Below are 141399 nucleotides of genomic sequence, written 5' to 3' on the forward strand. Positions count from 1 at the left end.
TTCTCCACTCTCGGGGAGTCGTGGAACTCCCGTAACTGGACGACCTGCTGATCAAGGGCCCGTCCCTTCCAGCCTGCAGGGAGTCCTTGGATATCACAGTAAATACACTTTCTAGCCTGGGTCGGAAGATAAACTTCAAAAAGTCTTCCTCAACACCAGTCCAGCAGATTTCCTTTTTGGAAATGATCTTGGACTCTTCCCGCAGGTTGGTCATTCTCTCTCCAGAAAAGGCACGAGCCTTACAACAGGCAGCACGGACTTTTTCCCGACCGGTTTCTCACTCATACGTTTCAGCATGATAGTTCTCGGAAGGATGGTGGCAGCGATGGGAGCGGTCCCATTCGCACAGTTCCATTTCCGCCTTTTACAACATGCGTTGCTATTAACTTGGTACAAGAACCCATTCTGCCTAGACCGCCGGTTCCTTCTGTCCCTGCGGGTCAGACGAGCCCCAAGCGGGGGACACTGAAAGCCTCCCTGAGTTAAGGGAAGTTCTTTCTCCCAGTACTACGGTCGGTGGTGACCTTCGACGCCAGTCTTCTGGGCTGGTGTGCGGTTTTTTCTTCCGTCACCACACGGCACGGTCGTTGGTTAATTCAAGAGTCACAACAAGGTTCCTCTATTCATTACCCGTTTGCGCGATCCATGCGATCCATGCGCCATCGAAGCGGACACCCTAGTTCTGCCGTGGCACCGGTTCCGGCTCCCGTACATTTTTCCCCCTCTTCCCTTGCTCCCGAGGGTCATCAAGAAACTCAGAGGAGTACCTGTGATCCTGGTCGCGCCAGATTGGCCGCGCCGGGCACGGTATGCAGAACTAGTACAACTGGTCACTGACGTTCCCTGGCGACTTCCAGATCGCATGGATCTCCTCTCACAGGGCCCAATTTAACTCTCGCGGACAGCTTCCTTCCACAAGTCAGACGTGCTGTTCGTAAGGGTCTAGCCGCTTCAAAAACCACGCTAGCCAGGTGATTTTGCTTGGCTATTCGGGAATCCTACCGTGTCAGGGACACACCTGTCCCAGCAGGGATTAAGGTGCATTCTACCCGCTCAGTGGGCGCCTCTTGGGCCATTCGGCACCAGGCGTCGGCAGAACAGGTTTGCAACGCTGCGACTTAGTCCAGCCTGCATACCTTTACAAAACATTACCAAATTCATTCTCAGGCCTGTCTGCAAGGCTGCGACTTGGTCCAGCCTGCATACCTTTACAGAACATTACCCAATTCATTCTCAGGCCTCTGCAGATGCAGCTCTTGGCAGACGCATCCTGCAATCGGCAGTACTACAGTGTTGAGTCAGTGGTACATGGGGTATTAGCAATTGTATTTTCCCCACCCAGGGACTGCTTTAGGATGTCCCACTGTCTGTGTCCCCCAATGAGGCGTAGGAGAAATGGGGATTTTTGTGTACTCACCGTAAAATCCTTTTCTCCGAGCCAATCATTGGGGGGACACAGCACCCACCCTGTTTAGCATATTGGCTCACTGTAACATTCGAAGGTTTTGACAGAGTTATGGTTATTGTCATTTGTTTAATGCTCCTACTGGTTTTTCACCGAACTGGGGAATTCCCAGCCAGCGAGAGGGTGTATACTGCAGGGGAGGAGTTAACTTTTTTCTGTTTAGTTAGTGTCCTCCTAGTGGCAAGCAGCATAACACCCACTGTCTGTGTCCCCCAATGATTGGCTTGGAGAAAAGGAGTACACAAAAATCCCTTTTTTTTATCTTTCAGGTCAGACCGGGGGCTTATCTACAGAATTATAGAATGTTGGCGATAAGCCCTGAAAGGCAGCGCCGCATCTCATAGTGGCCTAAACAAGTGACCGGTTCCCTTTAAATGACTGATCCTGGATGTAAGTGCACAAGAAAAATATACAAAATATCACACAGACATTAAAAAACAACTTTATTTAGCTCATATGGTAAGCTGCCCCCACACAATTCTGGCTTACAATATATACAGTGTGTGCAAGATCTGGAAGTGCTTTATCATCTGTACATCTACTGGAAGCCTCTGATTCTACCATCATATCAACCACATCCCTGATCCGGATTAAGGCCGCGGTCACACGTTCAGTATTTGTTCAGTATTTTACGTCAGTATTTGTAGTCAAAACCAGGAGTGGGTGATAAATACAGAAGTGGTGACATGTTTATTATACTTTTCCTCTGATTGTTCCACTCCTGAATTTGGCTTACAAATACTGAGGCGACGTTTGTATTGAATACAATGGGTTAACTTCTAAATCTGCTTCCGGATGAGGTTTTTGTATTAAACGTATGTTAAATAAATTGCCATATGTTTTTTTCCCCCCAAATCACAATTTTATTAAAAAATAAAAATTACATCTTTTTGGTCTATACATGGCTTGTCCCCTTTAATTTCAGCAGGATTGGTGGTGTAGGGTTACTATACCGGTAACTTTGGGGCTTCCGCACCGCCCTCCCCTGTCTCGTTGGCATTTTCTAATTTAGGCCATGGCTTCAGCACAGCCTAGTCCCGGCGGTTAGCTCCACCTCCTCCTGGTTTTCACCCACCCGTCGCTGACATTGACCCTCCTCTCAGTGGTAGGGAAGCTGCACACCTTTTTCTCTGTGGGCCCTCTTTTTCCTCCCTGTAGTCACCATTTGCCGACATCTGGACCTGGATGGTGGCATTTCTCTTGGGGGAACATCCTACAGCTCTGCTATAGCCTGGCAGCAGGCTTCAGGACCTGCATCTTTTCCTGTGAGTTAGCTCTGCTCTGTAGACTGACACTCTCCTCAGTAAAAAATTTTTCTGTTCCCTAACCTTTTGGTATTAGCTAGTGGGTCTTCCTTCTATCATGCCTAATCCAATAGGAGAACGCTTTCACCCTCCTGCTTCTTCTACTCTTGTCAAACACTTTGTTTGCACCTCTTATAGATGCAACCCCTGACCCTTCAGGTCAGTCTTCCCTCTGTCAGGACTGCAGAAACCACGCGTGCCTGCTACCCAGGAGTCCCCTACTGCACCCGCAGAGAGTGGTTCTCCTATTCCAGTGTGGGTTACCTCTCTGTCACACTGTTGTGGCTCTCACCAAGGTGTCACAGACCTTGGTGTCCGTTCTTGGCAGATTGCCTGTTTCTCCCTCCACTGTTACCAGCGGATCGCAGGACTCACCGGCTACGCCTACCAACATGCAATCCTTTCGCGGTGGGCACAGACGCTCTAGCGATACCCTGGTCACAGTTTGCCCTCCCCTATCTGTTCCCTCCTCTCCCCCTCCTTCCCAGGCTGTTGAAAAAGATTAAGGCGGAAGGGGTGCCGGTCATCCTAATTGCACCAGATTGGCCTAGGAGGTCTTGGTTCGCAGAGGTCATCAAACTTTTCACAGAAATCGCCTGGAGGCTCCCAGACTGGATCTTCTTTCCCAGGGGCCGATCTTCCACCAGAATTCTTGGTCACTCGATTTAACGGCGTGGCTGTTGAAACCACGGTTCTAAGAGCGTCCGGGTTCTCAGGTCTGGTGATTCAGACCATGATCCGGGCTAGGAAGCAGGTGTCGTCTTGGGTTTATTATCAGACATGGAAAACCTATTTCGGCTGGCTTTTCTTCAGGTGGGCCTTGATGCAGGCCTTGCTCTCAGTTTGCTAAAGGACCAGGTGTCAGCGCTTTCCATTCTTTTCCAGAAGAACTTATCCTCCCGTTCTCAGGTCAGAACTTTTCTCCAGACCACGCAGCACCCCCATACCGGACACCTGTTGGATCCTTGGGACCTCAATTTAGTCTTGGAGGCCCTCAGGAGTTCTCCCTTTGAACCGCTTTGAGAAGTCTCTCTGTCTGTTCTGTCTTGGAAAGTAGTGTTTCTTGTGGCACTCGCTTCCATTAGAAACGTCTCGGAACTGGGGACTCTTTCCTGTTGCCTCCCCCCACTTTCCTGGTTCTCCACCAGGACAAGGAGGTTTGCGGTGAATACCTTCTTCACTTCCTAAGGTGGTGTCCGCCTTTCATCTAAATGAGGATATTGTCCTCTCTTCATATTTGCCAGGCTCGGACATCCTCTTGAGCGTTCACTTAATAGGTTAGACTTGGTCAGGGCAATGCGTGTCTTTCTTGCTAGGACAGCCCCCTTCTGAAAGACGGACTCTCTTTCTCATGCCTCGAGGTGTGCGAAGAGGCCTCCAAGGCTACGATTGCTCTGGATCCGGACAGCAATCTTGGAGGCATACTGGATCAAGAACAGAGCGCCTCCCCCAGAATTAAGGCACATACTTCCCAGGCTGTAGGCAGCTCCTGGGCGGTACACCATAGGGCATCTGCCCTACAACTCTGCAAAGCAACAACCTAGTCCTCCAGCCACAGGTTCACCAAATTTTACAGGGTCCATACCTACGCTTTGGCAGACGCCAGCCTAGGTAGAAGGATCTTGCAGGTGGTAGTGGTTAGTTCTCCGACCTGACCGAAGTTTGAGGCGATAGAAAAAACAGGATTTTTGGTTACTCATCATAAAAGCTATTTCTCGGAGCCTTCATTGGGGGGGGGGACAGCACCTGCCCAAGTTTAACAGCTCTGGTTACTGTGTTAAAGTTTGTGTATTTTGTTTCTCTTTTACATGTTGCTTCTCTTACTACTTTCTCACTAACTGGTTAACCTAGAGCCAGTTGGTGTGGGGTATACACTGCTGGAGAGGAGCTAATTTTTGTGCATAGTGTCAGCATCCATACACCCATGGTTTTCTGTGTCCCACAATGATGGCTCTGAGAAACAGATTTTATGTTGAGTAACCAAAAATCCTGTTTTTTTTGCAAGAAATAACAAAAACCTGATTTAAATTATAGATCATTTTATGATGACACTAAAGAAAAAAAAAGTCTGATTATGTGAACTTTTATGAGTTATACTAGTATTGCATCCAGTAAACAATCCCAGAAAGAGGAAAAGCTTTTGGAAAAGTACATTCCCTTTCCCGATACTTCTCAGATCTACTGATTAGGTAAACAGGATCAGTCAGTGGCCAAGGACTCATGGAATGTCACATGTTCTTGTCCATAGCTACTCACTATAGATGAAAATCTTAGGCAACATACAGAAGATAATTTTTATAATTTTTTTGTTATCCTACAGGCATTGCAGAGTAAGGACTTTTAGTCATTTACATCATTACCTTATTTTGCCTCCTCCTTCAGGTTGCAGAGCTGTTTTAACTAATGCTCAATGCTCCTTTAGAGGCTGCATTTAGCTGCTGCTCATCAAGATCCACGTACAGCCTTCTAAGAGTCTGTAACGGGACTTTCCTTATCTGCAACCTCTCTGCTCCCCTGCCCCGTGTAGGGGGCTGAAGTACAGCTCTGGCTGAGCAGCAGATCAAAGCAGCTTAGAAAGGAGCAAGAAGTGGACATTATAACATCACTGCAGCATAGACGCAAAAGTAACTTAGCAAAGCTGGAGTATTATTAAAATAAAGTTTTGTTACTCTTGAACAATCTCATTATTTGTATCAAGTCAACATTTTGTGGGTCGCTGTGGAAACATCACATTTTCCATTATTAAAATATATAAATCTGGAGATTGCAGCGATGGTTAATATGGGTAAAGTCCCAAAAAGAAAAAAAAACAGTCCAGAGCTGCAGGCATCCGTACAGACATAAGAAGATTCTCGGGTACATAATCAGCACATACTTAGTATATGCTTTTTCCTTCTGCCTGGCCGATGATGGCATCTGTAAATCCCCAAGAGGAGACACAAGGCACCTGCTACATGACAGCACTCACACTACTGGCTCCATTTTCCAGCAATCGCGTCCAGGCAGCGGGGACATGGTGTGAGCGGAGAGACGGTGGTGTACTTTCTGCAGCGTGGGCAGCGTTCTTTGGTACTTGGTTGAATAATGACTTTATAAGTCTCCTCCTCACAAATGTCTCCACCTGTAAAATAACAGGTTAAACTGATAATCTGACTACACCAGAATGATGAATGCAGGGGGAGGCTGTTCCTACCTTCCAGGTTGATGAGGAAGGACCCTTTAAGGATTGTGGCGTCTGCTGGAAGGTCCACGGGCACGTCGGTCAGCAGACTGGTCTGAGCCGCCAACAGTAATTCATTCAGCTGTGACGTGCTAGACGTCTCCTCCACCTGCAGCGTCTGAAATACACAAGTGAGAGGACAATTATGGGACAGTTCTGGGTTATCCACTTTTGCTGCCAATTTTTTTTTTTCTTTTTAAATTCATGTATTTTCGGCTAAAATTCATTTTTGTAATTGGATTTAATTAACAAAGTTTCGCTATTACAGGCTCTTTGTTTCCCTGCACATTCAATATTGATTTGGTCTGTGGTCATAAATTAGCAGAGAGGAACTCAGGAAATTAAAGGAAAAAAGTTACAGATTCCCCATCAGTCAGCAGAAGCTCACTGACAGAATCTCCGTTAAATCATTCTGCATCCAGCAATAGACCGTGCAACACACAGAGACCAGAGAAGGCAAACGGTGCAAAATTCTTAATGACACCCAATTACATGCAATAGAGTAGGAAACAATTGTCCCCGAAGATGGCCAACTTCTTTAATGCTCATGGTGGTACGGTGGGAACCAGACACCTCTACACAGGTACTATTGCAAACAATTTAATCACCAATTCCCTACTGGCAGTTGTCAGAGGATGCATTAGACGGCAGGTTGATAGCGGATCTCGTAAAATAGACCAACTGTAGACGAACAAGCGCTATAAGGACAAAATGTCCAAATAGCGTATGACGTGACTGTATGCTGGGAGTTGTAGTGTCACTGTCGTTTTCTTCTGTGCACCTGGATGAGACCTTCACACAGTAGACGTCTCTCACCTCCATTAACTCGAATAGCAGGCCGGGCTCGATGACGATGCTCAGCTCATACTCCGCTGTGTTCTTCCCGGCTATTGCCCCAAAAAAAAGATCCCTCATGGAACACGCGGCCTCCACGGCTTCCACCAATCCCGGCTTCTTCCACACCGAATTTGGCACAAACCACCCCGTACGGAAAACACTGTCACCATCTAAGAAGGCGCAGAAAATCAATGCAATGATCCAACTAGGACCTCATATAATGAAGACCATTTTTTAATTTAAAGGTAAATTTTATAATCTTTCCATCAGCAGCTCCTGTTTCCTGACGGCACTAAATACACAGATTGTAAATAGGTATATGATACTGGTTACCTGTAGCCGCCACTAGGGGGAGCCTTCTGAACGCTACCCTGTTTCCCCGTAAATAGGGCCCCCCCGGAAAGTAAGGCATGCTAGGGGGAGCACTGTGCCTGCTAATATAAGGCACCCCCCCCCCCCCCCGAAAATAAGGCATACCTTGTTCTGTGCATGGGGCATGCAGTTGTGTCTCGCTCCCGCTGTCCGCCACTGCAGCCTCGCTGTTCTTAGGAGTTAATCACAGCCTCGGAGCTGTGTGCCGATCTCCGCCCATGAGCCCTACGCCAATCACAGCGCAGGAACCATGGGCCAGCTGACGTCATCCATAGCCTCTGATTGTTCCTGGGCTGTGAGTGGCCCAGGGCTCCTGCTCTCTGATTGGCCCAGGGCTCCTGCACCACCAAAGCACTGAAACGCGCCCAGCGGAGGAAACCAGTAAGAAAGTGAAAGTGTGTGTGTGTGTGTCTGTGTGTGTGTACGGTACACACATGGGAGGCTGCCGTGGGATACCGGGATGATGGGAGGCTGCAATACTGTACTGTAGAATGATGGGGGTGCTGTATTGGGGATTGTAAAGGGATGATGGGGGCTGCAGTTGGATGATGGGAATGTTTGGGGCTGCAAAATGATGATAGGGCTGCTACGGTAAAGGAACTGCCGTGGGTGATTGTTACGGTAGCGGTACAGTGTCCAGAAAGTGTGTGGGAGCCATTTTAGAGCCCTCATGTTTTGTGGCCCTGTGTGGGAGTCAGGCAATTACAGTACCGCACCGTAGTGTGTTACTTTGATTTGTTGTCTGCTTTTCTGCTGAACGGTCTATATGTCTGACTACTGGTTTTACGCTACAGAACGTTCCTTATGTAAGGGTAGAGCGCGCTGGAATGTTTTTCATGAAAATAAGACACCCCCCCCCCCCCCCAAAATAAGGCACGGTGCAACTTTCGGAGCAAAAGTTAATATAAGAGGGTGTCTTATTTTCGGGGAAACATGGTATTTATGCCTAGAACTAAGTGTGCAGTGAGCTCCCTCTAGTGACAGCTGCTATGTATCAGAGAACTGGAGCTAAGAAAGATTAGTAAAGATTTAAATTAGCAGAAACGTTGGCATTTAATGGCAAGGCGAGGACGCGCACAGAAAAGAGATTGCAGAAAAACACAGAGGCTATGTCCCAAAACCAGTGCCACGCCTGTCTCCAGACACCAGTTTTATAAATTACACATGGAGGGAGGGGGTCCTGATTTTGCATTAGGGGTCAGGCCCTGAATGTTCTTCATCATATGGACTATATCATAGTTACATAGTTTTGAAGGCCGAAGGAAGACCTTATGTCCATCTAGTTCAGCCTATTTTTAGTGCAGCTGTTCTGCATTGTTGATCCTGGGGAAGGCAAAAAACCCACAGAGTAGAAGCCAATTTTCTCCATAGGGAAAAAAATTCCTTCCCCTAAGCTGGGTCAACCATCTACCTATAATATTATTTCGCTCACAACCGGTATCTGATCTCCCCTCCACCTCTTAGGATCCAGAACTGAGCACACGTCTCCTGTACATCAGTATGGCTACCCTCACCACATCGATTAAAGCAGTGGGTGTACAAGATTATACAAAAATGGCCGCCTTTCTTAAGAAATCAATCAGCACCACTTCTGCTCATAGGTTGTGTTTACTACTGCAGCTTTGACACCTTTTAAGTCTATAAATCTGAGCTGCAATATCAGACGCAAGCTGTGCTGTTTTTTCAGAACTATTTCCATTTATTATACCTTTTCTATACGGCAAATGCTGGAATACTTCTTCTGCCAAGTGTGGAAGAATCGGTGCGAATGAGCGAACCACGATGTCCAACGACTCAGCCAGCACCGTCTGACATGAGCGACGCTTGGGATCTCTCTCTTCTTCACAGTAAAGCCTGTAAACACGTATATATTTATATATATATATACACACACTAGGTGTGTACTTACATAGAGAATTAATCGCGCCATCTAGTGCTTATCAGACTCTGAAGGGTTTGTCCACAAACCCTTCTTAAATACTTTGTTCCCCGTGTAAAAATAAAACAAAAAAGGAGATTTTTGTGTACTCACCGTAAAATCTCTCTCTTAGCCTCTAATTGGGGGACACAGAACCATGGGTGTTATGCTGCTGTCCACTAGGAGGCGACACTATGCATAATCTGAAAAAGATTAACTATGGCTCCTCCTCTGCAGTATACACCCCTGGACGGCGTCAGCCATCTCCAGTTTTGTGCAAAAGCATTAGGAGGAACGGAACAATAACAACATAACCATGCCTGTAAGAAGGCTACTATGTACGAGCTCAAAGAACAATATGAGAACTTAACCGTAACAATGGCCCCTAAGGGCAACAGGGTGGGAGCGGTGTCCCCCAATTAGCGGCTAAGAGAAAGAGATTTTACGGTGAGTACACAAAAATCTCCTTTACTCTGTCGCCTCATTGGGAGACACAGAACCATGGGACGTCCCAAAGCAGTCCCTGGGTGGGAAGCAATGGACGAATATTGTGCTAGCAGGTCCCTAAACTTGGGGCACTGCCGCCTGCAAAACCCGTCTACCCAGGCTCGCATCCGCTGAGGACTGGGTATGAACACTGTAGTGTTTCGTAAACGTGTGCAGACTTGTCCAAGTGGCTGCCTTACACACTTGTGCAGAAGCCTGGTGCCGAATGGCCGAGGAGGCCCCTACTGCCCGTGTAGAGTGTGCCGTCATACCAGCCGGAAGAGGGGAACTGTTAAGTCGGTAGGCCTCATGAATGGTGGACTTGATCCACCTGGCAAGGGTAGCCTTGGAAGCCGGCAGTCCCTTGCGACCGCCTTCCGGAAGAATGAAGAGGGAATCAGACTTCCGGAAGGGTGCAGTTCTGGACACCTAAACCCGCAATGCTCTGAGGAGGTCAAGCGTATGCAGAGCCTTCTCCACTCTATGAACCGGAACCGGGCAAAGGGATGGCAGTGAAATTTCCTCATTGAGGTGGAAGTTGTAGACAAACTTCGGAAGGAAGGATGGTACTGTACGGAGAACCACCTTGTCCTGGTGAAAGGCTAGGAAAGGCCGTCTGCAGGAAAGTGCTGACAATTCCGACACTCTGCGTAACGAGGTGATTGTCACTAGAAAAACCACTTTCTGTGACAGAATGCAGAGTGGAACTTCTTTAATGGGTTCGAAGGGTGGTGCCTGCAATGCTGTCAGGACTAGATTGAGGTCCCACGTATCCAGCGGACACTTGTAGGGAGGAACCAATCGGGAAACTCCCTGGAGGAAAGTCCTTACTTGCGGTTTGGTAGCAATGCGCCTTTGAAAAAGGACTGAAAGCGCTGACACCTGACTCTTAAGCGAGCCTAGGGATAGCTTGGCGTCTAGGCCCGATTGAAGAAAACCTAGGACCTTCGGGAGAGAATAAGGGAGTGGGACTTGTCCATGAGATTTGCACCAGGAAAAGAAAGCTCTCCAGGTACGATAATAAATCTTGGCGGAGGCTGGCTTCCTGGCCCTGATCATGGTCGCAATGACTTCCGGTGAAAACCCTGCCTGGGTAAGAAACCAGATTCCAAGGGCCATGCCGTCAAACTGAGAGCCCCTGAATTCTGATGGTAGAACGGACCTTGAGACAGAAGGTCGTGACGGTCGGGTAGACGCCAGGGGGCGTCTGCCGTAAGTTGAACGATGTCTGCGTACCATGTATGCCTGGGTCAATCTGGCGCGATGAGGATGGTTGGAACTCCCTCTTGTTTGATCTTCCTCACGACCCTGGGGATCAGGGGGAGGGGTGGAAAAATGTACAGGAGTTGGAACTGGGACCAGTCCTGGACCAGGGCATCCGCTCCGAGCGACCGCGGGTCGTGTGTCCTGGCCATGAAATTGGAGACCTTGGTATTGAGATGGGATGCCATTAGGTCCACATCCGGGGTTCCCCAGCGTTGACAGATCTGGTAAAAAATCTCAGAATGGAGAGACCACTCCCCCGAGTCCATTCCTTGCCTGCTGAGGAAGTCTGCTTCCCAGTTTTCTACACCCGGAATGTGGACCGCAGAGAGTACCGACCTCGTGTCTTCTGCCCAGTGGAGGATATGTGCCACTTCTCTCATCGCCTGGGCGCTGCGGGTCCCGCCTTGGTGATTCACATATGCCACAGCCGTGGCATTGTCTGACTGTATCCGTATGTGCGAGGCTACAAGCAGGTGATGAAAGGCTCTCAGTGCCAGGAAGATGGCCCGGATTTCCAGAACATTGATGGGCAAGGTTGCTTCCCTTGGTGACCACTTGCCTTGTGCCCTGTGATGTAGGTGCACCACCCCCAGCCTGTCAGGCTTGCATCTGTAGTCAGGATCTTCCATTGACCTGAGAGAAAGAGTTTTCCCCGTGCAAGCGAGGTTGGCTTGAGCCACCAATGCAGGGACCTCCTGGTGGACGACGTCAACCGGAAGTCCATGTCGAGGGAGAAGGGATTCCTGTCCCAAGATCTGAGTATGGCTAGTTGAAGAGGCCTGAGATGAAACTGGGCAAATGGCACTGCCTCTATTGCTGCTCCAATCCTGCCGAGGACTCTCATGGCAAACCGGAGAGATCGGGGAGGACTGCGGAGGAGTGTACGAACTCCCAGACGGAGGGCCAGTGTCTTGTCCTTGGGAAGGAGCACCAGGCCCCTGGAGGTGTCGAATAGCATTCCCAGGAAGGTTAGAGTCTGACTCGGGGTAGTCGATGATTTTTGTAGGTTGACTAACCATCCCAGACGACTCACTGTGTCCATTGTGATTGAGACACTGACCTCGCAGTCCTTGAAGGTGGAAGATTTGATGAGGTCGTTCAGGTACGGGACGACTAGAATGCCTCTTGAGTGCAGAACGTCCATGGTGGCTGCCATGACTTTGGTAAACGTTCTTGGAGCCGTGGCGAGTCCGAACGGAAGGGCGACAAACTGGTAGTGGTTTTGGTTTACCGCGAACCTGAGAAACCTTTGATGGGCGGGAGCAATTGGTATGTGCAGATATGCATCTTGTATGTCTATGGAAGCAAGGTATTCTCCCTGCTCCATGGATGCAATGATGGACCGGAGGGACTCCATGCGGAAATAGCGGACCCGTACATATTTGTTGAGCTGTTTTAGGTCTAGTATGGGCCGAACGCTGCCTCCTTTCTTGGAAACTACGAACAGATTGGAGTAGAACCCTCGGAATCTTTCGTTCGCGGGAACCGGCACCACGACTCCTGCTTGAAGGAGGAGACCGCTTGGTGGAAGGCACGAGCCTTGTCTGATGGTGTTGGAGGGATAGAGAGGAAGAACCGATTCGGTGGAGTGGAAGTGAACTCTATCTTGTATCCGGAAGACACTATTTCCCTGACCCACCTGTCTTCTGTAATAGGCAGCCACACTTGCTGAAAGAGCAAAAGTCGCCCGCCTACTGGTGTGGTGTCTTCCGGAGTCCGTGAGTCATGATGCAGTGAAGTTGTGAGGTTTTCCTCCCTTGGGTTTCGCTTGGCCTGCTTTCGACTGCCAAGTCCTGTCCGGTCTCTGCGCCGTCCGTGGGTTGTCCCTGCGTGGAGAGCGGTTACGGTTTTGCGCTGGGCGCGAGACGGACCAGCCCGAGGAATTCCGAAAGGATCGAAATCGTGTCTGGTTTCTTCGTTTAAACATGCGCTTCGGTTTTAGTTGAGGGAGAGAGGTAATCTTACCCCCAGTGGCATTGGCTATCATTGTGTCCAACTTTTCGCCGAAAAGCCATCCAGTAAGGTACGGAATGTTGTGAGTTCATTTTCCCCTTCACCGTTGAGGTCAGATGAACTCCCTCTTCTGGTGAAGGAAGGTAGTGAGGCTGATTACCAAGCACCTGAGCAGGATGATGATGACTGGGTGACTGGAATTGCTGACTGGATATAAGGCAGCCGACGCCCTTCTGCCTTGCTGGTGATCTCTCTGAGGGATTCAAGGAGACCAGTCTGATTCCTGCTCCTCAAAAGCTATGTTTTCTGCTCTGCTTTTTGCATTTGTGTTTTGGTTTTGTTTTGCCTTGTTTTTCTGGATTTCTGCCATCCCCTGCTGGGGTGAGCTGAATTCCTTTTTGCTTTGTCTTCAGAAAATACCTGAGTACTGATATAGTCTTTTTGAAGCCTAGCGTCTTCAGGGCTTTTTTCCCTATCAGTCTGTTGGCTCTTGTTTTGATAGGGTTTTGGGCGGATTGCAGACAGCAGCTTTTCTATCCTGTCCTATTTAGTTAGCTTGGGCCCCATCATTTGCTCAGCCTATCTTTCTATCTGTGTGAGTGGTTTTTTTCATCTTGCTTCACCGTCATTATATGTTGGGGGCTGCCTATTGCTTTGGGGTCTGCTCTGGGGCAGTTTAGATTTCCCTTTCTGTCTTTAGGCTATTTAGTTCTCCGGCTGTGATCGAGGGGTCTAGGGCACCGTAGGAACCCCCCACGGCTACTGCTAGTTGTTGTTGATAGGTTCAGGGGTCTGCAATCCGATAGCTGCCAACTTCTCTGGTTTTCTGGACTTGGCTAGTATTTGTTTTTTCCTCCTACGGTGACTCATTCATAACAGAATCAACAGCCATACCGCAGATCCTAGGGTACTCAATAGCAGGAAAGAATTGTAAGAAAAAAAAAAAAAAAAAAGTGTGTATATTTTTTCCTCTATGTCTCTGAGGCCGTAGGGGGAATTTTTTTTTTCTCTCAATGTTTTCTGATCGTGTGGAGCAGCTCGCTGCGGAAGTGCGGGTAATTATCGCCTACCTTACTCATTCACATGTTGCTCAACCAAAGATCCCTACTCCTGATGTGTTTTTTGGGGATCGGTCTAAATTTTTGAATGTCAAAAATAATTGTAAATTATTTTTTGCCTTAAAGCCTAACTCTTCAGGGAGCTCCGCGCAGCGGGTTAAAATTGTCATCTCTTTGCTGCGCGGCGATCCCCAGGATTGGGCGTTTTCTTTGAAACCAGATGATCCTATTCTGACTAATGTGAACGCATTTTTTCAAGCCTTGGGGTTGTTGTATGACGAACCTAATGCTATTGATCAGGCTGAAAAGACCCTGTTGGCATTGAGCCAGGGTCGAGATTCTGCAGAATTGTACTGTCAAAAATTCCGAAAGTGGGAGGTCCTTACTACCTGGAATGTTAATGCCTTGGCAGCTCTTTCGGAAGGGTTCATCAGAAGCCGTAAAAGATACTATGGTGGGATTTCCTGTTCCCTCTGGTCTTGACGATTCTATGTCATTAGCCATTCAGGTTGATCGGCGTTTACGTGAACGCAGGACTGCACGAGAGGTGTTGCCACCTGTTGAACAAGTGTCTGAACCTATGCAATGTGATAGAGTTTTGTCCAAGGAGCAACGTCAGGAGTTCAGAAGGCGTAATAAGCTGTGTTTTTTTGTGGAGATGCCTCGCATATTATTTCTGTCTGCCCTAAACGAGAGAAACGTTTTGCACACACGGTTTCTGTGGGTGGTGTTCAACCTAAGTTTCTTCTGGCAATTACTCTGATCAGCTCCCTCTCCACATTTTCCGCCAAGGCTTTTGTGGATTCGGGAGCAGCCCTGAACCTAATGGACTTGGATTTTGCTAGACGTTGTGGATTTCCGATGACACCTCTGCGGATGCCTATCCCTTTGAGGGGGATTGATGCTATTCCTTTGGCGAAAAATAAACCTCAGTTTTGGACCCAGGTGGTAATGCCGGTCGCCCCGGACCATCAAGAAAATTGCAGATTTTTGGTGTTGCATAATTTGCATGATACCATTGTTCTGGGGTTTCCCTGGTTGCAAATTCATAATCCAGTTTTGGATTGGAAATCTGTGTCTGTGGCGAGTTGGGGTTGTCGGTGTGCTCTAAGGCTAGTTTCACACTAGCGTTTATGAGCGCAGCGACGGCCTGCGCACGGCCGCCGCTAAGCCCCGCCTCTGCCGGTAGCTCCGCCTACCGGCGCATGACGCTGCATGCGCCCTGCGTCGCCTATCTTTATCACTGGGGGCGCAGGCCGTGCGCAATATGCGTTTGGCGGCGCATACGCCTTTTTGACGGTGCGCAGACGCAACCAAACTGCAGCAGGTTGCGTTTGGCGCAGGTCGGCGCATGCGTCCTTTTGACGGTGCGCCGACCTGCGCCAAACGCAACCTGCTGCAGTTTGGTTGTGCCGGCGCACCGTCAAAAAGGCGCATGCGCCGCCAAACGCATATTGCGCACGGCCTGCGCCCCCAGTGATAAAGATAGGGGACGCAGGGCGCATGCAGCGTCATGCGCCGGTAGGCGGAGCTACCGGCGGAGGCGCGGCAGGGGGCGGGGCTTAGCGGCGGCCGTGCGCAGGCCGTCGCTGCGCTCATAAACGCTAGTGTGAAACTAGCCTTAGTGAGGCTCCGTTTTTTTCCACCTCTCCTCAGTCGCATGATGTTCCTGACTATTTGGCGGGCTTTTATGATGTATTTAGTGAGAATGAGTCTGCATCTTTGCCTCCTCATAGGAATTATGACTGTGCAATTGAACTGAGCCCGGGGTGTAAATTTCCCAAGGGTCGGCTCTTCAATTTATCTGTATCCGAGCACGAGGCTATGCGATCCTATATTAAGGAGGCGTTGGAGAAGGGTCATATTAGACCATCCTCTTCACCCTTAGGTGCCGGGTTTTTTTTCGTGGCCAAAAAGGATGGTTCATTAAGGCCTTGTATTGATTATCATGCCCTCAACAAAATTACTATTAAATATCAGTATCCGTTACCCCTGATTTCGGATCTATTCTCCAGAGTTAAAGGTGCTTGCTCGTCTACCAAGCTTGACCTCAGGGGGGCGTATAATCTTATCCGCATTAAGCATGGGGATGAATGGAAGACGGCGTTTAATACTCCGGAGGGACATTTTGAGTACCTGGTGATGTCTTTTGGGCTCACTAATGCCCCTTCTGCCTTCCAGTGCTTCATGAACGACATTTTCGGGGACTTTGTGGATAAATTTTTGATTATCTATCTGGATGATATTTTGATCTTCTCCAAGGATTGGGATTCTCATGTGGAACATGTTCGGACTGTGTTCCGGATCTTGAGGGAGAATTCCCTGTATGTCAAAGGATCGAAAAGCCTTTTTGGGGTACAGAGGATTTTTTTTGGGGATTTATTTTGTCTCCGTCAACTATTGAAATGGACCCGGCCAAGGTACAGGCCATTTATGATTGGGTTCAGCCCACTTCTTTGAAGGCCCTCCAGAAGTTTTTGGGTTTTGCTAATTTTTATTGGAAATTTATAGCAAAATTTTCTAGTATTGCCAAGCCATTGACTGATCTGACTAAGAAGGGTGCTGATGTGTTAAATTGGTCTCCGGAGGCTGTTTCTTCCTTTCAGGAGCTGAAGCGAAGATTCACTTCTGCCCCGGTTTTGCGGCAACCTGATGTCTCACTCCCGTTTCAGGTAGAGGTGGACGCTTCTGAGATTGGTGCAGGAGCTGTTTTGTCCCAAAAGGATCCTGTAACATCTAAAATGAATCCCTGTGCTTTCTTTTCCCGAAAGTTCTCTCCATCTGAACGTAACTACCATGTGGGGAATCGGGAACTGTTAGCCATGAAATGGGCATTTGAGGAGTGGAGACATTGGTTGCAGGGAGCTAAACATCACGTCGTGGTCCTCACTGACCACAAGAATTTGATTTACCTGGAGTCAGCCAAACGCTTGAACCCTAGACAGGCTAGGTGGGCCTTGTTTTTTACACGTTTTGATTTTGTGGTCTCTTTTCTTCCTGGCACTAAGAATGTCAAGGCTGACGCTCTCTCTAGGAGCTTCTTTGCTGATTCTCCTGTGGTGACCAAGCCTGCTACCATCTTAGGTGAAGGGGTAGTTCTTTCTGCCATCTCGCCCAATTTGAGACGTGCTCTGGAAGAGTTCCAGGAGGACAAACCTGAGCGTTGTCCCAGTGAAAAGTTGTATGTTCCTGACCAGTGGAAGAAGAGAGTGATGTCTGAAGTTCATTGCTCTGCATTGGCTGGTCATCCAGGTATTTTTGGTACTAGAGATCTGCTGAGTCGGTCTTTTTGGTGGCCCGCCTTGTCTCGTGATGTCAGGAATTTTGTGCAGTCCTGTGGGACTTGCTCCCGGTCTAAACCTTGTTCTCGCTCTAGTGGGTTGTTGATGCCTTTGCCGGTCCCCAGGAGGCCATGGACCCATATTTCAATGGATTTCATCTCTGATATGCCTGTCTCTCAGAGAATGACTGTTATTTGGGTGATTTGTGATAGGTTCTCTAAGATGGTTCATCTTGTACCACTCCCTAAGTTGCCATCTTCCTCTGAGTTGGTGCCCCTGTTTTTGCAACAGGTGGCTCGCTTGCACGGGATTCCTGAGAACATTGTATCTGACAGAGGAGTTCAGTTTGTGTCTAGATTTTGGAGGACTTTCTGTTCCAAGCTGGGAATTCAGTTGTCCTTCTCCTCTGCGTTTCACCCTCAGACCAATGGGCAGACGGAGAGAACAAACCAGACCTTGGAGTCGTATTTGAGAGGTTTTATTTCCGCTGATCAGGATGATTGGGTTTCATTTTTGCCCTTGGCCGAATTTGCTTTAAATAATAGAGCTAGTTCTGCCACTTTGATGTCACTTTTTTTGTAACTTTGGGTTTCATCCTCGATTTTCTTCAGGGAAGGTGGAGCCTTCGGCCTGCCGAGGTGTTGACACTGGTGAAGAGAATGCACCAGATCTGGGACCAAGTGGTGGATAAGTTCTCTCTCTCCCAGGAAAAGGCCCAGCGGTTTTCCAACCGACATAGGACCATTGGTCCCCAGTTTAAGGTTGGTGATATGGTTTGGTTATCATCAAAAAATATCGCTATGAAGGTGGCTTCTCCTAAGCTTAAGCCTAGATTTATTGGACCTTACAAGATTTTGGAGATTATTAATCCGGTCTCTTTTCGTTTGGCTCTTCCTGTCACATTTAAAATCCATAATGTGTTTCATAAGTCCTTGTTGAAGAGGTTTGTTGAACCAGTTGTTCCTGGGGTGGCACCTCCGGACCCTGTATTGGTTGAAGGTAACATGGAATATGAGGTAGAGAAGATACTGGATTCCCGTCTGGCTAGACGGAGACTCTAGTATTTGGTTAAGTGGAAGGGTTATGGTCAGGAGGATAATTCCTGGGTCTCTGCCTCTGATATTCATGCCAAAAGATTGGTGCGTGCCTTTCATCGGGCTCACCCTGATCGCCCTGGTGGCGTGGATGAGTGTTCGGTGACCCCTCCTCAAGGGGGAGGTACTGTTGTGAGTTCATTTTCCCCTTCACCGTTGAGGTCTGATGAACTCCCTCTTCTGGTGAAGGAAGGTAGTGAGGCTGATTACCAAGCACCTGAGCAGGATGATGATGACTGGGTGACTGGAATTGCTGACTGGATATAAGGCAGCTGACGCCCTTCTGCCTTGCTGGTGATTTCTCAGAGGGATTCTAGGAGACCAGTCTGATTCCTGCTCCTCAAAAGCTATGTTTTCTGCTCTGCTTTTTGCATTTGTGTTTTGGTTTTGTTTTGCCTTGTTTTTCTGGATTTCTGCCATTCCCTGCTGGGGTGAGCTGAATTGCTTTTTGCTCTGTCTTCAGAAAATACCTGAGTACTGATATAGTCTTTTTGAAGCCTAGCGTCTTCAGGGCTTTTTTCCCTATCAGTCTGTTGGCTCTTGTTTTGATAGGGTTTTGGGTGGATTGCAGACAGCAGCTTTTCTATCCTGTCCTATTTAGTTAGCTTGGGCCCCATCATTTGCTCAGCCTATCTGTGTGTGTGTTTTTTTTCATCTTGCTTCACCGTCATTATATGTTGGGGGCTGCCTATTGCTTTGGGGTCTGCTCTGGGGCAGTTTAGATTTCCCTTTCTGTCTTTAGGCTATTTAGTTCTCCGGCTGTGATCGAGGGGTCTAGGGCACCGTAGGAACCCCCCACGGCTACTGCTAGTTGTTGTTGATAGGTTCAAGGGTCTGCAATCCGATAGCTGCCAAATTCTCTGGTTTTCTGGACTTAGCTAGTAGTTCTGTTTTTGCCTTCTACGGTGACTCATTCATAACACCGGAAGATGCGTGAGGGACTTCTTTGAGGCCGCATCCGCTTTCCATTCTCGCAGCCAGAGGATACGCCGAATTGTAATGGCATTTGCCACTATCCCCGCCAGACCTCTTGCTGAGTCTAGGGCTGCGTGAAGCATGTAGTCTACTACCACTGCTATCTGGACCGCTTGGTCCGAGAGCCCGGCATTTGGAACTTGAAGACCCTCCTGTAGTTTGTTGGCCCAAGCCAGGATGGCTTTGTTGCCCAAACTGAAGCAAACGCAGGGGCCAGGGAGGCCCCTGCTGCTTCGAAAATGGAACGAGCCATGCGTTCTACTTGCCGGTCTGCTGCGTCCCTGAGGGTTGAGCTGTCTGGCAGAGAGAGTAAGGTCTGCGCTGCTAGTCCAGATACCGGGGGGTCCACTTCTGGTGTATCTGTCCACTGTTTGGTGTCTTTCTGTGAGAAGGGGTACTTTGCTTCCAAATATTTCTGATTGGCAAATTTTTTCTCAGGCTGCGAAAACTGTGTAGCAAGTATCTTCTGAAACTCATGGTGATTAAGGAAGACCTTAGGTGGTTTCTGAACACTTTCGAAACAAATCTTATGTTCTGGGGCTTCTGGGACTGGCTCTGAAATTTCCAGCACCCGATGAATGGCAGAGACTATGTCCTCAACTAGCGCTGTATTGCTGGGGGGGGGGGGGGGATGGTACCACGGACCTCTCCGTGTCATTGTCTGAATCGGAGACACAGATGCCTTCCGAATCCTCTGTATCGCTAAGGTGATCCCTGGTGGGCGACCTGGGGCGGGGGTCTTCTGTGGTGGGGGATCTCTGTGGTGAACTGCGTTGTCTGTCTCTGACAGGGGACTGCCTAGGAGACCTGGAATGACTGTCTCTCCCTGGGGCGGGATGACCTTGTGCTATAGGACGACTCAGGTGATCGTGACCTGTGGGTCCGCTTACGTCTGTGAGAGTCGGAAGCATGTTCCTGAGACAAGCTGTCCGTTTGCTGGGTAACGTTCATAGCCGGGACCCGACCCTGCAGAGCTCGCAGCAATGTGGCGGTTAAGTTATCTATGGACTATGTCATAGACTGTGACATCTCAGTAGCCCATTCCGGCGTGGTATCTGACACTGGAGCGTTGGTAGGGACTCCCTGGGGTTCTGACCCAGAGTTCTGGATGCAATCCCGGCAGTGCGGATACGTGCTGCCACTGGGGAGTGTGGCTTTGCATGCTGTGAAGAATGCATAGAAACATTCCTGCCTGGTTCTCTTTCTTGAGCACGGCATAGTGCACAGAGGCTGGCTATCAGGGATCCTACAGGGGTGGCTACGCAGAGGGAACCCACAGATAGCCTTATAGGAAGTATGGATTCACAGCTGAGTAAAGAGAACCCAGCTGTGATCTTAACCCACCAGTGTGCCCTTAGGTCCAGCGCCGACAGATCCCAGTTCTGTGCCCCCCGCAGACTGCTGTGGTTCTCTGCTGGAGGCGTTCGTTATCAGGATGTCTGCAGCTAAAAAAATGGCCACTGGGACGCTGAGGAGAGGAAGGAGGGGGCGGCTATGGAGAAACGCGCCCTTTCTGCCTCGATCTGCCCCTTCTATGACACTCTAGAGTGTCATTTTAGTCATCCGGGGGGCGGGGAAAAGGCTGCGGCTTCAGCTAGGCCGAAGCCGCGGTCTCAAGTAGAGGCCTGATGCCCAGGAGGGCTCCAGAGCGGCGCGGTAGTCCAGGAGGGGGTCGGATTTGTACCAGACGCCCCCGGAATGGGCGACTGACTAGCGGTGGGGGCAGCAGGGGTAGCGGTTCCTCTGTGGGGGGGGGTCCCTGGGGCGCCATGGAGCCACTGCTGCTGCAGAGACAGGGGCGCAGAAAGTCCTGTCTCTGCTGTGCCATGTCTGCCTGCACCCTCCCCCCGGCCTCCACAGGATCCCACAGTTGGTCTGGGGTCCCTGGATGCTGCAGAGTGCTGCCTATTCTCCGACCCTACCTGCGGCGTCTCCACCTAATGCCCCCTGCGGGGGATTAGGGAGGGTGCGTCTGTCACCGTCAGGGGTCTTCATCCTCGCCTCAACCCAGACCCCAAAGGGGTTGGGGAAGGAGGGGGGGGTGTGTCTCAACTTCGGACCAGTACCCGAGGGACTGGGGAAGGAGTGACATGGGGAATAGCCGTCTCCACTTCAACTGGGCACCCCTAAAAAGGGGGCCAAGGAAGGAGCCATGCCAGGAGTCTCGCTGGAGACCCTCTTTTCTTCATCTGTATTTCCGGACGAAGAAAGGAAAAAACGGAAGAAAAAGGTGTGTGTCTCCTTGCGACACTAAGCAAAAACTGGAGATGGCTGACGGCGTCCAGGGGTGTATACTGCAGAGGAGGAGCCATAGTTAATCTTTTTCAGATTATGCATAGTGTCGCCTCCTAGTGGACAGCAGCATAACACCCATGGTTCTGTGTCCCCCAATGAGGCGACAGAGTAAACAACAGCTCTTCACCTCCCACACCTGCACCCTGCCAGTGATGTCGGTGCCAATGTCGCTGGTCTTCTTGTGACCTTGTTATGCCATGCGAGTGCTGCAGCCAATCATCGACCGCTATTTGGCCGCAATTCTCACACTTTGAGACATCTCAGGAAAGGGTTAGCAGCTGCTTATTGGCAGTAGTGCTCACATGGCATAATGTCAGGCGCAGGTTGGCATCACTGGAACGGCACCGATGCGAGAGGGTATTTTTACTTTACACTGAAGCATAAGGGGTGTCTGAGTAGTGGAAAACCCTTTTTAATACCTGTCTTTGATGATGCTGAAGTAGAAGCTGGACAGGTCTCTGGAGATCAGGGATTCCAGCAAACGAATCACCTTTCCAAACTCGTAATTCTTATAGGCCTCGGTCACCTGGGGAAAGGACACACAACGCTCAAGTCAAGACAGGTCACATCTGCAGAAGGTTTGCCTGGCACTGTGCAGCTCTTCCACCATGCCGCTTGGGTAAACTATCAGATTACGGACCGCCGCCATATGTAAAAAAAAATCTCTTGGTTAAGCAAGTGCCACAGCCGGGGCCAACACCTGCAGCCACCCATTACAGAAGCTGGAAGGAGCACAGGGGTTTTTTTTCTTTCTTTTTAAAAAAAGGTGCCTTTCTTCCAGAAACAGTGCCACATGTGTCCGTAGACTGTGCAGGAACCCATGCTGGTTTTGAAAGAAATAAGGCATATCTGGATGGAAGTACAGAGCTGTGCAACCTGTACATGATCATTTGTGAGAGGTAATCTGCTCACAGTGACCCCACCAGTGTGGGCGCCTTGTCTCAGTGACTTGTCAGTGGTATATGGCATCAGGCTCTGGGTTACCTTGCTGGCATAGTCCTGAAGCAGATGAAGCATATACTGGTCTATTATATACATCTGGGGTCCAGGGGTGGCGTCAGTCTCGGGGCTGTATCCGGCCAGGTTGCCCAGCATGAATCGCACCGTGTTCCGTAACTACAGGAGGAGACAGTCGGGTTAGGAAATCAGCGTGGCTCTATGAGCTGCCAAACTGAAAGGTAGAAATGAAAGTCCATACCTTTAGTTACATCCCCTGTATCTCACATTACACCGGCCATAGTAGAATATTCCCCGTGTGCCATGATGGGTATCACGGCCTCCTGGTCTTAGTAACTCTACATTTAGTGCACGATTTACATGTATGTTACCCTGTACCCCCTTCACAAAAGAAGTATCTCCCCATCATCTGGTGGACCAGATACACCTATTGTCATTTTATTTTAAAGGGGTAATTCCAGTAATACACATTGATGAACCCCAGGCGTCCACAATAACAGCACATTGAATTCTGCAGAGCATCACTCTCTGTGCACAGAATGCAGCAGCACTCGACAGGCACAACGATTTATACAGACATGTCACAGCGCTCTAAATAAGAGGGTGGCTTGTTCTGCAGCTCAGTCCTGTTAACTTCTATGAAGAGCAAGACAAGAAGGCCTGTGTAATTGTGCGGATTGGCAAAGGTCCCTGTGTAATTGTATGGATTGGGAGGGGTCCCTGTGTAATTCTGAGGATTGGCAGGGGACCCCGTGTAATTGTGCAGAGCGGCAGGGGACCCCCATGTAAATGTGTGGATCGGCAGGGGACCCCGTGTAATTGTGCAGATCGGCAGAAGTCCCCGTGTAATTGTGCAGGGGACCCCGTTTAATTGTGCGGATCGGCAGAAGTCCCCGTGTAATTGTGCGGATCGGCAGAAGTCCCCGTGTAATTGTGCGGATCGGCAGAAGTTTCCGTGTAATTGTGCAGGGGACCCCGTGTAATTCTGCGAAGCGGCAGTGGACCCTGTGTAATTGTGTGGATCGGCAGAAGTCCCCGTGTAATTGTGCAGGGGACCCCGGGTAATTGTGCGGAGCGGCAGGGGACCCCGTGTAATTGTGCGGTGCGGCAGGGGACCCCGTGTAATTGTGCGGAGCGGCAGGGGACCCCGTGTAATTGTGCGGAGCGGCAGGGGACCTCATGTAATTGTGCGGAGCGGCAGGGGACACCGTGTAATTGTGCGGATCAGCAGGGGACACCGTGTAATTGAGCGGAGCGGCAGGGGTCCCCGTGTAATTGTGCAGAGCGGCAGGGGTCCCCGTGTAATTGTGCGGAGCGGCAGGGGTCCCCGTGTAATTGTGCGGAGCGGCAGGGGTCCCCGTGTAATTGTGCGGAGCGGCAGGGGTCCCCGTGTAATTGTGCGGATCGGCAGGGGACACCATGTAATTGTGCGGAGCGGCAGGGGTCCCAGTGTAACTGTGTAGGGGTCCCCATGTTTTGCAGAGGACATCCAGCAGTAAGGACATGCAGATTTGTACAATTACAGAAGGGAGTTATTAACAGGTGCAGATCCAGGCTCCGGTGATAAAGCATTGGATAATAAAACTTATCTGTTCTATGAGTGAACATAATTGTGGTGATCGCTGCCCTTCTGAACCATGTGCTCGCTATGTTGCCTGCATCTTCTCCAGCGAATCTTGCTTAAAAGCACACATCAGGTTGTGCGACACCTCTCACCCATTTCCAAGGAAATCTTAAAGCTCAATCAAGCCCTGCGTTTATTTCTTTCCTCTGTTCTCCTACACACGTACTGCCTGATGCTGCCACCAGGGGGCAGTATATGTAGCCGTATATGGCTCCCATTGAGATCAATACATCACTAATACCCAATTATAAGCCCCAAATAAGTTTATGGTAAAAGTCACTTTTATATTGGAGCGTTACCTTATTGATGTCTGACTGGGCTGAGTTTAGGACTGTTGGACCGATCACTACTTCTGTAAAGACATTTGATTCGGCAACCCACCAACGAAGTACGTCTGCTCCGTAGGCCGGCTCCTTTGCTTTGTCCTAGATAATTAAGAAAAGTCACCTCTTACCCTAATAATCCCAGTACCTTCAAAAAGGCCTTCACCCTTGACAAAGGTGCAGGTCCCAGAGGTGAGACCGGCACCTCTCAGACATTCATGTCCCACGTCTCTGACCGACACAAGGATCTCCCCATTTTCTAGAGCGCCATAAAAATGAAGCTCTAGATGAGGCCCGTAATTATGTGTATTGATGGTTATCGTTCCTGGTTCTTACCTTTCCGCCACAAATAACAACATCGGGGTCCACCACGTTCCCTACGGATTTCGACATCTTCTCTCCTTTCTCGGATAAGATGAAGTCGTGGACAACCACGTTTCTTAAAAATATAAACAAAAACATGTGAGGAGAGTAAAGCACGGACTATGAATAAATGATATGGACACCTGAGGATTTACTCTAAATTAAATTCATGTTTTTTTTTGTTTAAAAACATGGATTTGTGTGATAACTCACCGTAAAATCCTTTTCCCCAAGACGCTCATTGGGGGACACAGAGACTGTGGGTGTATGCTTCTGCTGCTAGGAGGCTGACACTAAGTGAAAAAAAGAGGTTAGCTCCTCCTCCGTCGTATACACCCTCGCCCCTATTGCGGGCGGAACTCAGTTTGGTGCCAAAGCAGTAGGACAACAAATCAGCCTTAATACAGGTACAACATGCCCAGAAAAGGACCACCCTTATATCAAATTAGTAAATGCATATAAATTTAAACAAAACAAGAGCCAACTGGCTAATAGGGTGGTGGTTGCTGTGTCCCCCAATGAGCGTCTCTGAGAAAAGGATTTTACAGTGCGTTATCACAAAAATCCATGTTTCTCCTTCGCCTCATTGGGGGACACAGATACTGTGGGACGTCCTAAAGCAGTCCCTGGGTGGGAGATTGACTCACCGATCCAAGCTACATGCACCTCGTTTAAAAGGTGCGCCACCGCTGCTTGGAGAATCCTTCTACCCAGGCTAGCATCCGCCGAGGCCTGAGCATGGATATTATAATGTTTGGCAAATGTGTGCAGGCTGGACCAGGTTGCTGCCTTGCAAACCTGTTCCGCCGAAGCCTGGTGCCAGAGTAGAGTGCGCTCTGATCCCTGCTGGAATCGGCGTGCCTCTAATGCGGTAGGACTCGTGAATAGTCAAACGAATCCATCTGGGTATGGTCGACTTTGAGGCAGCGAGTCCCTTCCAGCGCCCTTCGGGCGTGTGTCCGTCTGACGAAAGGGTGCCGTCCTCGACATGTACCTCCAGAGGGCTCTTACCAGGTCTAACGTGTGAAGATCCTTTTCCACATGGTGCACCGATGCTGGACAAAATGAAGGCAAGACAACATCTTCATTAATGTGAAAAGAGGACATGACTTTCGGCAGAAAAGGAGGGGCTGGTCTGAGCACCACCTTATCCTTATAGAAAGTGAGGAACGGGGCTTGGCAGGATAGGGCTGCCAGTTCTGAAACCTGCCTGATAGAAGTGATGGCCACTAGGAACATCACTTTCCAGGAAAGGTACCTGAAGGAGATATCCTGAAGCGGCTCAAATGGAGCTTCCTGCAGAACACTTAGGACCAGGTTAAGGTCCCAAACGTTCATAGGCACCTTATAGGGAGGTACCAAGTGGGAGACTCCCTGGATGAAAGTCTTCACCTGCAGATTGGTAGCAATTCTGCGATGGAACAAGACGGATAAGGCCGATATTTGTCTCCTGAGGGAACTTGGGGCTAAGCCCAAGTCTAGGCCCGACTGGAGAAAGGCCAAGATGTTGGGGATTGAGAATCTCAGCGGAGAAACACCGCGGCCTCGAGACCAAGCCAAGAACAACTTCCAGGTGTGGTGGTAAATTCGTGCTGAAGCAGGCTTCCGGGCGCTAATCATTGTAGCAACCACCTTGCTCCCAAACCCTGCCTGGCTTAGAGTCCAAGATTCAACGGCCATGCCCTCAAACACAGGGCCCCTGAGTTCAGGTGGCAAATTGGCCCTTGAGGGAAGTAGATCTGGGTGCTCTGGCAGGCGTCAAGGAACGTCAGCGAGCAGCTGCATTAGATCTGCGTACCACGCTCGAGGGGGCCAGTCTGGGGCCAGCAGAATCGCCGGAACCCCTTCCGTCTTGATGACCCTCGGGAGTAGTGGCAGCGGGGGAAATAGATATGGGAGGCGAAACTGGTTCCATGGCAGAACTAACGCGTCCACAGCGATTGCCTGCGGGTCCCTGACTCGAGCGACATATGTGGGCACCTTCGCGTTCACTCTGGACGCCATCAGGTCCACATCCGGGGTTCCCCACAGCTCACAAATCTGCTGAAAAACTTCGGGATGTAGAGACCACTCTCCAGATGCAAGACCCTGCCGGCTAAGAAAGTCTGCCGCCCAATTTTTCACCCCCGGAATGTGGACAGCCGAAATCACCGAGTGGTTTGCTTCAGCCCACTGAAGAACGTGCCCCACCTCGCGCATGGTTGCTCTGCTGCGGGTGCCCCCTTGATGATTTATGGAAGCCACCACCGTGGCGTTGTCCGATTGAATCCGGACGGGGTGGCCTGCTAGAAAGTGATAAAACTTCTGCAGAGCCAGCCGAATTGCTCGTATCTCCAATAAGTTGATCGGGAGGCGTGCCTCCTGTGGCGACCACCGTCCCTGGGTTGTATGGTGGCGAAACACCGCTCCCCAGCCGAGGCGACTGGCGTCGGTTGTCATTACCAGCCAATGATCTGGGGGGGAAAGGTTTCCCCTGGGCCAGAGAGGAACTTGTTATCCACCATCCGAGCGACTGCCTGACTTGAGAGGACAGTCGGCACCGCCGATCGAGCGTGAAAGGATTCTTGTCCCAGGCTGACAAGAGGGCGCACTGCAGGGGGCGAAGAAGGAACTGGGCGAATGGTATCGCTTCCATTGCTGCCACCATTTTCCCTAGAATCCTCATCCCGGATCGGATGGTATGAGGGACTGGCTGGCGAAGTGTCCGGACTCCCTGCCGGAGAGCTAGCGTCTTCCTGAGGGAGAACTACCGACCCTTGGCAAGTGTCGAAGATCATTCCTAGGAAGGAGATCCTCTGAGCTGGCACAAGGGATGACTTCTTCACATTGACCAAACATCCTAAGCGGGCAAGAGTATCTAGCGTGATGTTGACATTTTCCTCGCATGCTCGTATTGACGGGCCATTGACAAAGAGATCGTCCAGATAAGGTAAGACGACTATGCCTCGAGAATGCAGTATGGCCATGACAACTGCCATAACCTTTGTGAACCCTCTGGGAGCCGTGGCTAGCCCGAAGGGTAGCGCTATGAACTGAAAATGTTGCTCGCTGATGGCGAAGCCTAGAAACCTCTGATGAGGAGGAAAAATGGGAATATGCAGATATGCGTCTTGGATGTCTATTGAGGCCAAGTATTCTCCCTGCTCCATGGCCGATATGACTGAACGGAGAGACTCCATCCGAAAATGTCTGATCCTGATGAATTTGTTCAGAAGCTTCAGGTCCAAAACAGGCCTGCCAGACCCGTCCTTTTTGGGAACCACAAAAAGTTTGGAATAGAACCCCTGAGCCCTTTCGTGTTCCGGCACTGGAACAATGACTCCGTTGTGCTGGAGTGATTTGATGGCTCCCAATAGAGCCCTTGCCTAGGAATCCACCCTGGGAGGCCGGGAAAGAAAAGACCGTCTTGGAGGATATCTGACAAATTCTATTTTGTAACCTGAGGCCACCAATTCCTTTACCCATGCGTCGTGAGCGACATTGACCCAGACGTGGTGAAACCAGAGTAGGCGGCGGCCCACCTTGCTGGTGTCGTCTGGTAAAGGCCTCGAGTCATTTGGCCGACGATCTTTGGGATCTGGATCCCCTCGATCTGGGCTGCTGAGTACGCATTCTCCCCAATGGGTTGGCTAAATATGAGACCTGCCGCTCCCTATCCTGGTTGGGGCAGCCTGAGGCGGTGGAATTGGCCGCTGTAGTCCACCCGGTGTTGCGAAAGGCCCGAAAACGTGCCTGAAACGGGTGACGAAAAAGCGGTTTGACCCTTTGTTGAGGGAGAAACCCGCTCCTTCCTCCTGTGGAGTCGGAGATAAGTTGATCCAACTTCTCCCCAAATAGGCGGCCGCACTGATAAGGGCAGGGAAGTCAAGGACTTCTTAGAAGAAGAAATCGGCTCGCCATGTCCTTATCCATAGGGCTCTTCTGATCGAAATTGCATTAGTGGCAGCAAGTGCCGAGCAATTGGCCGCATCCAAAGACGCATTGATTACATAGTCTCCGGCCATCGCCATCTGACCTGCGACCTACGAAATCTCTGCAGGTAGATCCTGCTCCTGCGCGACCTTGTTTAATGTTTCTGCCCATGATATCATAGCCTTGGCTACCCAAGTTGCTGCGAACGAGGGAGCGAGTGCTGACCCCGACGCCTCATATACTGAGCGAGCTAAGCTCTCTGTAAGGCGATCCGTGGGATCCTTAATCGAGGAAACACTAGGGACGGATAGCAGGGTCTTAGTGGCTAGGCGCGAAACCGGAGGATCCACCATCTGGGATTCCATCCATCTTTTACGGAGGTCCGGAGCAAAACGGATACCTTGTTTCGAGTGCCTTTTGACCCGAGAAACGCCGGTCTGGACATTCTCTGTGCCGCTGCACTATGTCCTCAAACTCCGGGTGAGAGGAAAAATTCTGTTTGGGTGCTTCACTCGCTTAAATGCCACTTTATGCCCCGAAGTCGCTGCGGGATCATCCTCAATCCCCAGGGTGTGATTGACGGCTTCTATGAGGCTGTTTCACGTGACCCTGGAGTGTCCAGGTCAAGGGGCTCGTCTGGGTCACAATCTGAGGTCTGCTCGCTATCAACCACTGGTGACGGGGAGCCAGAAGCAGAGATTAAAGATGCCAAGGCACTGGATGGACTGGGCGTCACCGTGTGGATTTGTTTCCTCCGGGTCCGCCTGGAGTGAGAGCGGCTCCTGCAGGCTGGAGGCTTTTGTGAGGTGGAGGATCCCTCTAAGGCCGGCGAGCCATCGTCCCTGCCCCTATCTGGGGCTTGAAGGGACTCTATTGCTCTCGTAAGCGACGCCATGGACAGGGACAGTGATCGGGCCCACTCCGGGGGATTTGACACATTGGTCACGGTCACAGGGGAGGGCTCCTGGGCGCGTTCGGATTCGCAGGCTTCGCATAATCGCTTGCTCTGCGCCCGCGGAAACGCAGCCCGACGAGATGCATGCAGCGTAAAAGAGCGTGTGCGTCTTTGCTTTTTCGGACATGCTGTATCTGTCCGCTGCTGGGGAGGGGGGAGGAGGTAGTACCTCGGTTCCCCTATAACGTGGCCTCTCGGGCAGCACTTACCCCAGTCCTGCGCCCCCCGTCCTGGACGCTTCCACCTTCAAATCGCGCGCCACCAGCTGTGGAAATGAGTCAACAGCATGTAAAACCGCTCTAGGGGCGGAACTTCCGTTCTGCGGCCTAGCCGCGCTCCAAAGCCGGGGCCTAAATTTCTTCGCCGCCGCCCAGTGTGGGGCGGTCCGCCGGAAGTGACGCGCGGCCCAGAGGCGGGACTTCCGGCCGCGGCCTCAATGTTCCCTCTACCCGACCAGGGGGGGGGGGGGGGAAGGGGGGGCGCGGTTCCATGGCACTGATAAAACATGGCGCTACTAACCGGCGCGGCGCTGCCTGACGGATCCAGCCACTCTTGCCTTGCATGGCCGGTGGCTTCCGCCAGCTGGGGGCTCCAGCCCTCGAATCTTTGCAGGAGCCCTCCCAGACCCTCTCCGCACCGATGATCCTCTTCAGCCTGAGCGCAGGTATGTGAGGGGGCCTCGATAAAAAAAATAGGCCGGTGCAGACACCCTAGCTCCATCTAACCCCTTCAGGGGGTGAAGAGAGGGGCCGTCCGCCACCTTGCAGCACCGCAGTCTAAGCATTGGTGGAGTAGCGGGGGCCGCACGGACTAGTCTTGTGCTTCTGTACAGCCCTTGGTTTCAATACCTAGGGGTGGTCAGGGCTAAGTCCGGCATTGTGTCCCACGACGCGGGAGAGGATACGTGGAAGGACACTCGCACGTGCGCGCCCGTTGTTGGTTTGGGGAAATCGGACCCTTTCCATAGGATCTGTTGCCCCTGTCTCATCTTCATGGGAAAAAGACAAAAAAAGTCTGGAGAAAAACCAGGCGTGTGCCTCCATGGACACTAAGCAAAAAACTGATTTCCGCCTGCAATAGGGGCGAGGGTGTATATGGCGGAGGAGGAGCTAACCTTTTTTTCACTTAGTGTCAGCCTCCTAGCGGCAGAAGCATACACCCACAGTATCTGTGTCCCCCAATGAGGCGAAGGAGAAATCATTTTTATTATAGGGTTTGAACCTTTCAGCTTCTACAGCCTCTAGGTACCATGGTACATAAGAGACGGCAGAGTCTAAACTCCAATCTCTCTCTTCTCCTGAACTCGTGTGACCACAACAAAGATGAACCAAACAATAAATCAAACCAAAGAAATCAGAATTAATAAAATAAATAAGCGAAGGAGAAAGTTTAGAAGCAATAAGGGGTACAGGCTCTGTCGTGTACTATGTATTATAACTCGTAGAGGCTGTAGAAACCAAACAATTCAAAATCTACATAAAAAAAATAGATTTTTAGCCCAAAAACCATACACTTAGATGAAAAACAATCCAAATGGTGTCCATGTCCATTAAAGTTTGATTCTTAAAAGGTTAGTATATGATATCCCCGTCACATCCTTATCTGTTCCAAACATTTCCAGATGAGTGGCTTTTATTGCCGGACCAATTTGGATCCTTCAGTAATCAGCGCAATTACTGCGCCCCAATATAAACAACTTAATGACGGGCCAAAGAGCAAAGGCCGGGATACAGATTAGTAATGGCCTTAGTGCTGATAGTTGCTTAGTGAGGATGAAATGAAAGAGAAGCTATACATTATATACAGGGCTGTGAGGCCGCATTGACGTATACCACTGTACGGGCAAAGATAGGTTGTTTTTGGGATGCCCCTGATTACCTGAATGTTATACCAGCCTGAAGGAGGACACTTTTTTGGCTTTTGATGGGTAAATTGTAACTATGGATACATTGGCCTTTTCCAGATGTAAGATGGAGTGATCCTAAAACTGGCTACCCACTTAAAAACAGGATTTTTGGGTTGCTTACCGTAAAATCTGTTTCTCGGAGCCTTCATTGGGGGACACAGACCATGGGTGTATGCTGCTGCCACTAGGAGGCTGACACTATGCACAAAAAAAAAAAAGTTAGCTCCTCCTCCACAGTGTATTCCTCAGTTAGTGAGAAAGCAGTAGGAGAAGGAACAATAGATTGAAAACAGAACAAACAACTCAACTGTAACCAAATCAACCAAAGTAAGAACAGGAGTTGTAGAACATGGGAGGGTGCTGTGTCCCCCAATGAAGGCTCCGAGAAACAGATTTTACGGTAAGCAACCCAAAAATCCTGTTTTCTCGCTCGCCTTATTGGGGGACACAGAGACCATGGGACGTCCCAAAGCAGTCCCTGGGGTGGGAAACAAACTTCCATCAGGCCAGTGGACTCACCACCGCTGCCTGCAGACCCTGTAGACCCTGTAGAATTTCAAAAACGTGTGAACCAAAGACCAGGTTGCAGATTTGCAAAGCTGCAGCGCGGAGGCTCTGTGGCGTACCGCCCAGGAAGCACCCACTGCCCGGGTAGAGTGCGCTCTGATCCCCGGAGGGGCCACTCGATGCTTAACCCGGTAGGCCTCCAAAATTGCCGATCTGATCCAGCGAGCAATAGTAGCTTTGGAAGCCGGGTGACCTTTCCGCGCCCCATCTGGAATGACGAAAAGAGAGTCTGTCTTTCGCAAGGAAGACGTCCTAGACAGATAGACTCTCATCGCCCTGACCAGATCCAGCTTGTTCAGGGACCGCTCCCGAGGGCGAGTTGGACTCGGACAGAAGGACGGCAGAACAATATCCTCATTGAGGTGAAAGGAGGACACCACCTTCGGAAGAAAAGAGGGCGGATGCTGCAGAACTACCTTGTCCTGGTGAAGTACCAGGAAAGGAGAGCGGCAAGAAAGAGACGCCAATTCCGACACGCGCCGGATGGAGGTGATGGCCACCAGAAAGGCTACCTTCCAGGAGAGAAGGTTCAAAGGGAGAACCTTGCAGAACGTCAAGAACCAGATTAAGATCCCATGGATCCACGGGCGCTCGATACGGAGGAGCCGTGTGAGCCACGCCCTGAAGAAAGGTTTTGACCTGAGGGCGGGAGGCCAAAGTCTTCTGAAATAAAATGGACAGCGCCGAAACGTGACCCTTCAAGGAACTGAGAGCAAGCCCCGCATCCAGCCCTGCCGGAAGAAACGCCAGAACGAAAGGGAGCGAAAAGCACATAGGCGCGATGTTATTGGCCTCACACCAAGTGAAATAGGCCTTCCAAGTACGGTAGTAAATTTTGGAAGATGATGGCTCGACCGGAGAATCCTGCTCGTTTCAAAACCTCGGTCTCAACAGCCACGTCGTTTAATTGAGCGGCCGAGAATTGGGGTGGCAAATCGGACCTTCAGACAGCACATCTGCCCTGTCTGGAAGCCTCCAGGGGGCGTCCGCGAGAAGGTTGACAATGTCCGCGAACCAAGACCTTCTGGGCCAATTTGGGGCGATGAGAATGACTGGAATTCCTTCTGCTTTGATCTTCAACAGCTTGGGAAGAAGAGGCAGGGGAGGAAACAGGTAGGGGAGCTCGAACTGTGACCAAGGAATGGCCAGAGCGTCGGCGCCCACTGCGAGAGGATCTCGAGCTCTGGATACAAACTGTGGGACCTTCCTGTTGAGGCGAGAAGCTAGCAGATCTACGTCCGGGGTTCCCCAACGACTGCAGAGCTGAAGAAAAACCTCCGGATGTAGGCAGCACTCTCCTGCCGCGAGACCCTCGCGGCTGAGAAAGTCGGCGGCCCAGTTGTCTACGCCGGGAATGTGTACCGCGGAGATTGTCGGTACCGAAATCTCTGCCCACTGAAGGATCTTGGACAATTCTGCCAGGGCTGAGACACTCCGTGTCCCTCCTTGGCGGTTGACATATGCCACCGCTGTGGCATTGTCTGTCTGAATCCGGACAGGCAGGCCCCTGAGGAGCCTTTCCCAGTGGACGAGAGCCAGATGGATCGCTCGTATCTCTAGGACGTTGATCGGCAGAGCTGATTCCTGAGTCGACCAACGACCCTGAACAGTGTGATGGCGGAACACTGCACCCCAGCCGAGGAGGCTGGCATCCGTTGTTACAATCTGCCAGTGAATGGGAAGAAAAGACCGACCCAAGTGGATAAGAGGTGACGTCAACCACCAGTTGAGTGACCGCTTGACCCGGCATGAAAGACGTACAGGGCGATCCAGGGACAGAGCCAACCTGTTCCACCTCGACAGAATGGCGTGCTGGAGAGGTCTGGCGTGAAATTGGGCAAAGGGAACTGCCTCTATCGCCACCACCATCTTTCCCAGGACCCTCATAGCTGTTCGGACAGACGGAAATCGTGTGGTCTGCAGCGATCGAACATCTTGCTGCAGGGAAAGAATCTTCTCTCGTGGGAGAAAGATCCTTGACCAACGAGTGTCGAACAGTAGGCCCAGAAACACAAGACGTTGAGAAGGAATCAGACAAGACTTTTTCCCGTTGACGATCCACCCGAAATTGGAAAGGGTGTCTAGGACGATCGTCAAACTTAGGCTAGCCTGTTGAAAAGAGGAAGCTTTGATCAGAATATCGTCAAGGTACGGAAAAAGAACGAGACCTCTGATCCTCAACAAGGCCATCAGCGCAGCCTGATCTTCGTGAAGACTCTGGGAGCGGTGGCGAGACCGAAGGGGAGCGCGACGAACTGGTAATGATCCTGGTGTATCGCAAAACGCAGGAACTTCTGATGTCCGGAGTATATGGGCACGTGTAGATAGGCATCTTGGATGTCTATTGAACACATGAATTCCTGCTCCTCCATGGAAGCGATTACCGAACGAACTGACTCCATCCGGAAGTGGCGAAGGCGTACTCTCTTGTTGAGAAGCTTGAGATCCAAGATGGGTCGGACCGCCCTGCCTTTTTTCGGCACCACAAAAAGGTTCGAATAAAATCCTGTGAACCGCTCCGAGTCGGGAACGGGCACAATCACCCCGGAACTGAGGAGAGAGGTGATGGCCGTAAAGAACCCCGGGATCAAGGCTGGATCCCTTGGAGGACGGGATTCGAAGAAACGATTCGGTGGAAGAGAAACGAACTCTCTTGTATCCTGACGATACAACCTCCCTGACCCAAGCGTCCTCTACTGAGGCCAGCCAAACATCCCTGAAGAGAAAAGTCGACCTCCCAAATCGGAAGGGACCCTCGGGAGTCCGACGATAGTCATGCAGATGTAGACCGTCCAGACCTGGATCTGGATGGTCTGCCCTGGGAAGAGTGGGATCGCCAGGAAGGAGTGGGTCTGAAGGAAACTTTCTATCTTGGCGCGCCTGCGGTCTTTGTTGGTTGGATGAGTTCTCCGCCGTATTGAAACGGCGGAAAGCCCGAAAGGGTCGAAACTGACGCCTTAGTGGAGGTCTGCGAGGCTTAGACTGAGGGAGAAGGGAACTCGTGCCTCCGGTGGCGTCCTTAATAATCTGGTCCAATTGGGATCCAAAGAGGCGTACTCCCTGAAAAGGCATTAGTAAGAGACTTCTTAGAAGACAAGTCCGCCTGTCAGGCCTTGAGCCAAATTGTACGTCGGATTGCCACAACGTTGCTTGATGCCTGAACCGCGCAGGATGCGGCATCCAAAGAAGCAGAAAGCAGATAATCCCCCGCATGGGAAATCTGATTGGCGAGATCGGCCAATCGCTCTGGTTGCGCTTTATCTAGGATGCCCTGATGAAGATCCTCTGCCCAAGTAGCTATGGCTTTTGCTTCCCAAGATGAAGCAAAGCTTGGACATACCGCCGCTGAAGCCGCTTCGAAGGCGGACTTAGCTAGGGATTCTATAATCCTATCATTAGAATCCTTTAGAGCCGCCACGCCTGAAAGCGGGAGAACCGTGTTATTAGAAAGTCTGGACATGGGCGGGTCCACCGAGGGAGAAGCAGCCCAGTTGTCCGTGAGCTCTTTAGCAAACGGGTACAGTACGCCGAGACGCTTTCCTCTTTGAAAGCGTCTGGTCGGATCTTCTCTTTCCCTGGTAAAAATCTTTCCAAACTCGGAATGGAAAGGAAATACCCTGGAGGGTGTTTCCGCCCGTCTGAACGAAACCTCCTGATCTGAGGCTTTCGCAGGGGGGTCAGCAATCTCGAAGGTCTGGTGAATCGCTGCAATGAGGTTCTGCACCGTAACATTCATGTTCGCATCCTGGTCCGAATCCAGCTCTAAAATCCCCTCAGAAGACCTGTCCGAAAACGCTTCACCTGACTCGGGAGAGGAGGCCCGGGAAGGAGGCTGCTGAGACGGACTATGCGGTGAGATGGGACGAGGAGAGGATTCTGGCTGGAAATCCTGCCTGGGTCTTTTGCGACTAACGCTGGCTGACTCAGAAGGAATCTCTTGAGACCTGCTGGACCCTGCAGAAGTGTCCATGGGCAACTTATCCAGAGCGGCTACTAGGGACTGAGACACCCTGGTGAGGTCTGCCACTGATTGAGGAAGAGATGAAGCCCAGCCAGGCATGGGGGGGGTTCACTCTCACCTGGGGCCATAGATGGCTCATGGGCGGCGTCAGGCTGAATTGGATTGCTACAGTCCAAGCAGAGGGGAGTGGACTGACCTGAGGGAAGTTTTCGATTGCAAGAAGAGCACGCAAAGTACTTTACTAGAGTGCAGGGGGGAGCCGTAGAGCGGGTACGATCAGATTTAGAGTTAGACATAGTGATAACTGAGGTAGTGCCGGAAGGTTGGGGGACAGAAGGCAGAGGAGGGTGTCAGTCTGCAGATGCAGCGCTACTCACAGTCCGGTGTCCCCAGAGACAATGCTATCCGGCTTGTCTGCAGCTGCAGGTCAGAGCGAAATCCGGCTGACAGAACGGCGTCCGGCTGACAGGCTGGGAAGATGGCAACCGCCTGAGAGGAATGGGAAAAACGCGCGCTTCCAGGGGAAGAAGAAGGGCGGCGCTAACTGCCAGGCTGAAAGAGGCACCACCCGCTGGCCAAGAATAGGCTGGGGGCGGTGGGAGGACCTGGAACAGGCGGGAGAGAAGCCCGCTTAGAAGAAAGGGGCGGGGGGCGTGGCCGCGACGCAGAGGAAGGCCCGAAATGAAGCCGGGGTCTAAATTAATAGCGGCGGCCGCCTGTCAGCGCGGGGCTGCGCGGAGGTCCCGCAGCGCTGCCGCGGCAACCGCTCTGCAGAACGCCGCTGCTATATGCTGGGCCCAGGACTGAAGGCGGGGGTAAAACGCCGGGCAAGGCCCCTTCTGACGCCAGGGCCAGGAGTAATTGCGGCGGCCGCAGTGGCCGCTTAGAATAAGATTGGAGCCGCCGAGATGCCCATCTAGGGATGAGGAGGACGTGACTCGGCCCCCATACTTACCTCCGTCTGGCATTCAATAAAGGTACCTCAATATCCCACGCTGTCTGTCTTTTGTAGTGTCCGCGTCTCATCCAGACCGACAGGCTCTGGTGGGCGAGTGGGTGGGAGACGGGGAGCGAGGACCATCTGGATCGCTGGCACGCATCCGTGCTGAGCTCTTGGTCCTGCTGTAGAGACCTATGAGGATACGGGGTGGCAGTACACGCCGTACTCAGTCTCTTTGTGGGAGTACAGCTGTGACTCTTCACACTGTATCCCTCCGGAACCTGAAAAGGAACGACGCACCTTGAGGTAGATAAGGGTCTAATGAAAGACCCGTGTCCACCTCCTACTGACACTAAGCTAAACTGAGGAATTCCCTGCCGGTCGGTGGGGTGTACACTGCGGAGGAGGAGCTAACCTTTTTTTTTGTGCATAGTGTCAGCCTCCTAGTGGCAGCAGCATACACCCTTGGTCTCTGTGTCCCCCAATAAGGCGAACGAGAAATAAAAGTTGGCCACATCCACCAATTTTTTTTTTTTTAGAGGAGCTGTGTGCGTAATATGGTCCTCTCGCTTTAGAGTTCAGCACTCCATCCTCTCCAGGCCTCTCCCAAACGTCCATGTGTAAGAAAGTGTGGCCGTATTGCTTGTATTCGGGGTGTACAGATGACTGATGCTTGTATTTGGGGTGTACAGATGAATGATGCTTCTAGGAACTGGTTCCCAGAGAGCACCATTGGTCGCATGGTGTGACGTGCACGGACCACCCATATTGCTTTATTAGGAAGGAGCCAAGTAAAGCAGACGATGGTCAGTTTATTTTAGCATTAGTCACAAGGGAGGTGCCAGTGTGGCAAAAATGAATGGATTTTAGGATAACTTTTTTTAATGTAAGTAACCGAATTCTTAGAACTTACTTGTAAGGAGCTTTATTCCTGGAGGCCACGCTGGTGAGAAGCGAGGACTGGAACCATCCCCCAAGCTGATCCTTCCCCTCCAAGTACACGTCGGCTCGCTGCTCCGCATCTACATATGATGGGATGACAAATGGCAGATTGTAACGTGTGCAATCCCCCTCGTAACATCTGGGCTGACCGAGGTGTATGGCCATAAATGGATGCCCCTGCCCCCCGCCATCACAGCTCATCATTCCTGTAATACCCAACCAGCCATGGCAGAACCAGACAGATTAGGATTTTCCACTTGACCACACAGGTACACGGTAAAGCGGCTCTCCAGCACCGTGCGGTCATGTTCTCCACATTTCAAGGACAGAGTAATGAAGGGTCCCATTCACTGACAGCAAGCAGAGATCTGCATAAAGCATATTAGAAAAACGCGCCACTTTTCATCCCTTCATTTGCTCCGTCTGTGTGGTGGTGCAGCGTGTCTCGGCTGAGCCCTGTAGTTGGACGCAGAGCACACAGGACGGGATCGCAGATCTCGTGTGATATCTACAGTCGTTATTTGCTTTAAATCAGAGGCTCCGCAGTAACATGTCAGCAGATACGGGCGTTGTAAAGCAGCGATTGCCCTGTTAAAACTTAAGCAAACTACGTAACAATGTTTGCCGACGATCCAATCTGCCAGCGGTATAAGTGCAGAGACGCGGGATGGATACTGGTGGTTTCCATAAATCCCATTGGCGGGACACCATACGTCTGATCTCCCATATAGAGAATGAGTAAATTGTCCTGTTCTCTGTAAGGAGGGAAAACGCCCTTTAAGCCCAATACTTCACTTCTATGGTGTAGAAATAGATTATGCAGCGACTACATAGGTAATGTAATCTACATAATGTATGGCTGTGGTCAACAACTGCCATCATATCCTGAGAGCCGGAGGCCACTGTCATAGAAGCAAATGCCACTCATCTACAATCGGAATGATGGGAGTTGCACTTTTGTAACAGCTGGAAGTTGGAGACCCCCCAAAGATAAAAGATACCGGGGCTTTTAGTTTTGGACATGACTGCTGTAATAAGAGTACTGCTGAATTTGTAACGGTACGTCCACATGTAGTTTTTACTTTATGTTTGGTGTAAACGCTGGGAAAGCTCCTGGTGGACACTCCAAACATAACCAAACATGTCCTAAGTAAGAAAGCTCGTACCTTCCAGAACGTGAGCCCATGATGTTCCACTGTCAAACCAGATGTCCAAAACATCTCGTCCCGGCTCAAAATCAAGTGCGTTGGCACCGCTGGCAGCCTGGCAAAACAGAAAACCTTTTATTACATGTTATAATTCCAGTGAGTAATTTTTATGTAGTTGGGATCTATGCTCCATTATTATTTCCAGGAGTTGCCATTGTCTGACCCATGGGACCTATTACAATAGGGCCTGCGGCTCATGCCACAAGGGTGCCTCATGCCGCAAGCTCAATACCATTTATGAAGAAGGGCCCGGGTTGTGCCCTGTGTGACGTATGGAGTGTATGTAGGTACCTGCTGAAGCACGGATTTAGGAAGCAGTTCTTCTAGCGGATGCGTCCACCACACGTCGCTGCCATGCTGCTCCACCAGTTTAATGATGTGACCAACAGTGTGCCTGGAGGAGAGAGCAGAGGAACAACGGGGATGGATGTCAGACCCCAATTTATGCAGCAAATATAAAGCATAGGTAACAAGCTAAACTGTATAATGTCAGCTAAGTGACCTATTTACTGCACCTCGAGACTGTAATACCACGATGGTCCTCCTAGTAGCACCACCAATGTATGTTTCATTTCATGCATAGCGCCATGTAATTCTACATTTCCCTTTAGGCTATGTGCACAGAACTGCAGGTGATGTACAGTACCATTATAGCCTATGTAAAAAAAAAAAACACAGCTGTGCACATGCTGCGGATTTTACCACGCGGATTTCGTGCGGAATAAAAGCAGCATGTCACTTCTTTTGTGCGGTTTTGCTGTAGTTTTCCACCTGCTTCATTCTACAAATCCGCAGGTGGAAAACCGCACAAAAACGGTACAAAAAATGCATTAAATCCGCAGGAAAAATTCAGGTCATTTGACCTGCGGATTTAGTAAAATCCGCGTGGAAAAATCAGCGTAAGGATCCGCACCGTGTGCACATAGCCTTAAAGAGCACTGAAAAATAATTCATTCGCTGTGTCTAGATAGCAGCAGACCTATGGCACCAATGGCCACACTAGGAGGTCTTTGCTTTGCAGCAGTGCAATTTGGGACAGCGCCTTTAAAACAATTCTGGGACTATAAAATACACAGACACCATATTTTTATACTGTAATGCGCCTATAGGCTTCTAACATGTGAGACGTATGCCAAGAGCAAGACTTCAGGACACAGACCCATTTTATTTTTTATGACACGCGTCACTATATTTTTTTAAAGCGATTCAGAGACTGGTTTTTGTGACAGATTGTATTTCATGTTTCAGTCAAGAGTTTTATATAAAGTATAAATAAAAAAAAATAGGAAATTTACATAAAGTTTGGAAAAACTTGCCCTTTTTTTAAAAATCCTCTACGTCCAGGATGGATAATGTAACATAGAAGTAATACTGTAATGTACCATATGTCTACTTTAGCTGGTCAATATTTTTCCATCATTAATTTTTAAAGACATTACATGTTTATTAACAACTAGCTGAAGAGCCCGGCGTTGCCCGTGCATAGTAACTAACTGCGTCCCGCTGTCTACCTCCGCTGCCCCACTCTAGAGTCGCTCTCTCCCTCCGAGGCCCAGGTCACCCCCCATCCCCCCTCAGCAGCCCTGCTCTCCATCCATCGTCCCGCTCTCTCCCTTCGCAGCCTCTGTCTCCACTAGCCATTCCGCTCTCTCCCTCAGCAGCCCCGCTGTCTGCCTCCGCAACCCAGCTCTCCATCCACCGTCACGCTCTCTCCTTCCGCAGTCCCACTCTCCAATTGCCGTCCCGCATTCTCTCTCCACAGTCCGGCTCTCTCCCTCTGCAGCCCCTGGCAGTCCACTGGCTGTCCCGCTCTCTCCCTCAGCAGCCCAGCTCTCCACCTGCATCCCGCTCTTTCCCTTAACACCCCCACTCTTTACCCACCATCCAGGCTCTGTCCTTCCGCAGTCCCACTTCTCCACCCACCGTCCTGCTCTCCCTCTGCAGCCTCGCTCTCCATCCATGTCCCACTCTTTCCCACTACAACCCCGCTTTCCACTCACCAGTGAGCGGGGCTATGGGGAGTGGACGTGGCGTCATACATATACACACACACACACACACACACAGCTATATATATTATATATATAGCAAAAGACTGGGATTCATATAAAACGACCCCTTTTTTCCTGTTTATAACAGAAAAGCATTTTAATATTTATTACCCTGTTTGTTTTGTTTTTTTTCTTAATTTAAAAAAATCCCACGATTCCCTACCTGAATCCAAACCAGTTCTCCAAAATGATGGAGCATCTTGTGGATTTCTGAACCTCCCTTAAGATTATTTTCAGGCACCATTTCAGGTCTGCAGAGGCCTTTAGGTGCCAAAATTCAAGAAATTACCATTAAAATACAACATTGTCAAAACTACACAGGCGGGTTGGGCTCTCCATTCTACTCGGTGCTTGGTGTCGTTCCTCTGGCTCCTCCTCACTGCCGGGTGATTGACCCTTCGCCCTGTTACCAGATCATCAGGCAGTCACTTGCAGGGGTGTATTACGCTGCTGTTTGCTTTGTGCTATCTGGAGATATTTCTATGCTCCTTGATCTGTCAAAGGTTCTTTTCTAGTGACAATGACAAATAGAAACGAACCCGGCCATAAAGCGATTGGAGCACCACTGAAAAATAGAACTCAACTTGCAGAACACAGCGTCCTTTAGGGATCCAGAGAGCTCCATTTCTGGGATGGAGAGCTCTCTGAAGGGTCGATATTGACATTAGCATTGCTCTCCTGTGCCCTCTAGTAGAGCGGCGCTGTGCCATCCAGAAGAGCGCTCCAGTGCCCACTAGTAGAGAGTGGTTGATAGACTTCTCTGGCTGCGGATAAGTTAACGGAGAACAATAGGATCAACAAATTAGACAGGCCTGACCCTCATCTTCTCCAACATCGTCGGTCGAGGAGTGTTGGGAGACCTCCAAACACATTAGACTGTCAGCCAAGCCTACCCATATTAGCGGGTTCGGCTAACATTAGTCTATTGTGTATGAGGGCTTTAAATGTCCTTTGGCTCTCTCTTACCCTTTAGACCACCAGAAATCCACCAGAAAGCTTCTAAAAACGCAAAAAAGAACGGTGATCTCCCTCTTTTTTTTTTTTTATAAATAAAAGAACATACAGTGGGTACTTTTAAGGATTATGGAGGCCACTGTGCTCTTGGAACCTTGAGAGCTGCAAAAAAATATTTTTGCAACCTTGGCCAGATCTGTGCCTTGCCACAATTCTGTCTCTGAGCACCTTGGCCAGTTCCTTTGACCTCATGATTCTCATTTGGTCTGACGTGCACTGTGAGGTCTTATATAGACAGGTGTGTGCCTTTACAAATCAAGTCCTATCAGTTTAATTACACACAGCTGGACTCCAATGAAGGAGTAGAACCATCTCAAGGAGGATCAAAAGGAAATGGACAGCATGTGACTTACATATGAGTGTCTGAGCAAAGGGCCTGAATACTTATGACCATGGGATATTTCATTTTTTTTTTTTTATAAATTTCCAAAAATTTCTCCATTTTTGTTTTTTTTTTTCAGTCAAGATGGGGTGCAGAGTGCACATTAATGAGAAAAAAAAAGGAACTTTTTAAATTTACCAAATGGCTGCAATGAAACAAAGAGTGAAACATTTAAAGGGGTCTGAATACTTTACAGTTAAAGGATGCTGAAAAAAACTGAACATGTGAACAGCGAGTAGGTTTTACATGGCTGTACACATGTTCCTTCTTTTAAGCTTTTGTTAGCGTTTTTTGGGCGAGTTTCCGAGAAGAATGCACACACCCTGAGGCCTACATTTACCAAGCAGTGTTATCCATCTGTTGCAGGAGCTGTAGTTATTACCACTTGTTTTTTACATTTTTTTTTTTTTTTTTTTTTTTTTTTTTTAAAACTTAACACGCCATGCGCTCACATAATATACTGCAATACGGTGAGGCAAGTAGGTCGATGGAGGGAGTAACCTCAAATGCCGCTGTTACTACTGACTGCGACAGGTAAGGGGTTAAGCTTCCGATATCTGAATTATTGCAAACCAGTTTGTGCCCCACCCCAAAAAAAACCCCGAAAATGACGCACATTTTGAAACAAATCTATTGCTTCCCATAGCACACACCACAAACACACTAGGTCTTATGTATACGAAAGCTAGAGAAACTAGCAACCAATCACATTCACTCTTTCATTTTCACAGTGGCCATTTTACAATGAAAGAGGGGATCTGATTGGTTGCTATGGACAACTGCCTGTTCTCCTTGAGGCCTAGTGAAAGGCTTTTCACCTTCACATAAAATCGTTCCCAGTGATAATGACATTAGTTTGTGTGCTCCACGGGGAGACTAATGTGAGGGAACTAACTGTACCAGAAGAAGTAATTCATGACACAAAATCACAGTCTTGTGACTTTTAGTAACACTCTCCTATCCTGCCCCTTTTATTAACCATTAACGGGACCATACTCAACCTTATCACGCCGGACTGTCCCACGCAATGTCTTGTAATTCATCCACTATGTCTCATACTTTCAGAAATGTTTGCAAACGTGTAATCATTAACCGCATATAAGGCAATATTCCCATTATCTTTGTGATGTACGTGCCCATAGGGTGACATTGGCCCAGAGGAGGCCAAATGTCTGTTCTTTTTAGTAGCCCGTCTGGCCAGTATAAAGTAAAAAATAAATTATATATATACACATATATATATATATATATATATATATATATACATATACACACACACACCACACGTGTGTGTGTGTGTGTGTGTGTGAGATATATATATATATATATATATATATATATATATATATATATATATATATATATATATATTTTTATTACGCATACATGGATACACACTGTATAATATATACATTGGTTCTTTTCTGACCCGCCGCACCCAAACACAACAGTGCTGGTGGTGCGCAGACATCTCAGCACATTCTTGCACTTTTACACCACTAAAGTGCACAAACTGGTTCAGCCTCTTATTAGAATTGAACTGGGAACTCTCCTTTCTCCATCTGTGGCTTTAACAGGTCCTTTCACTGGATTTTTTAAATTTAGACCGAGTACCTCCTCTAATTACCGATGCTCCGCTGATTCCGAAACTGTTTTCCTTTTTCTTCTGTGCCCCTTCGTTCCAAAGTTATGCCCCCTAAAAATATTAGTGCATATTTCCCTCTTCAGCCAACTGGGAGTATACAACAAGACTTCTTTGTGGGTCTTGCAGTGTTTTGATTGGCCAGCATCAGGAGAGAAAAAGCAAGTACCCAGAGAAGTTTTCTAATACACGCCCAGTTGGTTAAAGGGTGAAATTTGCACCTATATTTCCAGGGGGCATAACTTTGGGACGGAGGGGCACAGAAGAAAAAGAAAAACTGCGTCAGAATCGACAAAACAGCAGCAATTTGGAGGAGGTGCTCAGCTTAAAAAAAAAAAAATCCAGTGAAAGGATATCTTTAAAGGGATATTAAAAAATGAGCTTAAGGGCCCTACTACATGGTCCACTTTCAGGCCAGTAAGGGGCACCGATCGACTATATGCGGCCGACAACTGCAAAAGAGCACTCCTATGAGCATTCAGTCACTGATTTTTGGCTAGTGTATGTATATTTAGATATAAAGGGATGTAAACGTCTCAGCACGAGATATGTGACAAGGTACTGACCAGGAGGGGCAGGGATTTTCCTGGACTTCACTGTCAGTCATTGAATAAAGGTTCTCATGGTGAGCAAAATGGCTGATAAAAAAGAGCAATATAATGTGCCATTATCTGTGGAGGGAGTCAGGGGTCCTCATACACATTAGGTTGTCGGACGTTCCTGGAAGTTTGGCCAATGTTATGGCAGCCTAAAAGTGAATTTGCCTTCCTTATATCCTGCACTATTTATGATCTCATATCTGAATTAAAACAGCCAAATACATATAAAGAACTACAGCGCCAAAAAAAAAACAAAAAAAAAAACAAAACAGATTTTAAAATAACCATTACGCTAGACCAAACACCAAGGTCTTGCAAAGCGATCTTACATGAGATTTGGCAGAGGAGCTAATTTTTTTGAGGGTAGCACCCGCAATCTCACTTTGCGAAAGGTGGGGGATAAAAAAAAAAACACTACACAATTTGTAATAAGTGTCAAAAATTAGGACACCCGTTAGTCACAATGACTATATCATCGCTGCATGCGACGTATATACGTTTTTTACATCCAAGCACATGAAAATACATTATACGTGATACTGCACTGCGATCTAACGCGAGAAAAAAAGCGCAAAAAATAAAACCGCTGGGTATGTAGAAAATATATTCATCTTAAAAAAAATAATTAAAGCAAAAGGATAAAACATATTAAAAAATGTGAAATATGTTGTGTGTGAATCCACCCTTGGGCACTCAGGTTACTATATGCAGACACTTGACACGCATAGCATATCCTCCATCAACAGCTTTTTGATGGTTTCCACGTAGCAAGAGATGTTTCTCTTTCAAAAAAATCTCAATTTTAAATATGAATTTGCATAACTAAATGTCATATGTATATGCATCAATGCAAGAAGTCAGATGTAATGTGCAAGGCAGCTGGCTCGATGTACGTGTACATACGTCTGTGTATATATACACACACCGCAGGCTATAGACCGCTGGCTGTATAGGAGGAGATAGCGATACGGAGGATATTCAGCAGATGTTCTGGCATTATGAGACTCCTGCATCATTAATGGGCTCTGCAGACTGGATCACATCATCCTTGGAAGGCCTCATTCAGATGGGCAGATTGATCTGCCAATTCCTGAGCAGACAGAGTGACAAACACTGGGTCACTGCATAGCTAGTCACTATGATCCGAGGCAGCCATATTGGTTTCTTCTTTATGTGCTTTTCTTAATTCAAAGTTGTCGTAAATTAAGGGTGCCACCTTATAAACCCGCTATCCTTTAAGCTGTAAATATACTATACACGATCAACGTCTCTTATTGATCCACATCTGATACGTGGAGACCTGCCAACTCCCCACTTATACGGGGTTAACCCATGAACAACAATGATCACCAATCCATAGTATAATGGATAAATATATTATTGCTGGAGGTTGAGGATCCTGATGAAGGTCTTAAAAGCAGGGCTGTGGAGTCGGAGTCGTGGAGTCGGTGCTCATTTTGGTGGAGTCGGAGTCGGTATAAAATGGACCGACTCCTAAAATATATAATAAATTGGGTACAGTAATTCAATGCAGAATGTGCTGAATATTTTTTCATAGGAGTTTGGGAAAGTTATGAAATGTCCTATAAATGGCTGTTCTATTCCTGATCTAAGGCTACATTCACACACAGCGTTTTTCCTGTGTTTTTTGAGGATACATTTTTCAGCTGCAAAAGCTGATCGTCTTTTTAAAAAACCGCATCACCTGAAAGGTTTTTGAGCTCATAGATAATGTTTTCAATAGCCAAAGCAGATTAGAAATCTGCTCTATCTATCCATTTATCCATATCTGTCTATCCATATCGTATCTGTACCAAAAAGAATGAAAACCGGGTAGTACACCAATATATATTCTGTTCTATCTAAATATCTTGATTATTGGATCATAAAAATGATTAAATGTCTGAGGTTCACATTGTACTACAATAAATTTTTCACTTAAATATAAGCAATATGTGTGGGAGTCGGAGTCTGAGTCGTGGAGTCGGAGTTGGAGTCGGTGTAAGGGAAATTGAGGAGTCGGAGTCGCAGGTTTGGCTTACCGACTCCACAGCCCTGCTTAAAAGTCCCCCAAAGAACGAAAGGATATTCAGCATGTGCGACCACTTTCACGGCACACGCTAATGCCTTATTCACACAGGGAAACTTTGAGAGTACCGCCGTTCTTGCAATTGTTGACAGTCCAGGAAGTCGGACCCCCACAAATCGTACATCTGCTGTCAGATAACACAGGACACTTTCAGAATTATATGGAGTTTCTTCCTTGACGGGTCAAGTTTTTTTGTCTGTTGGTTTTAATTATATGACTGATCGTGTACAAATAAATATGACGTCTGACTTGGAGAAATTTTTCGTCATGACCTGATCAATAATCCAGATTGTGTCTGATCTCTGCCTCCCCATCTAATGCAGCCGGTATACTTAGTGCCCTGAATTATTTAATACTCCTCTCTGTTGCCAGCCTTCCATTAAGATAAAAAAAAAAAAAAAAAACACAAAAAAACTGACAGGTAAAAAAAAAAAAAAAGAAATGTAATGTATATACTTAGATATATAATGTATAAAATCCTTTCCTGGAACTTATCAGGCTGGAATCTGCCAGCTCCTCTGTTCAGTATCAGAGTCCATGAAGGCGACTGTGATAAGGGCCCTTGTAAAACTTTGCCCTGAGCATATAAAACCTATCAGCCAGGGTTTACGTGTCAATCTGCCGTCTCCCTGCACTGTGTGGATAGACGCTTCTGTGACAGCAGCCAATCGCTGGGATATTGATGAAGACGAGGGTTATCGGGCTGGAGGCAGAGTTATAGTGATTGCTAGGCAATCACGAGGGAAGAGACAGTTCCTGGTGTTCAGTGTCATGGTGTCGAGAAGGAATGCAGAGCGCTCAGCTCTTCTCCGGCGTCTCAGGTAGGAAACTGACGACTATTATATTACATACACGTCTCAGGTCGTAAGCTCAGTCTGACCTTAATTGCAGTCTATTGTTCCCTGTTATCAGCCATTGCAAAACAAATGTTTCTTTATCTTATCAGAAGTGCTCAGATTGTTCTCTGTTATCAGCCACAGCGAATGTAAATGTTTCCTTCCCATCCAACAAGTAATATTACAATGCTACGAACGTAAAGGAACACTATCTTACCTTAGTTCCCGGGACAGTCGAACACAAGCTATTATTTCCTGTTATCGGCCATTTCGCTTCTGGGAGAGGTCGAGTGTGACGTTCTCCAATTGGATCATTTATAGGGAGTTCAGACATGTTTCGGACCCCCACCGGTGATCAATACCTCCAAGAACAGCAAGCCGGGGGTTAACACTTAAGATTTGCTGGATGCATAAGACATTGGCGTCCCTGGGGCTGAAGCGTAAACTCGGCGAGCGACGGACGCTTAACCCTTCCAACCCGACGAGACAGGGGTGTTGGCGCGGTGTTTGCAGTTATTAACCCTATGGTGCTTAAGGTGTGACTTACCGGCCGCCAGATCTGAAGTTTTCTCTATTGATCTCGTTTTACAGGTGTGTCAACAAGGACAAAAGGCGATGGGAACCCGCCGGCTACGCAGTGGGAGCGGACTGTAGTGTGTATCAGGTGTAACAGCAACTCCATGTGGACTGCTCTGGTTTCCAGTGGAGATGCTGTTACTTTTGATGGGCACTTGCTGGTCGTCATCGTCTCATGGATCTCCTGGACGCACCGGGACTACAAAAGGGGCGTCCTACCGGCTTCTGGATTGGGAGAGTAAACCCCATTAAAGGACGTAGCTCGCTGGGGGTTGTAGTTTTCACAACAGCCGGAGGGGCTGCGGCATGCAACAATCCTCAATTTAGGACTCAATTACAAGAGAGGAAACTCGCTATCGGCGCCTGGGATGATGGGGTAACCAGAAAGATGACCTATGAATTGACAGCCACTTGGGTTACATATGTGTCTGTCATTTCTGTAGGCCAAAATTCTGATTACTGTCCTCCGCTCTACAACCTGGGGATCTAGCCATAATAAATGCAATTATGTACAGTGTTTATATGGCATATTTACAACAATATTTCCTAATTATTACTTATTGCATATCGTTTATGACAGTACAAAGCACGAGCGCCGCTCCAGAGAGCCGGACCCCAATAATTATCAGTAATTAATAAGCTATAGTACTACACTATAGAATATTGCATTCCTACTTAGTAGGAATATTAGTAAATGTGCAGGTGACAGTGTATAGTATGCCAGGAATTATCTATTAATATTTTTTATATTTACGAGTTATATATTCTGGCATAAAGTGTTCATCTAGTGCAATGCAAATTCTCCAGTCGCTGCGACAGTCTTCTCCTTACTAAAAAGAAAACTGAGTACATTATAAAAGTGCAAACTAGCTCTTTAGTATCATGTAACTTTATAGCAAAATTTAAAGTTTTGTTTTATTTGCATAAAAAATAAAAGCCTTAAAATATTCTTTTCTGCCGAAAAAAAATGTCTGTTCCGTGCAAAAACCAACACACAAAAACGACTACTAAGAAATAAAAGTTTGCATTGTGCAGAGTTCACACCAAAATATCTCTGCAATGTGGATGATGGTAAAGTCTGAGCCATGGAGAGTATAAATGTCCTAACTAAGGGCAGGGGGTGATTTAATATTAACTTGTCTCATTCCTTACCGACTAAAGTTGACAAAAGGGGGTGATAACATGAGGAAAAGCTCCTGTCCCACCTTAACATAAGAAAAGATAATAGTACCAGGCTGTGTCTGCTATGAGGGGGGAGATGCCATGAAGAAAGGTTTCTGTGAAGCTTACTACAGGGTCCATAAGAAGAGAGATAACTATAAAAGTCTGACATTTATTCCTGATGTCGCTCTCCCTCATTACAGATATAGAATAACACTTTTCTTACCCCCCCACTCCCAAATGTGAATGAATGCTGTCCCCCCAAATGTTGCACCTACATTTGTAGACTGGTATCATATGATCAAAACTCTGGCCCTTATTTGAACCAATGCTTATGCAAAGCAGCAAATGTGAAAAAGCTGAGCTGCAGTGTAAAGCAAGGGGGAGGAACAAAATCAGCATAATGAAAACAGAGGGTGGATTTCAGACTACTGTAGGCTGCAGTACTGGTTACGCTCATCTCATGCTACGTACTTAATTGCAATGTTTCCGGGGGATTTTCGAATAAAAACTTGGAAGCATATGCTTAAGTGTATATTTCTTTACAGTACATCACCCCAGTATATACCGACCAGAGATGAATGGGGACTGAAGATCTGCCAAAGGTACGCGGGGACCTGGCACGTATGTGTAATAATTCTTTTCTCCTGTGGTGGCGCTGTAGGTGGAAATGAACATAAATCTTCCATTTCCCCCCATGTATCACAGTTGATAGTCCCAGGTCACCACTACCACACTTCTTTATCACTGCCAGCAGGGGGCGCTATCTGCAAAAAGTTTTTTTCTAAGTATTGCAAATATTGATATTGGTCATTTGCACTAAACTCATTCCTGTGCATTAATTATTTGGGCCATGAGACTGAGAAACTATTACATTAACGATCAGAGGAGGCTCCAAGAAACAGAAGTATTTCCCAGCATGTTTAGTGATGCTAAATGAGAAAGCATATTCCACAAAGAAACGATAAGGGCTCATTCAGACGTCCGTTTAAATCTGTCTGAGATGGGATGTTAACGTACGGACTGACCGCGGGGGTCTCCCGACCTGACCGGGACAGCCCCTTTGAAATACATGGAGCGGTCACGCTCTGGGTCGGGAGATGCACAGCCAGTCCGTGCATTAGCGGTCCGGTCTCAGATGTTTGAATGAGCCCTAAAAGAAAGGGTTAATGATTTATTCAAGGCGCACGGTTTTGCTTCTGCAGAAACCTTAGACGTGATAGCAGCTTATTAAGCGATTAGTGAATACTCCTGGATGATCTCTACTCTTAAAGAGGAGCTCCATAAGGAAATTCCCTGCACAAAATGGCCTTAATAGGGAATATGGCTGTTGCAGAGGGGGGGGATCATCACTCGGGACCCCCTTCTATTACCCAGAGAAGAGATTTATAGGACAGAACAGTTTCCCATTGGACTCAAATGGCCAGACAGAACTTCTGAGGACAGTGGAGTGATGGCGCAAGTAAAGACCCCCATCGGGGTGCACTTCAAAAAGTGAAAATATAAAACAAAATTCTATGGATTTAATTGTTTTTTTTTTTACTTAAACCTCTTATCTACCCACAGGGTCTCATCATGTTACATCAACCTCACCCATCAAGAAATTGAGGGTCCGGTGTCCCACAAATGAATGACTCTGTATGTACAGGTATCAGCTTGTTACTGTACAGCCTGCAGGGAGCCCAAGCTGGGAGAGAACAGGAACCTGTCTTCAGGCTATCACCTCTCCGACCGATCACTGCCTTTCCCTGTACATCCCTGTTCCCCGTCTATGGCAGCAGTGGTCTTGCATGCCACTACCGCTCCTGTAGAAGTGAATGGAGATGCTCGAGCACAACCATTCCATTTACACAAGATTTTAGGACCCCTTGTTCTCGGTATTTGTGAAAATCTGGACCCCCTACATGTCTCCTATCTTGTGGAAAGGTGATAAAATGATTTTTGTGAGATAATCCCTTAATTAGGAGCGCCTTCATCTTCCCATTGAGATCCACATAGTGGTGTGAAGCCATAGGGTATAAAGATCCATCAATTTAGCAATCAACTCTTACTGACATTTTCTGTAAAAGGTAGCCTACTTTGTTCTACCGGGCTCCAGTTTTGCCCTTTCTGCTCTGTTGCGCGCCTCTGGCATTGCAATATCCATTACTGAGCTATCAGGTTACACACGGGGCAACAGACATACTGCAGGTTACTGCATATTTCCAATCTGGAGATTGAGGATCCATTTTTACCAGCACCTCTCACCCAGTTAGTCCTCACGCACTTCGCCGCTGATATAACATCTATATTTGCATAAAACTTTGTTTCGACCCAAATCTGTGAAACCAATGCTGACAGCAAATAAGGCCTGACCCTATCGGAAGTCATAAAATCCTGCACATGCTGGGCCCTGGCCAACAGCAATCCCCTTCCCACTGAGATCCCTACTTTAGTCTCTTAAATGGCCATAATAGAGAATAAGGAAAAATAGACAGTCGCAAATCAGTGTAATCGGGCAAATTCTCTAATCTGTAGACAAGTGGGGGTCCGACATGCCACAGACAAATAGGGGATGAATGGCATGGAGGCCGAGCACCTGCACTGCCACTCCTCTCTATTACAGGTATGGAAACAATCGGGTGGGACTGAGACATGAGACTCACGGGGGGATTACACACGTGCTACACAGGAACAGCGATAGGAATATATCACTCCAATTCAGCACAAAGCTCATGGGGCTGAGGAACCAGGAGACAGATGAAAAACGCCAAACAGCCGCGATGACATTATACATTTTCATAAATCATCAATGTTATCCCCTTTTATTTTTTATTTTTTTCTAAAATATTTTTCTTATTAAAGGGAAACAAAACTTGCCAAAACTTCATCCTGTAATATGTTATAAATATAAACTACATTAGATGTAAATATGAATCAGCTTATATTTCATTAAAGGTTTTCGCTTTATAAGATGCACCTGATTATAAGACGCACCCCCAAATTTGGTGAGGAAAAAGACCAATTTTTTATGTTAAAAGGAGGTGTGTCTTATAATACCAATGTCAGTCTTTCAAATCACATACTGTATACGTCCCTCATCCTGGTATCTATATAACCCCCATCCTGGCACATTGCCCCCTTGTGCTGGCACATAGCCCCCCCCATCCCATCTTGGATATGGCCCCCCTGGTCACTCTATGCCCCCCTCTCTCTATACGTCCCCTTGCTGGCACGCACATGGTCCCCCTCTATATGCCTCCCTGCTGGTATGCACACGGCCCCTGCGTCCCTATATTCCCCCCTGTTGGCATTCACACGCCCCCCGTCCATATATTCCCCCCCTGCTGGCACATATTGTCCCCCGTCCCTATATTCCCCCCTGCTGGCACACATGGCCCCCCCGACCCTATATGCCCCCCTGCTGTCACACATGGCCCCCGTCCCTATATTCCCCCCTGCTGTCACACATGGCCCCGTCCCTATATTCCCCCTGCTGGCATGCACACGGCCCCCCGTACCTATATTCCCCCCTACTGGCACACATGGCCCCCTGTCGCTATATTCCCCCCTGCTGTCACACATGGCCCTCGTCCCTATATTTCCCCCCCTGCTGGCAAGCACATGATAAAATAACAAACAGTTAACTCACCTTCTGATGATGGCTCCTCCTCCCAGCTCCCCTGTGGCTCTTCCTGTGTCTGTGCCGACATCCTCCTCCTGCAAGGGCGCGTGGCAGGAGCTGCTCATTAAGGCAGTTCATGGTAGCTTCAGGACCTTCCGTCACGTGACCAATAGGACTGCGGTCACGTGACTCGCAGTGCACACTGGGAGTCACGTGACCGCAGGTGCTATTGGTCACGTGACGGAAGGTCCTAAAGCTGCCATGAACTGCCTTAAGGAGCAGCTCCTGTTGTGCGCCCTTGCAGGAGGAGAATGTCAGCACAGGCACAGGAAGAGCCACAGGGGAGCTGTGAGCAGGAGCCATCATTGGAAGGTGAATATAGTGACGGGGCGGGGAGAGTGAAGGCACATGCAATATGCACCGCTCCCCTGTCTACCAACTCGGCGCGGCTTCAGCACCGAGGTGATGGACAGCGGGTGCAGTGAATATTACATGAGCCTAATGAGTGTGACCTCCCGCTGTCTCTGCAGCCCGCAGCCAGCCCACCCCAGCCCCCTGACACCATGCCAGAGCCGTCTCCCCCTACTCTATAGCACAGCAGCACACAAATACGGTAATCTGTCACCACATTTCACAATACATGCAGAATATGATATTAAACATTTCCTGATGAGGCTGGTGTACTTACTGTGAAAATGTCAGCCTGGCAGTTTATTAATTTTTAATTATTATTTAAACACAATCGCCATCCACCTAGCTTGACTGACCACTCAAATGCATACATATAACCCTTAAAATTCATATTTATTAGTAGATATTAAAAAAAACAGACATTTTTTTTTTACTGCACAACAATACAAAAAAAAAAAAAAAAAAAATACAGAAGGTCTGGGATAACCAGACCAAAGTGTCAGAGGTCTGAGATAATCAAACCATACTAATCTATAAAGCCAATACATCGACACTTAATATGTCTCCTCTTTTTGCATGTTTCATGACATAGTCAATTAATCCCAATTCCAAGAAGGACTTAATCAAGTTAAGTTTCCTGTATGTCCCTGGTTAGACAAATGATACTGACGAGACCTATACTAGACAGTCCTCTACGATCTTCTGAGGGGAGTTTATAGCGTATATCTCAGGGCTTCCTAGGCCACTGGTCTGGTTGTTCCAGACCTCCTGTGATTTTTTTGCATTACTGTTGTGCACTAAGGGTTTTTTCTAGGTGTTTTTAATACATACTAATAAATATTAATTTTAAGGGTTATATGTACGCATTTGAAAGTCCTTTATAACTATATATGACGTCTACAAAACCTGAATGACCGTTCCTCAGAGATCCTCCTCCCTGCTAATTAATCTCCATCCACCTAGCCTGACTGACTGCTCCTCATAGACCCTCCTCCCTGCTAATTAATCTTCATCCACGTAGCTTGACTGACTGCTCCTCAGTGTCCCTCCCCTCTCTACTGTTGCTGAATCTCCGCCCAATTAGCCTGATGGACAGATATTTGAGCGTCCCTCATTCCTGCTGCTGAATTATCACCCACTTAGCGTGACTCACAGCTTCTCAGAGTCCCTCCTCCCTGCTGTTGACTATCCGCCCACCTAGACTTATTGACAGTTACTCAGTGTGCCTGCTCTCTGCTGCTGAACCTACACCCACCTAGCATAATTAACACGTCTTCAGTGTCCCTCCTCCCTGCTGCTTTTGAGATCTCGCACTGCTCAGTACAAGCTGTAGCTGCCAGTTAGACCGGGCAAACCTTGTGAAACATGGTGACAAATCTCAATTAATAAGTTGTACAAATAAGTTGTTGTTATCATAGAGTGACACCCCTTCAGATTTTCCTCTTCCACATAAAGCAGACTTCAATATGCAAAAACAGGATTTTTTGGGTTGCTTACCGTAAAATCTGTTTCTCGGAGCCTTCATTGGGGGACACAGAGACCATGGGTGTATGCTGCTGCCACTAGGAGGCTGACACTATGCACAAAAAAAGGTTAGCCCCTCCTCCGCCGTATACACCCCACCGACCGGCAGGAAGTTCCTCAGTTAGTCAGAAAGCAGTAGGAGAAGTAACAGAATAGATTGAGAACAGAACAAACAACTCAACTGTAACAAACCGACAAACATAAGAACAGGAGTTGTAGAACATGGGAGGGTGCTGTGTCCCCCAATGAAGGCTCCGAGAAACAGATTTTACGGTAAGCAACCCAAAAAATCCTGTTTTCTCGTTCGCCTTATTGGGGGACACAGAGACCATGGGACGTCCCAAAGCAGTCCCTGGGGTGGGAAACAAACTTCCATCAGGCCAGTGGACTCACCACCGCAGCCTGCAGAATCCATCTACCTAGGCTGGCGTCCGCCGAAGCGTAGGTGTGGACCCTGTAGAATTTCACAAAGGTGTGAACCGATGACCACGTTGCAGCCTTGCAAAGCTGCAGCGCGGAAGCTCTGTGGCGCACCGCCCAGGAGGCACCCACCGCCCGGGTAGAGTGCGCTCTGACCCCTGGAGGGGCCACTCGATGCTTGACCCGGTATGCCTCCAAAATTGCCGATCTGATCCAGCGCGCAATAGTGGCCTTTGAGGCTGGGTGACCTTTCCTCGCCCCGTCAGGAATGATGAACAGAGAGTCTGACTTCCGCAAGGAAGTCGTCCGGGCTAGATAGACTCTCAATGCCCTGACTAGGTCCAGCTTGTTCAAGGACCGCTCCCGAGGGTGAGCTGGGCTCGGGCAGAAGGATGGCAGAACAATGTCCTCATTGAGGTGAAACGAAGATACCACCTTCGGAAGAAAAGAGGGCGGAGGCCGCAGAACTACCTTGTCCTGATGAAGGACCAAAAAAGGAGAGTGGCAAGAAAGTGCTGCTAATTCCGACACGCGCCGGATGGAGGTAATGGCCACCAGAAAGGCCACTTTCCAAGAAAGGAGGGAAAGGGAAACGTCCCTGAGAGGTTCAAAAGGAGGACCCTGCAGAACCTGAAGAACCAAATTAAGATCCCAAGGATCCACGGGCGCTCGGTACAGAGGAACCGTGTGAGCCACACCCTGGAGGAAGGTTTTGACCTGGGGCCGGGAGGCCAGCGTTTTCTGAAATAAAATGGACAGTGCCGAAACTTGACCCTTCAAGGAACTGAGAGCAAGCCCCGCATCCAGCCCTGCCTGCAGAAACGCCAGAATAGAAGGGAGCGAAAAAACCAAGGGCGCGATGTCATTGGTCTCACACCAGGAGAAATAGGCTTTCCAAGTACGGTAATAGATCTTCGAAGAAGGCGGCTTTCTGGCGCGGATCATGGTATGAATCACCCGATCAGAGAATCCTGCCCGTCTCAAAACCTCGGTCTCAACAGCCACGCCGTTAAATTGAGCGACCGAGAATTGGGGTGGCAAATCGGGCCTTGAGACAGCAGATTTGCCCTGTCGGGAAGCTTCCAGGGGGCGTCCGCGAGAAGGTTGACAATGTCCGCGAACCAAGACCTTCTGGGCCAATTCGGGGCGACTGGAATCCCCTCTGCTTTGATTTTCTTCAACAACTTGGGAAGAAGAGGCAGAGGAGGGAACAGGTAGGGGAGCTCGAACTGTGACCAAGGGACGGCCAGAGCGTCGGCGCCCACTGCCAGAGGGTCCCGAGACCTGGACACGAATTGTGGGACTTTCCTGTTGAGGCGAGATGCCATGAGGTCTACATCCGGAGTTCCCCACCGACGGCAGAGCAGATGAAACACCTCCGGATGTAGGGACCATTCCCCTGCCGCGAGACCCTCGCGGCTGAGGAAATCGGCGGCCCAGTTGTCCACGCCGGGAATGTGAACCGCGGAAATCGTTGGAACAAAGGTCTCTGCCCATTGAAGAATTCTGGACACTTCCGCCAGAGCTGAGACACTCCGTGTCCCCCCTTGGCGGTTGATATACGCCACCGCTGTGGCATTGTCTGTCTGAATCCTGACAGGCAGGCCCTTGAGGCGCCTTTCCCAGTGGACGAGAGCTAGATGGATCGCTCGTATCTCTAGGACATTGATCTGCAGAGCTGATTCCTGAGTCGGCCATCGACCCTGAACAGTGTGATTGCGGAACACTGCACCCCAGCCGATGAGGCTGGCGTCCGTAGTGACAATCTGCCAGTGAACGGGAAGAAAAGACCGCCCCAAGAGAATGAGGGGAGACGTCAACCACCAGTTGAGAGACTGCTTGATCCGGGATGAAAGGCGAACCGGACGATCCAGAGACAGAGCCGACCTGTTCCACCTGGACAAAATGGCCTGCTGGAGTGGCCTGGCGTGAAATTGGGCAAAGGGAACTGCCTCTATCGCCGCCACCATCTTCCCCAGGACCCTCATGGCTGTCCTGAGGGATGGAAATCGTGTGATCTGTAATGATCGCACGCCCTGCTGCAGGGAAAGGATCTTGTCTTGTGGGAGAAATACCCTTGACCGACGAGTGTCGAACAGAAGGCCCAGAAACACAAGGCGTTGAGTAGGGACCAGACAGGACTTTTTCCGGTTGATGATCCACCCAAAACTGGACAGGGTGTCTTGAACGATCGCCACACTTAGGCGGGCCTGTTGAAAGGAGGGAGCCTTGATCAGGATATCGTCGAGGTACGGAAAAAGAACGAGACCTCTGATCCTCAACAAGGCCATCAACGCCGCCATAATCTTCGTGAAGACTCTGGGAGCGGTGGCGAGCCCGAAAGGAAGCGCTACGAACTGGTAATGTTCGTGGTGAATCGCAAACCGCAGGAACTTCTGATGTCCGGGAAATATGGGCACATGTAGATAGGCATCTTGGATGTCTATGGAACCCATGAATTCCTGCTCCTCCATGGAAGCAATTACCGAGCGTACAGACTCCATCCGGAAGTGGCGAAGGCGAACTCTCTTGTTGAGTAACTTGAGATCCAAAATGGGCCGAACTGCCCCGTCCTTTTTCGGCACCACAAACAGGTTTGAATAAAACCCTGTGAAGCGTTCCGATTCGGGAACGGGCACAATCACCCCGGAACTGAGAAGAGAGGCGATGGCCGAACAGAACCCCGGGACCAAGGCCGGATCCCTCGGCGGACGGGATTGGAAGAAGCGATCCCGTGGAAGAGAAATGAACTCTATTTTGTATCCTGTTGATACAACCTCTCTGACCCAAGCGTCCTCTACTGAGGCGAGCCAGACGTCGCTGAAGAAAAGAAGTCGACCTCCCAATTGGAAGGGACCCACGGGAGACCGATGGTAGTCATGCGGATGTAGACCGTCCAGATCTAGATCTGGACGGTCTTCCCTGGGAAGAGTGGGACCACCAGGACGGAGTGGGCCTGAAGGAAACCTTCTTTCTTTCCTGACGTGCCTGTGGCCTTTGCTGGTTGGAAGGGTTTTCCGCCGTATTGAAACGGCGGAAAGTCCGAAAGGGACGAAACTGACGCCTTGGAGGAGGTCTGCGAGGCTTGGAGGGGAGAAGAGAACTCGTACCTCCGGTAGCGTCCTTAATAATCTGATCCAATTGTGATCCGAAGAGACGCACTCCCTGAAAAGGCAGATTGGTCAGAGACTTTTTAGAGGACAAGTCCGCCTGCCAGGCCTTGAGCCAAATTGTACGTCGGATTGCCACGATGTTACTTGACGCCTGAACTGCGCAAGATGCGGCATCCAGGGAGGCAGAAAGCAGATAATCCCCCGCATGGGAAATCTGATTGGCGAGATCGGCCAAATGCTCTGGTCGTGCCTTATCCAGAATGCCCTGCCGAAGGTCGTCTGCCCAAGTGGATATGGCCTTTGCTGCCCAAGAAGAAGCAAAGACTGGACATACCGCTGCTGATGCCGCTTCGAAGGCAGATTTTGCTAGAGATTCTATGATCCTATCATTAGAATCTTTTAGAGACGCCACACCTGACAGCGGAAGGACCGTATTATTAGAAAGTCTGGACACGGGAGGGTCCACCGAGGGAGAAGCGGCCCAGTTGACCGTGAGCTCTTTAGCAAACGGGTACAGTACGCCGAGACGCTTTCCTCTTTGAAAGCGTCTGGTCGGATCTGCTCTCTCCTTTGTAAAAATCTTTCCAAACTCAGAATGGAAGGGAAACACCCTGCATGGTGTTTCCGCCCGTCTGAACGAAACCTCCTGATCTGAGGATTTCGCAGGGGCGTCAGCGATGTCAAAGGTATGGTGAATCGCGGCAATGAGGTTTTGCACCGTAACCTTCATGTTCGCATCCTGGTCCGAATCCAGCTCTAAGACCCCTTCCGATTCCGAAAGCGCTTCGCCTGACTCGGGAGAGGAGGCCCGAGAGGGAGACTGCTGGGGACTATGGGGTGAGGTAGGACGAGGGGAAGACTCCGCCTGGAGGTCCTGCCTGGGCCTCTTGCGACTGCCGCTGGCTGGCTCAGATGGGACGTCCTGAGACGTGCTGGGTCCCGTCGAAGCTCCCAAGGGCAACTTGTCCAGAACGGCTACTAGGGACTGAGACACCTTGGTGAGGTCTGCCACTGACTGTGATAGAGAGGAGGCCCAGCCCGGCATGGGGGGCTCACTCACCACTGGGGCTATGGATGGCTCCTGAGCGGCGTCGGGCTGGATTGGATTGCTACAGTCCAGGCAGAGGGGAGTGGACTGACCTGAGGGAAGTTTGCGATTGCAAGAAGAGCACGCAAAGTACTTGACTAAGGTGCCAGAGGAGGCAGGGGGACGAGCGCGGTCAGACTTAGAATTAGACATACTGACGGACAGTCACTGAAGCCTTGCCGGAAGGTTGGGGGACAGGAGGCAGAGGAGGGTGTCAGTCTGCAGTATGCAGAGCTACTCACGGTCCGGTGTCCTATCGCAGCTTCCAATAAATGGAGATGCACGGTTCGTCCGGCTTGCAGGGGCACGGCTGAGGGAACAGCGTCCGGCTGACAGGCTGCGAAAATGGCGGCAGCCAGAGAGGAGCCGAGCAGGAAGCGCGCGCTTTCCTGCAGATGCAGAGGAGGGAGGTAGGCGGGGCTAGGCGCCGATGATAAAAATGGTGCCGCCCGCTAAGATGGTAGGGTGGGAGGGACGGCGCCGCCTCCGGGACGCTCAACCTGAGGGGAGAAGGCCGTGGGCGGGCTTAGAGCGGGCGGGAGGGAAGCCCGCCCGAGAATGGAGAAGGGGGCGTGGCAGCGACGCCGGACAAGGCCCCAGATTAAGCCGGGGCCTGGATTAGAAGAGGCGGCCGCCTGTCAGCACAGGGCGGCGCGGAGGCGTCGCAGAACCGCCGCGGTGGCTGCTACTGAGGACAGCTAGGACCCGGCAGAGGGGGGGGGGGAAGAGCTGTCCGATAACCAGCCAGGGCCTAAATAGCTGCAGCGGCCGCCTGGAGGCGTCGCAGCACTGTCACAGCGACCGCTGCCGAAGAATCCATGGAGTGGCCTGGCGTGGAACCCGCAGGGGAGAATGGGACTCAAGTCTCATACTTACCCTCCTGATCCGTTTCATCCAGCGTACTGTTTCAAGGAGAGTATCCTGCGCCTCAACCGACCTACCGGCTCTGGTAGGCAAGTGGGTGGGAGACGGGGAGCGAGGACCATCTGGAACGCCACATCCATGTTAGGGGTCTTGGTCCTGCTGTAGACTTATGAGGATACGGAGTGGCAGTACACGCCGTACTCATAGTCTCTTTGTGGGACTACAGATGTGACTATTCACACTGTATCCCTCCGAAAAAACCTGAAAAGAAACGACGCACATCGAGGTAGATATGGGTCTAATCAAAGACCCGTGTCCACCTCCTACTGACACTAAGCTAAACTGAGGAACTTCCTGCCGGTCGGTGGGGTGTATACGGCGGAGGAGGGGCTAACCTTTTTTTGTGCATAGTGTCAGCCTCCTAGTGGCAGCAGCATACACCCATGGTCTCTGTGTCCCCCAATAAGGCGAACGAGAAATTCTGCATCCATTAGATAACATGGCAGGACAATTGCTAATATGGATTCACACTGTAAAGTGATCTGTGTACCTGTTGATGAGGGGGTTTTGTGTCTCCTTATGGTAGAACACTGGGATAGGGACACCCCAGCTCCGCTGCCTGGATATGCACCAGTATGTGCGGCGTCCCAGCATCTCAATCATCCTGTTGGCAGCTGATGCCGGGGTAAACTTCACTTTTTTCAGAACTTCCTGTAAATAAATGAGCACTATTTCATGCACAGAAAATGGTGATGTGCTAACGAAGAAAATCCCCCCGCCATTCCAGTGTTTCGACGAGGATCATCAGAGTGAACCATGCTGGAGTGGCAGGGGGCTCACCAGGTGAGCAAATATAAATCGCGAAGTCATTATACTATGCCATCATTTTATGACTGATGGGATCCAACTCCATTGAGTCTGCACATCGTTGCGCGGTGATACACACGATGTCGCACTGGGCCGGCTAAGCAATGGAAGACCGGAGAACGGCGGCAGGTAAGGAGGTGGTTCGCAGGGCTCCCATCCGGTGACCATGGACTATTAACATAGCTGCGGGTCCTGCAAATTGATTTGCTCAACTATATACTAAGACCTGTTTCACACATCCGTCTTTTACATCAGCTGCAATCCGCGAAAATGGCCGGACTCGGATCTGCAATCGTTTTGAAAGGAATATGTGGCAGCGGACCGTTGCTTTGACGGATCCGAAATTTAAAGGAACGTGTGTGGGGGGGGGGCCGCTTTTTTTCTTACCAGCCGCCAGAACGGGATTTAGGGTTAAATTTCCAGCAAAAGCAATGCTTCCGGGCATGCACAGTGCCAATTGCGGATCCGGCCAGCCAAAAAAAACGTTGCATTGTCCGTCCTGCCATGTCAGTGGACGCCAAAATGTTGGCGGATCCGTAAAAAAACGGATCCATCGGATGACCATCTGTCAAGATCCGCCGCTAATGAAAGTCAATGGGAAAAAAACCGGATCCGTCAAGAAAAATGGCGGATTCGTTTTTTTTTTGCAAAACGGCGGATTTTGACTGATGGACACAAACGGATGTGTGAAACAGGCCTAAGTTAGCTTTCTTTTGGAGCCATTTTTCTATACATACAATTATGGTGAAATCTAATACGTACATAATATATTTTACATTGCAATTATTATAAGGTAGAATGTATTTTTTTTTTTATACTTTTTTCTGTTTATAGGGTTTACTGATAAAGTTTAATTAATTATATTTTTGGATAGACAGGACTTTTACGGAGGCGGCGATACCAAATATATACCACAGTATTGCAGTAAATATAGTAAAATTCAAAGCTATGACCAATCATGGGTTGGTCTTCACAGGAGTATCTTCAAGGCAGACATGGAGGGCCCTTCAGCCATCGCAACCCATTGTGATCGTCAATACTGGGAATAGGTTAAAGGAGATTTCTCCATATAAGAAATGTATCCACAGGACCCCCATGACCACGAGAATACCACACTAATGTAAAAAGGGTCACATATCAGCCATGAAAATGTGGTAGCATTAACAATGGCAGTAGTCAGTGAAAGAGTGCATGTAGAATAATGTATGTACAGGATAATCGGTGTCTGCCATTACCTGAGCCTTGTCCTTTACATTAGCCGTGTTGACAAACCACTGCCGGCTGGTCCGGATGATGATGGGCTTCTTGGTCCTCCAGTCATAGGGGTAACTATGAATTAAACTCTCCTCCTTAACCAGATTCTTTGCACAGTGCAGCATCTGTATAACTAGAAGGGAGAAACAAATGTAACTAAGGGACTAGGAGACAAGACTTTATATTCGCCGACGTGTCATTTTATACCATCTACGGTGTCACCAAGCAAAAGTGGCTAATTTTTATGTTTATTTTATTCCCGATGCTCCCTATTATTCGGTTTTATTTAAATCAGGCATACGGTTCCAGAGAAATGGGATTTTTTTATTTGGTGTTATTTTTATGATCTTTAGGAAGGAGGTGATGCTCATGAAATTTACACACGCCCCAGAGGATCACCCCAATTTCTCTGGATTCGTATGGTGGATTTAAAAAAAACAAAAACAAATTGGAATTCCCGAGAGCAGTGAGAATAGAAAAAAAAAGGCGTCACTTTTACCTGGTGACAGGTCCTTTTTTAAAACAATCTAAAAAAAACAACTGAATATTCGGGGGAAGAAAATGAGAGCAAAAATTGTTCACTATTACTTGGTGACAGGTAAATTAAATCTTCATTTTGGCAGATCTTCACCACAATTTGACATTTTCTGGCGTAAAGCTTAATATATTTTAAGGTTGCTGCCTAGTCCGCATTTGGTTCTCTACACCCACGTTTTCAGCTTTTGCCGAGCATAGCACAAAAAAATAAATAATTTTGAGCAATTTGCAACTTTAAGTTTTTCTCTATCGCTTCATTGGGGGACACAGGTAACCATGGGTGTATGCTGCTGCCACAAGGAGGCCAACACTAGGATAAAAAAAATTAGGTCATTCTCAGCAGTGCACACTCACCAACTGGCACAAAGATAAAGGCAGCTCAGACTTGTTTCTACCTTTAGGGCCATACAGCACTTTATTAATCTTTTCAGATCAATTCGGAACGGGGGGGCCTTCTGGTCTCAGGCACATCCTACCAGAGCCTCTCTATGGCTGGGTTCACATAGCGTTAATGCGATGCGTTTAACGCATCCGTTACACTGTGGCATTAACGCTATGTAACAGATGCGTTAACGCTGCCATAGACTGCTATAGATGAGTGCATCGCTAACGCATGCCACAATCGGCATGCGTTAGCGATGTGCCGTCATTCTGTGACGGACCCTCGGACGCGGACTGCAGTGTCCAAGGGTCCGTCACTGCTAGCGCAGATGAAGCATCTGCGCTAGCGGGAACACAACGCGATCGCATTATGGGGGTAGCGTTAATGTAGTCCGTCAACGCTATGTGTTGACCGGACTGCATTAACGCTATGTGAACCTGGCCCAAGAGTCCCCTCTCACTTCAGGACATTCACTCTGCAGTCTACATCCGCGTTGCTATCATCCAGTGATGATCTTTAAAATCTAAGCCCATGCTTCGACAAGGCCTACCCTTCCTGCCCATCCCCCAGCTCCTGGTGACTTTGCAAGCGTTTCTCCATGCCTTTTTATCTGTGGCCCTGCCCCGCAGTTAGTCAGCTTTCGCTGTCCTGACGTGCCAAGAACCTGGCCACTTTTCATAGCACGCTTTCAGGGTCCTGCCCACCTTTCCCCGTGCTGTCGCCTACACTACACTTCCTGCCGGCAGCATTCAGACTCCCACTACAGAAGAAAGCGCCACACTGACTGCTACAGCGAGACCCCACTCGTGCGGAGGGATGTTTGTTATGATTGGGTCACCGAGGAGGAAAGCAAGACCAAGCTAAGCAACAGAAAACCAGAGAGGTTGGTAACTAAGCGGATTGCAGACCCCTGATCCTATCCACACAACTAGCAGTAGCCGTGGAGCGTACCTACGATGATCCTAGACGCCTTGACACAGCTGGAGAACTAAATAAGCCTAAAGCAAGAAAGGGGAAATCTAAACTGCCCCAGAGCAGACCCCAAAGGAATAGACAGCCCCCAAACATATATTGTCGGTGAAACAAGATAAAAAAAAACACAAACGCAGGTAGGAAAATAGACTGAGCAAACGATGGGGCCCACACTGACTAGACAGGACAGGAAAGGAAAGACACTGTCTGCAATCACACAAAAAACCCTGCAAAAAATGCCCAACACGTCTGATAGAAAAATACTGAAGTCACTAGACTTAGCCCACTATATCAGCACTCTGGTATATTCTGAAAACAGAGCAAAGAGAGGCCAATCTAATAAGGGACAAAAACAAATTGGCACAAACAGTAACATAAGGATGGAAATTCAGCACAGCCCCAGCCGGGGCTGGCTGACCACACAAAACTGAAATAGACAAAACCAGAGCAAATGTGAACAATAGCAAAAGAACACTTAGCTGAGCATGCAGGGACTGAGCTGGAAACTAAGACCTCAGGAGGCAGGAAAAAATCACCAGCAGGGATAGAGGGAGTCGGCTGTCTTAAATCCAGTCAGAAACTCCAGATCTCCAGTCATCCTCCTCATTATCAGGTGGCAGGCCTCTGTTAATTAGATCAGCTCCATTACCTCGAGTAACCACCAGAGGGAGCCCGGGAAGAGAACTCACGACCCCTCTGTCAATACAACCAGCTCCACTACCTTCACTAGTAACAAGAGGTAGGCCAGAAAGCGAATTCACAACAGATGTCCCCACGGCATCTAATCTTCTCAACGGATCGGGTAAGCCATGTCCATCTCAGGCACACAGGCTCTGGCACTCCTCAGCAGCATCCATCACACTAGTACCTGCTATAAGTCCAGATCTAGGTAGAGTCTCCCCTGTCCCACCCACCTATCATTCTTAACTTTGCCTGTCCTTGCTGTAAGAAAAAAAACCCTTCCCTCTGGTCAACACATGCCGCTCTGCCCTAACTGCAGCCCTCCCATGATGCAAGCCACCCAGGAACCCTTCACTGCCCTGGAAGAGCGTGCATCTCCTCTCCCCGAGTGGGCCGCCTCCCTATCCAAATCTGTTGCTGACCTGACCAGGGTTTCCCAGACGCTGGTTTCGGTCTTCGAACTTTTTCCCAATACAGCAGCAAATGCCTGTTTCCCGATCGTTCCACGGCACAGATCGGGCTCACCCTCTCGTACAGTCACTCATGGCAGATCACAGATGAGATCAAGTAAGCTGTCCCGTTTCTCCTCCTCCAGATCTTCTTCACCATCTACAACCTCCAGATTAGCCTCTATTTACAATCTTCCACCCCCAGCCCCCAAACAGCCTAGGGATCTGACCGTCACCCGGAGTTAGATTCAGACACTGATTCTGAGCATGCATCCAAGCTGTGGGACATGATGAACAATGTGATTCTTGCGATGAATCAGACTCTCAACATCAAGGAACAGGACTCCTCCCACTACGGAACCGGCAGTATACTTCAAGAGGGCAAAAACGTTCTTAAACCCTAATGAGTTTGATGAGATACTTTCCCATGGGTAGGAGCGCATGGATGAACATTTCCAGAGAAAGAGACATATGGATATCTGGTACCCATTCCCCCGACCGGCTCAATCTTTGGGCTGAGTCTCCGATTGTGAACCTGTCATCAAACACGTTCCTCCTTGCTTCGGATGGCGGCTCCTTCAAAGATCTTTCTGATAGACAAATTGAATCGTTGGCCAAGTCAAACTATGAAGCTGCGGGGTCCTCGCTCTTCCTCAACTTTGCCTCCACCTGGGTGTCTAAATCAGCTTCTGCCAGGGCCAAGTTCCTTCGTCAAGGCATCCTTTCAGGAGCCCCAACCGACAAACTAGCTGATCAAATTGCCCACGTGGGTAAATATATCCTCACAGCGTCTCTCAACGCTGCAAGTTGCTCAGCAATCGCTTCCTATTCGCCAAGTCCTTTGCCTTAAGGCTTGGAATGCAGACGCTGCTTATAAAAAAATCCCTCACCAGTCTCCCCTATCAGGGTCTTTGCCTGTTCGGAACCAAACAGGATCAGATAATTTCCGACGCGACCAGAAGGAAGAGTACCTCTCTTCCCCAGCAAAGACGCAACCGCCCCTCGCCAGAAACCGCACTCTGCATTTTTGCTCCTTTCATCATTTTTCGTCCTCTGGAATACCCAACCACCGGGAACATTCCCTTGCACAGCAGATGATGAGACCCTCCTTCAAGCCAGCCCCTTCCTGGAGTCCACGAAGCCATCAAAGCAAGCCTTTCCAAACCAGGTCAAACAGATTTTCTTCCGCATGACTAGCTGCTCCCACCTGGGGACCCCCCCCTAGGCTGGGCGGCCGTCTTCTGCTAATCAGGGACGTGTGGCTCTCTGTGGTCGCTGACAACTGGATCAGAGAGGTCATCTCCACCGGTTACAAAATGGAGTTTTCATCTCTGCTCTGATACCGTTTTTTCACAGTTACGGCCCCCAGGGGATTCCTCCCTGGTTCCCAGGTTCTTTCAAGCAATCACCTCCCTACTTCAATCCAGCATCATCATTCCCTTTCCTCCTAAAGAGCATTTTTCAGGTTTCTATTCAAATTTCTTTGTAGTCCCAAAAAAAGCATGGTTCTGTCCGACTCCTGGGAGCTCACCCTGATTTTCCTCTTTGGGCCCATTCAGGACATTTCTCTTTCTCTGCTTTCCTGAAAGTTTTCCTTCCTGGTGGCCGTAACTTCTATCAGTCACATCTTGGAGCAGGCGGCTCTTTGATACAGCTCGCCCTTTCTTGTCTTTCACCTGGACAAGATGGGGCTACGTCCAGTGCCTTCTTTTCTCCCAAAGGCGATTTCTATTCTTCCTTTCTTTTGTCCATACCAAATCATCCTCAGGAACAATTTCTCGACATGTTGGTCCTTGTCAGGGCTCTGCATGTCTATCCATCCAGAACAGCATCTTTCAGACATTCTGACTCCTTGTTCGTGATTCCAGAGAGTCACCGCAGAGGACTTCTGGCCTTCAAGGCCATAATTGCCCACTGGATCTGCTCTGCCATTTTGGAAGTGTATCACACAAAGGATAGACGGCCCCCGCCTGGATCAAAGCTCACTGCACTAGAGCAGTTGGGGCCTCCTGGGCAGTTTCCCATCAAGGCTGCTACATGGGCTTCAGTACATACCTTCTCAAAGTACTACAGAGTGCATACCCATGCCTCGGCTGATGGGAGCTGAGATAGTAAGTTTTGCTAGCGGCAGTCACCCGGGCATAGTCCTGCTTTGGATGCTCTTTCGTTTCTTTTTTTTTTCCCACCCTTGGGACTGCTTTAGCTCGTCCCATGGTTTCCTGTGTCCCCCAATTAAGGCTCCAAGAAAAAAAAATTACGTTAAGTACCCCAAACCTTGTTTTTTATGCCATTTGAGACTTTTTTCCTTAATCATTTTTCAGACTCAATTTCCATGAAAAATTGACATTAGCTACTTGATAAATGTGAGTCTTTTTTTTACATTATACTTATCTAGGGTGGACAAATTACTAGGGCTTAGTAGTCAATTGGACCTCATCTCACTGTACCTGCTTATTTTTGTTCAAGCAGCTAAAAATAAGAGACAGACAAATGGATAGTCTGATAGACAAACAGCTGGGTATTTTTCTGACAGCCTTTGATCCATTAGTGGCTTTGGCTCACAAAACTGATACAAAATCTTCAAGTCTGATTGCAGCCCAGAGTGCCCTCTACAGTGCAATTCCGTTAAATTGAGATTTTACTACCCTTTTACAGATTACATACCGGCTTCATTTCCATCTTCAAGCACAACTTTACTTTCCAAATCAGCTCCTGCTTCAGCAGTAAAGCGTCCGGCTTCATCCACAAGACAGTCCTTCAGAAAACGAGGGGGGGGAAACTTATATAAGAAGTAAATGAACTTTAAATGACAAAAAAAAAAAAAAAAAAAGAGATGATCATTTCCGCAATGGTCTTTGCTTGCTTTGTAAGATATTTCAGCGGGGTTTGTGCTGATTACTCTGCACAAATAGCAGAAATTTAGAGGAAGACGCTCTAAGGGACACAGGACAAGGCTTCGCAAAAACAATATTTTTTACCTACAGCTCCCGATAGGTTACATGGGAAGTCCAGTGTTAGAAAACATAACTGCTATATATCAGCGCCACCCTTGTCTACAGCTTTTGTCTGGTACTGCAACTTGAATGGTGCAAAACTGCAAAGTCACACATCATCTGAAGACAAAGGTGGCGTTTTTTTGTTTTTTTTAAGAAGGCAGCCATGTTTCTTCTAATCCTGAATGACAATGGTTGTAATGAACCAAATGACCATTTTTTACAAGCATCAATAGTCACTGACCACAGGTAACTTGTGATTAGAGGCTACTCCGTAGTCTTCGATGCCGTGAGCCGGCGCGGTGTGCACAAGGCCGGTGCCCTTTCCCATAGTCACGTGGTTTGCAGCTAGGAGGGGAGATGTGCGTCCAGGTATGGCAGGGTGATCGCAGACGCCATTCTCCAAATCAGCTCCTGGGTTGTCAGAGAAGGAAGACATAATGAAAATTTACCAAACAACTATAATGAAAAGCTGCAGATATTTCTCATGTTTATTAGTAGAAAATCATAGCTGCTTTCTGACACAAACAAGGTCACTACTCTCCAGGGGTTATATGCGATGAAGCAGCTCAGCTCCATTGAAGTGAATACGACCTGAGCGGCAATTCCATACACAACCCATTGACAGGTGTAACGATCCCTACTGAGGATCTGTCACCAGATTTCACAATATAATCTGCACAGATTACTAAAAAAAACAAACTGTTAGATCTGATGATACTGGTGTGCTTACTTTGACATTCAAGTAAGTATGGCTGCATTACCATTTTATGAAAAGCTGTTGGAGAAAATAGCGTAAAATAAGGGTCTTATCTGAAATAAAGGTGGCCAATAAATTATGATTGCACTCACCAGACGTAGCTGTAATAAGGCATAGAAAAGATTCGCTGCAGCAGATCCATGGGTCCAGCAGGACCGGCCGTTAGATATCAAAGATGGGAGAAAGCCTGGTTACCGTTCTGCGCTGCTGAATCACTGCATGTCCAGACATATTAATAGTAATTGTGGTTTTATTCAACGCGTTTCAGAGTACAATAGACTCCATCAGGAAATATCAGGTATTCAGCAGCGCAGAACATTAACCACACTTTCTCCCATCTCTGATGCATAACCATTTTCGGATGCTATCCTGAGGATTATACAGTAAGTCACCAGCCCCATCAGGTCTTAGAGATCTAATAGATAATGTATATAGTTTGTATTGTGATATCTGCTCTAACAAATCTCTTACAAGATGTAGTGAACAATAGTTGCACTCTGCAGACAGAATTAATAAAATTCACCTTTAAATGTTGTAATGACCTCAAATTTAGTCCCCAGGGAAAGTGCCGTAGACTCCACACAATCAGCAGCCAGGATATACATCTCCCCTGAAGATCCACACTTCACGATGGAGTACCTGCAAGTAATACAGAGGATTAGGCAGGATCTGTTAGGGCAGATTTACACTGGCCGATCATCGAGAATGAGAGTGCCTGTGCTCGCTGGCTTCCCAGATAATCATGCAGTGGATCACTCCAATGAGCAAAACAGCGAGATTGCGGTACTATTTTCATCCACTATACAGTGTAGGGGAGCTGGGCCACTTCTGGTACGACATCGCACCCTTCAATCAGCTGATTGGTTGGGGTCTGACTCTTGTCACCCCAACCAATCTCATATCGATGACCTATCCCTAAGCCATCATAAAAGAAAATACAAAGAGGAACGAAGAATATACAGTCATGGCTGAAAAAGAGTTGTCACCCTTACAGCTTACAAAGAATGCCTCTTTTACTGGGTCCTCCATTGGATGACATTTCATACAGACATTCCATAAATTTACCATCTCATCCAGATAGCAAAATCTTGGATGTACAAGTCTTGTCGACTTTACTGTCCTATATAATATCAATGTGACTATAAAAAAAGACGTACATGGTTTCCGGCATGTAGCAGACCGCCTGGTTAGCTGGAATGGTCCATGGCTGTGTCGTCCAAATCAGGGCACTGACCGTAGCGGATCCATCTGTGAATCAAACAAAGTATAATAATCGCTGTATTGCTGCTGATCGGGCCTACTAAACATGCCAAGAAATGCTCAAAATGTGCTGTGTCGCCCCCTGCTGATTGTGTTGTGTTTCTGCCAGAAACTCTTAAAGCTGAAAAAAAATTTCAAAGAGACATGCCGTAGAGGTCGCTAAAATGGAGAAGTGTTCAGCTAAGCAGCGCTCTTCTTCAAGACAGGTGGAGTCAGTCTTGTGCATCAGAGGAGAGCTGAGCACTTCCGCTCCTTTAGCAATAGAAGGATGTCTCCGTTCCTGGACCTCATATGAAAACATTCAAAATTTTTTTAAAAAGTTCAGCTACACTTTACATCCATCCAAGAACTGGCCTTATAGTCTTAACCAGCTCTCTGATACTGCCCCCTATAGACAGGAGTATGGAACTTTATGCCGATAATATTTTTTTTAAAGAATTTTCTTCATGTCTGAAATTATTTTCCAAGTTGCATGTATGAAATAGGGCACATTAAAGAGAATGTTTTGTTACCTATGACAGAGGCGAGTTTGGGGGGAGGCTTCTGCAGAGGAAACTTTACAAAAATGGATCGGCTGACGTGTTGCTGGTTGTATTCTAATTCGGCTTCAGCCAGGGCTGTTCTAGAAAGTTGCGCGAAAAAAAAAAAAAAAAAAAAGAAAAATGTGATCAAATAAAAATACATCCTAAAATATTACATAGGATTATAAAAGATTTGCTGGAGCCTGGGTCAAGGCATATGTCATGGGGGCCTTGTGAAAGCCAAGGCTGACCAGGATGCCAGCATTCGAGTGTCGGAACTGAGAGTTAGTAGGACCCAGAACCAATGTTGACGCCTGACCGGGGTCCTGCGAATCTTTTTGCTAATTTCTACCAAAGAAAAGTAACAAATGATGAAAAAAAAGAAATAATATTACAGCCTCACAGTTTTGTTATAATCCAAACACCTGGGGTGCGACTACAGTGTAGAGTTTACAAAAAAAAAGGTACAGCGCTACACACGGCAGGTATTATATTCCTTACCTTGTTGATGGGGACCAAAATACGGGTCTGTAATCCCGGTATATGTGACCCTGTACAGAGAAGAACGGAAAAATTATATATTTAAGAACCCCTTAATTACCACCCATGTGCTTTTTTAGTGTGGGCCTTGCTTACATTGCATAGTTTTTACAGCGCCGCATCATACCAGACTGCCCATGGAATGGCAGCTCAGCTGTCACATGACAGCCCAGCTCCTGCTTTAATGGCCAGGACTTGAAGGTCGCCGTTTAACCATTTGATTGTCACAAAGTGACTGCACCCTGGGAAAAGTGGTTTCCCAGAAGATTGGTAACATATAGAATAAACATAAATAAAATAAATTAAAAAAAATCTACAAAAAAAACAAAAACCAAGCAATCATTTGGTATAGTATAAGTAAAGATGGCGGTAAGCTGGAGTTCACTGCGTGCTTACCTTTTCGTGCATCTTAAAGAAAACATCGAGCTGCTTTGCCTCGTAATTCTTATCATATGTGTAATAACATTTATCCCAGTCGGCCATTACTCCCCAGCGGATGAAGGAGGACTTCTGCTTCTCAATGGCCTTTTCTGCAAATGCTCTAGCTGGAGAGACGCAGAGGAAAAGATTAATTCATTTTTTATTATTCCAATTCCTTTAGTCTTTAAGATAAGTCATCAATAATTGATGGCGGACCGAAACCCAGCACCCACCGCCGATCAGCCGTTGTCAGTTCTTGCACCGATTCCGTAAACGGAGCAATGGTTGTCCTGGGATACGGTAGCTCAGCTCCTATTCACTTAAAAGAGACTGAGCTGCAGTACCAGGCACAGCAACTACAAGAACAAGCTCATATGGTGTTTGTAAAAACAAGCATAATGGCCAATTTATTCTGAAGGAAGATGGTGGTCTCGGAGGTTAGACCCCACCTTGTGATGGCATATCCTAAGGATATATAACTGGACTTACACAGAGGTGTTATATACACAAATCAGAAGCCTTGAACGATGATGATCCGGGGTGCTGCAGATGGCTGCTGATTACTAAAATGAAGGGTGAGCACCCCACTCTTCCATGACTGAAGAACACACCGACCCCACTTATAAAAATGGGTGCGGTTATGCTTTATAGAGGTCTCAACAAAATTTGTATTCCGTGAAGCCTCCTTATTTATGTAATAGTGCGTAAGGGTCTTAGAATACTTACTCGCCGTTGTTTCCAATTTCCAGCTCCGCTCCATAACCTGAAAGACTATCCGGCTCATACAGAGGCTTACGTATGGACCGGAAGTTGCTTTTGCCAAGTAATTCTAAGGAGCGCCATCTTCACCAGTTACCTGCGCTGCCCAGATTCCAAGTGACCGCTCTACAGTTTTGTTGGTTCACTCCATGTTTTCTGCGTGGTTTTCTCTGTATAAGTCTACGAGACTCAGGACGAGGATCCATAGAATTACAGTGAGAAAAATTATTTGCGGTCCAAACATAAATCCCGGTAGGAGCCAGCAAGTCTGATTTTAAGTCACTTGAGACAGAAGAGGAACAGAGCGGCGCTGGAGACCAGGGAAGACGGCGATCACTAATTTTTTTTTAAGGCTGGGATCACACATGCGAGAAACACAGCCGAGTCTCGCATGTTAATACCCGGCACAGCCTGTGTGGACTTAATGAATGTCACACAGGACTCTTCATCAATCTGACTCCAACTTTCTCTGATTGCTGTTGCCAGATCAGCTTTGCAGGTTGGAGCCTTGTCATGGACAATTTTCTTCAACTTCCACCAAACATTTTCTATTGGATTGAGATCCGGACTATTTTCAGGCCATGACATTGACCTTATGTGTCTTTTTCAAGAAATGTTTTCACAGTTTTTGCTCTATGGCAGGATGCATTATCCTCTTGAAAAATGAAATCATCCTCCCCAAACATCCTTTCAATTGATGGGATAAGAAAAGCGTCCAAAATATCAACATTAACTTGTGCATTTATTGCAGATGTAATGACATCCATCTCCCCAGTGCCTTTACTTGACATGCAGCCCCATATCATCAATGACTGTGGAAATTTGCATGTTATCTTCTGGCAGTCATCTTTATAAATCTCATTGGAACGGCACCAAACAAAAGTTCCAGCATCATCACCTTGCCCACTGCAGATTCGCGATTCATCACTGAATAGGACTTTCATCCAGTCATCCACAGTCCACGATTGCTTTTCCTTAGCCCATTATAACCTTTTTTTTCTGTTTGAGTGTTAATGATGGCTTTCGTTTAGCTTTTCTGTATGTAAATCCCATTTCCTTTAGGCGGTTTCTTACAGTTCGGTCACAGACGTTGACTCCAGTTTCTCCCATTCGTTCATTTGTTTTGTTGTGCATTTCCTGTTTTGGAGACATATTGCTTTAAGGCCGGTTTCACATTTGCGTTTAGGGCCGCAGCGTCGGCCTGCGCACGGCCGTCGCTAAGCCCCGCCTCCTCCGGTAGCTCCGCCTCTGGGCACATGACGCTGCATGCGTCATGAGTCCCCTATCTTTATCACTGAGGACGCAGGCCGTGAGCAGTATGCGTTTGGCGGCGCCTGCGTCCTTTTGACGGTGCGCCGAGCGCAACCAAATTGCAACAGGTTGCGTTTAGCGCTGGTCGGCGCACCATCAAAAGGACGCAGGCGCCACCAAACGCATATTGCGCACGGCCTGCGCCCTCAGTGATAAAGATAGGGGACGCATGACGCATGCAGCGTCATGTTACCGGAGGAGGCGGGGCTTAGCGGCGGCCGTGCGCAGGCCGACGCTGCGGCCCTAAATGCAAATGTGAAACCGGCCTAACCCCTTAACGACCGCCGATACGCCTTTTAACGGCGGTAATTAAGTGTACATATACCACAGCGCCGCTAATTCACGGCACTGTGGAGAAAGTGAATAGCGCCCCCCCAGTGTCGGATTTTCTCCGGGGTCTCAGCAGCCGGGGGTAGCCGAGACCCAAGAGAACATGAATCGGTCGCTTTTGCGATCGCCGTTATTAACCCTATAAAGGCAACCGCAAAAAAAGAAAAAAATAGCCGCAATTTTGCATTAAATTTCTCTTTCCTCTGATGTGATCGCACATCAGAGGAGAGAGAACTAGGGTCCCCGATCCCCCCCCGGTACCTCTCCGTGGTCCAGGGTCCCTAAACTATCATAGTGATCAAAATAAAAAAAATTGTACATAAACCCCCCCCATCCCCGTTTATCACCCCCTTAGTTAGGCGAACATAACGAAATAAAGAAAATATTTTTTTTTTCCAGCTTTCCATTAGGGCTAGGGCTAGGGTTAGGGCTAGGGTGAAGGCGAACTAGGACTAGGGTTAGAATTATGATTAGGGCTAGGGATGGGATTAGTGTTAGGGGTGTTTTGTGGTTAGGGTTGGAGCAAGAATTGAGGGGTTTCCACTATTTACCAACTTTGGGGGTCTAAAAAATGGGGTAAAAAAAAAAAAATCACTTTTGTAGAAATAAAAGACTTTTTATTTTCACGGCTCTGCGTTTATAAACTTCTGTGAAGCACTTGGGGGTTCAAAGTGCTCACCACACATCTAGATAAGTTCCTTAGGGGGTCTAATTTCCAAAATGGGTTCACTTGTGGGGGTTTCCACTGTTTAGGCCCATCAGGGGCTCTACATGACGCCCGCAGACCATTCCATTAAAGTCTGCATTCCAAAATGGCACTCCTTCCCTTCCAAGCTCTCCCATGCGCCCAAACAGTGGTTCCCCCCCACATATGGGGTATCAGCGTACTCAGGAATAAAAAAATCGCACAATAACTGTGGGGGTATGATTTCTCCTGTTACCCTTGTAAAAATAAAAATTTGGAGGCGAAAAGATCATTTTTGTGGAAAAAAAATGGATTTTTTATTTTCACGGCTCTACGTTATAAACTTCTGTGAAGCACTTGAAGGTTCAAAGTGCTCACCACACATTTACATAAGTTCCTAAATGGGTCTAGTTTCCAAAATGGGGTCACTTGTTGGAGGTTTCCACTGTTTAGGCACATTAAGGGCTCTACGAACGCAACATGGCATCCAATCTCAATTCCAGCCAATTCTGCGTTGAAAAAGTAAAACGGCGCTCCTTCCCTTGCGAGCTCCGCCGTGTGCTGAAAAAGTGGTTTACCCCCACATATGGGGTATCGGCGTATTCAGGAGAAATTGTACAACAAATTTTGTGGTTGATTTTCTCTTTTAACACTTGTGAAAATAAAAAAAATTGGTTCTGAAGTAAATTTTTGCAAAAAAAAGTTAAATGTTAATTTTTTCCTTCCACATTGCTTTAGTTCCTGTGAAGGACGTAAAGGGTTAATATACTTCTTGAATGTGGTTTTGAGCACCTTGAGGGGTCTAGTTTTTAGAATGGTGCCACTTTTGGGTATTTTCTGTCATGAACACCCCTCAAAATGACTTTAAATATGATGTGGTCCCTAAAAAAAATGGTTTTGTAAATTTTGTTGTAAAAATGTGAAATCGCTGGTCAACTTTTAACCCTTATAACTTCCTAACAAAAAAACATTTTGCTTCCAAAATTGTGCTGATGTAAAGTTGACATGTGGGAAATGTTATTTATTAAGAAATTTGTGTGACACATCTCTCTGATTTAAGGGCATAGAAATTTAAAGTTTTAAAATTGCAAAATTTTCACTATATTTCCGTTTTTTTCATAAATAAACACAAGACTTATCGAAGAAATTTTACCACTAACATGAAGTACAATATGTCACGAAAAAACAATCTCAGAGTCAGCGGGATACATTAAAGCGTTCCAGAGATATAACCTCATAAAGTGACAGGGGTCAGAATTGTAAAAATTGGCCTGGTCATTAAGCTGCAAACTGGCTCTGTCGCTAAGGGCTTAAGTTTCCGGTCTTGACGCTTTGATGCCTTCCTTGGTCTACCAGTATGTTTGCCTTTAACAATCTTTCCATGTTGTTTGTATTTGGTCCAGATTTTAGACACAACTGACTGTGAACAACCAACATTTTTTGCCACACTGCGTGATGATTTACCCTCTTTTAAGAGTTTGATAATCCTCTGCTTTGTTTCAATAGACATCTCTCGTGTTGGAGCCATGATTCCTGTCAGTCCACTTGGTGCAACAGCTCTACAAGGTGTGATCACTCCTTTTTACTTGCTGACTAGCGAGCACATCTAATTTGATGCAGGTGTTAGTTGTGGGAATGAAAATTTACAGGGTGATTCCACAACTTTTTCCTCAGAATTGAGTGATTCCATAATTTTTTCCCTATGCTTGGTTTAAAAAAGTAACCATTACTGACTACCACATTTTTTGTCCTTGATTTCTTTTAGTGTTTCTAAACACCAGAAAGTTGCCATTTGAATTGACTTTAGTTTTGGGCCACGTCTGTGATCTGCTTTGTTGCTACGAAATTAAACAACTGAATGAACATCCTCCAAGGCCGGTGATTCCAAAATTTTTGCCAGGGGTTGTATAAATAAAGATCTCCTTAAGTCAGAGAAATAAATCTGATCCCATGTACCCCCTCTCCCCGACCATACTCCATACCTCGGTTTCTTATCTCCATAGGGGAGAGACTGTCAGATTGGTTTCCAATCTCCGCCAATGCTCGGAGCTCTATTGGCAGTCCGTGGCAATCCCATCCGGGTACGTAGATCACTTTATAGCCCCTCATCATTTGGAAACGATTTGTTATGTCCTTAAGTATCTGAAAAACATGGGAGCAACTTAGAGCTTTCACATATACACCGTCGGTGGGAGGGGGGGACACGTCCCTATATTAAGCAGAATGACATGTTTCAATGAAGTTTGTCATTTATGTCATCATATGTGCACGTGATAAATGATATATAGGGAGAACTACGCAACCCTCACACAAATGTCTTAATTCACATAACTTCAAGATTCACAAGGGCTTCCTCCAACATGAATTATCATGAAACTGTACTACTAAGCATAATAAACACCTCAATATATTTATTTCATGTTGAGCTAGGATATACGATCTGGTGGGTCATGGGATATATGCTCAATGGGGAAGATACGTAATTGTTTGGATTTATAAATTAAATTCACTTTCTCTGTGAATTAAATTACAGATGTTTTCCTTTGAACAATTACTGTAACCCCAGAAATCCCCTTAATAAATTACTGTCAGCCTCTTGCTGTACACAGGAAAAGATCATATTCACCGACAGCCAGCAGGTGTTTAGACATTTGTAAATTACTAGATTTCTATACAATGCAGCTTGTAATCAGAGGAGTCAGGTGAGTTTGATCGACACCAGCAATGAACCACTTACTTTATTAAGTGCATGGCCAACGTGGGGGTCTCCGTTGGCATAGGGGGGGCCATCATGGAGACTGAATTCTTTTTTTGTTTTTCTCGCTTTTTGCCAATTATAAAGCTGCAAGAAGTTTGTCTCCTATGAGAAAAATACATAAACATATGACAATAATGGTACAAAGCTGGCACACAACATACGGAGCCAGCTGGCATCACCTGTACCTGTGCTCCTGCGATAGCACCCATCCTCAGTGTCCCAAGACCCCCATAACCAAGTGCCTCGAAAATCCCTTCTCCAACATCTTATTTCTTCCCAGTGCCCCCTGAGCAGCCCCCCACCTCAGGCACTTGCACATCCCATGATCTTCTCTGTCCCAGTGCCACCAGGATTTCCAGATCCTGCCGACATCTCCACACAAGTCACAGTGACCCAATACCTTCCCACAGTCCCTTTGCCTCCACAGGTCTACTTTACCCCAATACCTCTTATGAGGCCATTCTGTTCCGAACCCTCAGAAATATTCAGCCATCACTGTGCCCCAAAATTCCTCTGTCCCATTGCCCTAGAGTCCTGTCCCATCCGAAATTCACCTTCACCCCTACTACAGTCAGCCCTGTACCCACCACCGACAACGCAGTGGTCCCTGCCCCCTACCGTCAGCCCTGAGCCCACCCCCACCAGCCCTGTGTTCCATGTTCCTACTGCTAGCCCTGTACTACAAGCCCCCTAAATTCAGCCCCGTGCCCACCACAGTCAGCCCAGTTGTACACACCCCCTAAAGTCAGCCCCGTGCCCACAACCGTCAGCCCCGTACTACACGCCCCCTAAAGTCAGCCCCGTGCCCACAACCGTCAGCCCTGTACTACACACCGCCTAAAGTCAGCCCCGTGCCCATAACCGTCAGCACCGTACTACAAGCCCCCTAAAGTCAGCCCCGTGCCCATAACCGTCAGCCCCGTACTACACTTCCCCTAAAGTCAGCCCCGTGCCCACCACCATCAGCCCCGTACCACACACCCCCTACCGTCAGCCCCGAGCCCACCACCACCAGCCCTGTGTTCCATGTTCCTACTGCTAGCCCTGTACTACAAGCCATCTAAATTCAGCCCCGTGCCCACCACCGTCAGCCCCGTTGTACACGCCCCCTAAAGTCAGCCCCGTACTACACACCGCCTAAAGTCAGCCCCATACCACACGCCCCCTAAAGTCAGCCCCGTGCCCACCACCATCAGCCCCGTACCACACGCCCTCTAAAGTCAGCCCCGTGCCCACCACCGTCATCCCCGTAGTACACATCCCCTAAAGTCAGCCCCATGCCCACCACCACCAGCCCTGTGCTACACACCCTCTACTGTCAGCCCCGTACTACACGCCCCCTAAAGTCAGCCCTGTACCACACGCCCCCTAAAGTCAGCCCCGTGCCCACCACCGTCATCCCCGTAGTACACATCCCCTAAAGTCAGCCCCATGCCCACCACCACCAGCCCTGTGCTACACACCCTCTACTGTCAGCCCCGTACTACACGCCCCCTAAAGTCAGCCCCGTGCCCACCACCATCAGCCCTGTGCTACACACCCTCTACTGTCAGCCCTGTACCACACGCCCCCTAAAGTCAGCCCCGTGCCCACCACCATCAGCCCTGTACCACACGCTCCCTACCGTCAGCCCCGAGCCCACAACCACCAGCCCTGTGTTCCATGTTCCTACTGCTAGCCCTGTACTACAAGCCCCCTAAAGTCAGCCCCTTGCCCACAACCGTCAGCCCCGTACTACACGCCCCCTACTGTCAGCCCCGTCTCTTCTTGTTTTTGCCCCTAACCTTATGTGGCGACCCCCCTGTCCTCCTCACCAGTCTCATTCTGCGGTCACTGCCCCTCTCCTTGTACTGTGCCATCCTTCCTCCATTGCTGCCCGTCTCCTCACCTCCTGCAGGCGCAGCTCGGTGCTGACGGTGTCCTCCGGGCTCCGGCGTATGGGGAAGTCAGTATGAGGCAGCAGCACGGTGTCCCGGTACTTGCTCTTCTGCCCGGGGCTGTTATCGCTGCTGCTCAGCCCGGAGGCGGCTCTCCCCCTCCACAGACCCCGAGGACAGGGCAGCCGGCGGCGGAGAGCGGTCAACATGTTCCTGACAGAAGCTACGGAGAGCTGAGAGGGGACGGGGACGGCGGCCGCCGAGGACCAAACCTCCGACCGCGCGTTCTGTCAGTGAGAGAGCGTCCGTGTGCGGGGGAGATCGTGCGTGTGCTGTGTGGGATGGATTATACTGCAGCTATGGGGGTGTATTCGTGTGTAGAAACAGACATTTTCAGTCAGAAGCTCAAACCATAAACATTCAAAAGAAAAGACCAATTTACGAGAATAAAAAATGAAGTAAAAGTCTCAAAAAACAAATAAAAACTCTAAAACTGACAATGTTCCCGCACCTCGCCTAACTAATGTAATAAAGTCATCAGCCTGTCGCCTGCACTGAAAACAGCAGCAAGAAAAACAACACTGCACAATTAATGTAAAAATAAATAAATGAAAGCACAAGAAAACAATGGTGGAATTTATTATTATTATTATTATTATTATTATTATTTTTCCCATTTCGCAATACGTTATGTGGTAAAATGAATCGCGTCGCTCAAGACGACAACGCTAAAAAATCATGGATGGGAAAAATAATTAAAAAATACAAATAAAAAAAAAAGAAGGTTGCGGCTCTTGGAAGAAGAAGAGGAAAAAGAAAAAAAAAGTGAAAAAATGTAAAATGGTCCTGATCGTGAAAGGGTTAATTCTGCAATGATTTTTGGTCAGTGTTTGGTCAGTATCCATGAGAGGAACAATCAGAGGAGACGTAGAATAGAAGCCCGTCACCACTTCTGTATCCATCACCCACTCCTGGTTTACAGATACTGAGGTAAAATACTGAGGTAAAATACTGAGGTAAAATACTGAGGTAAAATACTGAGGTAAAATACTGATGGTGTGAACGCGGCCTTATGGTTATATCATCGTGTGGGATTTACAGCGCGGATGGCTGGGAGTCAGCGAATCTGGATTCTCTAAGACCCAGGAGGAGCTGCTGACATAGGAAGTCCATCGGGGTGACATGTTCTGCAGAGCCCTGCGCCTCCTGTCAGTCACTGCACTCTGCAGCCGCCGCCGTGCAGGTGAGTGCCGCCTAATATGGGGAGACACGATGGCAGCGGGCTAGAATGGAGCAGCTTCTGGGCAGAATAGAGACAGAAACACACGACATGGAGGAGATGAGGTGGAAGGACGCGTCTGATTTCGGGTTTATCAGTCAGTGTATAACATCTATAGCGCTCACTGATACCCTGAGCCGCTATCAGACAAAGTGGGGCCCCAAATGCTAACACTGTAAAATCACACAAACTTCTAGGTTACATTACATGAGCGGGATGCGGATACACATGGCGGAGGAGCCTGGAGCCAGTGCTGGCACTGTGGCCCCCATGTCAGGGGCCTTATATCGACCAAGCGGGCTGCCACTGTTAGCAGTACACAGGAGCGTTGCTAGGGTCAGAAAAGATTGGGGGCCCAAGACAAAGAGTTGCCCCCCAACCCCCTCTTAATTTTTTTTTAACACTGTAGATAAAACAGTGATAACTCTCTGAGTGCAGATAATGTAGTAGAGGTCGCCTGCAGTCCTATGTAACACCACAGGTAACACAGTGATAACTCTCTGAGTGCAGATAATGTAGTAGATGTCACCTGCAGTCCTATGTAACACCACAGGTAACACAGTGATAACTCTCTGAGTACAGATAATGTAGTAGATGTCGCCTGCAGTCCTATGTAACACCACAGGTAACACAGTGATAACTCTCTGCGTACAGATAATGTAGTAGATGTCGCCTGCAGTCCTATGTAACACCACAGGTAACACAGTGATAACTCTCTGAGTACAGATAATGTAGTAGATGTCACCTGCAGTCCTATGTAACACCACAGGTAACACAGTGATAACTCTCTGAGTACAGATAATGTAGTAGATGTCGCCTGCAGTCCTATGTAACACCACAGGTAACACAGTGATAACTCTCTGAGTGCAGATAATGTAGTAGATGTCGCCTGCAGTCCTATGTAACACCACAGGTAACACAGTGATAACTCTCTGAGTACAGATAATGTAGTAGATGTCGCCTGCAGTCCTATGTAACACCACATAAAACACAGTGATAACTCTCTGAGTGCAGATAATGTAGTAGAGGTCACCTGCAGTCCTATGTAACACCACAGGTAACACAGTGATAACTCTCTGAGTACAGATAATGTAGTAGAGGTCACCTGCAGTCCTATGTAACACCACAGGTAACACAGTGATAACTCTCTGCGTACAGATAATGTAGTAGATGTCGCCTGCAGTCCTATGTAACACCACAGGTAACACAGTGATAACTCTCTGAGTACAGATAATGTAGTAGATGTCGCCTGCAGTCCTATGTAACACCACAGGTAACACAGTGATAACTCTCTGAGTACAGATAATGTAGTAGATGTCGCCTGCAGTCCTATGTAACACCACAGGTAACACAGTGATAACTCTCTGAGTGCAGATAATGTAGTAGATGTCGCCTGCAGTCCTATGTAACACCACAGGTAACACAGTGATAACTCTCTGCGTACAGATAATGTAGTAGATGTCGCCTGCAGTCCTATGTAACACCACAGGTAACACAGTGATAACTCTCTGAGTACAGATAATGTAGTAGATGTCGCCTGCAGTCCTATGTAACACCACAGATAACAGTGATAACTCTCTGAGTACAGATAATGTAGTAGAGGTCACCTGCAGTCCTATGTAACACCACAGGTAACACAGTGATAACTCTCTGAGTACAGATAATGTAGTAGATGTCGCCTGCAGTCCTATGTAACACCACAGGTAACACAGTGATAACTCTCTGAGTACAGATAATGTAGTAGAGGTCACCTGCAGTCCTATGTAACACCACAGGTAACACAGTGATAACTCTCTGCGTACAGATAATGTAGTAGATGTCGCCTGCAGTCCTATGTAACACCACAGGTAACACAGTGATAACTCTCTGAGTACAGATAATGTAGTAGATGTCGCCTGCAGTCCTATGTAACACCACAGGTAACACAGTGATAACTCTCTGAGTACAGATAATGTAGTAGATGTCGCCTGCAGTCCTATGTAACACCACAGGTAACACAGTGATAACTCTCTGAGTGCAGATAATGTAGTAGATGTCGCCTGCAGTCCTATGTAACACCACAGGTAACACAGTGATAACTCTCTGCGTACAGATAATGTAGTAGATGTCGCCTGCAGTCCTATGTAACACCACAGGTAACACAGTGATAACTCTCTGAGTACAGATAATGTAGTAGATGTCGCCTGCAGTCCTATGTAACACCACAGATAACAGTGATAACTCTCTGAGTACAGATAATGTAGTAGAGGTCACCTGCAGTCCTATGTAACACCACAGGTAACACAGTGATAACTCTCTGAGTACAGATAATGTAGTAGATGTCGCCTGCAGTCCTATGTAACACCACATAAAACACAGTGATAACTCTCTGAGTACAGATAATGTAGTAGATGTCGCCTGCAGTCCTATGTAACACCACAGGTAACACAGTGATAACTCTCTGAGTGCAGATAATGTAGTAGATGTCGCCTGCAGTCCTATGTAACACCACAGGTAACACAGTGATAACTCTCTGAGTGCAGATAATGTAGTAGATGTCGCCTGCAGTCCTATGTAACACCACAGGTAACACAGTGATAACTCTCTGCGTACAGATAATGTAGTAGATGTCGCCTGCAGTCCTATGTAACACCACAGGTAACACAGTGATAACTCTCTGAGTACAGATAATGTAGTAGATGTCGCCTGCAGTCCTATGTAACACCACAGATAACAGTGATAACTCTCTGAGTACAGATAATGTAGTAGAGGTCACCTGCAGTCCTATGTAACACCACAGGTAACACAGTGATAACTCTCTGAGTACAGATAATGTAGTAGATGTCGCCTGCAGTCCTATGTAACACCACAGGTAACACAGTGATAACTCTCTGCGTACAGATAATGGAGTAGATGTCGCCTGCAGTCCTATGTAACACCACAGGTAACACAGTGATAACTCTCTGAGTACAGATAATGTAGTAGATGTCGCCTGCAGTCCTATGTAACACCACAGGTAACACAGTGATAACTCTCTGAGTACAGATAATGTAGTAGAGGTCACCTGCAGTCCTATGTAACACCACAGGTAACACAGTGATAACTCTCTGAGTGCAGATAATGTAGTAGATGTCGCCTGCAGTCCTATGTAACACCACAGGTAACACAGTGATAACTCTCTGAGTACAGATAATGTAGTAGAGGTCACCTGCAGTCCTATGTAACACCACAGATAACAGTGATAACTCTCTGCGTACAGATAATGTAGTAGATGTCAGCTGCAGTCCTATGTAACACCACAGATAACACAGTGATAACTCTCTGAGTGCAGATAATGTAGTAGATGTCACCTGCAGTCCTATGTAACACCACAGGTAACACAGTGATAACTCTCTGAGTGCAGATATTGTAGTAGATGTCACCTGCAGTCCTATGTAACACCACAGATAACGCAGTGATAACTCTCTGCGTACAGATAATTTAGTAGATGTCACCTGCAGTCCTATGTAACACCACATAAAACACAGTGATAACTCTCTGAGTACAGATAATTTAGTAGATGTCACCTGCAGTCCTATGTAACACCACAGATAACACAGTGATAACTCTCTGAGTACAGATAATGTAGTAGATGTCACCTGCAGTCCTATGTAACACCACATAAAACACAGTGATAACTCTCTGAGTACAGATAATGTAGTAGATGTCACCTGCAGTCCTATGTAACACCACAGATAACACAGTGATAACTCTCTGAGTACAGATAATGTAGTAGATGTCGCCTGCAGTCCTATGTAACACCACATAAAACACAGTGATAACTCTCTGAGTACAGATAATGTAGTAGATGTCACCTGCAGTCCTATGTAACACCACAGATAACAGTGATAACTCTCTGAGTACAGATAATGTAGTAGATGTAACCCGCAGTCCTATGTAACACCACATAAAACACAGTGATAACTCTGAGTACAGATAATGTAGTATATGTCACCTGCAGTCCTATGTAACACCACAGATAACACAGTGATAACTCTGCGTACAGATAATGTAGTAGATGTCACCTGCAGTCCTATGTAACACCACATAAAACACAGTGATAACTCTCTGAGTACAGATAATGTAGTAGATGTCACCTGCAGTCCTATGTAACACCACAGGTAACACAGTGATAACTCTCTGAGTACAGATAATGTAGTAGAGGTCACCTGCAGTCCTATGTAACACCACAGGTAACACAGTGATAACTCTCTGCGTACAGATAATGTAGTAGATGTCGCCTGCAGTCCTATGTAACACCACAGGTAACACAGTGATAACTCTCTGAGTACAGATAATGTAGTAGATGTCGCCTGCAGTCCTATGTAACACCACAGGTAACACAGTGATAACTCTCTGAGTACAGATAATGTAGTAGATGTCGCCTGCAGTCCTATGTAACACCACAGGTAACACAGTGATAACTCTCTGAGTGCAGATAATGTAGTAGATGTCGCCTGCAGTCCTATGTAACACCACAGGTAACACAGTGATAACTCTCTGCGTACAGATAATGTAGTAGATGTCGCCTGCAGTCCTATGTAACACCACAGGTAACACAGTGATAACTCTCTGAGTACAGATAATGTAGTAGATGTCGCCTGCAGTCCTATGTAACACCACAGATAACAGTGATAACTCTCTGAGTACAGATAATGTAGTAGAGGTCACCTGCAGTCCTATGTAACACCACAGGTAACACAGTGATAACTCTCTGAGTACAGATAATGTAGTAGATGTCGCCTGCAGTCCTATGTAACACCACATAAAACACAGTGATAACTCTCTGAGTACAGATAATGTAGTAGATGTCGCCTGCAGTCCTATGTAACACCACAGGTAACACAGTGATAACTCTCTGAGTGCAGATAATGTAGTAGATGTCGCCTGCAGTCCTATGTAACACCACAGGTAACACAGTGATAACTCTCTGAGTGCAGATAATGTAGTAGATGTCGCCTGCAGTCCTATGTAACACCACAGGTAACACAGTGATAACTCTCTGCGTACAGATAATGTAGTAGATGTCGCCTGCAGTCCTATGTAACACCACAGGTAACACAGTGATAACTCTCTGAGTACAGATAATGTAGTAGATGTCGCCTGCAGTCCTATGTAACACCACAGATAACAGTGATAACTCTCTGAGTACAGATAATGTAGTAGAGGTCACCTGCAGTCCTATGTAACACCACAGGTAACACAGTGATAACTCTCTGAGTACAGATAATGTAGTAGATGTCGCCTGCAGTCCTATGTAACACCACAGGTAACACAGTGATAACTCTCTGCGTACAGATAATGGAGTAGATGTCGCCTGCAGTCCTATGTAACACCACAGGTAACACAGTGATAACTCTCTGAGTACAGATAATGTAGTAGATGTCGCCTGCAGTCCTATGTAACACCACAGGTAACACAGTGATAACTCTCTGAGTACAGATAATGTAGTAGAGGTCACCTGCAGTCCTATGTAACACCACAGGTAACACAGTGATAACTCTCTGAGTGCAGATAATGTAGTAGATGTCGCCTGCAGTCCTATGTAACACCACAGGTAACACAGTGATAACTCTCTGAGTACAGATAATGTAGTAGAGGTCACCTGCAGTCCTATGTAACACCACAGATAACAGTGATAACTCTCTGCGTACAGATAATGTAGTAGATGTCAGCTGCAGTCCTATGTAACACCACAGATAACACAGTGATAACTCTCTGAGTGCAGATAATGTAGTAGATGTCACCTGCAGTCCTATGTAACACCACAGGTAACACAGTGATAACTCTCTGAGTGCAGATATTGTAGTAGATGTCACCTGCAGTCCTATGTAACACCACAGATAACGCAGTGATAACTCTCTGCGTACAGATAATTTAGTAGATGTCACCTGCAGTCCTATGTAACACCACATAAAACACAGTGATAACTCTCTGAGTACAGATAATTTAGTAGATGTCACCTGCAGTCCTATGTAACACCACAGATAACACAGTGATAACTCTCTGAGTACAGATAATGTAGTAGATGTCACCTGCAGTCCTATGTAACACCACATAAAACACAGTGATAACTCTCTGAGTACAGATAATGTAGTAGATGTCACCTGCAGTCCTATGTAACACCACAGATAACACAGTGATAACTCTCTGAGTACAGATAATGTAGTAGATGTCGCCTGCAGTCCTATGTAACACCACATAAAACACAGTGATAACTCTCTGAGTACAGATAATGTAGTAGATGTCACCTGCAGTCCTATGTAACACCACAGATAACAGTGATAACTCTCTGAGTACAGATAATGTAGTAGATGTAACCCGCAGTCCTATGTAACACCACATAAAACACAGTGATAACTCTGAGTACAGATAATGTAGTATATGTCACCTGCAGTCCTATGTAACACCACAGATAACACAGTGATAACTCTCTGCGTACAGATAATGTAGTAGATGTCACCTGCAGTCCTATGTAACACCACATAAAACACAGTGATAACTCTCTGAGTACAGATAATGTAGTAGATGTCACCTGCAGTCCTATGTAACACCACAGGTAACACAGTGATAACTCTCTGAGTACAGATAATGTAGTAGATGTCACCTGCAGTCTTTTGTAACACCACATAAAACACAGTGATAACTCTCTGAGTACAGATAATGTAGTAGATGTCACCTGCAGTCCTATGTAACACCACAGATAACACAGTGATAACTCTCTGAGTACAGATAATGTAGTAGATGTCACCTGCAGTCCTATGTAACACCACAGATAACACAGTGATAACTCTCTGAGTACAGATAATGTAGTAGATGTCACCTGCAGTCCTATGTAACACCACAGGTAACACAGTGATAACTCTCTGAGTACAGATAATGTAGTAGATGTAACCCGCAGTCCTATGTAACACCACATAAAACACAGTGATAACTCTCTGAGTACAGATAATGTAGTAGATGTCACCTGCAGTCCTATGTAACACCACAGATAACAGTGATAACTCTCTGAGTACAGATAATGTAGTAGATGTAACCCGCAGTCCTATGTAACACCACATAAAACACAGTGATAACTCTGAGTACAGATAATGTAGTATATGTCACCTGCAGTCCTATGTAACACCACAGATAACACAGTGATAACTCTCTGCGTACAGATAATGTAGTAGATGTCACCTGCAGTCCTATGTAACACCACAGGTAACACAGTGATAACTCTCTGAGTACAGATAATGTAGTAGATGTCACCTGCAGTCTTTTGTAACACCACATAAAACACAGTGATAACTCTCTGAGTACAGATAATGTAGTAGATGTCACCTGCAGTCCTATGTAACACCACATAAAACACAGTGATAACTCTGAGTACAGATAATGTAGTAGATGTCACCTGCAGTCCTATGTAACACCACAGATAACACAGTGATAACTCTCTGAGTACAGATAATGTAGTAGATGTCACCTGCAGTCCTATGTAACACCACATAAAACACAATGATAACTCTCTGAGTACAGATAATGTAGTAGATGTCACCTGCAGTCCTATGTAACACCACATAAAAAACAGTGATAACTCTGCATACAGATAATGTAGTAGATGCCACCTGCAGTCCTATGTAACACCATAGATAACACTGATAACTCTGAGTACAGATAATGTAGTAGTCACCTGCAGTCCTATGTAACACCACAGATAGTCTTAATCTGAAACACTATGGCTGTGTTCACATGCAGCAGTTTTTTTAGTAGCCAAAACCTCTTCTATTGGCAATAAAAATATTGCTTTCAAAACACCTTTTTTTCAGCTTGTTTTCTGGTGTTCTTTACACTTTTTTCAGCTTTTTTTAAAGTGCAGATGTTTGCTTTGTCTACAGTGTGTTTAAGGCCGCGTTCACACCCTCAGTATTTGGTCAGTATTTTACATCAGTATGTGTAAGCCAAAACCAGGAGTGGGTGATAAATCCAGGAGTGGTGACGGGTTTCTATTATACTTTTCCTCTGATTGTTCCACTCCTGGTTTTGGCTACAAATCCTGATGTGAAATACTGAACGTGTGAACGAGACCTAATAGTTTAATTCACCAAAACCACTTAAAAAATTGCAGTGAAAAATGCTGTTGCAATATCTGCAGTTTTATTTTGTTCTTTCATTGCTTTCTACGGGTGAAAACACACTGAAAGAAGTGACATGCTGCAGATTTAAAAAAAAACTACAGTTCTGAAATTGTCAGAAAAAAAAACAAGCGCATGCAGGAGATTTCGGAAATCTCATATGTTTTGCTGGCGCTTTAAAAAGCAGCTTTTGGCCACGCTCATAGGCGGAATATTTGCAGCTTTTTGTTCTGCTAATAAGAAGTTTACAGCACAAGCAAAGACTGACATTTTCAGAGATCTCCTGCATGCGCTTGCTTTTTTTTTCTGACAATATCAGAACTGTAGCGTTTTTTTAAATCTGCAGCATGTCACTTCTTTCAGCATTTTTTTTCACCCGTAGAAGGCAATGAAAAAGTTTTTAAAAAGCTGCAAATGTTGCAACGTTGTTTTTCGCTGCTTTTTTTGTGAATAAAACAAACTTTATTAGGCCCCTTTCACACATCAGTTTTTTTGCCATCCGTCGTTTTGTGAAAAAAAAAAAAACGGATCCAGCAACTGATGCCACTGGATCCGTTTTTTTCTCATAGACTTGTATTAGCGACGGATTGCCGCAGGTTTCATCCGTCGTTCACCAGATCCGTCGGAAATTCTGTGTCCGTCGGCCGAATGCAACGAACATGGGAACGTTTTTTGTCTACGTCGAAAAGTCGGACAGCGACAGATCCAGCGCCATCCGTCGTTGGCTATAATGGAAGCCTATGGGCGCAGGATCCGTCGCTGTCCGTCAAATGAAAACTGAGCATGCCCGGAATAATTTCGATTCCTTTAATTTAACCCCTACAGCCATTTTAGCACATAAAAAATCAATCTATCTATCTATCTATCTATCTATCTATCTTAATCTTCAGCACAAGACATTGAGGACAATGGTAGCCTCACCTTTGTGGGAACAGTTTGGGGTTCGCCCTTTTCTGTTCCCCCATGATTGTGCCCAGTACACAATGTCCATACAGACATGGTGGGAAGATGAGCAGCTGCACAGAGACCGGAGCTCAGCCCCGTCCAACACCGATAATAGAGATCGTGACCTGGCCTCCCCCCCGACATCAGGGTCTGACCCCACAAATTCTCCTCTGGATGAAGGGGGGAAAAAATCCCCACAGACCCCTCCAAAATCTTGTAGAAATCCTTCCCACCACAGTGGGAGCCGTTCTATGGATGGTGAATGTAAAGGGGGGCACATACTTTTTCTCCATATAGTATGAAATATAAATGGTGGTTGTGGCTTTAAAAATATTCAGTAACAGAAGGTGACTTCCATGAGCTGGATAAAGGGGTCTGCAGGTCTCACTCTCTGGAGATTCCTGGAGCCTGGGGATCTCCGGCACGGCTTTCAGTGGGTGCTGCGCCGTGCTTGTGTGATTTGTGCTGCAGGTACGTCGCCGACGTCCCATATTTCCTGGACGGTGGTCTCGGATCTGATACCGGCCCATCGTTACCTTCTGACTTGTTTCACGCTGAGCTATACAAAGCTTCTTTGACCCCTTCATTCTTGTTATTTTGTTTTCTTTGTTTTAATGGTTAATTACACGACTTATCCACAGGATAGGAGATCGGGGAGGGCACAGCCGCTCCTTGTGAATGTGTCGCTCATTGATCCTGGGTCAGGGGTAGTGGTGGTCCGCTTGGCATCTGCACTACAGCTCCCATAGACTGTAGATAGTGAGGGTCACCGTTGTCCACTACGTCTTCATTTACACAGCACTTTGGGACCTCCGCTCTCCGGATTGGTGGGGTGTCAGTGGTCGGACCCCCAACTCATCTTCTTGTGGATAGGTGATAAAATCTTATTCATGAAACATCTCCAGGAATGGGTCCAACTTCTGAGAGCCCCACGTTTCTCCAAAATGGATGTGCCCGACCCCAATCTTGCCTGGTCCGGCCACCTGCGGCCACTGTACCCGAGTCTGAGACGAGTGTACACCCATATGGTCACATGGGTGGTGCTCCATTACTTTCCATGGGTCCCTATTCTGGGGTCTGCACTTATCCTGTAGGTGGTCCAGAAATGTCTGATGGGAACGCCTCTCTAAGGCCTCGTTCAGACATGCGTGAATCGCTGGCTTATTAAACTTGATGTGGCTGAGCACATGTCCGCGTATTTTGCAGACTGTGGGGTTGATGCATCAAAGTGTTTGCACCAGAAAATTGGCGTAAAATCGCTTTTGAAAAATTGCAAAATTTGTGCTAAAAAATTAAACTTTTGGCGTTTTTACATCAATCCTGGCCAGCTGTGCCAAAGTGAGCAGAGAATGGACAAGGAGAATAGAAATGCCTGTCTAATTCATGATTGAGTATCTTGCCCCAGGAATCTTACTCCAGTCCTTAACCGGAGTAAGATTTCTGGCAAAGTGCACGCCACTTGTAAGGTGTTCCTGATTTATTGGCCTACACCTCTTAATTAGCCACCTCTTACTTCCACCGTACCCTCTTGGCAAGTACACCACCAGTCTTAGGCTACTTTCACACTAGCGTTTTTTTGCGCTGCATGCGCCGTCCAAACGCATACAAAAAACGCATCAAGCGTTTTGCATGCGTTTGCTTATATTATGCGCATGCATTTTAACCAGTTTGTTGCCAAGTGAACTCTTAAAAGGCATGCGATTTTAAACGCTAACGTGAGCACGCCAGCGTTCCCATGCGCATGCGGTTTTTTTTACACAGGTTGGGCGCACAAAAAATGCAACGGTACGTCTGGCGCGCCTAGGCGCACACTGCACAAAAACGCTTACAAACGCTCTACCATGCGCACCCATGTTAAACATAAGGGCACATGTACGCTCATGATGCGCTGCGCTAAAAACCGCTAGTGTGAAACCAGCCTTAATGAATCAGTTTGTGTGTTGGCAAGAAAAAAAAAATGGGAGTCTTTTGTCAGTTTTTTCATTCAAGTCTTATGGGTCCAAGAAAATCCCGGACAGCGCCCGGGTGGCATCCATAGGGTCTATAAAAAGAAGCACAGAATTATACACCCCTTTTGTCGCCCTCCTGTGGCCCGCGCAGACTGTTCTGGAGTCTGCCCCGACATTTGAAGGACACATCCCATTTCTTAAGACCTTTCCTTGTACTCGGAGCCTCCATTGCAGGATGACTCAGGTTCCCTTATAAATGGGAGTAAAGGTGACGGCAAACAATGAAGATTACAATCCAGGTGTCAATAACCTGCAGGTCGCCGTAGTTTAAGGCTGGGTTCACACTGGGCGAGCTGGAGAGGTCATAGTATGGGTGATCAGAGGAAGAATTGGAGCATGGCTGGGAAATGTTCCTTATTTCGGTACAAGCAAAACTCCATGGAAATGTTGGAACTGTTCAAACCTCCAATTACATGTCCCCCACCCAAAACAGAAAAGCTGCGGACTGTTCATCTGATTAGCTACCGCGGAAGAGCAAAGGGCCATAGCTTTCCCTCATGACTCATTATCAGTGCCAGGCAATGGCTCCCTATTACCAGTATCCCATAAACAACTCATACCATCTATTCCCAGGTTACAGTCTTCTTGCTGATGATCCGACTACTGTGACCCCCACCCCTGTTCTCATGAACATGGGGCTCAAATTCCCTTGTGTGAATGAAGCTTCAGTGAGCATGTGCGACCACTGCCCCATTCACTGTAAGAGCGGTGGTCGCACATGCTCACTAGAGCTTCACTCACGGTCATACATTTATCCTCTTTCTTGTAGATAAGAAGTTGTTTATGGATCAGCCCCTTGTCTTCGCCATTATTAAACTTCTGACGTTTCCTGGCGTGTTACATGGGCTTTTCTTGCTTATGACTTGACTACATGGCCTGTACATACTGTAGAAATACTTGTTTTTATTACTATTATGGTCCTTATTAATAATTTTCTTTCCCTATCCTCTGCCAGCATTCACAATGTCTTCAGCCCCATTACTGTTAGCAAGGTTGGTGGCCGCGGCGCACACTGTGGCCGAAAAAGCCGGGACAATTGTCAGAAATGTCATGAGTGGTGGAGATCTCGGCATAGTCGAAAAGGTAAAAGAAAAAACTCATAATCAAGTATCATATTATTTTCCTGTAATCTTAAATGTATGTACTGACAGGGTAAATAATGTTGCAGAATAGTGAGTGCAGCTCTGGAGTATAATACCTGATGTGACTCAGGATCAGTAATGTAATATATGTACACAGTGACTGCACCAGCAGAATAGTGAGTGCAGCTCTGGAGTATAATACAGGATGAAACTCAGGATCAGTAATGTAATGTATGTACACAGTGACTACACCAGCAGAGAATAGTGAGTGCAGCTCTGGAGTATAATACAGGATGTGACTCAGGATCAGTAATGTAATGTATATACACAGTGACTGCACCAGCAGAGAGTAGTGAGTGCAGCTCTGGAGTATAATACAGGATGTGACTCAGGATCAGTAATGTAATGTATGTACACAGTGACTGCACCAGCAGAATAGTGAGTGCAGCTCTGGGGTATAATACAGGATGTAACTCAGGATCAGTAATGTAATGTATGTACACAGTGACTGCACCAGCAGAATAGTGAGTGCAGCTCTGGAGTATAATACAGGATGTGACTCAGGATCAGTAATGTAATGTATGTACACAGTGACCGCACCAGCAGAATAGTGAGTGCAGCTCTGGAGTATAATACAGGATGTAACTCAGGATCAGTAATGTATGTACACAGTGACTGCACCAGCAGAATAGTGAGTGCAGCTCTGGGGTATAATACAGGATGTAACTCAGGATCAGTAATGTATGTACACAGTGACTGCACCAGCAGAATAGTGAGTGCAGCTCTGGGGTATAATACAGGATGTAACTCAGGATCAGTAATGTATGTACACAGTGACTGCACCAGCAGAATAGTGAGTGCAGCTCTGGGGTATAATACAGGATGTAACTCAGGATCAGTAATGTATGTACACAGTGACTGCACCAGCAGAATAGTGAGTGCAGCTCTGGAGTATAATACAGGATGTAACTCAGGATCAGTAATGTAATGTATGTACACAGTCACTGCACCAGCAGAATAGTGAGTGCTGCTCTGGAGTATAATACAGGATGTAACTCAGGATCAGTACAGGATCAGTAATGTAATGTATGTACACAGTGACTGCACCAGCAGAATAGTGAGTGCAGCTCTGGAGTATAATACAGGATGTAACTCAGGATCAGTAATGTATGTACACAGTCACTGCACCAGCAGAATAGTGAGTGCTGCTCTGGAGTATAATACAGGATGTAACTCAGGATCAGTACAGGATCAGTAATGTAATGTATGTACACAGTGACTGCACCAGCAGAATAGTGAGTGCAGCTCTGGAGTATAATACAGGATGTAACTCAGGATCAGTAATGTATGTACACAGTCACTGCACCAGCAGAATAGTGAGTGCTGCTCTGGAGTATAATACAGGATGTAACTCAGGATCAGTACAGGATCAGTAATGTAATGTATGTACACAGTGACTGCACCAGCAGAATAGTGAGTGCAGCTCTGGGGTATAATACAGGATGTAACTCAGGATCAGTAATGTATGTACACAGTGACTGCACCAGCAGAATAGTGAGTGCAGCTCTGGGGTATAATACAGGATGTAACTCAGGATCAGTAATGTAATGTATGCACACAGTGACTGCACCAGCAGAATAGTGAGTGCAGCTCTGGGGTATAATACAGGATGTAACTCAGGATCAGTAATGTAAAGTATGTACACAGTGATTACACCAGCAGAATAGTGAGTGCAGCTCTGGGGTATAATACAGGATGTATCTCAGGATCAGTAATGTATGTACACAGTGACTGCACCAGTAGAATAGTGAGTGCAGCTCTGGAGTATAATACAGGAGGTAACTCAGGATCAGTAATGTATGTACACAGTGACTGCACCAGCAGAATAGTGAGTGCATCTCTGGGGTATAATACAGGATGTAACTCAGGATCAGTAATGTAGTGTATGTACACAGTGACTGCACCAGCAGAATAGTGAGTGCAGCTCTGGAGTATAATACAGGATGTAACTCAGGATCAGTAATGTATGTACACAGTGACTGCACCAGCAGAATAGTGAGTGCAGCTCTGGAGTATAATACAGGATGTAACTCAGGATCAGTAATGTAATGTATGTACACAGTGACTGCACCAGCAGAATAGTGAGTGCAGCTCTGGAGTATAATACAGGATGTGACTCAGGATCAGTAATGTATGTACACAGTGACTGCACCAGCAGAATAGTGAGTGCAGCTCTGGGGTATAATACAGGATGTAACTCAGGATCAGTAATGTATGTACACAGTGACTGCACCAGCAGAATAGTGAGTGCAGCTCTGGAGTATAATACATGAGGTATCTCAGGATCAGTAATGTATGTACACAGTGACTGCACCAGCAGAATAGTGAGTGCAGCTCTGGAGTATAATACAGGATGTAACTCAGGATCAGTAATGTATGTACACAGTGACTGCACCAGCAGAATAGTGAGTGCAGCTCTGGAGTATAATACAGGATGTAACTCAGGATCAGTAATGTAATGTATGTACACAGTGACTGCACCAGCAGAATAGTGAGTGCAGCTCTGGAGTATAATACAGGATGTGACTCAGGATCAGTAATGTATGTACACAGTGACTGCACCAGCAGAATAGTGAGTGCAGCTCTGGAGTATAATACAGGATGTAACTCAGGATCAGTAATGTAAAGTATGTACACAGTGATTACACCAGCAGAATAGTGAGTGCAGCTCTGGGGTATAATACAGGATGTAACTCAGGATCAGTAATGTATGTACACAGTGACTGCACCAGCAGAATAGTAAGTGCAGCTCTGGAGTATAATACAGGATGTAACTCAGGATCAGTAATGTATGTACACAGTGACTGCACCAGCAGAATAGTGAGTGCAGCTCTGGAGTATAATACAGGATGTAACTCAGGATCAGTAATGTAATGTATGTACACAGTGACTGCACCAGCAGAATAGTGAGTGCAGCTCTGGAGTATAATACAGGATGTGACTCAGGATCAGTAATGTATGTACACAGTGACTGCACCAGCAGAATAGTGAGTGCAGCTCTGGGGTATAATACAGGATGTAACTCAGGATCAGTAATGTATGTACACAGTGACTGCACCAGCAGAATAGTAAGTGCAGCTCTGGAGTATAATACAGGATGTAACTCAGGATCAGTAATGTATGTACACAGTGACTGCACCAGCAGAATAGTGAGTGCAGCTCTGGAGTATAATACAGGATGTAACTCAGGATCAGTAATGTAATGTATGTACACAGTGACTGCACCAGCAGAATAGTGAGTGCAGCTCTGGAGTATAATACAGGATGTGACTCAGGATCAGTAATGTATGTACACAGTGACTGCACCAGCAGAATAGTGAGTGCAGCTCTGGGGTATAATACAGGATGTAACTCAGGATCAGTAATGTATGTACACAGTGACTGCACCAGCAGAATAGTGAGTGCAGCTCTGGAGTATAATACAGGATGTAACTCAGGATCAGTAATGTAATGTATGTACACAGTGACTGCACCAGCAGAATAGTGAGTGCAGCTCTGGAGTATAATACAGGATGTGACTCAGGATCAGTAATGTATGTACACAGTGACTGCACCAGCAGAATAGTGAGTGCAGCTCTGGGGTATAATACAGGATGTAACTCAGGATCAGTAATGTATGTACACAGTGACTGCACCAGCAGAATAGTGAGTGCAGCTCTGGAGTATAATACATGAGGTATCTCAGGATCAGTAATGTAATGTATGTACACAGTGACTGCACCAGCAGAATAGTGAGTGCAGCTCTGGAGTATAATACAGGATGTAACTCAGGATCAGTAATGTAAAGTATGTACACAGTGATTACACCAGCAGAATAGTGAGTGCAGCTCTGGGGTATAATACAGGATGTAACTCAGGATCAGTAATGTATGTACACAGTGACTGCACCAGCAGAATAGTGAGTGCAGCTCTGGAGTATAATACAGGAGGTAACTCAGGATCAGTAATGTATGTACACAGTGACTGCACCAGCAGAATAGTGAGTGCATCTCTGGGGTATAATACAGGATGTAACTCAGGATCAGTAATGTAATGTATGTACACAGTGACTGCACCAGCAGAATAGTGAGTGCAGCTCTGGAGTATAATACAGGATGTAACTCAGGATCAGTAATGTATGTACACAGTGACTGCACCAGCAGAATAGTGAGTGCAGCTCTGGAGTATAATACAGGATGTAACTCAGGATCAGTAATGTATGTACACAGTGACTGCACCAGCAGAATAGTGAGTGCAGCTCTGGAGTATAATACAGGATGTAACTCAGGATCAGTAATGTAATGTATGTACACAGTGACTGCACCAGCAGAATAGTGAGTGCAGCTCTGGAGTATAATACAGGATGTGACTCAGGATCAGTAATGTATGTACACAGTGACTGCACCAGCAGAATAGTGAGTGCAGCTCTGGGGTATAATACAGGATGTAACTCAGGATCAGTAATGTATGTACACAGTGACTGCACCAGCAGAATAGTGAGTGCAGCTCTGGAGTATAATACATGAGGTAACTCAGGATCAGTAATGTAATGTATGTACACAGTGACTGCACCAGCAGAATAGTGAGCGTAGCTCTGGGGTATAATACAGGATATAACTCAGGATCAGTAATGTAATGTATGTACACAGTGACTGCACCAGCAGAATAGTGAGTGCAGCTCTGGAGTATAATACAGGAGGTAACTCAGGATCAGTAATGTAATGTATGTACACAGTGACTGCACCAGCAGAATAGTGAGTGCAGCTCTGGGGTATAATACAGGATGTAACTCAGGATCAGTATTGTAATGTATGTACACAGTGACTGCACCAGCAGAATAGTGAGTGCATCTCTGGAGTATAATACAGGATGTGACTCAGGATCAGTAATGTATGTACACAGTGACTGCACCAGCAGAATAGTGAGTGCAGCTCTGGGGTATAATACAGGATATAACTCAGGATCAGTAATGTAATGTATGTACACAGTGACTGCACCAGCAGAATAGTGAGTGCAGCTCTGGGGTATAATACAGGATATAACTCAGGATCAGTAATGTAATGTATGTACACAGTGACTGCAGCAGCAGAATAGTGAGTGCAGCTCTAGAGTATAATACAGGATGTAACTCAGGATCAGTAATGTATGTACACAGTGACTGCACCAGCAGAATAGTGAGTGCAGCTCTGGAGTATAATACATGAGGTATCTCAGGATCAGTAATGTAATGTATGTACACAGTGACTGCACCAGCAGAATAGTGAGTGCAGCTCTGGAGTATAATACAGGATGTAACTCAGGATCAGTAATGTAAAGTATGTACACAGTGATTACACCAGCAGAATAGTGAGTGCAGCTCTGGGGTATAATACAGGATGTAACTCAGGATCAGTAATGTAATGTATGTACACAGTGACTGCACCAGCAGAATAGTGAGTGCAGCTCTGGAGTATAATACAGGAGGTAACTCAGGATCAGTAATGTATGTACACAGTGACTGCACCAGCAGAATAGTGAGTGCATCTCTGGGGTATAATACAGGATGTAACTCAGGATCAGTAATGTAATGTATGTACACAGTGACTGCACCAGCAGAATAGTGAGTGCAGCTCTGGAGTATAATACAGGATGTGACTCAGGATCAGTAATGTATGTACACAGTGACTGCACCAGCAGAATAGTGAGTGCAGCTCTGGAGTATAATACAGGAGGTAACTCAGGATCAGTAATGTATGTACACAGTGACTGCACCAGCAGAATAGTGACTGCAGCTCTGGGGTATAATACAGGATGTAACTCAGGATCAGTAATGTATGTACACAGTGACTGCACAGCAGAATAGTGAGTGCAGCTCTGGAGTATAATACATGAGGTAACTCAGGATCAGTAATGTAATGTATGTACACAGTGACTGCACCAGCAGAATAGTGAGTGCAGCTCTGGGGTATAATACAGGATATAACTCAGGATCAGTAATGTAATGTATGTACACAGTGACTGCAGCAGCAGAATAGTGAGTGCAGCTCTAGAGTATAATACAGGATGTAACTCAGGATCAGTAATGTAATGTATGTACACAGTGACTCCACCAGCAGAATAGTGAGTGTAGGTCTGGGGTATAATACAGGATGTAACTCAGGATCAGTAATGTAATGTATGTACACAGTGACTACACCAGCAGAATAGTGAGTGCAGCTCTGGGGTATAATACAGGAGGTAACTCAGGATCAGTAATGTAATGTATGTACACAGTGACTGCACCAGCAGAATAGTGAGTGCAGCTCTGGAGTATAATACAGGAGGTAACTCAGGATCAGTAATGTATGTACACAGTGACTGCACCAGCAGAATAGTGAGAGCAGCTCTGGAGTATAATACAGGAGGTAACTCAGGATCAGTAATGTATGTACACAGTGACTGCACCAGCAGAATAGTGAGTGCAGCTCTGGGGTATACCTCATGAGTAACTTTTATCATTATTATACTGGGGTCTTCCCTGTGTTGCAGACTGGTGCTAATGACCTGCAGACAGCGGCTGATCGGTTGGTACAGCAAAGTATCTGCGCCTCTCTGGCAAGAAAGTTTCCTCTGCTCACCATCATTGGAGAGGAGGTGAGGACCCTCGCTGATAATTATTGCACTCTGTGATCACACGTACATTAGGCCGATTCACTTTAGAGATCAATACTCCATAAAACCTGATGTCAGATTGTGTAGAATGTTGCGATCAACAGGAAGAATTAACAAATATTCTGTATGTATCTACTGTATATACTGTATATGTGTTTTCATTGCTGCCCAGGATCTGCCCTCTGAAGAAGTTTCCGAGGAACTGATCGAGACCGGACAATCAGAAGAAATACTCAAAGTGACTTTCCCATCACAGTACAACAGCATCAAAGAAGAAGAGGTGACCTCTAATGATTGCCTGTGTAGAATTCTATATGTGCTAGTTATTTGTGGGGAAGCTTGGAGCCAGACAATATGCCAACCGCTACTTTTTTTTTTTTTTTTTTTCTCATATTCATGTTTTTGTTTTTTTTTTCCCCCCCAGTTGGTGGTCTGGGTGGATCCTCTGGATGGTACTAAGGAATATACCGAAGGTTGGTGCGCTCCTCACTGCTCTCTATCATAACTTTACTTCTTTAAGATATACAGTATGTAATGCTGGTAAATAAAACATTGTGCGGTGATTCAATCCATTCAGTGTTAATAGTCCCGTAAACAATGAATGGAGTACTATCGCCTATGTGTGCAGCCGCTGCTTCATCCTAAAAGTAGTAGGGATGGGACAACCTCTGTATAGTACCCATAGCTGGGACGCGATCCTTCCTAGTAAGTTTGTGTTTTTCTCGCAGCTGCATTTTCTTTTTAGTGTGATGTTCCTACAAATATTAAAATGCCTGTTTGAGAGATGTGTTACCGCTATTGATAGAAAAAGAGATAAATTATTGACCCCTGCTCCCATCAAAGCTGAGAACAGGGGGGCCCTGCTATAAATGACCTGGCGCACCTCCCATTCATTCATTCATTTTCTGTGGCGATTGCCCCATTATATCCAAGTGGTCTGATATCAGATTAATACAGCGGAGGTGAATATGCGAGACCACTGATCCATTCGGACAAAGCAGAGCCCCATTGCTGATACCGATAGGGAATAGATCAAATATTTGTGGCATCCCCATTAATGACGGACATGTCCATGGATGATTTCCGGAAATGTATGGATGCTGATACAGTTGAAGGCAATGATGGAGGAGGGAATCCGTCCGCTCCCTCCGCCATCATTCTAACTCGGGGTCTGAAGTCTCAGCGCAACTGGCGTGATGACATCCCTTCATCGTGCCCGCGTTGAAAAGATCAGGACGCTCGTCTTTGGTCTCGATTCGAGGCAGCGACGACACCAAAATTCTGCTGTAAATCACTCCGATCAGTTGCAGCAATGTTTCGCCAACGTTTTGTGACTTTTGCCATTTTTGTGCCAGTTTCGCCCGTCCTCCGCCACAATGGACGGGACTGGGGTGTTCACTCCCCTTCCAGTTAACGACTAGCTGGGGTGTTTCTTAAACCAGATATCTTAATAGGATCCCTGACTGGAGTAAGATTTTGTGGCGTGGCGCATGAAGACCCACGCCACTCATCCAGACGCTCCAGATATATTAAGAGGCGTGCACCTCATGACTGACTCCAATACGCTCCTGATTGACACCGGTAAAAATATTGCCTGTCTAGATAAATCAGCCTTGTTAGTTGCAGAATGAGCTAACTGAGAATCCATCAGTGAGCTCTGTGTGATGGAGAGTTTATCACGCTTTTATCTGTCTTTCACTAAGCTCCTCTTGGCTGATTTACGACCTGCTGTGCTTAGAAATAAATAACCTGGGAAAGCCAAATTTTTAACAAAACCCTCTAGGAAAAAATGATTTCTAACCACAAATGTTAGCATAAGTGGACACGAACTGATGACTGTTTTGTCTGCAGGGCTCCTGGATCATGTAACTGTTCTTATTGGCATTGCCCATGAAGGAAAAGCCATTGCGGGAGTGATAAACCAGCCGTATTATAACTACCAGGTAACGTGGCCATTTCTTTTTCTGCTTTGGTGGTCTGATATCCTGGCATTGACAAGATCCGGCGAAACCAAATAATTTTACGGAACTTTGTAGCAAATTTAATTATAAATCTATTACCAAAAAATTAATAATATGAACTGAAAACCTGAGAATTAAACAAACGGTCTTATGTGTTAGGGTACCGTTAAGGTCCCGTCACACTGATTTTGTGACGACACAGCGATCTCGCTGTGACGGGGATCAGCGACCGCCCCCCCCCACCCCCCGCCGGATATTGCTGATCGTGCACTATCGTCCTGGAGCTGCGAGCACGCAGGGTTCTATGGTACACATCGGGTAACTAAGTGACGCGCGCCGCTTAGTAACCCGATATTTACCTTACATACCAGCTCCCAGCGCCTGCTTAGAGCGCTGGGAGCCTCGCTGATCGTTGGCTCCCGCTGCCACACGCAGCGATGCGCGCTGGCCAGCGGGAGAGCAACGATCAAAAAATGGCCCAGGATGATCGTGCACGATCAGCGATACCCGGCGGGGGGACCGGTCGCTGATCCCCGTCACACACAGCGATCTCGCTGGCGAGGTCGCTGATCCCTGTCACACACAGCGATCTCGCTGGCGAGGTCGCTGATCCCCGTCGCACACAGCGATCTCACTGGCTATCTCGCTGTGTGTGACGGGGCCTATAGAGGGGTGACTGCGGCCCCCTAAAGCTGCAGCACAGGTCGCTTTTATTAAAGGGTGCCGGGGCCATAAGTTTACAGGGGCCCCAACTAACTAGAGTAACCAGCTGCTTCTGTGCCGTTGGGTTCACAGATGTAGGACTTATCAGCGGAGAGCAGAGGGCACGTCCGATCCTTCATCTTCTCCGATAAGCATCTCCTCATTAGCTGATAGGAGGCAGTCAAAGGCCAGGAACCCGCTGAACTCCTACCATTGTCAAACTACAACTACAGCATCTCCTGACCCCCACCGTCCATCAGGACAGTGGAGAGGACAAAATCCCAAGTACAGTAAAAAGGCAAAATAAAATCCAAAGCACAATTCCGCCACTGTGGGTGTTCGGGTTCTGTTTTTACAGTATTCATTTTTTGGTAATTGAGCCCACTCAATCCCCCCCCCCAGGAGGCGACACAGGCAGAAGAGGGCCCCTGTGCAAGAACAGTATAGGGGCCCTTTGTAGTCCACTAGCTCATCATAATGCTTTGGAGGCAGTGGCCCCGTTACCTCTCGGACCCTCTGTGCACAGGCTGCACCAATGGTGTGCCTGACCTTGTCCCCATATACGTGCACAGTGGATGTCATGAAGGGATTAATCGTGACCATAAAAAAAGGGTTTGGCCACTTAATAGATCATAAAAAAAATGATCAATATTTTCCATTGACATTCTGTTAAAAAGAAAATCAATAAAGTGGAGATTTATGACATTTTCTTACATAGCATTGCGCCACCTGGTGTTCAAAGTGTATAGCACGTCCACCTAATAAGCGGAGTGTGGTGGTCGCACATGCTCAGTTCACTGTAGAGCAGCCAATGGAAATTGCAGGCAGGCAGCTATTTCTATTGGCTGCTCTGCCGTGATCAGGGGATCACTATGCCGCTGGTCGCACATGCTCCCCCTCCTAGCCTCATAGAAAAGTTTTCCAAGGCCACTTCCACAATAGTACAATATCGCCATTCATCTACACCCGTCTACGATGAGCGCTACTATCTCTGCGTCTTTAACCCTTTGTATCAGAGGATCGTATACAAATGGATTAAGTTTCCGACTTGCTGTATATTTTCAGGCTGGTGACGGCGCTGTCCTGGGGAGGACTCTTTGGGGCGTCCTGGGCGTCGGAGCATTTGGTTTTGAGCTGAAGGAGGTCCCCGAAGGTCAACACATCGTCACCACCACCAGATCGCACAGCAGCAAGCTGGTGAACAACTGCATCGCCGCCATCAACCCCGATAAAGTTGTGCGCGTGGGAGGTGCAGGAAACAAGGTGACGAGCGCGGTTTTCATTCCTTGTCTATGTGTGCGGACCCCTTTCTAAGAGCCATTGAGCTATTAGTAGGGGGGGCGGGGGTCTTCTGTTTCGCATCCTCATTTTTCGGCATAACTGGAGAGTTTAATCCTAACAAGTAGGAATTGTCCAAAAGGGAAAATGCCTTTTAAAGGGGTTTTTCATCCCCTTTTATAGGTTGGATAATCATAGAGTACAGCTTCACAAATGCTCCATTCTCACCTTGCGATCCCCTACCTGTCTTCTCCTAGCAATGTCCTTTCCAGTCTCTTAATAAATCCCGTTAAGAACAGGGGACTGTATGTGACTGCTTTAGGCAATGATTGGCTGCAGCGGTCACATGTCCGTATGATCAGAATTGGATCGGTCATACGACCATATGGCTGATGCAGCCAATCACTGCCCACAGCGGTCATGTGCCAAGCACCGCTAGGAGGGGAATGGCAGGGCAACATTTAGCTACGCAGGTTGTTTTGTTTATTTTTCATATTCACACCAGGCTAGGCTGCTGTCACTTAAAAATTAAATAGTCTGATAATCCTTTATTTCATGACTCAATAGTACACATATATTGTGTATCAGATAAATCTGCTTCTTTTACCTCCAGGACTGAGAATTCACTCTCAATTCATGGAGAAAGCCTGTAAAATATGTATTCAGTGAAGAGAGATATTTCCGTTACTGAGATGGGAGGTGACAGTTTGTGCTTATAAAATTCTATGAAAGGGGAGGAGCTAGAGGCGGACACAGGGATTCTGCTGCAAGTTTACCAAAAACGTTGGTGCTTATAAAGTTCTATGGAGAACTTGCAGCGGAATGTCTGTTTCTGTCTCTAGCTTCTATCCGTCTACATAGAACTTTATGAGCACCAACTGTCATTTCCTATATCAGTAATGTGAAAATCTGCATTCACTGAAGACTCATTCTACATGATACTTGAGAATGTCCAGGGGAAGAGAGAAGCAGATTTCTCTGATAAGAAATGTTAAAGTTTTTTTTTTTCTATGTGTGCTATTAATTTATGGGAAAAAATAAATAAAACTGTTACCTTTTTAAAGGGGCTATCCATTCCCTTTTTCTTTTTTTTTTCTTTTAGCAAAATCTGCATAGTTGAACGCCAGCCTTGGCTGTCCTGTAATACTACATGTATCACTGACCGATGAGCTTCATTACAAAAATTTTATAATTTATTAAATTTTTGATACAATCCCTTTAAGTGAATTTATCTCAATTTCGCCTCTCAATTTATTATATCTCTGTGTCCGGTAAAGCTGAGGCTGCCAATAAAAATCCCACAAAGTATATTGACTGTTCTTGGAAAATTTCAAATCCTGCCAAAGTTGTAATAGAAGTCAGTGGTGTCACCCAGCTTTCCCTGAATCGGACCGGAGGCTGTATCCGCTTACAGGGCGCCTCATTTTTCTTTCAGATCATTCAGCTGATTGAAGGTCAGGCTTCCGCCTACGTGTTCGCCAGTCCCGGGTGCAAAAAGTGGGACACGTGCGCCCCCGAGGCGATCCTGCATGCAGTGGGAGGTAAGAAGCAGAGACCCTCACCTGGTGTAGGACCTTTAATCTTTTTTTTTTTTTTTTTTTTTACCTCTTTCCATGCACTGTACATTTACGTCTTTTAAAAGGAATGGGTTTTTGTTTTTTTTTTTTTGCAGAATTGCCTGTTAAAATCAGGTTTTTGTTTTACACTTTTTTTTATTTTGTTTTTAGAATTTTTTTTTTTTTTATATCTTTTTGGGTTCATATGACATTTTGCATTTTGATAGTTTTAATTTCTGAAATGCCTTCAAGAAATAGCTGATTTACACAGTTTACCATGTGGGTTCATTTAATTTTTATATTTTAAGAGTACAAACATTCACGACTGCAACGATATCAAACATGTTCAAGAAAAAGACTATAATTTCTTTATTTAAAAAAAGAAAAACAACAAAAAACTAAATGTATGTGTTTACAGCCGGTGAAAAACATATTTAACACATCACCAATTTTGTAAGTAAATCTATTTCTAATGGTGCTATTGGCATGAAATTCTCACTAGATGTCGGTAACAACCCAACCAATCCACACAGGCAAAGAAATCATCCATAGATGTCCATAAATTATGTGTAATAATGATAAATGACACAGGGGGAAAAGTTTTGAACACATGAAGAAAGAGGTGCAAAAAGCTATGGAAAGTAATGATACAAGCTGAAATCTATGAGTAATTAAAAAGCAATCCTGCCACTTAGTGAAAATTATCAGCTAGTTCAACTGATGCCTATAAAAAGGTGTCTCCTTAACAAAGTGCCGCACAAACATCTTATAATGGGTAAAACCAGTGAGCTGTCTCAAGACCTTCACAACCTTATTGTTGCAAAACATACTGATGGCATTGGTTACAGAAGAATTTCTAAACTACTTACCATTCCAGTGAGCACTGTTAAGGCCATAATCCAAAAGTGGAAAGAACGTAATTTCACCATAAACTGGCCACAAACAGGTGGTCCCCACAAGATTTTGGGCACAGGAGTGAAAAGAATTATCAGAGGAGTTGTCTAAGAGCCGAGGACCACCTGTGGAGAGCTACAGAAAGACCTGGAATTGTAAAGGTAGAGAAGAATGCATGACAGCCCTCTGCAGACTCCTGTTTTAATGTGTTCAAAGTGTATTGTATTGCATATTTTTATCCCCCTACAGGCTGCAGGGGTGACAGTGTTAACTGTAGGGCTGGTCCATAGTTGGGGAGAAGTATTAGGCACCAATGTGTCAGTTCCTGACAAGATGACTTTTTTGGCCGCACTTCCAGCATTTCCCCCTCTCGTTTCTTCTACCAGGGTGCCTGCTCTGTCTATTGTACATTTGAGATGTTGGTGCCCAAGTTGCCACTGCTTCTTCTCTGGCTAACTGTTACGAGCTGGCGGAACGCACCAAATAATAAAGATAGTATTTAGGTGTGTTTGCAACCCAGGGTCCACCGTGCAGAGGTGTTAACTGCTGCTCGGTAATGGCGGACGCGATATGGCGGTATAATAACGGAACACACGGGGATAACCTCACCCAATGTGTACAGAGGCGGACTCTGTTATCTCACAGAGCTGCACAACCGCCAAATAATAAATGCTGTAGACTGTTATTCCTCACAGAGCACGGCAGTGTGAGCGCTAGCGTATAGTCACAGAACTCAGCCCTTAGACCGCAGCCATTGCCTTTCGGGGCTTATCTACAGCATTCTAGAATGCTGTAGATAAGCCCCTGATCTAACCTGAAAGAGAAGAAACACAAGTTTTATTATACTCACCCACGGGCTGTCCGGTCCTATGGGCGTCACAGGTCCGTGTCCGGCGCCTCCCATCTTCATACGATGTTGTCCTCTTCCTTGCTTCGTGTTGCGCTCCTGCGCAGGCGTACTTATCTGCCCTGTTGAGGACAGAGCAAAGTACTGCAGTGCTCAGGCGCCGGGAAAGGTCAGAGAGGTCCAGCGCCTGCGCACTGCAGTACTTGGCTCTGCCCTCAACAGGGTAGATCAGTACACTTGCGCAGGAGCCACGACATGAAGCAAGGAAGAAGACAACATCGTATGAAGATGGGAGGTGCCAAACCCGGACCTGTGACGCCCATCGGACCGGACCGCCCCGGGTGAGTATAATAAAACTTGTTTTTCTTCTCTTTCAGGTTAGATCGGGGGCTTATCTACAGCATTCTAGAACGCTGTAGATAAGCCCTGAAAGGCAATGGCCGCAGCTTATAGCTGAAAAACAAGGTGACAGGTTCCCTTTAAGCATACAGCACTGACAAAAAATCTTAATAAAAATCTGCTGCCATCTACCAGTATAATGAAGATGAAACAAGGGTGGATATTTCAGCAAGCCAGTGATCCCAAACTCATAGTCAAGAAAACTCGCAATTAATTTCAGAGACAGCCATTCTAGCAGCTTGATTTTCTAAGCCGATCACAGGGCCTGAATACATTAGAAAATGTATGGAAGAAACTAAAGCGCAGAGTTCATAGAAGGAGCACACGGAAGCCTCAAGATGTGAAGAGTGTTTGTGTGGATGAAATGATCAAAATTGCACCTGAGCAATGCCTGTGACTAGTTTCTCCATACAGGAGGCGTCTTGAATCTGTCATCAGCAACAAAGGCTTTTGTGTGAAGAATTAAATACATTTCAGTAAGCGTGTCCAATACTTTTTCCCTGTCACTTATTTATGGACATCTGACTTGATTTCTTTGCCTTTGTGGATTAGGGTTGTTGCCGACATCTGGTGAGAATTTCATGTCAGTAGCACCTTTAGAAACAGATTTACTTGGAGAATTGGTGACGTGTTCAATACTTCACCCGCTGTAAGGGTTCCTGTCCTCCTTCTTTCTGATGTTGATCACTATTATTATACATCATTAGTATATTAGTATATATTTTCAGCAAGTTGATCCAACCCTTTTTTTTTTTTTTCTTATTTTGCCTATACATCATTAGTATTGCTGCTTTGGACAACACCCTTTGAACAGATCGGATGAGTTTTTATGCACTTCTGGAAATAAAGGTCTTTAGTTAATGGAACATTCTGGAACTTTCTTAATCACTCTGTGGAGCCTATTCATCATTTACATGTTTTTGTTTTTTTTTGTTCTTTTATTTATTCTGGTGGAATTTGTGCCAAATTCCTGAAATACAGCTCAAATGTCTTAATGAATTTTGCACTTTCAAAGACTTTTATTTTAATTTTTTTTTTTTGTCTTTCGCTTTTTGTGCAACTATTATATAAAGGATCCCGGGACGTTTTACCCTTTAAGTGTCACACATCTGTCTAAAACTGAAAAAAAAAAATACAATTTTTAATTTAGTAAACGGGGAAAAAAATTACCCAAAAAAAAAAAAAATTGCAACATTTTGAAAAGACTTAAATAATAAATTGGGCTAAAAAAATGGATAATAAAAATAATGCTCATAATGGCGTAAAAAACAAACAAACTCTAAAACAAAGCAAAAATAAAGTTTAAAAAAAGCGCGATAAAAGGCACAAAATAAATAATGAAATCACGGCCGTTATTAGAATGATTTTTACTCCAAAATAAGCGCAAAAACAAAGATGAATAGTCACTTTTTTTTCCTTTTAATGCTCTAGATCTCTGTTTGCTGTCAGTGAATGTTTTTTACATGTAGAGACAGAAAACTTTTTTTTCTTTTTTTACTTTTGAATACGCAAACGAGCTTTCCTCCAGAAAGAGGAAACAACCTCTTTATTGCCACCGATGGGTCGGTTCTGTAGAGGTCTGTCCTCTGATGATTGGGCTTACTCACCTATATCATACCCTTGTCTTTTCTAGGTAAACTCACCGATATCAGCGGCAACGCATATGAATACCACAAGGACGTGAAACACATGAACTCAGCCGGGGTTCTGGCAACTCTGCGCAATTACGACTACTACCTCTCCCGGGTACCGGAATCTGTAAAACAAGCGCTGGTGCCAAAAATGTGAAACGCGTTGTGTCCTCGCTAGGCGTAGAGGCATCACCGCTGATCAGGTCAAAGGATCTATCCTAGGATACTGGGCTTCCCCTGTGGCTTTCCAATTGTAAAACTACAACTCACAGCATGCCGTGACAGTTTGGTCACCAGAGAGCTAGGTAGACAGTATTCTGCAAGTTGCAGCTGTCCATTTTATTTTTAAACTACAATTCCCAGCATGCAATGGGAGACACCGGCTGTCTGCAGATACTGGGAGTTGTAGTGTCACACCTGTTGGAAAGCCTCAGGTCACAGAAGACCGCTCCCAGGCACAGTCAAGGACTCTGATGCCAAGAACCAATCACTTAATAATTGTTTTTACCCAAACCCATCACAGAGATCCGGGATTACACTTTTGTACACCGTTTTTATGTGACTTTTTTTTTTTTTTTGTTTCTCCAAGGGACCAATCAATAAAAATTAAATTTGTTACCTTTTTTTTTTTCCACGTAATAGTAAAGGTGTGGTGTAACAGCACAGACGGGTGGGGGTCCGACCGTGATATATAATGGGTGGCCCTGCAGCTGTTGCAGAACTTTTGCTTGGTGCATGCGGCTGTCGTTGCACCTGAACCCTGGTGGCTTAAGAGCCCAAATGCCACTCATCCACAGAATACTCCAGCTGGTCCAGCGTCACCCGTCTCCTGAACACCCTGTCACTCCATGATGACTGACAATAGGAACAGCTGACCTTGGGTTGTCATTTTCATCCTGTATGGCATCAGGAGTGCCCCTTATAAACCGGTTCCCCTCTTAAAGGCTAAATTTCACAGCTGACATCTACTCGACTCCCTGCTTCTGTGCTGTCACTCCAATAGTCCCTGCTAGTCCTAGTGCAGGGGTCCCCAACCTGTAGCTCGGGAGCCACATGTGGCTCGCGGTCCCATGAATTGTGGCTCGCGACTGTCTCCCAGCTTGGTGCATTAGGTCCAGGTCTAGCAAACAGGTATGAAGACCACATCTCAAAATGGTGAATTTTGGGAGTAGCCCTGCACAGAAGAGCAGATCTGGATACACATTTACTGGTCTAAAGGGTTTAGAGATATTTTAGGTATGGTACGCTGGAGGATGATACTACCTGTTAGAGGAGGTGCTCAAAGCTGGATCTGACAGTGTGTTGGGAGTCCTTGATTGGAGAATACTGAATGGGGGGATTGTGGGGACCCCTGGATCTCAGTGTACCGCTTTGGAGTGATTTCTGTGGAAAAGCTTTGGTTATCATTACACCTGTAATGGCGGCTTTGGTTGACACTACTTGGAAGGGGGTGGGAGCAGAATGTGGATCGCGACCCTCTCTCAATGCTAAATGTGGCTCTCAAGGTCAGAAAGGTTGGGGACCACTGTCCTAGTGTATATCTGTTCCAGCTGATGTCCTATTGGGTTGTCTGCCATCTTGAATTATCCCCACCCAGTTATGGTTTTCTAAATTTCCCATGATGTCTGTGGCTATGGACATGGGGCAGAGGCTCGTCGTATTGCTCTTGCTTCTATCATTCAGCAATCATTATAGATAGATCATGCAGCTGCTGTTCTCTGATGTACACATGTGGTCAAAATTGTTGGCACCCCTCGTGTAATGACGGAAAAACCCACAATGGTCACAGAAATAACTTGAAGCTGACAAAAGTAATAATAAATGAAAAATCTATGAAAATGAAAGTCAGACATTGCTTTTCAGCCATGCTTCCACAGAATTTTAAAAAATAAAATAAAACTCATGAAATAGGCCTGGACAGAAATGATGGGACCCGTAACTTAATATTTTGTTGCACAACCTTTCGAGGCAATCACTGCAATCAAACGATTCCTGTAACTGTCAATGAGACTTCTGCTCCTCTCGACAGGTATTTTGGCCCACTCCTCAAGAGCAAACTGCTCCAGTTGTCTCGCGTTTGAAGGTTGCCTTTTCCTGACGACTTGTTTCAGCTCTTTCCAAAGATGCTCAATAGGATTTAGCTCAGGGCTCACAGAAGGCCCAATAATGGTTCTCAGCCTGGACGGTCACATCTTGGCGCTGTCTAGGTTGAAAACTAATTCTCCACCAGACATGAATTACGGTGTGGGACAGAACGACGGACAGGTATGGTATATTGTTGTTTTATTACAGGAGAACGAGGGCTTCGGTTGAATTAGGCGAGGTTGTGAGTATGGTTTAATTGAGATTAATAAAGGAGTCGGTGTCTTTTTTTTCAATTAAAGGACTTTATTCTGGCTGTGTACCAAGTGGAAAGAGCTGGGCAAGGTGCCAGAAGTGGTGTATCTAATACCCTGTTTCCACGAAAATAAGACACCGTCTTATATTAGTTTATGCTCCGAAAGTTGCACCGTGTCTTATTTTCGGGGGGTGTCAAGAGAAACATTCCAGTGCGCTCTACCCTTACATAAGGAACGTTCTGTAGCGTAAAACCAGTAGTCAGACATATAGACTGTTCAGCAGAAAAGCAGACAACAAATCAAAGTAACACACTACGGTACGGTACTGTAATTGCCTGACTCCCACACAGGGCCACAAAACATGAGGGCTCTAAAATGGCTCCCACACACTTTCTGGACCCTGTACCGCTACCGTAACAATCACCCACAGCAGTTACTTTACCGTAGCAGCCCCATCATCATTTTGCAGCCCCAAATATTCCCATCATCCCGTTGCAATCCCCAATACAGCACCCCATCATTCCATTACAGCCCCAATCATTCTACAGTACAGTATTGCAGCCTCCCATCATCCGACATCATCCCACTGCAGCCTCCCATTATCACAGTATCCCACTGCAGCCTCCCATTATCACAGTATCCCACTGCAGCCTCCCATGTGTGTACCGTACACACACACAGACACACACTCACTTTCTTACTGGTTTCCTCCGCGGCGCTGCTTTCGGTGCTTTGTTGGTGCAGGAGCCCTGGGCCACTCACAGCCCTGGAACAATCAGAGACTATGGATGACGTCAGCTGGCCCATGGTTCCTGCGCTGTGATTGGCGCAGGGCTCATGGGCGGAGATCGGCACACAGCTCCGAGGCTGTGATTAACTCCTGCGAACAGCGCAACTGCAGTGGCGGACAGCGGGAGCGAGACAACTGCATGCCCCATGCACAGAACAAGGTATGCCTTATTTTTGGGGGGTGCCTAATATTAGCAGGCACAGTGCTCCCCTAGCAGGCCTTACTTTCGGGGGAGTGCCCTATTTACGGGGAAACAGGGTAGATGAGCATTTAATGGGCAGCTGCAGGTTGCTATTTTTAGGCTGGGGGGGTAATATCCATGGCCCCTTACCAGCCTGAGAATACCAGCCCCCAGCTGTGAGCTTTAGCAAGGCTGGTTGTCAAAAATTGTGGGGACCCCACGCTGTTTTTTTTTAATTATTTAAATAATTGAAAAAACAATGTTGGTACCCCTCTATTCTTGATAACCAACCTTGCTGAAGCTGACAGCTGAGGGTTGCAGCTCCAGGTGTGAGTTTTGCCTGGCTTGTTATCTAAAAATAGGGAGAAACCCACGTGGGAGTTTTCATTCATTTATTTAGTTATAGCGCAGGCGGCAGGTGAGGAATACCCCCATCATCTGCTCCTGCTGTCACTGTTCTTAGCGGCAGCAGGTGTAGGTTGATGGGAGTAATGGTCCCAAAATCCCCCCCTGCTGTCATCATTCTGATTTTAATATAACTCTCATCATTCTCCTCTGCTCGTGCTGATCGCCGGCAGAGCAGAGGAGAATGATGAGAGTCGTCCAGCACCTGCCGCCGGGGAACAGCGCTTACTGCAGCACTTCTTCCCCAGTGCTGATGCGTGTCACACGGATGCCATCAATGTGTGTTCTCCGTGTGCACATGTGCGGGACGTTTTGTGACCCGTGCTGACGGTAAAAAACGGACATATCAGCGTGTGTTGCCCACGGACACCACTGCCATCGTTGCATTTCCATGTCCTCACCCAGGGCCGGCCCGAGAGATTACGGCGCCCTAGGCGAAACTATTTTGTTGTGCCCCTACTATTCTTGGCAGTAGATGAAAACTCGGGATATAAATTTAGGAGCAAAATAAACCACAACAACATTGATTAATTAACTCTCTCCTAACTCTTTAATCTTCTGAGAAGTTGTATAGGACAAATATATACAAAGTAATCAATAACACAAAACAAAAACGACCATAGGTAATTAAAATTTTTGTTTCCTTGCCTTTTTTTTTTTTTAAAAGGATGACACTAAGTCACCGAGATTAATTTGTTTAGCAACTTCAGATTCTATCGAAATTGTTGCCAACCCAACCAACCTCTCTTGCGTCATATTTGCCCTTAAATATGTACACTTTTCTTTCCATACCTAAAACTTTTTGCCTTTTGGAAACATTTTTTATAATTTTTTCTCTGGCGCCCCTTTGGGTCGGCGCCCTAGGCGGCCGCCTAGTTCACCTATACGTTCGGGCCGGCCCAGTCCTCACCAAAAAAAATGATGCCAGATTATAGAGTCAGCCATCATGTGTGGAGCAGATGCAGCTCCTTAGCCCATCTCATACTTAAGAGTTACAGTTTTGAACGACACCATTCACTTTACAATATACTACCGGTAAATTAAAAAAATCCAAATGGTGAATAAAAAACGTAATTATGCCATTGTCTTGTTTTTGTCTTTTTACACTTTTATGGCATTTGTTGTGCTTTGTTCAGTAAAAATTAAACGGTGGTGTAATCCTCTAGGTCAGTGCAATTTTGGCTATACCAAGCTTCCGTTTAATAGAAAAAAAAATAAATAAATTATATATATACGGTATATATATATATTGTATATATTTTATTTTTTTTTCTATTAAACGCAAGCATGGTATAGCCAAAATTGCACTGACCTAGAGGATCACAGAGAATATATATATATATATATATATATATATAATTAAAATATAAATAGTTATTGTAATGATCTCTTAAAAGTCTTTTATGGGGGGCACAATGTGTAAAATAGCTAACAAAGTAAAACAAATGTAAAGCCACTGTCAATCCAAATCACTGTTATGAGCCCCATGCCAGGAAAAAAAAAATGGAGAACAGCTTTTTAAATGTATTTTAGCAATTCTTCATAGTAATTTTTTTTTTTTTTTTACAAAATTTCTTTATTTTTCAATCAATATTGCTTAATATAATAAAGGGACGTAAAAATGAAACTGTATATCATGAAATGAAAAAAAAAAACAATAATTATTTAGATATCTGAACAAGAAAAAATTCTATAGTTCTTTAAACTGCATGTACAAAAAACCCCCCGAAAATGTGACAGGTCCCAGGAAAGCTTCTTTTTGAAGCCCCCTAATGTTTCGCCCATTATAATACCTCTTTCATGGTCTCCCTAAGGGTAATAATAATAATAAATAATAAATTTTATTTTTATAGTGCCGACATATTCCGCAGCACTTTACATTTCAGAGGGGATTTGTACAGACAATAGACATTACAGCATAACAATAATCACATACAGTAGATTATAACAAATACCAAGAGGAGTGAGGGCCCTGCTCGCAAGCTTACAGTCTATGAGGAAAGAGGTAGACACGAAAGGTGGGTGGTAACAGTTGCCCTGATTGTATGGACCAGCCATAATGTTAAGTGTGTAACAGTACAGACACAGAGGGCTAATGGATGCATAAAGCATGTGGGAACATGATGCGGGGAACCTGGTTATGGTAAAACTTTTGGCTCTGCCACACAGGGATAGATTAGGTTAATGTGTTGAGGCGATAGGCCAGTCTGAATAAATGCGTTTTCAGGACACGCTTAAAATTGTGGGGATTGGGGACTAATCGTATTGACCTGGGAAGTGCATTCCAAAGAATTGGCGCCGCACGTGTAAAGTCTTGGAGACGGGAGTGGGAGGTTCTGACTATTGAGGATACTAACCTCAGGTCATCAGCAGAACGGAGGGCGCGGGTAGGGTGGTATACTGAAACAAGGGAGGAGATGTAGGGTGGTGCTGAGCCATGGAGGGCTTTGTGGGTGAGGGTAATAAGTTTATACTGAATTCTGGAGTGGATGGGTAGCCAGTGTAATGACTGGCACAAGGTAGAGGCATCGGTGTAACGATTGGTGAGGAATATGATCCTGGCTGCAGCATTCAAGACAGATTGGAGAGGGGAGAGTTTGGTAAGAGGGAGACCGATTAGAAGAGAGTTACAATAGTCGAGACGAGAATGAATAAGAGAAACAGTAAGAGTTTTTGCAGAGTCAAAAGTAAGAAAAGGTCGAATTCTAGAAATGTTTTTGAGGTGCAGATGACAAGAGCGAGCCAGTGATCCAATGTGGGGGGCAAAGGAAAGCTCGGAATCAAGTATGACCCCAAGACAGCGGGCATGTTGCTGGGGAGTAATAGTGGAATCACACACGGAAATGGCAATGTCGGGTGTAGGTACATTAGTAGCGGGAGGAAAAACCAGGAGTTCAGTCTTTGACAGGTTCAGTTTCAGATATAGTGAGGACATGATATTAGACACAGCGTTTAGACAATCGCCAGTGTTTTCTAGAAAGGCAGGCGTGATGTCAGGAGAAGAAACATATAATTGGGTGTCATCAGCATAGAGATGGTACTGGAAACCAAATCTACTGATTGTTTGACCAATAGGGGCAGTGTACAAGGAGAAGAGGAGGGGGCCTAGAACCGATCCTTGAGGAACCCCAACAGTAAGGGGAAGGTGAGAGGAGGAGGAACCGGCAAAAGAAACAGTAAAGGAGCGGTCGGAGAGATAGGAGGAGAACCAGGAGAGAACGGTGTCCTTGAGGCCAATGGAATGGAGCATAGTGAGGAGGAGCTGATGATCCACAGTGTCGAATGCTGCAGAGAGATCCAAGAGAATTAGCATGGAGTAATGACCATTTGATTTAGCTGTTAGCAGATCATTAGAGACTTTAGTGAGGGCAGTTTCAGTGGAGTGTAAAGAGCAGAAACCGGATTGGAGAGGGTCGAGAACAGAGTTTTCTGAGAGATAGCGGATAAGACAGGAGTGGACCAGGCGTTCCAGGAGTTTAGAGATGAAGGGAAGATTAGAGACAGGTCTATAGTTAGCGGCACAGTTTTGGTCGAGGGATGGTTTTTTAAGTAGTGGATGTATGATGGCATGCTTAAATGAGGAGGGAAAAATACCAGAAGAGAGAGAGAGGTTAAATATTTTAGTTAGGTGAGGGGTGACAGCAGGGGAAAGGGACTGGAGGAGATGTGACGGAAATGGGTCACTGGTGCAAGTAGTTGGGCGAGAAGATGCAAGGAGCCTGCTTCATCCAGGGCACTTTGAAGTGTTTCATTGTAATGCTTCAATGCAGAATCAGGACATGAGAGGGAGGAGATAGGGGCCAAACTGTCACACTAAGCGATCCCGACAACGATATGGATCGCTGGTGCATCGCTAAGTGGTCGCTAGTGAGCTGCCACACAGGCAGATCTCAGCAGTGACATCGCTGGGGACGGGGATCGCTACTTACCTGTCAGACGCGGCGATCCTGCGTCCTCCCGCCTGCGTCCACGCGTTGCTCGTCGGCGCCACAGGAACCTGACAACAAGAAACAGTCCAGGCCCTTCTCGCGCAATCAGCGATAATCAGCGGGGGAGCCGGTCGGAGGTAAGTATCAGACACAGCGATATCGCTAGCAATATCGCTATAACGTCACAAAGCCAGTGACATTATAGCGATATCGCTTAGTGTGACGGGGCCTTTAGAGTATGAAGCCCCCCAAAATGCCTCCCGCACAAACACATGCCCCTACCACATTATAAGGCCTCACATCACATAAGGCCCCATAGCCCCCCAATACATTATAGGGCCACACTGTTCCCCCTACCATATTTAGAGGACCCCCATGTGGGGGTGCTATTAGCAGTGCGCCCCGTTGCCTCGGCCCCTCTGACGTTGCGTCGACACCGTATGTATAGTGATTGCATGATTACGTTGTCACGTGGCCTTCCATCTCTATGGAGGCGACATCACTGGGGTCTCGGTAACACGTAGGGATGACAGTGGGGGGACAGCAGATTTTAAAAGTAAATTTATTGCAAGGTTTTTATATATTTTTTTAATCTTAAATAAAAAATCCACGGTTGTTGCCCATAGCAACCGGCTTTCATTTTGTGAGAAAATGTAAAAAAAAAATTTCCCCTCCCCCAATTTTTCCCATCCAACAATAAATAAAAAAAATAAAAGTAAGAAAATTCACTATTGCCGCTTCCAATCTATGAAAATATTGTTGTGAGTGTGGCTACATGTAAGCTCAATGGTAAGAGTGAAACACTGGGCAAGAAAAACAAAGAGGTCTAGTACCTCAGCAACCAATGAAATTGTAGCTTTCATTTCCTAAAGGGAGGCTGAAAAATAGAAGCTAGAAGCTGACTGGTTGCATCATCCATCTATGTGCGATAGCCCGAATCAAAGATGACGGCTGTTACAGGGTTGCCCACAGGAAACATGGCGGCGCCGGAAGTGTGGCGCTGCTGTGGGCCGGCTGAGGGCTGCGCCGAGCATGTGAGTGGCGGAAGCGCCTTCTCTCTTTCTCATTCAGTCGGCAGCTTCGTGGCAGCTCCTGGGCGCAAGATCGGGAGTGGGGAAGAAAGCATGGCGCTCAGCCTGACCGTGTGCAGCGGCCCGAGTCCTCCGCTGGGTGAGGACAGCAGTCTTGTATCAACATTATTCTACGCTATGCCTTATGGAACTACAAGTCCCAGCGTGCGCTGTCATCTCTTTGACGTGACATGCTGCGACTTGTAGTTCGACGTCAGTGGGCGGGGCGTATAATGACAGCGTGTGCCCACAGTTGTCATAGTATGGAGTGCTGGGACTTGTGGTCCTGCTCCCTGGTAGCAGGCTGTCTCCTCACTTCGTGAGATTGATTGGTCTTGTAGTTCATCTACTAGGAAAGATGCATGGCTGGTGGAGAACTACAAATCCCATCATGCTTCCATCATTCTCTGAGAAGTATACTGACACTATACACCTCTACTGCTGATGTGGAACAGCAAGTCCCAGCATCTTCTGCCTTCTGTTCTCAAGCCCAAGATATTACTGCTGCTCTTCTGTAAGATGCGCCAACATTTTACCATTGCCGAGTAGCGGTGCGGAGTGTGTGGTGCAACTCTGTGGTCGCCCCCGGGGTCCGGTCCCTTCCGCGCGCAGGTCTGTGGTCGCCCCCGGGGTCCGGTCCCTTCCGCGCGCAGGTCTGTGGTCGCCCCCGGGGTCCGGTCCCTTCCGCACGCAGGTCTGTGGTCGCCCCCGGGGTCCGGTCCCTTCCGCGCGCAGGTCTGTGGTCGCCCCCGGGGTCCGGTCCCTTCCGCGCGCAGGTCTGTGGTCGCCCCCGGGGTCCGGTCCCTTCCGCGCGCAGGTCTGTGGTCGCCCCCGGGGTCCGGTCCCTTCCGCGCGCAGGTCTGTGGTCGCCCCCGGGGTCCGGTCCCTTCCGCGCGCAGGTCTGTGGTCGCCCCCGGGGTCCGGTCCCTTCCGCGCGCAGGTCTGTGGTCGCCCCCGGGGTCCGGTCCCTTCCGCGCGCAGGTCTGTGGTCGCCCCCGGGGTCCGGTCCCTTCCGCGCGCAGGTCTGTGGTCGCCCCCGGGGTCCGGTCCCTTCCGCGCGCAGGTCTGTGGTCGCCCCCGGGGTCCGGTCCCTTCCGCGCGCAGGTCTGTGGTCGCCCCCGGGGTCCGGTCCCTTCCGCGCGCAGGTCTGTGGTCGTCCCCGGGGTCCGGTCCCTTCCGCACAGATCCATTGAGTGTAGCAACTGTGGTGATTGTGCTTTGTTACTATGCTCCAAAATCATGCTGCTTTTATGTGCTAGAAAATTACATGGCCAGGTAATGGGAGGTATATGTTGGAGAAACGGGCAATATTATATGGCGGTGTAATATTTGGTTGCCCAAAGTGTGTTGCATCATGCTGTATCTTCTTCGCACTGCGGGCGTTGTGTATTTCTACACATATCACAAATTCTAGATGGATATTATAGTGTTAGAATCTGGGGTACAGTATATGGCGGTATTATGTGGCTGTGTAATGGATGGTGGTATTTGGCTGAGAAAAGGGCAGTGTGCTATAACGCGATGTAATGGGTGGTGTAGTATATTACAGTTTAGTATTATTTGGCAGTGTAACAAGCGATGTGGTATTATATGGCAGTGAAACGTGATGTATTATATAGCGGTGTAACAGGTGGTGTGGTATTACTTGGCGGTGTAGCGTGTGATGTAGTATTACATGGTGGTGTGGTATTATATGGCGGAGTGGCATGTGAGTATTATATAGTGGTGTAACTTGTATTATGACGGTGCAACGTGTGATGTAGTATTATATGACGGTGTAACTTGTGATGTAGTGTTACATGTCAGCATAGCGTGCGATGTAGTATTATATGACGGTGTCACGTGTATTGTATTATTACATGGTGATGGAGTATTACATAGCGGTGTAGTATATGGTGGACTATCGTGTGCTGTATCAGTATATGGCGGTGTAGTGTGTGATGTAGCAGTATATGGTGGTGTAGCGTGTGATGTAGTATTATATGGCGAAGTAACGTGCGGTGTAGTATATGATGGTGGAGAATCGTGCGGTGTAGTATATGATGGTGTAGTGTTGTATGGCGGAGTAGCGTGCGATGTAGCGTTGTATGGCGGAGTAACATGCAGTGTAGTTATATTGCGGAGTAGCGTGTGGTGTAGTGTATGGCGGAGTAACGTGCAGTGTAGTGTTGTATGGCGGAGTAGCGTGCTCTGTAGTGTTGTATGGCGGAGTAGCGTGCTCTGTAGTGTTGTATGGCGGAGTAGCGTGCTCTGTAGTGTTGTATGGCGGAGTAGCGTGCTCTGTAGTGTTGTATGGCGGAGTAGCGTGCTCTGTAGTGTTGTATGGCGGAGTAGCGTGCTCTGTAGTGTTGTATGGCGGAGTAGCGTGCTCTGTAGTGTTATATGGCGGAGTAGCGTGCTCTGTAGTGTTATATGGCGGAGTAGCCTGCTCTGTAGTGTTATATGGCGGAGTAGCCTGCTCTGTAGTGTTATATGGCGGAGTAGCCTGCTCTGTAGTGTTATATGGCGGAGTAGCCTGCTCTGTAGTGTTATATGGCGGAGTAGCCTGCTCTGTAGTGTTATATGGCGGAGTAGCGTGCTCTGTAGTGTTATATGGCGGAGTAGCGTGCGCTGTAGAATATGATGGTGGAGTAGAGTGCGGTGTAGTATATGATGGTGGAGTAGCGTGTGGTGGAGTAGCGTGCAGTGTAGTATATGGTGAGGGAGTAGCGTGCAGTGTAGTATATGATAGCGGAGTAGCGTGTGGTGTAGTGTTGTATGGTGGAGTAGCGTGCTGTGTAGTATATGGTGGGGGGTTAGCGTGCGGTGTAGTATATGGTGGGGGGGCAGCGTGCGGTGTAGTATATGGTGGGGGGGTAGCGTGCGGTATAGTATATGGTGGGGGGGTAGCGTGCGGTGTAGTATATGGTGGGGGGGTAGCGTGCGGTGTAGTATATGGTGGGGGGTAGCGTGCGGTGTAGTATATGGTGGGGGGGCAGCGTGCGCTGTAGTATATGGTGGGGGGGTAGCGTGCGGTGCAGTGTATGGTGGGGGGTAGCGTGCGGTGCAGTGTATGGTGGGGGGGTAGCGTGCGGTGCAGTGTATGGTGGGGGGGCAGCTTGCGGAGTAGTGTATGGTGGGAGGGTAGCGTGCGCTGTAGTGTATGGTGGGAGGGTAGCGTGCGGTGCAGTGTATGGTGGGGGGGTAGCGTGCGGTGCAGTGTATGGTGGGGGGGTAGCGTGCGGTGCAGTGTATGGTGGGGGGGTAGCGTGCGGTGCAGTGTATGGTGGGGGGGTAGCGTGCGGTGCAGTGTATGGTGGGGGGGTAGCGTGCGGTGCAGTGTATGGTGGGGGGGCAGCTTGCGGTGTAGTGTATGGTGGGAGGGTAGCGTGCGCTGTAGTGTATGGTGGGAGGGTAGCGTGCGGAGCAGTGTATGGTGGGGGGGTAGCGTGCGGTGCAGTGTATGGTGGGGGGGTAGCGTGCGGTGCAGTGTATGGTGGGGGGGTAGCGTGCGGTGCAGTGTATGGTGGGGGGGGTAGCGTGCGGTGCAGTGTATGGTGGGGGGGGTAGCGTGCGCTGTAGCGTCTGGTTGCACACAGTCAGTGCCAGAGCCGCTCTTTCCCGGCCCTTCCTCAGCAGGTCGCCTGTGATGTGCACAGAGGGTTGTGATGAGCCGGTCGCCTGTGGTTTTGTCTCCTTACATGAGGTTGCATCATGCTTTGTCCTCTTCTCTCCTGTCATCCCATTATCCTCCTCCTCCACGAGCTGCCACTGTCCTGTATTTCTCCACACATTACATTGTCCATCTCGTGCTTGTGGTAGAATTTGTTCTACAGGGTCCAGTGCAGCCTCCCCCGGGGTCAGCCATGAGGTCCGCGCCGGACACACACACAGCAGCGTGGACAGCGTGGCTTTATGCCTCATCTTATTGTGAACGGCATAAACCAGAAGTTTTTTTTTTTAGTCCTTGCACTTATTGCATAAAAAATGCAGCAAAAAATATAAACAGCTGCCCATACAGCTCAGACAACGGAAAATCAAAAACTTGACGGGTCTCAGAAAAAGGCGACAAAATACAAAATTATTTTTCCTTACAAATTATAGTTTTTGTTTTTTTTCTTTTTGCAATCATACCGATTTGGAAAATCATGATAGCAGCGAAGCTGGAAGAGATTAAGTAATAAGTATTTAGTGGCAAATCCCATAACAGAGTTGTTAGGGGGCGATTGTCTTGTCATTCCCGCACCTGGTGCTTTCTGCAGATCTCATACGATATTGTCTCTTCTGCTTGCACAGGTGCGGTGACCGGCAGAGGTTCTCTGTGCGACGTCATCCTATTAAATTGCTGGTCCTTGTGTTTTATGTTCATCAGCGGTGACTCTCCCATCGTTGTGATCTGCGTCCCGAGCGTCAGCGGTGACTCTCCCATCGTCGTGATCTGCGTCCCGAGCGTCAGCGGTGACTCTCCCATCGTCGTGATCTGCGTCCCGAGCGTCAGCGGTGACTCTCCCATCGTAGTGATCTGCGTCCCGAGCGTCAGCGGTGACTCTCCCATCGTAGTGATCTGCGTCCCGAGCGTCAGCGGTGACTCTCCCATCGTAGTGATCTGCGTCCCGAGCGTCAGCGGTGACTCTCCCATCGTTGTGATCTGCGTCCTTAGCGTCAGCGGTGACTCTCCCATCGTTGTGATCTGCGTCCCGAGCGTCAGCGGTGACTCTCCCATCGTTGTGATCTGCATCCTTAGTGTCAGCGCTGACTCTCCCATCGTTGTGATCTGCGTCCCGAGTGTCAGCGGTGACTCTCCCATCGTTGTGATCTGCGTCCCGAGCGTCAGCGGTGACTCTCCCATCGTTGTGATCTGCGTCCCGAGCGTCAGCGGTGACTCTCCCATCGTTGTGATCTGCGTCCCGAGCGTCAGCGGTGACTCTCCCATCGTTGTGATCTGCATCCTTAGTGTCAGCGGTGACTCTCCCATCGTTGTGATCTGCGTCCTTAGCGTCAGCGGTGACTCTCCCATCGTTGTGATCTGCGTCCCGAGCGTCAGCGGTGACTCTCCCATCGTTGTGATCTGCATCCTTAGTGTCAGCGGTGACTCTCCCATCGTTGTGATCTGCGTCCCGAGTGTCAGCGGTGACTCTCCCATCGTTGTGATCTGCGTCCCGAGCGTCAGCGGTGACTCTCCCATCGTAGTGATCTGCGTCCCGAGCGTCAGCGCTGACTCTCCCATCGTTGTGATCTGCGTCCCGAGCGTCAGCGCTGACTCTCCCATCGTTGTGATCTGCGTCCCGAGCGTCAGCGCTGACTCTCCCATCGTTGTGATCTGCGTCCCGAGCGTCAGCGGTGACTCTCCCATCGTTGTGATCTGCGTCCCGAGCGTCAGCGGTGACTCTCCCATCGTTGTGATCTGCGTCCCGAGCGTCAGCGGTGACTCTCCCATCGTTGTGATCTGCGTCCTGAGGGTCAGCGGTGACTCTCCCATCGTTGTGATCTGCGTCCCGAGCGTCAGCGGGGACTCTCCCATCGTTGTGATCTGCGTCCCGAGCGTCAGCGGGGACTCTCCCATCGTTGTGATCTGCGTCCCGAGCGTCAGCGGGGACTCTCCCATCGTTGTGATCTGCGTCCCGAGCGTCAGCGGTGACTCTCCCATCGTTGTGATCTGCGTCCCGAGCGTCAGCGGTGACTCTCCCATCGTTGTGATCTGCGTCCCGAGCGTCAGCGGTGACTCTCCCATCGTTGTAATCTGCGTCCCGAGCGTCAGCGGTGACTCTCCCATCGTTGTGATCTGCGTCCTGAGTGTCAGCAGTGAGGCTGTGTTCACACACAGCATTTTTTTAGTGGTTTTGCCAATAAAACCGCTAAAAATAAGCTTCCCATTAATTTCTATGCATTTCGCACTTTTTGTGCATATTGATGCGTTTTTTACCACGAAAAAAACGCATCGCGGTAAAAAACGCTGCATGCTCAATTTCGCAGATTTTTCCGTGTTTCTGGCTAGTTCTAAGCGTTTTGAAAACGCTCCGGAAAAGACGCATCAAACCGCGACGAAAACGCGCAGACTAAAAAGGCGCGGTTTCTGGGAAGGGAGTCAGGTTTTTCAGCAGAAATTTTCTGCTATGTGTGCACTTAGCCTGACTCCCATCGTTGTGATCTGCGTCCTTGGCGTCGGTGTTGACTCTCCCATCGTCGTGGTCTGCGTCCTGAGTGTCAGCGGTGACTCTCCCATCGTAGTAATCTACGTCCCGAGCGTCAGCGGTGACTCTCCCATCGTAGTGATCTACGTCCCGAGCTTCAGCGGTGACTCTCCCATCGTAGTGATCTGCGTCACGAGCGTCAGCAGTGACTCCCATCGTTGTGATCTGCGTCCTTGGCGTCAGCGGTGACTCTCCCATCGTAGTGATCTGCGTCCTGAGGGTCAGCGGTGACTCTCCCATCGTAGTGATCTGCGTCCCGAGCGTCAGCGGTGACTCTCCCATCGTAGTGATCTGCGTCCCGAGCGTCAGCGGTGACTCTCCCATCGTTGTGATCTGCGTCCCGAGCGTCAGCGGTGACTCTCCCATCGTCATGATCTGCGTTCCGAGCGTCAGCGGTGACTCTCCCATCGTAGTGATCTGCGTCCCGAGCGTCAGCGGTGACTCTCCCATCGTAGTGATCTGCGTCCCGAGCGTCAGCGGTGACTCTCCCATCGTAGTGATCTGCGTCCCGAGCGTCAGCGGTGACTCTCCCATCGTAGTGATCTGCGTCCTTAGCGTCAGCGGTGACTCTCCCATCGTTGTGATCTGCGTCCTTAGCGTCAGCGGTGACTCTCCCATCGTTGTGATCTGCGTCCTTAGCGTCAGCGGTGACTCTCCCATCGTTGTGATCTGCGTCCCGAGCGTCAGCGGTGACTCTCCCATCGTAGTGATCTGCGTCCTTAGCGTCAGCGGTGACTCTCCCATCGTAGTGATCTGCGTCCCGAGCGTCAGCGGTGACTCTCCCATCGTTGTGATCTGCGTCCTTAGCGTCAGCGGTGACTCTCCCATCGTTGTGATCTGCGTCCTTAGCGTCAGCGGTGACTCTCCCATCGTTGTGATCTGCGTCCCGAGCGTCAGCGGTGACTCTCCCATCGTCATGATCTGCGTTCCGAGCGTCAGCGGTGACTCTCCCATCGTAGTGATCTGCGTCCCGAGCGTCAGCGGTGACTCTCCCATCGTAGTGATCTGCGTCCCGAGCGTCAGCGGTGACTCTCCCATCGTAGTGATCTGCGTCCCGAGCGTCAGCGGTGACTCTCCCATCGTAGTGATCTGCGTCCTTAGCGTCAGCGGTGACTCTCCCATCGTTGTGATCTGCGTCCTTAGCGTCAGCGGTGACTCTCCCATTGTTGTGATCTGCGTCCTTAGCGTCAGCGGTGACTCTCCCATCGTTGTGATCTGCGTCCCGAGCGTCAGCGGTGACTCTCCCATCGTAGTGATCTGCGTCCTTAGCGTCAGCGGTGACTCTCCCATCGTAGTGATCTGCGTCCCGAGCGTCAGCGGTGACTCTCCCATCGTTGTGATCTGCGTCCTTAGCGTCAGCGGTGACTCTCCCATCGTTGTGATCTGCGTCCTTAGCGTCAGCGGTGACTCTCCCATCGTTGTGATCTGCGTCCTGCTCGCCGGCTTCTTTATACCCAGCGCTGAGTGCACAGGGACGCCATTGATATTGAGAAGAATCTGACCTGATGAACAGAGCCAGGATTTCCCGCTACCCTGTAGACGCGTCTTATTGATTGCTGGAGGTCTGACCGCTGGGACCCCCACGTGTCCTGAGAGCAGAGCGGAGGCCGAGCATGCTCGCTTCCGCTATCATTAGCTGAATGCTGTGCTCCTCCGAGTCCAGAATGTGTGGAGCGGAGGTGGAGGTGCGCATGCTCTACTTCTGCAGCTTTCAGTCGGGGTCCCGGACCCCAACAATCAGTAAGTTATCTCCTATCCAATCGATAATTATACTTTCCCTTAAAGGACCATGAAGGGGAGCTGTAACTCACATTGTAGACCCCCGTTTCATTGAGTCCTGTGCTTGGGGGGTCCTCGAGGAGCTCACATCTAGCATGTTTTCTCCTATCCTGTGACTAGAGTAAGCCCTTTAAGTGATGACTTGTCCCAGTCCTTTATGCCACCTAAGTAAGTGTAGTTTTAGGGGATATTTTCATTTGATCCTCCCCAGCCCTTCAGTTTTACTTACCACGGTACTACCCCTTTAAATCTTTTGTATCCGTCTTTGACCCTCTTTCCCAGTAATGTAATTTTACGTGGAGTCCTCTTGACTTTTTCTCCTACAAACATTGATCTGGAGTTGATTAATGGCCGGAGCTTATACATAATGGATTTCTGCTCGCAGTCTTACTATAAAGCCAGGCTGCAGTTTGGGAGGACACTAATGGATTCCGGTAAATGACTCGGCTTTATCGTACGATGGGGAGTCACTTGCCTCAATCCGTCCTACAAGGGGGGTCTGCAGCAGCATCAAGAAGTGGCTAATTATTCCAGCGCTTTACAATTATAAAGCGAAGGCACTTTGCAAATAGTTTTAACTAAAAGTCACCCAGTACGGTATCTTTCTATAGAGCCCTTGTAACGCAGCGGTGGGGAACCTTTTTTTCTGCCAAGGGCCATTCTCTTTGGGTCAGCTGTGATGTTGGGTGGTATGGAGGATGTCGCTCCCACGACTACTTGTCCAGGATTGTGTCAGTCTGGAGAGCACTCGATGCTATGTGCAGATAAGTTTTGTAAGCAACGCTTAGACTTAACTTATTCCAAACTCGGATACATATTTCAATGCATTTCAACTCAAAGTGGAAATTACGGTAATCACTGCTCATGTAACAGTTATACAACTCAAGCAGTGGGAGGTCTGCAGTATACATAACATAGACGCTGAGGCTGCTGTATGCCGGCCGCGCGGGAGACGCTGAGGCTGCTGTATGCCGGCCGCGCGGGAGACGCTGAGGCTGCTGTATGCCGGCCGCGCGGGAGACGCTGAGGCTGCTGTATGCCGGCCGCGCGGGAGACGCTGAGGCTGCTGTATGCCGGCCGCGCGGGAGACGCTGAGGCTGCTGTATGCCGGCCGCGCGGGAGACGCTGAGGCTGCTGTATGCCGGCCGCGCGGGAGACGCTGAGGCTGCTGTATGCCGGCCGCGCGGGAGACGCTGAGGCTGCTGTATGCCGGCCGCGCGGGAGACGCTGAGGCTGCTGTATGCCGGCCGCGCGGGAGACGCTGAGGCTGCTGTATGCCGGCCGCGCGGGAGACGCTGAGGCTGCTGTATGCCGGCCGCGCGGGAGACGCTGAGGCTGCTGTATGCCGGCCGCGCGGGAGACGCTGAGGCTGCTGTATGCCGGCCGCGCGGGAGACGCTGAGGCTGCTGTATGCCGGCCGCGCGGGAGACGCTGAGGCTGCTGTATGCCGGCCGCGCGGGAGACGCTGAGGCTGCTGTATGCCGGCCGCGCGGGAGACGCTGAGGCTGCTGTATGCCGGCCGCGCGGGAGACGCTGAGGCTGCTGTATGCCGGCCGCGCGGGAGACGCTGAGGCTGCTGTATGCCGGCCGCGCGGGAGACGCTGAGGCTGCTGTATGCCGGCCGCGCGGGAGACGCTGAGGCTGCTGTATGCCGGCCGCGCGGGAGACGCTGAGGCTGCTGTATGCCGGCCGCGCGGGAGACGCTGAGGCTGCTGTATGCCGGCCGCGCGGGAGACGCTGAGGCTGCTGTATGCTGGCCGCCGCTGCTGTATGCCGGCCGCCGCTGCTGTATGCCGGCCGCCGCTGCTGTATGCCGGCCGACGCTGCTGTATGCCGGCCGACGCTGCTGTATGCCGGCCGACGCTGCTGTATGCCGGCCGACGCTGCTGTATGCCGGCCGACGCTGAGGCTGCTGTATGCCGGCCGACGCTGAGGCTGCTGCATGCCGGCCGACGCTGAGGCTGCTGCATGCCGGGAGACGCTGAGGCTGCTGCATGCCGGGAGACGCTGAGGCTGCTGCATGCCGGGAGACGCTGAGGCTGCTGCATGCCGGGAGACGCTGAGGCTGCTGCATGCCGGGAGACGCTGAGGCTGCCGGCCGCGCGGGAGACGCTGAGGCTGCCGGCCGCGCGGGAGACGCTGAGGCTGCCGGCCGCGCGGGAGACGCTGAGGCTGCCGGCCGCGCGGGAGACGCTGAGGCTGCCGGCCGCGCGGGAGACGCTGAGGCTGCCGGCCGCGCGGGAGACGCTGAGGCTGCCGGCCGCGCGGGAGACGCTGAGGCTGCCGGCCGCGCGGGAGACGCTGAGGCTGCCGGCCGCGCGGGAGACGCTGAGGCTGCCGGCCGCGCGGGAGACGCTGAGGCTGCCGGCCGCCGGCCGCCCACATCATGGGAGCACAGAGCCCTGCCCACATAGAATGTCCTGACACTGCTCAGCGTCTGCATTTAATTTAGTGTTGCGTGCGCCACTTTGTACAATAATGAACTCTGTGTGTAGACTAAGGAAGAGTCAATTGTCCCGAGACCTTGAAAATGGGGTAAGCGAACAATGCACTCTGGTCCACAGGTATCTGCCAAGATCCGGAGGAGATGACATTCCTGGTTGTAAACAGTCCATGCGTCCGTGTTTAGGTGGACGTCCTATATAAATCAATGTTCAACCTATGTTTTTTTTGTTGTATGGAGAACTTGTATGAACAGTTTTTCATTTCCCACAATGGCACAAGAAGCAAAAGGATTTGTCCAAGAAGTCCTTCCTTTATCACTCTCCTTGTTTTCGGGCGAGACTGTGGGGTTGAGGGATTTGTCGTCTTTTCATAAAGCTGCACCAAGCCCCGGAGTACGGAACTCAGGAACAACTTACGGTCAGCTGACTCTTTCGGTTGTTTCCTTTGCGAGACCGTTCTAAGGCCGGGTGCACACGCAGGGCTGTGGAGTCGGAGTCGGTGCTCATTTTGGTGGAGTCGGAGTTGGAGTCGGTATAAAATGGACCGACTCCGACTCCTAAAATATATAATAAATTGGGTACAGTAATTCAATGCAGAATGTGCTGAATATTTTTTCATAGGAGTTTGGGAAAGTTATGAAATGTCCTATAAATGGATGTTATATTCCTGATCTAAGGCTACATTCACACACAGCATTTTTCCTGTGTTTTTTGAGGATACGTTTTTCAGCTGCAAAAGTTGATCATCTTTTTAAAAAACTGCATCACCTGAAAGGTTTTTGAGCTCATAGATAATGTTCTCAATAGCAAAAGCAGATTAGAAATCTGCTCTATCTATCCATTTATCCATATCTGTCTATCCATATCGTATCTGTACCAAAAAGAATGAAAACCGGGTAGTACACCAATATATATTCTGTTCTATCTAAATATCTTGATTATTGGATCATAAAAATGATTAAATGTCTGAGGTTCACATTGTACTACAATACATTTTTCACTTAAATATAAGCAATATGTGTGGGAGTCGTGGAGTCGGAGTCGGTGTAAGGGAAATTGAGGAGTCGTCGGAGTCGCAGATTTGGCTTACCGACTCCACAGCCCTGTGCACACGGTCAGTAATTGGCAACGCTTTGGACGCAGCACATGTCCTCTCCGTCCAGAGCGCTGCCGTCTATTGAACCGCTGGTGATTCCGCATGTGATCACTGAACCGTGCGGAATCACCGCGTCCTATACATTGCACTGGTGACTCGCGTCTCCGCACGATAAATTGACCTGCTGCGGTTTGGAGAGACGCGCCTCATGTCCGTCTCCGCTGGCGTCAGGGCACGCTTAGGGGACATGGGATTTCTTGAAATCCCATCCACTATGCTGTAACATCTCACTGCTGCGGCCGTACACCGTGTACAATCCGCAGCGTTTACTGACCGTGGGAACATACCTTACACTGGGGAAAGTCAGTGAAACAACAAAAAACTTCAGTGTTGCTTGTAAGGAGGAGGCTGCCGGGTTTGCCCTGGAAAAACCTGTTCTGCATGTATACGACTGCCGTGCTCCTGATGTCACATTCTGATCACTCGGAAGCTCATTAACATCAAAAGGAAAGTGTCCTCAGAAAAGGGGCTGTGCTTTCTAGGGGTTGTATTTTTATTAATTTTTAGTTTTTCATATTACTGTGTGTATGAGAAAAAGAAAAATCTTCCAATTTTTTTTTACACTGGCCATTACATTTAATTTTAGTGACTAGCTTTTTGTTAGGTACATGGATAGAGGTGTTATCAGTCATTGTACAGGAGGAGGAGGTGAGCTGTGACATCCCCTATTGTGTATGGTGGATCGTGTTACCTACTGTATATAGAGGTATCAGTCATTGTACAGGAGGAGGTGAGCTGTGACCTCACCTATTGTGAATGGTGAATCCTGTTATCTACTGTATATAGAAGTGTCAGTCATTGTACAGGAGGAGAAGGTGAGCTGTGACATCCCCTATTGTGTATGGTGGAACGTTTTACCTACTGTATATAGAGGTGTCAGTCATTGTACAGGAGGAGGTGAGCTGTGACCTCACCTATTGGGTATGGCAGATCCTGTGTTATCTACTGTATATAAAGGTGTCAGTCATTGTACAGGAGGAGGAGGTGAGCTGTGACCTCACCTACTGTGAATGGTGAATCCTGTTATCTACTGTATATAGAGGCGTCATCAGTCATTGTGCAGGAGGAGGAGGTGAGCTGTGACATCACCTATTGTGAATGGTGGCTCCTGTGTTATGGTGGAGTTAACTTATTGTAATCATTTCTGTGATGATAATGAGACTGCTGAAATGTCACTTGTACATAACAGCAATTATGAATCTAGTATTGGGCTCGGTAGCCAATATGAAAACTGTAAGATTTCTAATTGTTTTTTTTTTATGTAAAGAAAGTGATATGAAAAAATAATGCAGATAATATGAAGCTGTAGGGTGGCCACAAGTTACCTGCGTATAGTCAAATAACAGACTTCTCAGTGATAACGTGACAGTATGGACAATTACAGGCTGTTCTTACTGGTCTGGCAGCAGCTGTTTTGCCTGCAGCGCCATCACAGGAGAAATGAAGCATTACACGAGGCCCAAAGCAGTTGTAATTCAGGTCACCAGTGAAGGAATCAGCAATGTGGTCTCATGACACCAACTTACAATATATTAACCCCAGAAGGGCCTGTTTTCCATATATTGTTTTTTGTAGTCTTAATGGGAAGGCATCCACTCCTTGGGAGCACAGTCTGCTCACGAGCGGCCCTTGTTTAGATGGACCCAGATCTTCTGCGTGTTGCAGGATTAGCCATCGACCATTAATGGGGGAGATATATGGCCGGACGGTGACAGATCATTGGCTCATCGTGGCAATCTGCTGATCACTGACTCTGCTTCTATGTACTATGGGATTGTCTTCATGCCGTAATCTTTTACCTGGTGTAGGACGAATGAGATCACAGCCCCGAATCCATAAAGCTGAGACGTCGAGGGCTCGGAGGACTGTTAACCTACAGACGGTGGTCTGCACCCCTGGGATCGGACTGTAGGACGTTCTCCGTTTCCTAATATGGTTTTATGCACCTGTTGTTAATATTGATGTTTTTCCGTTAAGGCGCGCCTGTCCTCCTCCTTGGTCGAGACACTCTTTAGGTTTTCTGTTCCTGGACACCTTGCTTTCCATGAACTGATTTAATTTTGAGAGGAGCCGCAGACACTCCTCGGTGCAGGTGTGGTCTCTTTTGTCGGACATTGTAAGAGAACCAGACCAAGCTTTCCTTCCTTGAAAGATGAGGATTAGGCATGTTAAACCCCATCTGTCATTTCAGGGATGTTTCAGAATAAGCCGTTGTGTGTGTGCACAGGACTATTGGTGTTCCTCAGGGGTCAGTCCTAGACCCCTTCTCTTCTCCTTATATACCGCCCTATTGGACAAACCATCAGCAGATTTGTCGTCCAGTATGAGCTCTATGCTGATGACACACTACTATAGACATGGCCTCCTCACATCACCCCCACCCTAATGCAAAATACCAGGGATTGTCTGTCCGCTGTGTCTAACATCGTGTCCTCGGCCACTGAATCTCTTTAAAACTGAACTCCTTGTGTTTCCCCCCTCTACTAACAGACCTATACCTGATATTGCAATTACCTTGAAGGGTTCAACCATTCACTCCTCGCTCACCGTCTTGGGGGCATATTTGACAAAGAACTTTCCTTTATTCCCTATATCCGATCCCTCACTACATTTTTAAAAATCTCTCCAGAATCCGACCTTTTCTCACCTTTGAAGCTTCAGAAACCCGTACTGTAACTATTCACTCTCGTCTGGATTACTGCTACTGTCTTCTGATCGGTCTCCCTCTGACTAAACTCTGTCCTCTCCAATCCGTCCTGAATACGGCAGCCAGGGTCATATTTCTGTCCAGATGCTACACAGGCGCCTCCACCCTGTGCCAGTCATTGCACTGGTTACCCATTTGCTACAAAATAGAATACAAGCTTCTCTCTCGCCCACAATCTCTCCACAGTTCTGCACTGCCCTACATCTCTCTCTCGTCTCGGTCTATCACCCTACCCATGCTCTTCATTCTGCAACTAACATCCTCCATAATCAGAACATTTAACCTCCGTCTTCAAGACTTCTCTCATGCTGCGCCACTATTCCGGAATTCACTACCCTAAACAATCCGACTAATTCCTAACCCCCATGTGTAAGAGTGCTGTAAAACACATATCTTTAGACAAGCCTATCGCCTCAATTCACTAACCTTAAGGTACTGTCACACTTAGTGATGTACCAGCGATCCCGACCAGCGATATGACGCGGTCAGGATCGCTGGTACATCGCTAAGTTGTCGCTAGTACACAGGCAGATCTCACCAGTGACATCGCTGGGGACTGGGGTCGCTACTTACCTGTCAGACGCGGCGATCCTGACGTCCTCCCGCCCGGCTCCACGCTCGTCTCTCCACAGGAAGCGCCGCAGGAAGCTGACGACGAGAAACGGTCCTGGACGTTCTCGCGCGACCAGCGATAATCAGCGGGGGAGCCGGTCGTAGGTAAGTATCAGACATAGCGATATCGCTAGCAATATCGCTATAACGTCACTAGTTATAGCGATATTGCTAGCGATATCTCAGTGTGACAGGCCCTTTACTCTCCCCTGTTCCCTCCTAAATGTTAATCATAATCTGCTCTTGCCTATTCATCCTTCATGTACCCAATTACTAACGACTAGCTTGGCCCTTGCAAAATTTTTGCACATTGGTCGTCGGGGGCGCAGGCAATTTCAGAAAAAAGCAAGCTGGTCAAATGTAAATGTATTTCATGAGTTGATGAACACAGACAGGTAATTATATATGTAGATTGGTAATACAATATATTTGATAAGTAGAGGCCAAAAAATGTCTTCCGGTTGAGGTGCCACCTGCAGGTCATTGTGTCTTTCTGCAGGTTTATGAAAATGAATGTTTAAACTGTATTTTGTGATCAAATCGTGGATGTGTGGTTTGTTTGGTTATTTTGGTGCTGAAGGGGGCAACAGGGCTGTGGAGTCGGAGTCGGTGCTCATTTTGGTGGAGTTGGAGTCGGTATAAAATGGACCGACTCCGACTCCTAAAATTTATAATAAATTGGGTACAGTAGTTCAATGCAGAATGTGCTGAATATTTTTTCATAGGAATTTGGGAAATGTCCTATAAATGACTGTTCTATTCCTGATCTAAGGCTACATTCACACACAGCGTTTTTTGAGGATACGTTTTTCAGTTGCAAAAGCAGATCAGCTTTTTAAAAAACCACATCACCTGAAAGGTTTTTGAGCTCATAGATAATGTTTTCAATAGCAAGAGCAGATTAGAAATCTGCTCTATCTATATATCCATTTATCCATATCTGTCTCCATATCTTATCTGTACCAAAAAGAATGAAAGCCGGATAGCACACAGACTAAAGGTACTGTCACACTTAGCGATGTACCAGCGATCCCGACCAGCGATATGACGCGGTCAGGATCACTGGTGCATCGCTAAGTGGTCGCTAGTGAGCTGCCACACAGGCAGATCTCACTAGCGACATCGCTGGGGACGGGGATCGCTACTTACCTGTCACACCAGGCGATCCTGCGTCCTCCCGCCCGGCTCCACGCGTCGCTCGTCCTCACAACAGGAAGCGCCACAGGAAGCTGACGACGAGAAACAGTCCTGGACGTTCTCGCGCGATCAGCGATAACCAGCGGGGGAGCCGGTCGTAGGTAAGTATCAGACACAGAGATATCGCTAGCAATATCGCTATAACGTCACTAGTTATAGCGATATTGCTAGCGATATCTCTTAGTGTGACATGCCCTTTACACTCCTTTTTTTTAGCACCAGTCAGGGACACCTCATAGCTGCCCAAAAGGATGCCCAGGACAGGCATTGCTCTTCTTCAGTAACATCAACATCAACTGATAGTTGGAATAAATAGACTGCATTCATCACCACATCTTCTTAAGGTGCAGGCTTTATTTTCAAGTGTAGGGGTGTGCAGTATGAGGTTCTGCAGCAGCTGAGGTGTGCAGTATGAGGTTCTGCAGAACAGTATGAGATTCTGCCCCCCCCCAGGTTTGATCCTGGCTATGCCCGTAGTGTGAATGTAGCCTGAGGATCTAGGCTTTATCTTAGCCGAGATAAGTCATAGTGTGTGTGTATATATATATATATATATATATATATATATATATATATACACAGTACAGACCAAAAGTTTGGACACACCTTCTCGCACACTCTTGGCATTATCTTGATGAGCTTCAAGAGGTAGTCACCAGAAATGGTTTTCACTTCACAGGTGTGCCCTGTCAGGTTTAATAAGTGGGATTTCTTGTCTTATAAATGGGGTTGGGACCATCAGTTGTGTTGTGAAGAAGTCTGGTGGATACACAGCTGATAGTCCTACTAAATAGACTGTTAAAATTTGTATTATGGCAAGAAAAAAAGCAGCTGAGTAAAGAAAAACGAGTGGTCATCATTACTTTAAGAAATGAAGGTTAGTCAGTCCGAAAACTTGGGAAAACTTTGAAAGTGTCCCCAAGTGCAGTGGCAAAAACCATCAAGCGCTACAAAGAAACTGGCTCACATGAGGACCGCCCCAGGAAAGGAAGACCAAGAGTCACCTCTGCTGCGGAGGATAAGTTCATCCGAGTCACCAGCCTCAGAAATCGCAGGTTAACAGCAGCTCAGATTAGAGACCAGGTCAGTGCCACACAGAGTTCTAGCAGCAGACATCTCTACAACAACTGTTAAGAGGAGACTTTGTGCAGCAGGCCTTCATGGTAAAATAGCTGCTAGGAAACCACTGCTAAGGACAGGCAACAAGCAGAAGAGACTTGTTCGGGCTAAAGAACACAAGGAATGGACAATAGACCAGTGGAAATCTGTGCTTTGGTCTGATGAGTCCAAATTTGAGATCTTTGGTTCCAACCACCGTGTCTTTGTGCGACGCAGAGAAGGTGAACGGATGGACTCTACATGCCTGGTTCCCCCCGTGAAGCATGGAGGAGGAGGTGTGATGGTGTGGGGGTGCTTTGCTGGTGACACTGTTGGGGATTTATTCAAAATTGAAGGCATACTGAACCAGCATGGCTACCACATCATCTTACAGCGGCATGCTATTCCATCCGCTTTGCGTTTAGTTGGACCATCATTTATTTTTCAACAGGACAATGACCCCAAACACACCTCCAGGCTGTGTAAGGGCTATTTGACCAAGGAGGAGAGTGATTGGGTGCTACGCCAGATGACCTGGCCTCCACAGTCACCACAGTCATGTGTCCAAACTTTGGTCTGTGCCGTATACATGTACATGTATACAGTGTATTACATATTTACAATTTATTACAGTTTTTTGTGTTCTAAAGTTGTATTCCAATAAATAGATATTATGTTCTATCTAAATATCTTGATTATTGGATCATAGAAATGATTAAATGTCTGATGTTCACATTGTACTACAATACATTTTTCACTTAAATATAAGCAATATATGTGGGAGTCGGAGTCGCAGGTTTGGCTTACCGACTCCACGGCCCTGGGGGGCAAGTTTACCTTTCAAATGGTGTATCATTTGTGTGTGTGGGTGCAGTATGAACGGAGAAACAAAGTGATCACCGAAAAACAGTGTTTAGAACTAATAGAATAGATAACTGCACTTAGACAGCTACTGACCGTTGACCGGATCATGCAGCTGAGCATTGTGTCTGTGAATCCATCTTTTAGGGTGACATAAACTCTTACTAGAAAACAGCAGCATGATCTTGCTGTGTCTCCATGGGTTGGCTATCTCACTGTGCTCTTCCCATCTCCATACATTTCTATAGGCAGCTGTAACCTGATACTTCAGTGAGCTGTCAATCTGTCTTGCATTGTCTCCTATAGACTTTAGCTGCAAGTTTAGGCAACATAGAAGAGAAGAGGCTCTTACATGGAGAAAGAAGCAGATTTCTCTGGTAAGATATATTGCAGTGTATCTTATAGTCACTTGTACTGTTGGTTTATGAAAAGTTTGCTGAAACCCCTGTTGTGCGCACAGCGATGCAATAGAAAGTTTTGCCACACTAAGGTCAGACTACTTTGGTTATGTTTGCAGTTTGTAACCCTGGAGACTGATAGGTCTGCATACAGGCTGTGTATGCAAACGGCTAGGGTATTGTTAACGAGCACTTGTCAAGATTCAACACGCCTGATCCCTCTTACCTTGGATATCTGTGATTGGCTTGGAGTGGGCCCCCATACACATAAGATCTTCATCAGATACTGTCTGTAGCGCAAAACTCTTCTGACTTTGCGTGGTACACCGCTCACCACGAGTGATGGCAGGAATTCTACTTTGTTATTATTATTTCTTTTTTTCAGCCGTATTGTGGACTGTGGAACATCTAAAAGGCAAAGTAGAGATCAATGTGGAGGATGGGAAAGAAACTGCCCTGCGAGTGTCAAAGTGAGCACACTAGTTCATTTTTTATTTGGTTTGTCGTTCTTTACATGATTGTGTCTGTCGTGTCTCCTATGTAAGGGCAGTCTAGTGTAATGGTGGGAACATGGAGATCACGATTTAATAGTATTCTATGGTTTGATTCCAAATTTTTCGGAAAAAGCAGCTTTTTGCTGACAGGACCCAGAGGCCTAGAGCTCTGCTAGCCCCCACTCAGAGAGAGCCTGCGAGTCCTGTTTGCCCCACCCGCTGCTAGAGAAAGCCTGTGAGTCCTGCTTTCCCCCCACTCCCACTCATAGAGAGAGCCTGGCGAGTCCTGCTTTCCCCCCTCCCACTCAGAGAGAGCCTGGCGAGTCCTGCTTCTCCCCTCCCACTGCCAGAGAGCCTGTGGGTCCTGCTCCCCCCTCCCACTGCAGAGCCTGCGAGTCCTGCTTCCCCCCTCCCACTCATAGAGAGAGCCTGGGAGTCCTGTTCCCCCCTCCCACTCATAGAGAAAGCCTGGAAGTCCTGCTTCCCCCCCCTCCCACTCATAGAGAGAGCCTGGGAGTTTCTGCTTCCCCCCTTCCACTCATAGATAGAGCCTGGGAGTTCTGCTTCCCCCCCTCCACTCATAGAGAGAGCCTGGCGAGTCCTGCTTTCCCCCCTCCCACTCATAGAGAGAGCCTGGCGAGTCTGCTTCTCCCCTCCCACTGCCAGAGAGAGCCTGTGGTCCTGCTCCCCCCTCCCACTGCAGAGCCTGCGAGTCCTGCTTCCCCCCTCCCACTCATAGAGAGAGCCTGGGAGTCCTGGTCCCCCCTCCCACTCATAGAGAAAGCCTGGAAGTCCTGCTTCCCCCCCCCTCCCACTCAGAGAGAGCCTGGGATTCTGCTTCCCCCCTTCCACTCATAGATAGAGCCTGGGAGTTCTGCTTCCCCCCTCCACTCATAGAGAGAGCCTGGGAGTCTGCTTCCCCCCCCCCTCCCACTCATAGAGAAAGCCTGGGAGTCCTCGCACCCCCCTCCCACTCATAGAGAAGAGCCTGCGAGTCCTGCTTCCCCCCCTCTCACTCGTAGAGAAAGCCTGCGAGTCCTGCTTCCCCCCCCTCTCACTCATAGAGAAAGTCTGGGAGTCCTGCTTCCCCCCCTCCCACTCTAGAGAAAGCCTGGGAGTCCTGCTACCCCCCCTCCACTCATAGAGAGAGCCTGGAGTCCTGCTCCCCCCTCCCACTCATAGAGAAAGCCTGGGAGTCCTGCTTCCCCCCCTCCCACTCATAGAGAAAGCTGGGAGTCCTGCTTCCCCCCCCCTCCCACTCATAGAGAAAGCCTGGAAGTCCTGCTTCCCCCCCTCCCACTCATAGAGAAAGCTGCGAGTCCTGCTTCCCCCCCTCCCACTCAGAGAAGAGCCTGGCGAGTCCTGCTTCTCCCCTCCCACTGCCAGAGAGAGCCTGTGGGTCCTGCTCCCCCATCCCACTGCAGAGCCTGGGAGTCCTGCTCCCCCCCTCCCACTCATAGAGAAAGCCTGGGAGTCCTGCTTCCCCCCCCACTCATAGAGAAAGCCTGGGAGTCCTGCTTCCCCCCCCCCCTCATAGAGAAAGCCTGGAAGTCCTGCTTCCCCCCCTCCCACTCATAGAGAAAGCCTGCGAGTCCTGCTTCCCCCCCTCCCACTCAGAGAGAGCCTGGCGAGTCCTGCTTCTCCCCTCCCACTGCCAGAGAGAGCCTGTGGGTCCTGCTCCCCCCATCCCACTGCAGAGCCTGGGAGTCCTGCTCCCCCCCTCCCACTCATAGAGAAAGCTTGTGAGTCCTGCTTCCCCCCCTCCCACTCGTAGAGAAAGCTTGCGAGTCCTGCTTCTCCCTCCCACTGCCAGAGAAAGCTTGCGAGTCTTGCTTTATCCTCTCAAACTTTATTTGGGATAGCAGGACTCACAGGATTGCTTTCTATGTGTCTAAGCAACATTTAACAGATTTTGCATTGAAATACTAAATTAGGTCAGACTTCCACCTTGCTGATTGTCTCCCTATATATTGGTGGCAGTCAGCTCACCTGACTGCTTCTTTCTGCCGCCCGTGTATTGACAATATCATTAATGATAATGATGACCCTTCATGATCATTATTTGTGCAGGAAGCCTTCCTTCCCCCCACTGTCTCTGTGCTGCTGGCGGTAAGCTTCCTGGCTCCGTCTGATATCATGTGTTCCTTCTCTTCTCTCACAGAGACGTCTCTTTTAATGATGTAAACTCCATTATCTGGTACTGGCCAGACTCGCTCCAAGCTCTGGACTGCTGGGATCCAACCTGCTGGAGCAGACGGAGGTAGGTATGGACGTCCAGTGGGGTGGGGTTATATTACCCCCTATTATAGGGGTTGTCTGATATAACAAGTCATCCTCCTATTCACATGATAGGCGGGATCTTGTTGGTCAGCGGGGGGGGGGGGGGGGGGGGGGGGGTGTCCGATCACTGGGATCTGCATCGATCAGCAGAATGGGATTTTTTTTTTCACCCAATATCCCCATTATAAATGAAGCTGTCAATTGAAAGTCATTGGTGCTGCTGTTTTTTAATGAGGTTTTTATTGCTAAATACATGAAGTAAAAAAAAAAAAACTAATAGTCACAGGATCTCGTGACGAGTTGACCTATGTACAGATCACACAGGCGAGTTTTAATAAAAATCACACATTTTCCAATTTATTTTTTCGCGTACAGCATCTAAAACATCACTGTGAACAGCAACATAGCCTGCGTCTGCTTCTGTCCGTACGAGAAAATCGATGTATAAAGGGGGTCACGGCATTATTACACTTTTGCCAATACTTTTCATTATGTAATATCTTGTATTTCTTTTTTTTTTTAATTTTGTTTTTGTTTTTATTATTTTTATAATTTTAATTTTTTTTTTTTTCTTGCTCCATTACTAGGGTGAATCTTTTTAGCAGAAGTTCTGAGTTTCACGTTGATTCCACATGTTCCTCTGGTTTAGGCAGAACAGATATTTGGATGTTTTCCAACTATCTATTGGAGGGAAAAAAAGTGCACTTAACTATACGACGTCGTTAATGTTTCACACCAAAAATAATCAGAATTATGTACTGTTAGATGAGGGAGATTTCAGCGGGACGCCTCCTGTATCCGCAGTGCCGTGTCCGATATTCCTGGCTATGCGGAGGATATTTTACTCCAGCGGCTGTCTCTGCCACGTCTTCTCAGCTGTTACATCCAGCCCGCCACATATCCCCTGCAATCTGCCTGTGTGCATGGCGTCCGCTGCCACCTTATATTTAGGAAAACATAACGGCTGCAGCCGAATGCAGGAGTCCAACCTTCAGCTGTTCTCCTGAGCCTGACCCCGATCTGTCACATTACACATTACTATGCCTGATAATATAGTCATTCAGCTGCAGTGTAAAGCATGTACAGTCCGATATTGATGGCCAGTCCTAAGGCCTCTTCACACTTGCGTTTTTCTGACCATCAGTCAAAATCCGCCAGGTTTTGGAAAAAAACAGATTCGCCATTTTTTTTGGCAGATCCGTTTTTTTTCCCATTGAGTTGCATTACTGGCGGATCTTGACGGATGGGCATCCGTTGGATCCGTTTTTTTGTGGATCCGCCAAACTTTTTTCGTCCGCAGGCATGCCTGGACGGACCTTGCAACGTTTTTTTTGTTGTTGGATCCACATTTTCCAGTGCGCATGCCCGGAGAAGGAAGTCAGAGAAAATTACCCTGAAATTCATTCTCTCTCTCATCCTCCTCCTCTCTCTCTCTCTCCTCCCTCTCTCTCTCTCTCCTCCCTCTCTCTCTCTCTCCTCCCTCTCTCTCTCTCTCTCTCCCCCTCCTCCCTCTCTCTCCTCCCTCTCCTCCCCTCTCTCTCTCCTCCTCCCTCTCTCTCTCTCCTCCCTCTCTCTCTCTCCTCCCTCTCTCTCTCTCCTCCCTCTCTCTCTCTCCTCCCTCTCTCTCTCTCCTCCCTCTCTCGCTCTCTCCTCCCTCTCTCTCTCTCCTCCCTCTCTCTCTCTCCTCCCTCTCTCTCTCTCTCCTCCCTCTCTCTCTCTCCTCCTCTCTCCTCTCGCTCCTCTCTCTCTCTCCTCCCTCTCTCTCTCTCTCTCCTCCTCTCTCTCTCTCTCTCCTCCCTCTCTCTCTCTCTCTCCTCCCTCTCTCTCTCTCTCCTCCCTCTCTCTCTCTCTCTCCTCCCTCTCTCTCTCTCTCCTCCCTCTCTCTCTCCTCCCTCTCTCTCTGCTCCCCCCCTCTCTCTCCTCCCTTTTTCTCTCTGCTCCCTCTCTCTCTCTGCCTCCCTCTCTCTCTCTGCTCCCTCTCTCTCTCGCTCCCTCTCTCTCTCTGCTCCCTCCTCTCTCTCTGCTCCCTCTCTCTCTCTCCTCCCTCTCTCTCTCCTCCCTCTCTCTCTCCTCCTCTCTCCCCTCCCTCTCTCTCTCTCCTCCCTCTCTCTCTCTCCTCCCTCTCTCTCCCCTCCCTCTCTCTCTCCCTCCCTCTCTCTCCCCTCCCTCTCTCTCTCTCCTCCTCTCTCTCTCT

General features: G+C 47.7%; 2 protein-coding genes across 6 annotated transcripts; one reads left to right on the forward strand and one right to left on the reverse strand.

Annotated features, from left to right (window-relative positions):
* Positions 1–4791: 4791 nt before the first annotated feature.
* On the reverse strand, positions 4792–80266 carry IARS2 (isoleucyl-tRNA synthetase 2, mitochondrial). Of its 3 annotated transcripts, none has more exons than XM_073556796.1 (23): positions 79923–80266; positions 78014–78136; positions 77259–77418; positions 72168–72316; positions 71733–71782; positions 71223–71332; positions 70608–70698; positions 69974–70089; positions 68935–69104; positions 68362–68497; positions 62658–62809; positions 61106–61266; positions 39474–39576; positions 39141–39237; positions 37946–38054; positions 24765–24867; positions 24405–24530; positions 22509–22640; positions 21944–22050; positions 8907–9052; positions 6806–6996; positions 5963–6107; positions 4792–5890 (listed from the first exon to the last, which is right to left on the reverse strand). In XM_073556796.1, the coding sequence occupies exons 1-23, from the start codon at positions 80118–80120 to the stop codon at positions 5739–5741; spliced, it is 3027 nt and encodes a 1008-aa protein (XP_073412897.1). In that variant the 5' UTR covers positions 80121–80266; the 3' UTR covers positions 4792–5738. The 3 variants fall into 3 exon arrangements, with proteins under 3 accessions (XP_073412897.1, XP_073412898.1, XP_073412899.1); XM_073556797.1 differs by having other exon boundaries at positions 68362–68452; positions 79923–80265; XM_073556798.1 differs by lacking the exon at positions 79923–80266 and adding an exon at positions 78220–78646.
* A 737-nt stretch (positions 80267–81003) lies between these two features.
* BPNT1 (3'(2'), 5'-bisphosphate nucleotidase 1) lies at positions 81004–109913 on the forward strand. 3 transcript variants are annotated; one of them, XM_073556800.1, is made up of 9 exons: positions 81004–81154; positions 93232–93359; positions 99905–100009; positions 100200–100307; positions 100452–100500; positions 101879–101970; positions 103756–103953; positions 105404–105509; positions 109298–109913. In XM_073556800.1, the coding sequence occupies exons 1-9, from the start codon at positions 81094–81096 to the stop codon at positions 109450–109452; spliced, it is 1002 nt and encodes a 333-aa protein (XP_073412901.1). In that variant the 5' UTR covers positions 81004–81093; the 3' UTR covers positions 109453–109913. The 3 variants fall into 3 exon arrangements, with proteins under 3 accessions (XP_073412901.1, XP_073412900.1, XP_073412902.1); XM_073556799.1 differs by lacking the exon at positions 81004–81154 and adding an exon at positions 90598–90738; XM_073556801.1 differs by lacking the exon at positions 81004–81154 and adding an exon at positions 92463–92484.
* The last annotated feature ends 31486 nt before the right edge of the window (positions 109914–141399 follow it).

Source organism: Dendrobates tinctorius, unplaced genomic scaffold (assembly GCF_039654945.1).
Source record: "Dendrobates tinctorius isolate UK_male_01 unplaced genomic scaffold, ASM3965494v1 ptg000239l, whole genome shotgun sequence".
NCBI lineage: Eukaryota > Metazoa > Chordata > Amphibia > Anura > Dendrobatidae > Dendrobates > Dendrobates tinctorius.

Coding starts and splice junctions, on each gene's coding strand:
- BPNT1 (XM_073556799.1), top strand. CDS start 90,624: ATGAGCTGGATAAAGGGGTCTGCAGGTCTCACTCTCTGGAGATTCCTG. Junction 93,360..99,904: donor ATCTCGGCATAGTCGAAAAG/GTAAAAGAAAAA, acceptor CCTGTGTTGCAG/ACTGGTGCTAATGACCTGCA. Junction 105,510..109,297: donor GATCCTGCATGCAGTGGGAG/GTAAGAAGCAGA, acceptor TGTCTTTTCTAG/GTAAACTCACCGATATCAGC.
- IARS2 (XM_073556796.1), bottom strand. CDS start 80,120: ATGTTGACCGCTCTCCGCCGCCGGCTGCCCTGTCCTCGGGGTCTGTGG. Junction 71,333..71,732: donor TTTTGGTCCCCATCAACAAG/GTAAGGAATATA, acceptor GCAACTTTCTAG/AACAGCCCTGGCTGAAGCCG. Junction 70,699..71,222: donor CAAACTCGCCTCTGTCATAG/GTAACAAAACAT, acceptor TTTGATTCACAG/ATGGATCCGCTACGGTCAGT.